Source organism: Amborella trichopoda, chromosome 7 (genome assembly GCF_054954075.1).
Source record: "Amborella trichopoda isolate Santa Cruz 75 chromosome 7, AtrichopodaSantaCruz75HAP2 v2.0, whole genome shotgun sequence".
NCBI classification, from domain to species: domain Eukaryota; kingdom Viridiplantae; phylum Streptophyta; class Magnoliopsida; order Amborellales; family Amborellaceae; genus Amborella; species Amborella trichopoda.
In genome coordinates this window covers 13930501-14042916 of record NC_142342.1, presented here as the reverse complement: position 1 = coordinate 14042916, position 112416 = coordinate 13930501, and the positions used below count along the sequence as shown (strand labels likewise).

Below are 112416 nucleotides of genomic sequence, written 5' to 3'. Positions count from 1 at the left end.
CTCGCTTGACATAAGGAACCCCATTTGGCAATGAAGCCCACTTGTAGTCGGATCCAGTCAACTCACCGGAATAGTTGACGGAATCCTCGTCGGAGAAGTGGGTTTCATAGGAAACTTTGCCAGAGTAGTTCTTGACTGAACCTTTAGAGTGGTTACCAGAAAAGAACCGATAGGTAATCTTGCCTAAATGATGGTTGCCGCGGGGCTTCCCCTGGTAAGGATCACCCATTCTTTGAAGCCCTGTCTTGACAGAAAGAGTGCCACTAGGTGATGAAGCCCATCTATTGTCAGAGATCATCAATTGGTTGGAATAATTGCCGGAGTTCTTCCTGGTTGAAGTGCGTTTCCCGCAAGCCAGGCAGCCTTGACAGCGAAGTTTCCTGAAAATGGAGACAAACAAGGATTTAGAATTCTTTGATTTTCGTTCTTTGAAAGGAGATAAAGAAGATAGTTGTTTTTGGGATTTCTGCTAGGTAGTCATGGTGCTCGCTGTCTCTTTTATTGTGAGAAAGATTCCAATGATAGTAGATTCCAAGCTCTGCCCTTCTTTTCTCTCTGCAATAGATGCCAAAGAGAGTAGACCGTCTTTCTCTCTCTCTCTCTCTCTTGATTCTAGGCTCTCTCTCCTTCTTGCAGTAGATGCCCAAGAGAATGCGTTTAGGGTTTCTTCTGTTAAGGAATGCGTTTGTGATTTTCCATCTTCATGGCATGTAGATTTATAGAGAATCCGTTTGAGGTTTTCTATCTTCAAGTATGAAGATGTATCTTCATGGTACTCTCTAATGGCTCTCTCGAGCAGCTAAATAATGGGCGCGGTTTATATAGAGCCTAGCTCTAAACAATAAAATTAGAGCCTACCTTCAAATAGTGTCGAGAAATACGGTTTCAATACTGAAAATCTTTGTTATAGACTTAGGATATATTTTCATCTTTATTTATAAAGTTTAAAGCTTAAAAAATAGTTTAGATCAACAAATTTATGAAAACTTGGAAATATTGAAAATTGACGGTCAAAAAATGTGTTACAAAATACGCTATTTTCAAAACTTGAAATCCATTTTTTCCTCATGTCCATGCATCTTGATGTCGAGATGATCAATTTAAGGATATTTGGGCATCGAAACAACCTCTTCTAGTAAATTTTTTGAAGTAGGATCTAATTTGATTGTTTAGAGCCTCGGCTCTATATAAACGTTTCCCCTAAATAATAGATACGAAAACTATCAATTAAGGGAAAACTATATTTCATAACATACAACTCACTGGTAAGATGAATAGAGAGATAAAGCGTCTAAAAAAGAGACATGTTTTATCGGTTTTTTGATGGGTCGAGCAATCGATTGGGGTAACATGGTCTTTTCATAATCAATGGAAAATTTCTTTCGACTTTATTTCACTGTAATTTGATTGATGGTTTTGCTTATTTATGTGAATTAATTGGTCATGTATGCTTTACTTTGAGATTTATTATGTAATTCAGATAATCAATTTGATGTATGGGTATTACTGTGAGATTCAGTGTTCCAATCATAGTTACTGTGGTGCTCGTGCTCCGGAATCTCGCTCCGAAGTTCCGGAGCCGGGATCTCGTCCGAAACCCATTCACAACTTTTTGGGATCTCGCTCCAATTTTTAGGATTCTAGATCCAATCTTTAGGAATTCACAACGGAGCTCGCTCCCATTCATAATGCAGCTCGCTTCATCTACTTCATGGATCTCGCTCTCATTCACAATGGAGCTCGCGCCTGATAATTCACGGATCTCGATCCCATTCTCAATGGAGTTCGCTCCCTCTACTTCATGGATCTCGCTCCAATTGTCTCACGAAACGTGTTCCATAACATTGTAGATGTAGTTCTCGAACAAATTAGATCCCTGCTCCCATAATTTTAAGATCGCGATCCCGATATTCTCTGAACTAGATCCTAACAAGGTTGTGACCCTGATCCTATAATCTATGGAGCTCACTCATGAGGAAAGTGGATCTCGGTCCCGAAAGTATAAGGTTCTCGATTTATGAAATCCGGGATTGCGACCCCTAGGAACTTGAACGTTAACTCCATGTTTATTTATTTATTCATTTAGTCGGTGCTTCATACTTGCAATAGGCATTTAATTGTTCCTATAGTAATTCCAAAACAACAAACGGCTTAATTTTGTATAGGGTGTGGTTTCTATAAGGTTACAACCTTAAACAATCCAATTAAGGTGCACCTCTAAATTTTATCATAATATGGAATTTTGGTGTAATTCTTTTTTTAAGATTATCTAAAATCTATTTTCATTTTCAATTATAAAATTTTAAACTCCAAAAAGGTTAAAATCAAGTATATCTATAAACCTATGAAAATCTTGAAATTGGACAGTCTAGATCATGTGTTGCAAGATGCAAAATTCTTCATACAATTGAGGATGTTACTAAATTCTTCAAATATTTTTCTAAAGATTAATAGTTCAGCAATAGACTTTTCTATCAAAACAATTTGTGGTACATATGTTAGTGCACCCACGAAAATTAGAGGTCTTCCTTGGAGATAGAAAGACGTAGATATAGAGAGTCAATAAGACAAAGCTAAGAAAGACTCAGATATAGAGAGTGAAAAAGACAAGACTTAGAAAGACTAATTTCCAGTTTGGATGTACCCAAAATTATAATATTATCATATTCCAAGAAAAAATGATTAAGATAGAAGGTAAGAACCATTTGGAACGATAACCTCATAAAGATTTCTAGTTCATTAAAAAAAGGGTGATGTTTGTATAAGGTGTCAACCTTATACTGTTGACGTAAGGTGTGCCTCAAAAGTATGGCCAAAATGTAGTTTCGGTGCCACAAAGCCTTGCAATAATATAAAAATCTAATTTTTCCATCAATTATGAAATTCAAAGTTCTAGGAATGGTGATGATCGAGAAAATTTATAAACACTTTAAAATCTTGAAAATGGACGGTCCAAATAATGTGTTAGAAGATGAACTATTTTTAGGAGTGCTCAATCTCTTCTTTTTTCATGTGTATGAATCTCGAGGTCGAGATGATCGATTTGAGCGATTTTTAGCATAGGAAGAACCTTCACTAGTGGGTTTTATAGGTGCACCTTACCTATACATTATAAGGTTTGAGAGAGAGAGAGAGAGAGAGAGAGAGAGAGAGAGAGAGAGAGAGAGAGAGAGAGAGAGCTGAAGTTCTGAAAAGATTTTAGAGAGGCAATATGAGACTAGATGTAAAAAATCAGAGGAGTTGCATAAATGATAACCACATGATGAGAGAGAGAGAGAGAGAGGGAGAGATCCAAATGGTGTGGGAGAGATCCAAATGGTGTTAGCTTGTTTAGCAATATGAGAACAAACGTAAAAATTGGAAGAGCAGCACAAATAGTAAGCAGAAATGATGATGAGAGAGATCCAAATGGTGTCAGATGTAAAAACATTCGGGTATGTCAAAAGTTTGAAAAGAAATTGAAGTTCGCATGGACTCACTCTTAAGAGAGAGAATGGGGGAGAGAGGCAGCAACTAGAGAGAGAGAGGCTTCCTATATTTGACTAGCAAATTTACGAAAACCAAGTGCCTACATGTAGACCATCTCAACCCCCAATTTACTGATTATCACACAATTTTGTAAAAGAACAGACCCAATCTTTTCACATGATTCCTCATTTATCCATTACAAGTCGTAAAAATACTGCACTCATAAATTTCTGTATAAATTGCTCCGAAAAATTCGTCAAAATCATAACAAAAATCGCCAAGAAAATTCCTTCAGAATTGTAGGAATGAACATGATTCCAACACTGATTGCACTTGTTGAGCGATTGAAAAGGGCACCTGAAAATGAAGCTTCATTGAAGTTTTGAGAATTTTCTGTTGATTTTAGAAGGGGTGCCTCATATTCTTGTTCCTCGTCAAGAGTTTGGGCCGTGGAACACCATCGGTATTGTCTTTATCAGAGTTTCTCTCTCTAAAACATATAGAATTTTGTTTTGGTGGGTTTTTCAGAAAACCAAATCTATGGACAGATAAGAGAGAGCAAGAGATTGAAGGGGATGTAGATAGAAAACCAGAGACAACGACAGAGAGTAGAGGAGGTTTAGAAAGGAAAACGTTTAGCACGTGAGAAAGTGGGCTACTATCCAGTTTAAAAAGTATGCACCTCCTCCATGCGAAAGCTTCTCTTTGTGGGTTAATCGGGTGATTACTTCCATCCCATTTTCTCGAGATGTGGATGTGGATCCTACAGTCATGAGGTGGGGTCTCATATACTTGGGTAGAAGAGGGTCTCATAGGATCATTGCTCATTAAAAATAGTTTGCCAAAAAAAAAAACAACAAACACAAAAGCACAAGCAACTCACTATCTCACTATGTCAACAAAATGAATTCGTATCAATCAATAGATCACCTCAACAAATATAATTTCCAAGGCATATATATATATATATATATATATATATATATATATATATATATATATATATATATATATATATATAGAGAGAGAGAGAGAGAGAGAGAGAGAGAGAGAGAGAGAGAGATTGATCCCAGTAATCAAGATTCAAACGAATTGAAATAAGGTAAAAAATCCAAACTAGTAAACATATGTGTATCCAAATGTCAAGTACAGAACTCATATATATATATATATATATATATATATATATATATATATATATATATATATATATATATATATATATATATATATATAAATGTTCAATCAAAATGTTTGGACTAAACATATATAAGAAAAAAAAAAGTTTGATATTAATCATCCAAATTAAACAGATATGTAAATAAAGTTCAATGAAAAATTTTTGGACCAATATAAAATGGTCCCCAAAATACGAAGTTCATGCTTGGCATGATAAGAAATTGTCAAATAACACCACATAGGGATTGAAAGGCCACCGCAAAAACCACCATGCACCAAAAGAAGGAACAAGAACTCCACACATGCATCACATTAGCGGCAGACAAGTGGGATTCTAGAAGAAGCAAGATGTGGGGTTTGGAAGCCCTCATAATTGTATCAAAGCGCTCTTCTTCCTAGAATCCCCAAGACCACTGAAATTCCAAGAGCGATCATCAATACATGTGGAATTCTATCCCACCCCTGGTGACCCCAAAGGGGCCAGCAGACGCCGGTCATACGAGAAAAGTAGACCTTTTACACCTTGCTCTAACCCTTTCCAAACTCCAGGTCTTGCGGTACACAATAATGGTCTTTCAACTCAAGGTACTCTTGGCACACAAGTATGGGAAGTCTCGCTCTCTCTCTCTCCCTGTACCAAAGAGGCGAAAGAAAATTTCATTGTCAAATTATCAACAAAAGTAACCAACTCTTACAACAATATTCCATATATATATATATATATATATATATATATATATATATATATATATATATATATATATATATATATATATATATATATATATATATATATATTAGCTAGTTTGCTGGAACAAAAAAGTAACTAAAATACCCCTAACAAGGTGTGAAATCGACTAGATTACCCCTGTGCCTTATCTCTCATACTTGCATGCAGCTTCTTACACCCATGTTCCCATACATGAAGCCCAATTTCTATGTATTGAAACTACATAATTTTGACTTTTGGACTCACGTAAACTTTTACACAATAAATTACTTGTCTCTACACCAAATTTCTTAAACCTCAACAAATCCCAAAATAACCAATTAATAAAGAGAAAATGACATACTCATCCCAGTGCTGAAAAATAAAATGATAATGACAAATAAATCTTCGTGACAAAATATGATTCTAAAAATAAAAATCTGATCCTGGTGATCAAAAAACTTGAAAATGACAAACTCACCCCTAGGCCAAAAACTCCTAGATCTGATTTGCATCATCCACTCAGGGTTGGAGAAGATTTGACTTCAACGGTAGTCGTAACGATGATACTCGAATAGGTCTTGCATGTTTTAGATCGAGGAGATATTCTGTCTTCTTAGTAGTTCTACTTCATAGGCATTATCATTTATCTTTTGATTTTATACGGGCTAATCTTCTTTGCTTTGAGTTTGCCATAGGTATTAACGGGAAATCAATATGGCCTAAGTTACATTGTAACAAGGTCTCCAACTTTGAAATACTATAGCTGTCAATGTCAATTCACGACATCTTGATACTTGGTATACCTTTCCACCAACTTCTTTCGAACCTTTTCATTTGAGTCCTTTATGTAGTCAGCCATGTTTCAAGCATCTATATCAACATGCTCATGCATAGGTAAAGATGCTACACCATGAAAATGTAAAGGCGATATGCCATAAACCACATTAAATGGAGCTTTCCTAGTTGACTGATTTAGAAAATTGTTGTATGCGAGCTCAGCCTTTGGTAACACTAACTCCCATACTTTCAAATTCTCTCAAGCCAAGCTTATTATCATATTACTAGCACTCTTAATAACTACCTATGCACTACTAAGTTGGCATTTAGTTCGCATTTTCTTCCACAAAGTTTTCAAAATGTGGATCAAGAACATAGTGTCGCATTTGGATATGATGGTCTTTGGAAGACCATACAAGCACAAAATTTCTTTGAAGAAGAGATTGGCTACCATAGTGGCATCAATGGTTCGCTTACACGGTACTAAGTGTGTCAGTTTTTAAAACCTATCCACCACCGCCATAATCAAATCATGGCCTCTTGATGTCCTTGGGAAACCCACTATGAAATCCAAGGATAAATCAACCTATGCCCTAGTTGGAACCGGCAATGGAGTACATAAACTAGTAATTTGTGAATGTCCCTTTGCCTCTTGGTATTTTATTCACCAGTCAACAAATCTATACATGTCGGCCAAAACTGCATCTCTTCCATTAAAGAAAAGGTCTTATCACTTCCAAATATTCTCTAAGACCACCAAAATGCAAATCAATAATAATATGTACCCTCAAAGAGGGATTAGGTACACATAAGTGGACAACATGGAACAAATAGCCGTCGGATAAAGCTAATTGGTGATAAGGTTTCCATTGCTTATTCGGCACCTCTACATTATGTCCTTGAAGTATGGTTATCTTGATAGGCTTCTCGCACGGCTGCTAGACCCACCACTTCAAATTCTAATGTCATGACCAAATGAACTCGCCGACTAAGAGCATCAACCGCTTTGATTTGCTCTCCCGATTGGTGCTTTATAATGACGGTGTACTCTTGCAAACAAGCCACCTACTTAGCATGTTTTGCGATCAACTTCTTTTCGCTAATAATATGCTTGAGTATATCATGGTCAGTGCAGAAAACAAATTTCCAGTGAATCAAATAATGTCTCAAGTGGTGAAGTGCTTAAATGGCAGTATAGAACTCAATGTCATAAGAGGAGAATATTGCTCCTTCGCATCATTGAGATTCTCACTGGAAAATACAATAAATCTCTTCTCTTGACTCTACACTGCTTTAATTCCCACATGAGACGCATCACATTTTACCTCGAATGACTTATTGAAGTTAGTTGAAGATTGTACTTTCATTTTAATCTTTTTCCCATGCATAATGGTTTCTATTGTGGTAAAGTAAGCCATTCAAATGGCACTTTATGGTATATTTTGCACCCCAACGACATCCATAATCTATTGCTGAATTGGAAGTGGAGAGGCGATGCAGTCTCCATGTCAGTCTTTTCTCTTTTCACATGTTATAGCAAAACCAAGGTTAGAGAATTTTTGAGAATTAAAATTTCGGATAATAAGAGAAGTTTATGAAGGAGATGCCTGGCATCAAATACCAATACGCATATGCATAAAACTTGAATTAGCAACACAAACTCCAAATAAATTAATGTCTTTGAAACCACACACATATGTTTTTCACTGATATTTCATGATCATTTTCATGTGCATGTGTTAAAATGCGTAGAGTACCAACGAGTCCCCTCACATGGTTTGTCAAGGTGTTCTCCTACTTGCTAAAGGGAGATAACATTAGAAAACGATACGCAAAAGAAGGGTTTCAAACACGGATATGTTGTTTGGTCGGCCCAACATTGTACTGAGCTTGACCCTCCTCTGTGGTGATCCGGATTTGCCAAATGTGATTATCTAGATTGACCAAATAGTCAGTCTATCTGAAAATAAAATGACAAAAATGATAATGACAAAAAAATAGCATAAATCATTCCAATTTACGTTGTGACTACCCTAGCTTACGCTAATCTATTTAATCTGACTTTCCCTTTGTCATGTTGGTGCTTCTAAATATCGATTTGTACATAGTGGTCGTCAGTAATGTTGATGTTTACTCTATTAAATATTGTTTGCTATAATAAGTGGTAAATATTGGCAATTAGGTTGTGCTGGTGAATAGGCAAGGAATGTGGAATTACTATGGGTTTTGAGCAAAATACTTTTTGTTTGTAATGCTTTTTGTGTTGTGGTACTCTCTATGTCCACAAGATTTATGATTGTCCAAAGTAGTTTGTGCATCATATGTTAGCAATCAATTTGCATTTAATAAAAAGGTATTTCATTGGTGTGCAACCAATCAGGACACCATCAAATTAAACTTTGACGATTGCCAGTTAGGAAATCCAGGACCATGTGGTATGGCTGGATTTTTAGAGACTGTTTTACTAATATCTTCTCCTCCTTCACTGGCTTTTTTTTTTTGGCAATTGTGACTTCATTTGGGCTGAGGCCAACTTTTTGCTCAAAGGTCTCTCTAGCATTTTTGGTAATATCCTCTCCTCCTTCACTGGCTTTTTTTTGGCACTTGTGGCTTCACTTGGGCTAAGGCCAACTCTTTGCTCAAAGTCTCTCTAGCTCTAACCCTAGCTGGGGGATGAACTTATTGTTGAAGGGGATAATGCGAATATTATTCTTTCGGCCGCAACAGAAATCGGTGTCCTTGGCTTCTTGCTCCCATTTTAGAGTTGTGTACGCGACTTCGAGTACGCCTCCATCATATTTGGCCAGAGGCTAATGATGATGTTCATGTTTTACCTCTTTGACTAATTTTGTTTTAACTTCTTTGACTTATTTTTAGTCTCACCTCCTCATTTTCATCTCTCTGTCCTCCTTACCTCACTCTTCTACCTGCTTCTTCCTTCATCTTCCTGAGACCAGCTACATAAACTTCTCCAGAAGCCAGTCAACTGACCCAGCAGTTTCTCTCTCGCTCTTGCAATCCCTGGTACATGCCCTTAAAGTGGCTCAATCTCTGATTCTTGATCACATTTTAGGTTTTCAGGTTCTCAGATTCTTATTCATGAAATTTTTTACCTTTTTTATTCTTATTCTGGTTTCTGGTCTTTTGTTCTGGTTAGAATGTGGCTACGGTCTCCTGCGTTTTAAATTTTTAGGGTTTTGGGTTTCTGAGTTGTGCTGGAGATTTTGTGGATTGTCTATAGAATAATCTAATTCCTGGTATTGAGATCTGATTTACTGCTGGAGCCTTCATGGATTATCCTAATTTGTGATTCGATCCTTCTTTTTTTTTTTTATTTTTCAATATTGTTTTTTTATTTTTTTTCCTTTGTTCTTCTGTGTATTGATTTGTTCTGTTTCATTGGGCTATTTGGTTTCTAGATTTTAGTAGTTTAAGGTGTCTCGTTATCTGTGGATTTCGTTTTTTCAAGCTTTTCATAAAGGGTGTGGTTTTTATAAGGGTGCAACCTTGAACAATCCAATTAAGGCGCACTTCCAAAATCTCTTATAACATGTAGGTTTGGTGTAAAACATTTTTAAGATTCTTAAAATTTATTATCATATCTAATTATAAAATTTTAAATTTCAAAAATGGTTGAAATCGAGTAGATCTATATACATATGAAAATCTTGAAAATTGATGGTTTAGATAATGTGTTGCAAGATGCACTATTTTTTAAACTCAAAATTTTTTATATTCACATATCATGATGTCGAGATAATCAATTAAAAGGTTTTTCAATTTTAAAACAAATTTTCCACTGGATTTTTTAGGTCTATCGTTATTTCTAGGCTGCAACCTCATATAAACTTTTTTTTTTCTTAAATGGTTTTCCTTAGATTTGAGCATTTGGGGTTTCCTCAATTGTGCATTTATCTTCATTTTTAGGGTTTATCAGGGGTCCTGCGAAGCACATTAGATTTTAGGGTTTCCTGATGGGACTTTGGGTTTGTGATATTAGGGCTTTGGAGTGATGCTGGCGATGTAGTGTGGAGAATGTTAGGGTTTCTCAACACCTCCCGTAACCAGCAACATTAAAATATGCCTGGGTCAAACCCTACCGGATGGTACTTTTCTTTTTTTTATAAAAACCAGAAATGGTATCAATCCTGTCAAGATTGAGACGTTAGTTTCTCATGCCCGTTTTTCTCAGTTTCTTTTGGGAATTAAATTTGCTGAAATTTTCTGAGATTAATCTTGAATTCTTTAATGGGTGTTCACCGCTAAATTTATCCAGTTTGAAAATTTATATTGAAGTGAAAAAAGCCTTATTGATTTCCTAGCCCCTCGGGAGCAACGTGTTCATATGCAACCGGGTGTAAAAACTAACATTAAAGAATGAAACCAGACAGTCAGGTAATTACGGTATTATCATATGAGAAGGTAATTACAGTTACGAGTCTGGTATATCAAATCATGAGTGTCCATCGTTACACGTGTGGCATCACCCTTGTCGCACGTGTTCCATTTGGACTCAACAATGTTAACTTTTTTTTATAGAAAAAATTACCTTAATGCCTTTAATTCTTAAAATCCCCCCACAATTTTTTCATATGATGTTTGTATTTTTTTTATATTTTTGCCCCTTTCTGGCCTCTAATTATAATTGAAAGTCCGAAGTTATATATGACCTTGGATTTTAAATTTATGTAGTCATAAATTTTTTTTTTTTTGTGTGCCTGCCCCTCTTTTTTTTTTTCCATATTTCCATAAGAACAAACATGAAGGTTCTGTCTTCATGAATTTTTATCAGCGTAAAATAGACAATATCTTTCCATTAAAATACTTTTTATTATAGGGAGTGGGTTTTCCATTCGTTCTCTCTCATATTCCTCAAAGTCTCTCTTGCTTTCTCTCACATTTCTCATGAGATATTTTTAGCAAGCTTGACTACGACTATGATTAAATATCAAAATTAGGTGAGTGTTTTTTAATTTATTTTTTGCAATCTTTACTTGTTTTAGTTCGGAAAATTACATTGCAATTTTCACAAATGGGATAAAGAATTATTATTCGTTGTTTTTATTTTGTTTTTTTTATACATATTGTTCTAAAAGCCTAAATACTATTGCGAAATCCTGGAGGCCTCTTTTATAGCATCCTAATATATATTAGGATAATAAGTAACTAGAGTAACTCTAGGTCTCTTTGATAGCATCAAACAAATACAATAAAATTAGGATAATAAGTAATTCAAAACTTTGAGCTGTATGTAGTGCATTTATTTAGAATTTTAGAAATTCAAAATTTGAAAATCCGGTTTGCCAAACATATTTGCATTTATTTTGATCTTTAAAAATTCAAATATTGACTTGTTTGCCAAACTTACCGTTGTAAGAAAACAAAAAAATTCACCATGTAAAAAAAATGGATTTTTCTTTTTGCTTAAATTAGTGGGGGAGAAAGCTCCTACCTAATTTTCATTAATAAAGATAAAAAAATACAACTCATAATTTTACGACCCTGTGGTTGCGCATCTGTACCAAATCATGAAGAAGAGGATGGGAGATAAAATCTGTGCCAAATCATGAAGAAGGGGAAGGGAGATAAAAGTCGGCCATCTAGTGTGCCAAACTGTAGATGAAGACATAGCAATGATTCGAAAGATTGTCTACCCAAGGAGCATTACATGGGCTTTAATTTGCATTGACAAGCAGGAGAGTCTTTTTCAATTTGCAATCGGAAGTAGTCGTGCTGAATGGCCAGATCAATTCCCTCTGAAATTCCAAATAATTATTGGATGCAATAAAGTTTGGGCTTTGAGTTTTCATATTCTAACATCTCTAGAGTTTTTATGCAAAAGCCCTTAAAAGGTTGGCTGCAGGTTGTCTACTACTGAAGTTGGGTTGCACCCTTCTCCACTTTCCAGTTTTTGGTGTGGCTCATTTCCACCGCCTGTAATAGAGCTAATCGCATTTCATTCTCGAAGGAGCCAGAGTTTCCCAGTAACCCGGTTCCCTTCATGTTTTTCCCCAAACCCACCTGTAATAGAGCTAGTCGTGTGTCATTCTCTCTTTAAATAGGAGAAGTGCTATGCTAGGAATCTTTTCTTTTTTAACAAATTCGTGTCCTTGCAATGAAATTCCAATCCGGTATGAATGGACGACGAAAAGGGGGAGAGGTCATGAATGGCGCTGGTGGCAATCTATTAATAATTTCTATTTTAGAGAGATTGTTATTAGGAAGATTAAACCCCTTCAATTGCTCAGCTCATGCTTTATCGGACCAGGGAAACAGAGAGCATACTTCCTTTGCCTCAGGACTCCTTTGGTGCCATTGCTCTCCTTCTGAAAGTGCTGAATGAATGTTTTGGTGTTTTTGAGAAACTATGGCAGAAATGATAACCACCTTTTCATAAGAAAGCCATCTCATTTCCCTAATAAAACAATTCAAAAGCTCTTGTTAACAAGCTTTCATCGTTGATTCAGCTGTAATTGTGCACAAAATGCATGCATAGCTTTCGTGGCTGAGCCCACTGTAATTGAACAAAAAGCGGAAAGGAAAAGCAAAAGAAGGCCTAATAAAAATCCTACATTGATGATTTAAGAGGTCAATTGTAAGAACTATAAGAAAAAGAGAGAGCAGAGGATGAAAAATAAGGAGTTAGAAATAGTGAAGGGGAAGCAAATGGGGATAGTCCACTTTGACAAAGGGGAAAGGGAAATTTCACACAACAAGGCCTAATAAAAAAAAAACTCACATTGATGATTTAATTAAAAGACCCTACATTGATGATTTAAGAGGTCAATGTAGGACCATTAAAACCACATTGATGATTTAAGAGGTCAATTGTAGGACCATAAGAAAACAGAGAAACTGCGGACGGAAAATAAGGCGAGAAATTGTGAAGGTGCAGCAAATGGAGATAGGTTTTTTTGCCAAGGTTAAGGAATTAATGGAAGGTTTCCCTAACATCATCAGTAGAACTAAGCAAGCGCTAAATACTACTAATAATATGGGGATTTTGAACGGTGAATGTTGTAGTATGCTTTTGCAATTGGACAGTCTTGTAGATCGAGAAGGTGATTTTGAGGCTCGTACGCTAATGTAACCTGATACGCTTCATAAGTTTAGGGCATAGAGTTAGAGCGTAACCTGATATTTTAGGGAATAAGAGTTATTAGAATATCATGTTTAGGAAATAGAGTTATATTAACCTGATATTTTAGGGGATAAGAGTAATTAGAATATCATATGTTTAGGGAATATAGTTATATTGTTCCGAAAAGTAAAATTGATATTTGTTCCAAAACTGAAGTTTGTTCAGGGCATAGAGTTAAATTTGTTCAAAAAGATAAATTGACATCCCTTCCAAAAGGGAAATTGATGATGAATTGTTTGACTCCGGCATGTATTCATGCAATTTTCTTTCATGTAATAGAACTTTACATGAATATTGTTGTAATAGAAAGTTACATCAATTTTGTACACCTCAATGATGGGTTATACCAAATCATTCGTATTGTTGTTGGCAATGATGTTGTTTTTCCACTATATTCTTGTCCTGTAAGTGCTTAGGTATTGATGTGGTTGGTAAAGTCGTTGCTAGATCGTATCGTGTTGTTTTTCTACTGTATCCTTGTCCGATGAGTGCTTAGTGTTATTGATTTAGATGAAGATGTTTAAAGATGAGAATTTTAAACTTTCCTATAAGCCCTCCGTTTGGATATGTGTTACATTATGAAATATAATAGTGACGAACAATTAAAAATATCATATCTCCTCCTATATCCAAACCAAAAATTCAAGATTGTATCCCAAAATATTAAAAAGTAAAATCATTTCTCATCCACCTCCCAATAAATAAAAGTCTCATTTTCTTTTGTTGTTTTGTTTTTCGTTTTTTCTCATCCACCTCCCAAAAAATAAAAGTCTCATTTTCTTTGGTTGTTATGTTCTTCGTTTTAGATTTGTAGCTGTCGATGTTTATGAAACCTTTATAGGATTGGAACTGCAACAAAATTTGATAAGAAATCATACACTATGCAAATTAACTATGCCATTTACTTGGACATATTTTTGAACGCACAATTAGCTTGTTTATACCAAAAGATACAATCAAATATTCCCAAGTTGATAGCCAACAAGGATTAGTTGAAAAAAGAAAGAAAGAAAGATTAATGTCACCTTGTCAGGGAATTTTTTTTTATTTTTTTCTTCTTTTTCACAATTTTCTTTTCTTTTGACAAAGATCACTTACAAATAGTCTTATTACAAATAACTAATAACTCTTGCTTGAAAGAAAATAAAACTAATAAATCCAAGATCTTAAAAACCTTGATGCCACTTAATCAATTTTCTTTAATCAAAAAAAATAACCACAAATTATTTTTTATGAAAATATATAGACTATATAATTAAATATCACAATAAACAAAAAAAGAGTGTCGAAGGTTACTTCAACTGGGCTTCTTACACCCTACACCGAGTCACCACTATCCGATAGTGCGGGATCATATTAACGTTCTACCTCAACCAGTAAAGCAAGTTTGGACAAGCCATACCAATGGAACTATAAACTCATTTGATCACAAACTCAAACCCTATGTAAATCCCCTTAACAACCTAGTTTGAGAGAGATAGATTCTCTTTTTTTGCTACATTCTAAAACCCTTAGCCATAAATCCATAGTTGAAAGATGGGGAAGAGAAGAACTCCATAGTCTAAACCCTTAGCCTTTTTTCACAATGTGAGAGAGAGATCCACGATGAGAGAGAGTTCTAGGGTTGGGCATGCCCTTTATGTCAACCTATATATATATATATATATATATATATATTACAGAGAGAAGAGAAATTTTGGTGTAGAGATTTTATGGGCCAAAGGTCCTCTATTTATAGTGCAAAAATAGGATTAGGGTTTTTCATGGCTTGCATCTTTTTGTGAGATTGAACATGAACCATTGATTTTAGGTGATTGTGGGGTGAGAGATTTGAAACCTCCATTTCATAGATGGGCCTTTAAAATTATCGAAGGTACTAGAACCCTTATCCCATATCCTAAATCATTTTCCCATCAATAGAAATTAAATAAAAATAATTTCAAATATAATATTATGCATTCCAAAAAAATGCACAAGTCTTCTCATGCTTTCCAAAAATCCATTAAAAATTTTCTCAAGCTAATACCTTTCCAAAACACATAACAACTTGCCATTCAAGCCAATATTGCTTATTACAAAAAATTAGAAAGATTCTAAATGGGTGGGGTGTGTCTCATAGACCCCACCATCTAGGCCAGGGTGGGCCCATGTGCATAATGGGCCCCTACGTAATTTTAAGTACTTTTAAAACTTAATAAATAATTCTAGAATTTATTTAAATATTTAAATCAATATCTTTGTTTTATAAATCCAAATTTGTTAACAAAAAATCCAGAGATCCATAAAAATTCAAATAATAATTCTAAAATAATATATACCTAAATTCATTAGATGGGACAATGATCCAATTGGTATAGGAATTAAATCAATAAACACTAGGGCACTCCACATTCAACCGTAGACTACAGACCACACTTACTTTATCAAACCAACCTAGTGTTTCCCATGACCTGGTCCATGCAGGGGCTCATTAGTGAGTCACCAAAGTCTGGCCGATGAACAAAAGGGTCGTAATCCCAGTTTGTGGATTTCAGGTTCTCCCTTAAAGACGTACAAAGGTTACATAGACTTGATGCGACCACAGCTTCTATAGCGCATATGGGGTATCTCTCGCACATGTATAAACTTCACACTGAAAAGTGGTTCACATTCTCGAAACGGCTATCATTATGCATGTCGTGTGATGGTACATGGATGAGGCTTTGGCCCCCGTCTCTGAAGGTCAACATCACATACAAGAGTCACACAGTTCCTCAGCTCACTCATCCCTGCATACTCCGACCTCATCAAGGGATGACCTATTAGAACCCTTACCAAATAGTTTTCTATGCCCAAGTAACATGAGTTTCTCCCAACCGACTGGCTTAGACCGTCAAGCTCAGTTTGGTATTAGCAAATGTTATTCGCTTATTATAGTTCACAAGGGACCACACTCCTATTGAGTTCATGTTCCACTATAGTATTTCATTTTACAAGCACTCATAAGGCCTTTAATGACCACACTCATCCAACATCTCTCAATTGACGTTTGAAAGCCTCACATTCTCTCTTCCTCATTTTCTCTCATCCCATCTCTTTCTCCCAATTACAATCTCTCAAGAATTTTTCACTTATTCTCTCTCAATACATTAATCATGGTTTCTGCATCAATTATTTCATTAAAAAAAAAAAGACTTCTAGAGGCAACGCCTTTTTCTCTTTACTGCTCGGATCTTATCCCGAAAGTGGTCGTAGTTCATCTCGCTTTGCGAATCATTGACCTATTGTCATAAAAAATCATCATGTACTCTCATCATACGGGATCACATCTTCATGGGCTCAAAAGAGTTCTTCAAACAAGTTTCTCTCTTATGTAGCAATATAACCAGTGCCACACATCCGGGTTCCATGGGGTGAACAACATTATAATTTGTTGTTTCAGCTAGCCTGTTAAACACTTGCAAGTGCTCCCACTAGAATATTTAGTTTTATACGCTTAGAGTTATTATGGAATCGTGGCCCCTTTTTGCATGTATATCATTGTCTGCCTCACAACGCACGGGTTGAAAGTCAAATCGATCAAAACATTTCTTAATCCATACGGCCTCCATAACCTCCAAACAGCACGCCATGTACTTTGCCTCTGTGGTAGACAATGCCACTATATTTTGTTTTTTCAATTTCTAGGAAACTTTTCCCCCTCCATCCATGAACACATATCTATATGTAGATTTCGTATCATCTGGATCTGTGAGATAGCTTGCATTTGTATATTTAAGTATCAAAAGTGTTTACGCTCTGAACTGCGTCGATCTCTAGGATGAGATTTGCTAAAATCTTAGCAAAAACTATGTTCTTTTTGAAAAAGTAGAGAGAGTGGGGTCGTTAGATTATGGGCTCAGAAAAATCCCAAATCTATACAGATCTAGTCTTTTTCTAAGATTACTGGCAGCACTAGCTCCAAATCCGTATTTTGACATAAAAAAAAAAAAAAATGCTTCTAAATATATTTAAATCTAATGATGAATTAATTTCTAGAAAAATAAAATAAAGTAGCGAGTTAAATGAAGAAACACAAATTAAATTAAGCAAAGAAAGATATACTTACCTCTAGAAACTCGAAACTCGGAGTTTTGGGCTTGGATCAAGCCACTCTTTCAATTTGCGTCCCCATCTCCTTTTTTGGGATGCATTTGCTTTTTGGAATTGGTAGATCTAAAGTTCTTTGACCTAGATCAAAGGTTCTTAAAGCATAAAGAAAAACTGTAAATTACGTAAGGCCTAACTTGGGTTTTCTTGGGATTGAAGGAGAATTTATTTAGTTTTCTAAGGGTTTTGGGATCTACAAAGGTTGACTATGAATTCTGGGATATTGGGATTGAAAGAGATTTTATTTAATTTTCTAAAGGTTTTGAGATCTCTAAAAGTTGAATATGAATTATGGGATTTTATGTGATTTTTGGGGATTTGTTTTAATTTTCTAGGAATTTTCTATGGGGTTTTCGTATTTTGGGGCTATTTTTCTAATTTCGGGATTTTCTAAAGGATTTTTTCCTCTTTTTTGATCTTCTCTTCTTCCCCTTTTGGGTTATGGATAGGGGGTATTTATAAGATTCAATTGATGACTTTTCTTGATTTTTTTGGATTTTTTTTCGAAATTTTGGGATTTATCTTTAAGTTTTAGCCTTATCTAATTAAAAAAAACATATTTACTACATCGTCAAACGCTTTTACTGCATCATCAGGCTGCCTCTGCATCATCAAGCAACGTATGGGTGTTCCATGCCGCATTAAAGCCCGACCCGTAGCCCGATACTTAGGTCTCACAGGGATTAAGTTGTCATTTATTATATCTTTTTATCCGTCGGTCTGATTCAGGGGATTCTTGGACCGTTGGAAAGATCTCTGGTTCTAATTCAAGCTGGAATAGGTTTTAGACAGTTTTGGAATAATTAAATTGGGTATAAGTTACTTATGGTCTATTAGGATTTTTGTGGTCCTTTGAGTTCAGAATCAAGCTATTTAGGAATTCCTTTAGCCAGAATTTCAAGGGGGTGTATGCAATTGCCCTTCTTTGGCATTCACTTGGGGCACCAAGTGAATGACAAAGAAGTACACACCTGAAGCATGGAGGGAAGGAAAATGTTTTTTTTCTGGGATCTTTTTTTTGAATGACCAATACCCTTTTGGGTAGGCAGTATGCCAATAGAATTGACACTGATATCTTTGAGTCAATGTAGTTGAAAGGTCTCCGATAGTCGAGATCTGAAGTAACGGTCAACAGGAACCGTGCTATCTTTAAGCCGGTGACACTCCTTATCGTAGTCACTCCAATGCTACCTAGAAAGCTGCCAATGCAGTCATCTTCGAACCGTGCATGTGAGAGAACTTAAGTGCGGTTGGGTGTAATAGTGATATTATTACAATAGGTTTAATCCCGGTTGACCATCGCGAAGTTTAAAGTAAAAGTTTAAACTTCGAAGAGAGACCTTTAACCATTAAACGAGTCCAACTAAAGACTATTGTGATTTTTTATTAAAAGACCTTTAAAGTTTAAAATTTAAATGAGTTTTGGTTAAACTAATTTAAACTCGTTAGTTGGACTAAAGTTTAAATTAGTTGCACTAAAGTTTGGATTAAAGTTGATTAAATGAGTTTAAATGAGTCCAACTAACTTTAAAGACTTTAGTTTGATTTTAAATTTAGTTTAAAGTCTTTAAGTTTAAATTGAGTTTAATTTAGTCAAACTCTTTAATTTTAAACTTAAAATATTTAACTTTAATGTCTTTAAACTAATTAATTAAAGAACTAAAATTAGTTTAAAGTCTCCATTAAAGTTAGTTAATAGTTTAATCCTTAATTAATCCGTTATTAAAGTTTAATTGAAGGCTTTAAAACTTTAAAATTAACTAAGTAATTAAACTTTAATCTTTAGTTTAAAAGACTTTAATTAATTTAGTTTTTCAAAGTTTAATTACTTTTAAAGTTTAATTACTTAGTTAAAGACTTTACTTAATTTAAGACTAAGTAGTATTAAAAGAATTTAAAGTCTTTATTAGTTAAAGTAATTTTTTAAGACTAAGTTGTTTTAAAAACTTTTAAAGTCTTTATTAGTTAAAGTAATTTTAAAGTAAACTAAAGTTTAACTTAAAAGTAAATTAAAGTTTAATAGTAAATTAAAATTACTTAATTAAAGTACTATTAAAGACTTTAAAAACTTAACTAATTACTTTTAAATTAAGACTAAGACTAATTAGTTTTTAAGACTTAGTTTCTAAAGTCTTTAAGAATTTACTAAACTTTAATTTAGGAAAAACTTAAATTACTAGGAAAGACTTAAAAGTACTTCATAGTTAATTAACCACTTAAAAAGTAATAAAAGACGTAGTTATTAGTCTAAAGTACTTAGTTTAGTTAATTACTAGTCTTAAACTAATTAGTCTTACTAACAATATTTTAAGTAACTTAGTTTAGTAAAGTTATTAGTCTAAAAGTAATTAACTACTTAGTTTTAAATTACTAATTAACTTAAAGTTTTAATTAAGTTTAAAGTTAACTAATTAATTTTAAATTAAGTTAGTTAATTAACTATTAAACTTTAAGACTATAAATTACTATTTAAGTCTAATTAGTCTTTAAATTACTATTTTAATAAAGTTAATTAACTTAGTTAACTACATCTAAAGTTAATTTAAAAGTAATTAGTTAACTTTAAAATTAATTAAAAATTTATTAACTAACTTAATTTAAAATTAATTAGTTAACTTTAAACTTAATTAAAACTTTAAGTTTTTAGTAATTTAAAGACTTTAAAGAATTTACTAATTTAAATTAGTTACTATTAATTTAATTAGTTAACTTTAAACTTAATTAAAACTTTAAGTTTTTAGTAATTTAAATACTTTAAAGAATTTAGTAATTTAAATTAGTTACTTTAAATGAGTTACCATTAAACTTTTAAATTACTTTAAGTAACTTAAAATCAACTAATGTAAGTCTTTAATTAAAAACTAAGTTATTAAATACTTAGTAGTTAATAAAAGACTTTTAAAGTAGTTTAAGTAAAGTAATTTAAGTAAAGAAAAAGTTTAGGAAAAATTATGTATATATCTATTATTACGACTCTGCTGAATAGTTCCGTTAATACCACCGTATCCGTTTTTTTCATGTTAAAATGAAAATTTTTTAAAAAAGATGACTTTACCCTTTTTTCGGCTGTTGAACAACCGAATTCAAAGTATTTTCGATTGTTCAACAACCGAAAACACACCAATTTCGGTTCTTCAAGAACAGAAAAATATGTTCTCTCTCTGGTGGCATATTTTTTGGTCTCTCTTGTGGACATATTTTCGCTAATTCTCTCAAGTCATAGTTATCTGATAAAATCAAAGGAACAACTAATTTGAGCCCCTTAATTTAGGAGAAATCTTACGGATAACCAGGACGTTAAAGAGGGAGAGAAAGAATACGCCACAAATTTTTTCCTAATCTTCTAATCTCATAATCTCTAAGATTTCTCCTAAATTTAGGGGTTCAAACTAGTTATTCCCCTTTGATTTTATCGGATAATGCCATGAGGGAGAGAAAACATTTTTTATTGAAGAACCAAAATTATAAATTTTAAAATTTTCGGTTATTTAAGAACTGAAATTGGTGCATATTTTCGGTTGTAAATACTTTGAATTCGGTTGTTCAACAACCAAAAAAGGGTAAAGTCATCCTTTTTTTTTAAATTTCCATTTTAACATGAAAAAAAGGGATACGGTGGTAATAACCAAAACTATTCGGTAGAGCTACAATAACGGAAACTATAACGGATATGTACGTAATTTCCTCAAAAGTTTATCTCGACATCAAGATGCAAGGAAATGAGCAAAAATAGATTTCAAATTTGGAAAATAGTGCATCTTGTAATGCATTCTTGGATCATCAATTTTCAAGATTTTCAAGTTTTCATAGATTTGTCGATCTACACTATTTTTAAAACTTTGACCTTTGTAAATAAAGATGACAATATATTGAAGGCTATCACAAAGATTTCTAGACATTTCTCGACACTATTTGAAAGTAGGCTCTAATTTGATTGTTTAGAGCCTAGGCTCTATACAAAGCGCACCCTTTAAGTAATAATATAGAAAAGTAAAATTTAATAGTAACTTTTAAAGTTTTAATAGTAACTTTTAAAGTTTTTAATAGTTTTAAGGACTTTAAAACTATTAAATTAGTTTAAAATTAAGTAATAATCTTTAAAACTAATTAACTTTTAAAGACTTGAAAGCTTTAATTACTTGGTTTTTAAACTAAGTAATAGTCTGTAATTAAAGTTAAAGTCTTTAAAGACTAAATTCGTTAATTTTAAACTAATTAAACTTTGAAGACTTTAATTACTTAGTTTAAAACAAATTAAAGTCTTTAAAAGTTAATCCCATATTTTAAATTAAATCAAATATTTAAAGTTTAACCACTAAAGTTAGTTTTAAAGACCATTAGTTAAACTTTAATCAAAGTCTCCATTAAAGTTAGTTAATTAAATTTAATTTGATTAACTAAACTAAAGGTTAATCTTTAGTTTGATCATTAGCTTTAAGTTTAAACTAAAGATTGTCCAACTTTAAGGTTGCAACCTTAAACAATCCAATTAAGGCGCACCTTAAAATATTATCATAATATGTAATTTTGTTGTAAAAAATTCTTAGTATTATCTTAAAAACTATTTTCATACCTAATTAGAAAATTTTAAATTCCAAAAATGATGAAAATCAAGTAGATCTATAAATATATGAAAATCTTGAAAATGGATGGTCTAGATAATGTATTGCAAGATACACTATTTTCGAGACTCAAAAACGTTTTTTTTCACATTCATAGATCTCGATGTCACGATGATTGATTAGAGAGCTTTTTCAACATTAAAACAACATTTCTGATATATTTTTGAGGTGCATATGTGATTCTACATTTTAAGGTTGCAACCTTATATAAACTTTTTAAACTTTAATCAAAGTCTCCATTAAAGTTAGTTAACTAAATTCAATTTGATTAACTAAACTAAAGGTTAATCTTTAGTTTGATCATTAGCTTTAAGTTTAAGCTAAAGATAGTCAAACTTTAAATCTTTAGTTTAGTTTGAACTATAAAGTCTTTTAAATTAGACTCATTAAAGTCTTTAATTTAAACTATCTTTAGTCCAACTCATTAAAGTTAACTTTAAATTAGTCAAACTCATTAAAGTCTTGTTGGATTTTAAGTTTTTTTAAACTTAAAAATCCATTAAACTAAACTCATTTAAAACTCTATCTTTAAATGAGTTTAAAGTCTTTAAGTTTAAGGACTTTCAACCAGTGGTTTAAAAAACGGATCGGTGGCCCAGATTAGGTACCCCAAAAACTCATCCGGATCGGTGAATTGGCGATCCCGATTGGGAATCAACCAAATCGGTTGGATTAAGATTTAAAAAAATCTAAAAAAATTATTAAAATTTATTATAAATGTTGTTTTTAGGAATCTAATAAGAAATCGAGATACTACATTATTAATTTTCATTTATTCATCAATATGTGAATATTGAGATGTTTTTCTCTGTACGAACTTATTTTGACTATTAAATTTACATCACACAAAAAAAAAATCATAGAATTATCATGGGTGCATTATATAATCATAGATGAACTAAAATAAATAATGGTCTTAATCGATAAAAAATGACCACCAAAATCTCGAATTGGGGGAGAATATTATATACTGAAATTGAACTTGTTGGTTTACATTTTATAATTATTTTATTATACAAATAATAACAAATCCAACCTCTTATTTTTTTACAATAAATATTTGTTGTATTACCTTTGATCTTTTTTTTTTTGACAAAAACCTTTTATTTCTTATGACAATAACTTTTTAGTTATTTTTTTTTACAAGAAATGCTTGTCATATTACTTTTTTTTTTTTTAACAAGAACCTTTTTTTTTTTTTTTTTACAAGGAATACTTGTTGTATAACCTTTTTTTTTTTTTACAAGGAATATTTGTTGTATAACCTTTTCTTTTTTTTTTACAAGAACCTTATATTTTTTACATTAAACTTTTATTTTTGACAAGAAAAAGAAATTTTGTTGTATTACCTTTTTGATTTTTTTTTTTACAAGAACTTTATATTTTTTTTTACAATAAGCTTTTATTTTTTGACAAGAAATTTCTTTTTTTTTGTATTACTTGTTTTTTTTTTTGACAAGGACCTTATATTTTTTTTTAACAAAAAAGATATTTCTTTTTAACAAAAAATATATATTTTTTATAACAAACTTTTATTTTTTTGTTAAAAAAAATTTATTTTGTAAAAAGAAAAAAATTAATTTGTTTGTGAATGAATGATGGCACCAGGGCAAGAATTAATCCCGCAACGTCAAGCGCACAAAGCAACACTCTAACCACCACATCAAATGTTAAGTTGTGATACAAAGAGGTCACTCAATAATTATATCTTATTTCTTTCTGAGCTATTACCTTGGCGCAATTGGCCCACATCTAATCCACAGAACAAATTTGGTAAGGATAAATAGTCTTCTGCTACCAAAGCTAGTCGCACGCGAAACGCACCGGGCGAGTCATGGCATTAACCGGCCGAGTCATGGCGTCATTCAGCGATTCACTGTACAGAATCGCCAGTTCTTCTCTAGAATCAGGCGATTCCTGGTTTTACAAAACAATCGACACGGGATGACCGAATTTCGGTTCAAAACGGCCGATTCCGTGCCAACTTGGTGATTTCAACTAAAGATTTAAAGAGTTTAAATTAGCTTGATCATTTCAAAAATCCAAATTAGTTTGATCAACGTTTAGTCTTTAGTTGGACTCATTTAAACTCTCTATGGATTAAAGCAATGGAAAAAATAAACCTATTGTGATTTTTGATTAAAGGTTAAAGGTTAATCTCTCTATGGTTAATTGCCGGGATTAACTTTTAATGAGCGATTAAGGTCTCTCTCAACAGCTTTAAAATTTTAAAGTGAAGTTTTGGTGAATCTTGAGAGAGAGTGAAGTAGTACACAAAACTTTGAAAGCACTGACATATTAAACACATTTTAAAGGAATCTCTCTTTCTCATCGTGGTTCTCGTCTGTTTTCTGCAACGGCTTTCAAAGTCTCTTCAATATGTCAGTAAATTAATAATGATTTTAAAGCCAATTACACTCCATTCGAAAGGGATCCAAAATCTCTCTCCTTGCAAAAGTTAATGTTGGTCCTTGAGTATTTAGGTGTTAATGATATTATATGGAGGGTTTATAGCTCTTTTAGCCCACAAATTTGAGAAGTCGATTAAATATCTCTTCGGGTTTCGTTTTTTAGTATTTTGATTGATGCGAAGTTGGTAATGGGTTTATATAGGTTTGATTGGATTTTGATCTGTTGTAGTTTTGCTTAGTATTAGTAAAGAAGAAAAACAAGGAAAGTTGCGATTCTGTGTACGGAAGGTTGTTCTCTTTTTATTTTGCATGTTGTGATTCAATAAAATTGAGTTGTTCAGATCATCGCCATAAATACCAGAGATTTCCTCTTCATTATTCAAAAAGCGGAATCAGATCTTCGGGAACTCTTGAAAATACCAGAGAACTATAAAGTTTTGTTCTTACAAAGTGGAGCAAGTAGCCAATTCTCTGCAATCCCATTGATTCTCTGCAAACCTAGCGATGATGTCGATTTTATAGTCAATGGTTGTTGGGGTGATAAGGCTTACAAGGAAGCTCAAAAGTATTGCAAAGCCAATTTGATCTGGTTCAGAAAATCTGAGAAGTACACAAAGGTCCCATCTTTTGATGAAATTGAACAAAACCCTTAAGCCAAATACCTCCATATTTGTGCTAATGAGACCATTCATGGGGTTGAGTACAAGAATTACCGAGAACCCAAAGGGAAGGATACTGTATTAGTTATTGATATGTCCTCAAAGTTTTGCTCAAAACCAGTCGACTTTTCAAATTTGGGGTCAATAAAAAAAAGACCAATGTGCTCTTTTACCGAAGAATAATATATATATATATATATATATATATATATATATATATATATATATATATATATATATATATATATATATATATATATATATATATATATATATATATATATATATATATATATATATATATGTTCTTCTTACCTCATAAGTGAGATAAAGAGACATTTTACTATAAGAAATTAAGTGAGATTGACCACCAAGAAAGTTGGTCCGAGAGTTAAGACAAGAGACAAGTGAACGCCGATGCGAAAAGTACCGCCAAGGCCAGGAGAGCCGCTTAGGGAAAAAAGCTAAGGCCACTGAATGTCCAGATTGTCATTATCCGCAACCTACGGATGGCAAATCTCATAAGAAATCTTACTAGTAAAACTGTACCTTCAACATAAAAAGCTGCACAGCTCCAAGGTGAAGAACTTGGTCTAATGAGCTTTCTCTGTAGGAGTTCTGCTATTTCGTTTTTACACATTTCTAATAAAACAGTATTCATTTGTATTGGCCTAGCTTTCGTAGGGATTTGACTTTCAGTGAAAGTTGGTTCATATGGCAAACTGATACTATGTTTTTTCCTATCCCAAAAAGCATTAGGATGTTCGCTACATATGTCTGCGAATACGACAAGAGGAGGTGTCGGTGGTATATGACAAAAGTGCTAGTGGACAAAACATGAGCATAGGAGGATGCTGTAAAAAGTAAAATAAAGGTAAAGTAAAAAGTAAAGTAAACTATTTCGGCTCTTTTGGCCTTATTACAATGAGTGTCCTTCTTTGGTGGTAGGACCCATATTATCTTTTCTTTTTGCAAGGTGATGATTATGGTCTCTGGCTAAACTCATCCGGATCGTCTTCTTCTGGATCTGTTTCATCTGGATCTGTTTCGTCTGGATCCTTTTGACTGAGCTGAAGATACCTATTGATGTGTAGTGGAGAGGACTGAACTGTTTCTTCGGAAGATGTAGGTTTTCTTCCTGCTTCAGCAAATATCTCTTTCATTTGTTTTTCAAGTTCGTCCTTGGAAGCATGAGGGTTGGTTTGAAGCATGTTCCTTAAATAAGTAGGAAAGTCAAATGAAGTGTTTGGAGTATTTGGGTCTTTCTGGTATATAGGTGATTCAGGAGGTATTCTCTTTGGGGTGGCTTTAGTGAGATCCATTTGGAAGATATCCCACCATTTGACAGAGATAGTCTTTCCCAAACGAGGGATATAAGTATAATCATTTGAAGTATTAGGGGAGATGGTATAATCCCATTTCATAATCCAAGGGATTTGGTATAGGGCCATGAAGTAAAGGTGAGTATCAACTGTATTATTGGTATTATTGTATTGTATAAATTGTTCCTGCAAATCCTTGAAGGCAGGAGGTAAAATCATAGCAGTTGATCCCCACACAAAAAACCAGTTTTGAAACCAGGTGGGGAATCTTTCGAAAATTGGTAGCCGGAACTGTAAATACCAGCTATGAGTATTGTTGGGGTTTTGGTAGTAGAAAAATTTATGCCAAGCTTCTATATACTCAGCGTATTTGAAATATTTGTAAGAAAAATCAGAATTTTGTATTTTCTTCCCATGTGCGGGATTAGAACCCCACTCAGTATAAGGAAGGAGCTTTTTTATTTGCACCTTTGAATAGGCTATGATTCTGGTGTTTTGTTGGAAATAATGGACAACAGAGATGGATCCTGTTTCCATTAGAATTGCTTCATAGTATTCTCTGGTCTTAACCCCGTTGATAGGATTAAGATGATTTAATAGATATAATGGTGCGAGCTTGCTTGGGTCCATGTGAACCTGCTGATGCTCTATGGAAATATCTTTTAGAAAGGCTCTTTCAATGTATTCAGATCTGGGAGTATTGGTTGGAAGAGTGGACTTGGATTGGGCAGGTGAAAAAGTAGGAGTTGAAGTACGAGCCTCTGGGTATGTGATTTGATGTACTGGTGATTGAGATGGTGAGCGAATATTCAGGGGTAAGGGTTCCCCTTCATATGGGACTAAAGAATTCATGGGTTGTTTTCCCCGGCGAGTATTGCTTCGGGAACCCATATTTAAGGATGAAAGATCCTTATCAGAGAGATTATCTTTGAATAATTGAAGTGCAAGTGAAAGTGGTGATTCGTCGTTGGCGTCAGTGTGGCCCCCCCTGCAAAAATTCTCGGGTTAGAAAATCGGGTAAAGAATCTTATGAGATTCTGAGACAGATGAAATAGAATTCAATGATTTGATAACAGATAACCCAATAGAAACCACTGGTCCCATAGAGACTAGTGAAATACCAACAGTACCAATTCCTTCAGTTAATTTAATAAATAAAATAGTGGTACAAAAATGGTTTGTCCAAGTCAAAATCATTGTTGCTAAAAATTATAGTTTTGAAACATCAGCTCTTATTGATTCAGGAGCTGATCTCAATTGTATAAACGAAGGACTTGTACCTTCCAAATATTTTGACAAAACTACTCAAATATTAAATACAGCAGATGGTAGTAGGTTATTTATTAAATATAAATTATCAAATGCCTCTGTATGTAATAATCACCAATGTATTGATACACCATTTATCATGGTTAAGGGATTAAGCCAATCAGTGATTCTAGGGGTTCCATTCCTAACATTGCTTTATCCTCTAACTATTGATGAAAAAGGAATTTCATCAACAATTCAAAATATTCCAATACAGTTCAATTTCATACATAAACCAAAACTAAAAGAATTAAATAATGTCAGAAGCCAATTACAAGGCAAAGAAAAATTTCTTTGCACTCTTAAACAAGAAATTAAATATAAAGTAATTGAAGAGCAATTACAAATGCCTTCAATCCAACAAAAGATTCAATCAATACAAAAGCAAATAGAAACCTCAATATGTAGCGAACATCCTAATGCTTTTTGGGATAGGAAAAAACATAGTATCAGTTTGCCATATGAACCAACTTTCACTGAAAGTCAAATCCCTACGAAAGCTAGGCCAATACAAATGAATACTGTTTTATTAGAAATGTGTAAAAACGAAATAGCAGAACTCCTACAGCGAAAGCTCATTAGACCAAGTTCTTCACCTTGGAGCTGTGCAGCTTTTTATGTTAACAAAAATGCTGAAAAAGAAAGAGGAGTTCCTAGATTGGTAATAAACTATAAACCATTAAATAAAGTATTACAATGGATTAGATATCCAATACCTAATAAAAAAGATTTATTAGACAGAGTTGCTCAGGCTTGCATATTTTTGATATGAAATCAGGTTACTGGCAAATCCAGATCCAGGAACAAGATAAATACAAAACTGCATTCAATGTTCCCTTTGGACAATACGAATGGAATGTAATGCCCTTTGGATTAAAAAATGCACCATCAGAATTTCAAAAAATAATGAATGATGTTTTCAACTCTTACTACCCTTTTATGATAGTTTATATTGATGATGTCTTAATATTCTCTGAATAAAACACATAAATACATTTATCCATGCTGTTAGCCAAGCAGGCTTAGTGGTTTCTGCCAAAAAGATTACACTTTTCAAAACCAATATCAGATTTCTAGGACATATGATACATCATGGCACCATTATTCCAATAGATAGATCTATAGCTTTTGCTGATAAATTTCCTGATAAGATTCTTGATAAAACAGAGTTACAAAGGTTTTTAGGATGCCTCAATTACGTAAGTGATTTCTATCCTAACCTTGCTTTGGATTCTAAACCATTATATGATAGACTCAAGAAGAATCCTCCTCCTTGGTCTGACATTCATACTCACGCAATAAAGGTAATAAAGAGTAAGGTAAAAACCCTTGAATGCCTTTCTCTTCCTCATCCCACTGCTTTCAAAATAATCGAATGTGATGCCTCCGATAAAGGACTTGGTGGTATACTCAAACAACAAGTAGATACCAAAGAACAATTAATACGATATACTTCAAAGGCTTGGAATTCTACCCAACCAAATTACTCAATGGTGAAAAAAGAGTTATTAGCCATTGTTCATTGTGTTACAAAATTCCAAAGTGATATTTTAAATCAACCTTTTCTTATACGCACAGACTGCAAAGCAGCCAAAGATATTCTGCAAAAAGATGTTAAAAATTTGATTTCTAAACAAATATTTGCTAGATGGCAGGCCATACTTTCTGCCTTTGATTTTTCCATTGAACATCTTCCCGGGTCTTCCAATTCTTTACCCGATTTTCTAACCCGAGAATTTTTGCAGGGGGGGCCACACTGACGCCACTTTTCGCCCGGAGATCTACAGCACTGTCTTTTGATTAGGTTTTATCTATTTTGATTGATTGCTTTTAGGTTTAAGTCTATGGAGATTCGACTATTGCGGATAACAGAGTTATAATAAATAAGTAAACAGCAAGCTGTTATATTGGATTAATGATTGTAAAATTCTGTAGTAATTTAAACAGAATAGTATGATTCCTATGAAAGGAATTATCGAGATGTCAATTAGAATCCACTGAGCATAACTAATATTACCTATTTTAATATTAAATAGAATTTTAAACTGCATGGAATTTTTCCAGGAAATCACACTAGCATCTTATTATCATTTACAGGGAAGATTACAAGGAAATATTACAGAGGAAATAAAAACAGGAAAGCAAGAAATAAAAACTAGAAATGCATAAACGAAAAAGGGAGCATAAGACTTACTGGGTACATATACAGTAACTGGAAAAGAGTTTCCAGTGGTGAGGACAGTAAGAAGGCAAATTATTGATATTGCAATCACACATTAAGAGTGAGGAGAGAGAGAACCTGGTCCAGCTATGAGGGCAATGATAGCTGTGAATGGGAACAGTTGCAGAGTTCGGGTGCAGGTGTAGATCAGAGGTGTACAGGTGCAGAGCAGAGGTGCAGAGGTTCAGGTGGCCTGAGGTTGTTGGTAGTTTGAGGTTACAGGTGGTCTGAGGTTACAGGAGGTCTGAGGTTACAGGAGGTCTGAGGTTAACGGAGGTCTGAGGTCGGTAGCAGAGTTTGGTTAAAACTTAGGGACTTCAGAGAGAGAGACCCAGCGGCAATCGGGTAAAGGTTGTGAGGTTGGTCAAGGCTTCAGGTAAGGTTGAAGGCTTCAGGTAAGATTGAGAGGCTTTAGGTAGGTTGAAGGCTTCGGGTAGCTTGAGAGGCTTCAGGTAGGTTGAAGGCTTCGGGTAGGTTGAGAGGCTTCGGGTAGGTTGAGAGGCTTCAGGTAGGTTGAAGGCTTCGGGTAGGTTGAGAGGCTTCAGGTAGGTTGAAGGCTTCGGGTAGGTTGAGAGGCTTCAGGTAGGTTGAAGGCTTCGGGTAGGTTGAAGGCTTAGGTTGAAGGAAAGGTTTGGCTCTGGAAGAGGAGAGGAGTGAGGCCCTGCCTTGAATGAAGGAGGTGCTTCCTTCTTATAGGAGTCGGAGGAGATTCCTTTGGCTTTACAGCTGGCCATTAGGTTAGAAGAGGACAACAAATGAGGTGGATAGCTTTGTCGGTGGAGGAAAGCAGCTGGCAAGAGGACAAATTAGGTAGATGCTCTTGTCGGCCATTGGTGATAAAGGAAGACAGCTGGCAACTGTTTTGTATAGGACAGAAAAGGAAAAGAGAGGTCATATGTGGACAGCATATGTGAACAAAGAGAAGGGAATCTTTTGGTGCATATGGACAAAGGAGAGGGGCCCAGATGTCTGCGAATACGACAAGAGGAGGTGTCGGTGGTTTATGACAAAAGTGCTAGTGGACAAAACATGAGTATAGGAGGATGCTGTAAAAAGTAAAATAAAGGTAAAGTAAAAAGTAAAGTAAACTATTTCGGCTCTTTTGGCCTTATTACAATGAGTGTCCTTCTTTGGTGGTAGGACCCATATTATCTTTTCTTTTTGCAAGGTGATGATTATGGTCTCTGGCTAAACTCATCCGGATCGTCTTCTTCTGGATCTGTTTCATCTGGATCTGTTTCGTCTGGATCCTTTTGACTGAGCTGAAGATACCTATTGATGTGTAGTGGAGAGGACTGAACTGTTTCTTCGGAAGATGTAGGTTTTCTTCCTGCTTCAGCAAATATCTCTTTCATTTGTTTTTCAAGTTCGTCCTTGGAAGCATGAGGGTTGGTTTGAAGCATGTTCCTTAAATAAGTAGGAAAGTCAAATGAAGTGTTTGGAGTATTTGGGTCTTTCTGGTATATAGGTGATTCAGGAGGTATTCTCTTTGGGGTGGCTTTAGTGAGATCCATTTGGAAGATATCCCACCATTTGACAGAGATAGTCTTTCCCAAACGAGGGATATAAGTATAATCATTTGAAGTATTAGGGGAGATGGTATAATCCCATTTCATAATCCAAGGGATTTGGTATAGGGCCATGAAGTAAAGGTGAGTATCAACTGTATTATTGGTATTATTGTATTGTATAAATTGTTCCTGCAAATCCTTGAAGGCAGGAGGTAAAATCATAGCAGTTGATCCCCACACAAAAAACCAGTTTTGAAACCAGGTGGGGAATCTTTCGAAAATTGGTAGCCGGAACTGTAAATACCAGCTATGAGTATTGTTGGGGTTTTGGTAGTAGAAAAATTTATGCCAAGCTTCTATATACTCAGCGTATTTGAAATATTTGTAAGAAAAATCAGAATTTTGTATTTTCTTCCCATGTGCGGGATTAGAACCCCACTCAGTATAAGGAAGGAGCTTTTTTATTTGCACCTTTGAATAGGCTATGATTCTGGTGTTTTGTTGGAAATAATGGACAACAGAGATGGATCCTGTTTCCATTAGAATTGCTTCATAGTATTCTCTGGTCTTAACCCCGTTGATAGGATTAAGATGATTTAATAGATATAATGGTGCGAGCTTGCTTGGGTCCATGTGAACCTGCTGATGCTCTATGGAAATATCTATTAGAAAGGCTCTTTCAATGTATTCAGATCTGGGAGTATTGGTTGGAAGAGTGGACTTGGATTGGGCAGGTGAAAAAGTAGGAGTTGAAGTACGAGCCTCTGGGTATGTGATTTGATGTACTGGTGATTGAGATGGTGAGCGAATATTCAGGGGTAAGGGTTCCCTTTCATATGGGACTAAAGAATTCATGGGTTGTTTTCCCCGGCGAGTATTGCTTCGGGAACCCATATTTAAGGATGAAAGATCCTTACAACAGGCAGTATCTTATTCTGGAAGATCTATAGTCAATTGGCAGATAGATGGTTTATCTGAACTCAAAATACTAGATGTCATGAGACATATGACCATGTATGCCTCTGCAAATAAAATGGCAGGCAACCATGATCAAGAAGTTGCCAAAGCAATAGTAAATGGATTCACAGGCTGGTTAAGAGGATGGTGGGATTTCTATGTAGATGATGACACCAAACAAAGGATTTTAAACAATACTAGACAATGGACTGGAAGAAATGAACAAAACCAAGAAGTTATATATACAGAAAGTGATGCTGTTAATACCTTGATATACACAATAACCTTACATTTTGTAGGCAGTACTTCATTACTTGCAGCAAGATCAGAAGACTTGCTATCTAATTTACGCTGTCCTACCCTTTCTCATTATAAATGGTATAAAGATGTATTCTTTTCAAGGCTTTTAATACGTGAAGATTGCCAGCTAGACCATTGGAAGGAAAAATTCATAGCTGGTCTTCCATATCTATTTGCAGAAAAAGTCAAAGAAAGACTTCGCAAAAAGCACAATGGAATAATAGTATATTCATCATATACACTCGGAGAACTCTCCGCAGAAATATGTGCAGAAGGCTTAGCCCTCTGTACTGATATGAAATTAAAAAGACAAATAGACAAACAAAAGCTCACCAAGAAAAAAGAACTTGGAGACTTTTGTGAGCAATTTGGATATTACTTAGATAGAAAAAATATGCCTGACTATGTCAAAAAGAAAAAGAAAAAATACAAAAAAGAAAAATATATTAAAGCCAAAAAGAAGAATAAGGATAAGGAATATTATAAAAAATCAAAAAAAAAATTACTCAAAAAATTTTCTCCCAATACAAAGAGAAAGAGCAAACTCCCAGTATGCTATAAGTGTGGTAAAATAGGACATTATAAACACCAATGTAAATTAAAAAAGAAAATAGACATACACTCTCTCTCTGAAGTCCCTAAGTTTTAACCAAACTCTGCTACCGACCTCAGACCTCCGTTAACCTCAGACCTCCTGTAACCTCAGACCTCCTGTAACCTCAGACCACCTGTAACCTCAAACTACCAACAACCTCAGGCCACCTGAACCTCTGCACCTCTGCTCTGCACCTGTACACCTCTGATCTACACCTGCACCCGAACTCTGCAACTGTTCCCATTCACAGCTATCATTGCCCTCATAGCTGGACCAGGTTCTCTCTCTCCTCACTCTTAATGTGTGATTGCAATATCAATAATTTGCCTTCTTACTGTCCTCACCACTGGAAACTCTTTTCCAGTTACATATACACTCGGAGAACTCTCCGCAGAAATATGTGCAGAAGGTTTAGCCCTCTGTACTGATATGAAATTAAAAAGACAAATAGACAAACAAAAGCTCACCAAGAAAAAAGAACTTGGAGACTTTTGTGCGCAATTTGGATATTACTTAGATAGAAAAAATATGCCTGACTATGTCAAAAAGAAAAAGAAAAAATACAAAAAAGAAAAATATATTAAAGCCAAAAAGAAGAATAAGGATAAGGAATATTATAAAAAATCAAAAAGAAAATTACTCAAAAAATTTTCTCCCAATACAAAGAGAAAGAGCAAACTCCCAGTATGCTATAAGTGTGGTAAAATAGGACATTATAAACACCAATGTAAATTAAAAAAGAAAATAGATTCATTAAATATAGATGATTCAATTAAAGCAAAATTAAAAAGTATAATATCATATGATTCTTCCTCCTCTACTTCTAGTGGTTCTTATACTGAAGAAATAGATAGTAATGATCTTGATTTTATAGGTTCAGAAAGTTCTTCTACTAATACTGAGACTACTACAGAATCATCAGAAGATTGTAGTTGTCCTTTACCCCAGCATAATGTTCACACACTCACACAGGAAGATAATTTTATACTAGACATTATAGATAAAATAACTGATCCTGAAGAAAAAAGAGCTATCATCACCCAATTTATCAATATTACCAAAAATAAATCAAAATCACCTATTATCAAAAATCCAGATGAATATAATTTCTCTGCTATTATCAAAAGAGTAAGTGATCAACATACTTCTCAAAAAGAACCTACAATCTCTGATCTCAAAAAAGAGATCAAAGAAATAAAATCAGAAATAGTACAATTGAAAGGAAGAATTCAAATATTAGAATTACAACAAATGTCTCAACAAGATTCTGAGACAGATGAAATAGAATTCAATGATTTGATAACAGATAACCCAAAAGAAACCACTGGTCCCATAGAGACTAGTGAAATACCAACAGTACCAATTCCTTCAGTTAATTTAATAAATAAAATAGTGGTACAAAAATGGTTTGTCCAAGTCAAAATCATTGTTGCTAAAAATTATAGTTTTGAAACATCAGCTCTTATTGATTCAGGAGCTGATCTCAATTGTATAAACGAAGGACTTGTACCTTCCAAATATTTTGACAAAACTACTCAAATATTAAATACAGCAGATGGTAGTAGGTTATTTATTAAATATAAATTATCAAATGCCTCTGTATGTAATAATCACCAATGTATTGATACACCATTTATCATGGTTAAGGGATTAAGCCAATCAGTAATTCTAGGGGTTCCATTCCTAACATTGCTTTATCCTCTAACTATTGATGAAAAAGGAATTTCATCAACAATTCAAAATATACTATTATTCCATTGTGTTTTTTGCGAAGTCTTTCTTTGACTTTTTCTGCAAATAGATATGGAAGACCAGCTATGAATTTTTCCTTCCAATGGTCTAGCTGGCAATCTTCACGTATTAAAAGCCTTGAAAAGAATACATCTTTATACCATTTATAATGAGAAAGGGTAGGACAGCGTAAATTAGATAGCAAGTCTTCTGATCTTGCTGCAAGTAATGAAGTACTGCCTACAAAATGTAAGGTTATTGTGTATATCAAGGTATTAACAGCATCACTTTCTGTATATATAACTTCTTGGTTTTGTTCATTTCTTCCAGTCCATTGTCTAGTATTGTTTAAAATCCTTTGTTTGGTGTCATCATCTACATAGAAATCCCACCATCCTCTTAACCAGCCTGTGAATCCATTTACTATTGCTTTGGCAACTTCTTGATCATGGTTGCCTGCCATTTTATTTGCAGAGGCATACATGGTCATATGTCTCATGACATCTAGTATTTTGAGTTCAGATAAACCATCTATCTGCCAATTGACTATAGATCTTCCAGAATAAGATACTGCCTGTTGTATTGAATCTTCTTCCATTTGAATGTCAACAGGAGTAGGTCTCTTATGATAGGGTAAGGCTGTTATGGGTTTCCAGTATTTCCCATAAGCTATTTTATTAATGGTATCCATTAGAGGTGTAGTATCCATAAAGGCTTTTTCTTGATTTTGGATTGTATCCTCTATTATAGGTTCTTCTTCGGTGAGCATCATAGTTTCATGCTCAGGTATGACAGCTTTACCTTTGTCAGATGACTCAGGTATCTGTGAAGTGATGGTAGATGGAGGAATATGGATTTGAGGTGAAGGTACTCCTTTCAGATCTAATTGGGATAGTTTGGAGATTAATTGATCCATAAGGGATTTATTATTTTCTCCAATGTGGAATTTATTCTTATTTAACTCAGGTGGTGGTTTAAATAATACTGATTTAGGAATGGGAGATATAGTAGATTTTTCCTTGGATACGATTCTTTCTATTCTTTCAGTTTGCTTTCCAAGGGATTGTAGATATAGGTTTGTGTAATTATTTTGTTCTACAATATGGGGTATGTACTCTTGTTTTTTATTGATTTCCTTAGGTATGGCTTTATATGGTGTAGCCACTATATCATAGAAGGAGGAAGAGTGTACAGGCTCATTTTTCTTTGGAATGCCTGTTTTGAGTATAATGCTTTTCTCCGGTGGATGAATACTAGCAGTTGTAGTACCATCAGTACTTATATATGTCTTTTCTTCTATGGTTTGGATTTGATTATTAAAAGAGGGAATAGTAATATTTTTTTCTAAACATAGGTCTTTTAGCCAATGAAAAAATCCTATATTTAATCTTTCTTTATGTAAGAATTTATTATATTTCTTATGTAGTAATTCCATTAATCTAGGTGGTTGAAATCTTTGTAAATACCATTCTCGAATATGTTTATTTTCTTCTGATAAATAATCTTTTTTAATAAAAGCTTTATTTATTTTTCTTTGTTTCCTTTCTAGCTTGGCGGCTAGATAGGCTGCTATATATTCTTCTGAATATTGAGTAGGATCATCTTCTTCAAGTTGTAATGTACAAACTTGAAAGTCATATAATTCTTCTATACTGGGTTCAGTATTAGAAGTTGTAGGATGAGATGATGTATATGTTGGGATTACAATATTATCTCTGGTTCTATGTGTTCCTTGAAATTGTATACCTGAATTAGATGAACTTATTTGATTATTGGATGAAGATGGATGACTATGACTAGGAGGAGGTGGTAATATAATAACATTTGGGTTATGAGAAATTGATTTTCTACTTGGTATATTTTGTTTATTATTTCTCTTCCTGTTTATATCAATATCATCTTGTGTTCGTGCATTTGTATTTTGGAATTGTATTTCTACATTTCCATCTGTATGTTCTATGATATGATTAGGAATAAACTGTTGAGGAATTTCTCGTGGCTGATTAGCATTTTGTAATGCCCATGATTGAGGTAGAATTATATCTGACCATTTTATAGTTTTTGGGACTATCATATTAGATTTTTCTATATTTGTTTGGAACAAAATTGTTTGATCTTTTTGATCAAGTTTCAAGGTATTGGGACTTAATGTATTCATAACTTTATAGTATATTCGATAGACTATGGCAAGATTTTGTGATCCATGGATCATATTAAAACCATGTGTTTTAAGATTTATTGTTAATATATCTAAGATATTGGGGTCTGTTAAAGAAACAGAAAAATTAGGAAAACAGTTAAAATATATTGGCCCGCTACAGAGGCTGGATTCTACCATGCCTAGTAGAGAGTCTGTGAAAATATTGTGTCTTGTATCTCTTAGGCATACAAGCACAGAAGTGTTCAACCCTGGTCGGGTCAAAGGTTTCACGGCTATTTGGATTAGACCAATGTGTAAATATTTGTAATTATGTTCTTTATGTTTTTCTATTACTTTTTTAGAGAGTAGGTGAAAGTCTTCTTGATTTTGTGTGACTGATAGACTTTCTTCTACAGTCTTGATGGCATAACCCATCTTAAGTTTGAATGATCCTTTGTTATAAACATCATGTATTGGTACCTTGGGAATATTCCAATTTTGTATATTCTTCTCAATATCATTTATGATTATCTGTTCTTTATTTTTGACTCTAAGTTTGGAAGATGAAGGTACAGTTTTACTAGTAAGATTTCTTATGAGATTTGCCATCCGTAGGTTGCGGATAATGACAATCTGGACATTCAGTGGCCTTAGCTTTTTTCCCTAAGCGGCTCTCCTGGCCTTGGCGGTACTTTTCGCATCGGCGTTCACTTGTCTCTTGTCTTAACTCTCGGACCAACTTTCTTGGTGGTCAATCTCACTTAATTTCTTATAGTAAAATGTCTCTTTATCTCACTTATGAGGTAAGAAGAACAGTTGTACAAATTCTACAGTTATAACTGTTTGCACAGTTCCACTGTGGAATAGTTCTTACTGTTTAATTTGTCAGACAGTGTATCACTGCATGGCTCTGATACCACTTTTCGCCCGGAGATCTACAGCACTGTCTTTTGATTAGGTTTTATCTATTTTGATTGATTGCTTTTAGGTTTAAGTCTATGGAGATTCGACTATTGCGGATAACAGAGTTATAATAAATAAGTAAACAGCAAGCTGTTATATTGGATTAATGATTGTAAAATTCTGTAGTAATTTAAACAGAATAGTATGATTCCTATGAAAGGAATTATCGAGATGTCAATTACAATCCACTGAGCATAACTAATATTACCTATTTTAATATTAAATAGAATTTTAAACTGCATGGAATTTTTCCAGGAAATCACACTAGCATCTTATTATCATTTACAGGGAAGATTACAAGGAAATATTACAGAGGAAATAAAAACAGGAAAGCAAGAAATAAAAACTAGAAATGCATAAACGAAAAAGGGAGCATAAGACTTACTGGGTACATATACAGTAACTGGAAAAGAGTTTCCAGTGGTGAGGACAGTAAGAAGGCAAATTATTGATATTGCAATCACACATTAAGAGTGAGGAGAGAGAGAACCTGGTCCAGCTATGAGGGCAATGATAGCTGTGAATGGGAACAGTTGCAGAGTTCGGGTGCAGGTGTAGATCAGAGGTGTACAGGTGCAGAGCAGAGGTGCAGAGGTTCAGGTGGCCTGAGGTTGTTGGTAGTTTGAGGTTACAGGTGGTCTGAGGTTACAGGAGGTCTGAGGTTACAGGAGGTCTGAGGTTAATGGAGGTCTGAGGTCGGTAGCAGAGTTTGGTTAAAACTTAGGGACTTCAGAGAGAGAGACCCAGCGGCTATCGGGTAAAGGTTGTGAGGTTGGTCAAGGCTTCAGGTAAGGTTGAAGGCTTCAGGTAAGATTGAGAGGCTTTAGGTAGGTTGAAGGCTTCGGGTAGGTTGAGAGGCTTCAGGTAGGTTGAAGGCTTCGGGTAGGTTGAGAGGCTTCGGGTAGGTTGAGAGGCTTCAGGTAGGTTGAAGGCTTCGGGTAGGTTGAGAGGCTTCAGGTAGGTTGAAGGCTTCGGGTAGGTTGAGAGGCTTCGGGTAGGTTGAGAGGCTTCAGGTAGGTTGAAGGCTTCGGGTAGGTTGAGAGGCTTCAGGTAGGTTGAAGGCTTCGGGTAGGTTGAAGGCTTAGGTTGAAGGAAAGGTTTGGCTCTGGAAGAGGAGAGGAGTGAGGCCCTGCCTTGAATGAAGGAGGTGCTTCCTTCTTATAGGAGTCGGAGGAGATTCCTTTGGCTTTACAGCTGGCCATTAGGTTAGAAGAGGACAACAAATGAGGTGGATAGGTTTGTCGGTGGAGGAAAGCAGCTGGCAAGAGGACAAATTAGGTAGATGCTCTTGTCGGCCATTGGTGATAAAGGAAGACAGCTGGCAACTGTTTTGTATAGGACAGAAAAGGAAAAGAGAGGTCATATGTGGACAGCATATGTGAACAAAGAGAAGGGAATCTTTTGGTGCATATGGACAAAGGAGAGGGGCCCAGATGTCTGCGAATACGACAAGAGGAGGTGTCGGTGGTATATGACAAAAGTGCTAGTGGACAAAACATGAGCATAGGAGGATGCTGTAAAAAGTAAAATAAAGGTAAAGTAAAAAGTAAAGTAAACTATTTCGGCTCTTTTGGCCTTATTACAATGAGTGTCCTTCTTTGGTGGTAGGACCCATATTATCTTTTCTTTTTGCAAGGTGATGATTATGGTCTCTGGCTAAACTCATCCGGATCGTCTTCTTCTGGATCTGTTTCATCTGGATCTGTTTCGTCTGGATCCTTTTGACTGAGCTGAAGATACCTATTGATGTGTAGTGGAGAGGACTGAACTGTTTCTTCGGAAGATGTAGGTTTTCTTCCTGCTTCAGCAAATATCTCTTTCATTTGTTTTTCATGTTCGTCCTTGGAAGCATGAGGGTTGGTTTGAAGCATGTTCCTTAAATAAGTAGGAAAGTCAAATGAAGTGTTTGGAGTATTTGGGTCTTTCTGGTATATAGGTGATTCAGGAGGTATTCTCTTTGGGGTGGCTTTAGTGAGATCCATTTGGAAGATATCCCACCATTTGACAGAGATAGTCTTTCCCAAACGAGGGATATAAGTATAATCATTTGAAGTATTAGGGGAGATGGTATAATCCCATTTCATAATCCAAGGGATTTGGTATAGGGCCATGAAGTAAAGGTGAGTATCAACTGTATTATTGGTATTATTGTATTGTATAAATTGTTCCTGCAAATCCTTGAAGGCAGGAGGTAAAATCATAGCAGTTGATCCCCACACAAAAAACCAGTTTTGAAACCAGGTGGGGAATCTTTCGAAAATTGGTAGCCGGAACTGTAAATACCAGCTATGAGTATTGTTGGGGTTTTGGTAGTAGAAAAATTTATGCCAAGCTTCTATATACTCAGCGTATTTGAAATATTTGTAAGAAAAATCAGAATTTTGTATTTTCTTCCCATGTGCGGGATTAGAACCCCACTCAGTATAAGGAAGGAGCGTTTTTATTTGCACCTTTGAATAGGCTATGATTCTGGTATTTTGTTGGAAATAATGGACAACAGAGATGGATCCTGTTTCCATTAGAATTGCTTCATAGTATTCTCTGGTCTTAACCCCGTTGATAGGATTAAGATGATTTAATAGATATAATGGTGCGAGCTTGCTTGGGTCCATGTGAACCTGCTGATGCTCTATGGAAATATCTATTAGAAAGGCTCTTTCAATGTATTCAGATCTGGGAGTATTGGTTGGAAGAGTGGACTTGGATTGGGCAGGTGAAAAAGTAGGAGTTGAAGTACGAGCCTCTGGGTATGTGATTTGATGTACTGGTGATTGAGATGGTGAGCGAATATTCAGGGGTAAGGGTTCCCCTTCATATGGGACTAAAGAATTCATGGGTTGTTTTCCCCGGCGAGTATTGCTTCGGGAACCCATATTTAAGGATGAAAGATCCTTATCAGAGATATTGGGGTCTGTTAAAGAAACAGAAAAATTAGAAAAACATAAAGAACATAATTACAAATATTTACACATTGGTCTAATCCAAATAGCCGTGAAACCTTTGACCCGACCAGGGTTGAACACTTCTGTGCTTGTATGCCTAAGAGATACAAGACACAATATTTTCACAGACTCTCTACTAGGCATGGTAGAATCCAGCCTCTGTAGCGGGCCAATATATTTTAACTGTTTTCCTAATTTTTCTGTTTCTTTAACAGACCCCAATATCTTAGATATATTAACAATAAATCTTAAAACACATGGTTTTAATATGATCCATGGATCACAAAATCTTGCCATAGTCTATCGAATATACTATAAAGTTATGAATACATTAAGTCCCAATACCTTGAAACTTGATCAAAAAGATCAAACAATTTTGTTCCAAACAAATATAGAAAAATCTAATATGATAGTCCCAAAAACTATAAAATGGTCAGATATAATTCTACCTCAATCATGGGCATTACAAAATGCTAATCAGCCACGAGAAATTCCTCAACAGTTTATTCCTAATCATATCATAGAACATACAGATGGAAATGTAGAAATACAATTCCAAAATACAAATGCACGAACACAAGATGATATTGATATAAACAGGAAGAGAAATAATAAACAAAATATACCAAGTAGAAAATCAATTTCTCATAACCCAAATGTTATTATATTACCACCTCCTCCTAGTCATAGTCATCCATCTTCATCCAATAATCAAATAAGTTCATCTAATTCAGGTATACAATTTCAAGGAACACATAGAACCAGAGATAATATTGTAATCCCAACATATACATCATCTCATCCTACAACTTCTAATACTGAACCCAGTATAGAAGAATTATATGACTTTCAAGTTTGTACATTACAACTTGAAGAAGATGATCCTACTCAATATTCAGAAGAATATATAGCAGCCTATCTAGCCGCCAAGCTAGAAAGGAAACAAAGAAAAATAAATAAAGCTTTTATTAAAAAAGATTATTTATCAGAAGAAAATAAACATATTCGAGAATGGTATTTACAAAGATTTCAACCACCTAGATTAATGGAATTACTACATAAGAAATATAATAAATTCTTACATAAAGAAAGATTAAATATAGGATTTTTTCATTGGCTAAAAGACCTATGTTTAGAAAAAAATATTACTATTCCCTCTTTTAATAATCAAATCCAAACCATAGAAGAAAAGACATATATAAGTACTGATGGTACTACAACTGCTAGTATTCATCCACCGGAGAAAAGCATTATACTCAAAACAGGCATTCCAAAGAAAAATGAGCCTGTACACTCTTCCTCCTTCTATGATATAGTGGCTACACCATATAAAGCCATACCTAAGGAAATCAATAAAAAACAAGAGTACATACCCCATATTGTAGAACAAAATAATTACACAAACCTATATCTACAATCCCTTGGAAAGCAAACTGAAAGAATAGAAAGAATCGTATCCAAGGAAAAATCTACTATATCTCCCATTCCTAAATCAGTATTATTTAAACCACCACCTGAGTTAAATAAGAATAAATTCCACATTGGAGAAAATAATAAATCCCTTATGGATCAATTAATCTCCAAACTATCCCAATTAGATCTGAAAGGAGTACCTTCACCTCAAATCCATATTCCTCCATCTACCATCACTTCACAGATACCTGAGTCATCTGACAAAGGTAAAGCTGTCATACCTGAGCATGAAACTATGATGCTCACCGAAGAAGAACCTATAATAGAGGATACAATCCAAAATCAAGAAAAAGCCTTTATGGATACTACACCTCTAATGGATACCATTAATAAAATAGCTTATGGGAAATACTGGAAACCCATAACAGCCTTACCCTATCATAAGAGACCTACTCCTGTTGACATTCAAATGGAAGAAGATTCAATACAACAGGCAGTATCTTATTCTGGAAGATCTATAGTCAATTGGCAGATAGATGGTTTATCTGAACTCAAAATACTAGATGTCATGAGACATATGACCATGTATGCCTCTGCAAATAAAATGGCAGGCAACCATGATCAAGAAGTTGCCAAAGCAATAGTAAATGGATTCACAGGCTGGTTAAGAGGATGGTGGGATTTCTATGTAGATGATGACACCAAACAAAGGATTTTAAACAATACTAGACAATGGACTGGAAGAAATGAACAAAACCAAGAAGTTATATATACAGAAAGTGATGCTGTTAATACCTTGATATACACAATAACCTTACATTTTGTAGGCAGTACTTCATTACTTGCAGCAAGATCAGAAGACTTGCTATCTAATTTACGCTGTCCTACCCTTTCTCATTATAAATGGTATAAAGATGTATTCTTTTCAAGGCTTTTAATACGTGAAGATTGCCAGCTAGACCATTGGAAGGAAAAATTCATAGCTGGTCTTCCATATCTATTTGCAGAAAAAGTCAAAGAAAGACTTCGCAAAAAACACAATGGAATAATAGTATATTCATCATATACACTCGGAGAACTCTCCGCAGAAATATGTGCAGAAGGCTTAGCCCTCTGTACTGATATGAAATTAAAAAGACAAATAGACAAACAAAAAAAAAGAACTTGGAGACTTTTGTGAGCAATTTGGATATTACTTAGATAGAAAAAATATGCCTGACTATGTCAAAAAGAAAAAGAAAAAATACAAAAAAGAAAAATATATTAAAGCCAAAAAGAAGAATAAGGATAAGGAATATTATAAAAAATCAAAAAGAAAATTACTCAAAAAATTTTCTCCCAATACAAAGAGAAAGAGCAAACTCCCAGTATGCTATAAGTGTGGTAAAATAGGACATTATAAACACCAATGTAAATTAAAAAAGAAAATAGATTCATTAAATATAGATGATTCAATTAAAGCAAAATTAAAAAGTATAATATCATATGATTCTTCCTCCTCTACTTCTAGTGGTTCTTATACTGAAGAAATAGATAGTAATGATCTTGATTTTATAGGTTCAGAAAGTTCTTCTACTAATACTGAGACTACTACAGAATCATCAGAAGATTGTAGTTGTCCTTTACCCCAGCATAATGTTCACACACTCACACAGGAAGATAATTTTATACTAGACATTATAGATAAAATAACTGATCCTGAAGAAAAAAGAGCTATCATCACCCAATTTATCAATATTACCAAAAATAAATCAAAATCACCTATTATCAAAAATCCAGATGAATATAATTTCTCTGCTATTATCAAAAGAGTAAGTGATCAACATACTTCTCAAAAAGAACCTACAATCTCTGATCTCAAAAAAGAGATCAAAGAAATAAAATCAGAAATAGTACAATTGAAAGGAAGAATTCAAATATTAGAATTACAACAAATGTCTCAACAAGATTCTGAGACAGATGAAATAGAATTCAATGATTTGATAACAGATAACCCAATAGAAACCACTGGTCCCATAGAGACTAGTGAAATACCAACAGTACCAATTCCTTCAGTTAATTTAATAAATAAAATAGTGGTACAAAAATGGTTTGTCCAAGTCAAAATCATTGTTGCTAAAAATTATAGTTTTGAAACATCAGCTCTTATTGATTCAGGAGCTGATCTCAATTGTATAAACGAAGGACTTGTACCTTCCAAATATTTTGACAAAACTACTCAAATATTAAATACAGCAGATGGTAGTAGGTTATTTATTAAATATAAATTATCAAATGCCTCTGTATGTAATAATCACCAATGTATTGATACACCATTTATCATGGTTAAGGGATTAAGCCAATCAGTAATTCTAGGGGTTCCATTCCTAACATTGCTTTATCCTCTAACTATTGATGAAAAAGGAATTTCATCAACAATTCAAAATATTCCAATACAGTTCAATTTCATACATAAACCAAAACTAAAAGAATTAAATAATGTCAAAAGCCAATTACAAGGCAAAGAAAAATTTCTTTGCACTCTTAAACAAGAAATTAAATATAAAGTAATTGAAGAGCAATTACAAATGCCTTCAATCCAACAAAAGATTCAATCAATACAAAAGCAAATAGAAACCTCAATATGTAGCGAACATCCTAATGCTTTTTGGGATAGGAAAAAACATAGTATCAGTTTGCCATATGAACCAACTTTCACTGAAAGTCAAATCCCTACGAAAGCTAGGCCAATACAAATGAATACTGTTTTATTAGAAATGTGTAAAAACGAAATAGCAGAACTCCTACAGCGAAAGCTCATTAGACCAAGTTCTTCACCTTGGAGCTGTGCAGCTTTTTATGTTAACAAAAATGCTGAAAAAGAAAGAGGAGTTCCTAGATTGGTAATAAACTATAAACCATTAAATAAAGTATTACAATGGATTAGATATCCAATACCTAATAAAAAAGATTTATTAGACAGAGTTGCTCAGGCTTGCATATTTTCAAAATTTGATATGAAATCAGGTTACTGGCAAATCCAGATCCAGGAACAAGATAAATACAAAACTGCATTCAATGTTCCCTTTGGACAATACGAATGGAATGTAATGCCCTTTGGATTAAAAAATGCACCATCAGAATTTCAAAAAATAATGAATGATGTTTTCAACTCTTACTACCCTTTTATGATAGTTTATATTGATGATGTCTTAATATTCTCTGAATCAATTGATCAACACATAAAACACATAAATACATTTATCCATGCTGTTAGCCAAGCAGGCTTAGTGGTTTCTGCCAAAAAGATTACACTTTTCAAAACCAATATCAGATTTCTAGGACATATGATACATCATGGCACCATTATTCCAATAGATAGATCTATAGCTTTTGCTGATAAATTTCCTGATAAGATTCTTGATAAAACAGAGTTACAAAGGTTTTTAGGATGCCTCAATTACGTAAGTGATTTCTATCCTAACCTTGCTTTGGATTCTAAACCATTATATGATAGACTCAAGAAGAATCCTCCTCCTTGGTCTGACATTCATACTCACGCAATAAAGGTAATAAAGAGTAAGGTAAAAACCCTTGAATGCCTTTCTCTTCCTCATCCCACTGCTTTCAAAATAATCGAATGTGATGCCTCCGATAAAGGACTTGGTGGTATACTCAAACAACAAGTAGATACCAAAGAACAATTAATACGATATACTTCAAACACTTGGAATTCTACTCAATCAAATTACTCAATGGTGAAAAAAGAGTTATTAGCCATTGTTCATTGTGTTACAAAATTCCAAAGTGATATTTTAAATCAACCTTTTCTTATACGCACAGACTGCAAAGCAGCCAAAGATATTCTGCAAAAAGATGTTAAAAATTTGATTTCTAAACAAATATTTGCTAGATGGCAGGCCATACTTTCTGCCTTTGATTTTTCCATTGAACATCTTCCCGGGTCTTCCAATTCTTTACCCGATTTTCTAACCCGAGAATTTTTGCAGGGGGGGCCACACTGACGCCAACGACGAATCACCACTTTCACTTGCACTTCAATTATTCAAAGATAATCAGAGATTATACCATCTCCCCTAATACTTCAAATGATTATACTTATATCCCTCGTTTGGGAAAGACTATCTCTGTCAAATGGTGGGATATCTTCCAAATGGATCTCACTAAAGCCACCCCAAAGAGAATACCTCCTGAATCACCTATATACCAGAAAGACCCAAATACTCCAAACACTTCATTTGACTTTCCTACTTATTCAAGGAACACATAGAACCAGAGATAATATTGTAATCCCAACATATACATCATCTCATCCTACAACTTCTAATACTGAACCCAGTATAGAAGAATTATATGACTTTCAAGTTTGTACATTACAACTTGAAGAAGATGATCCTACTCAATATTCAGAAGAATATATAGCAGCCTATCTAGCCGCCAAGCTAGAAAGGAAACAAAGAAAAATAAATAAAGCTTTTATTAAAAAAGATTATTTATCAGAAGAAAATAAACATATTCGAGAATGGTATTTACAAAGATTTCAACCACCTAGATTAATGGAATTACTACATAAGAAATATAATAAATTCTTACATAAAGAAAGATTAAATATAGGATTTTTTCATTGGCTAAAAGACCTATGTTTAGAAAAAAATATTACTATTCCCTCTTTTAATAATCAAATCCAAACCATAGAAGAAAAGACATATATAAGTACTGATGGTACTACAACTGCTAGTATTCATCCACCGGAGAAAAGCATTATACTCAAAACAGGCATTCCAAAGAAAAATGAGCCTGTACACTCTTCCTCCTTCTATGATATAGTGGCTACACCATATAAAGCCATACCTAAGGAAATCAATAAAAAACAAGAGTACATACCCCATATTGTAGAACAAAATAATTACACAAACCTATATCTACAATCCCTTGGAAAGCAAACTGAAAGAATAGAAAGAATCGTATCCAAGGAAAAATCTACTATATCTCCCATTCCTAAATCAGTATTATTTAAACCACCACCTGAGTTAAATAAGAATAAATTCCACATTGGAGAAAATAATAAATCCCTTATGGATCAATTAATCTCCAAACTATCCCAATTAGATCTGAAAGGAGTACCTTCACCTCAAATCCATATTCCTCCATCTACCATCACTTCACAGATACCTGAGTCATCTGACAAAGGTAAAGCTGTCATACCTGAGCATGAAACTATGATGCTCACCGAAGAAGAACCTATAATAGAGGATACAATCCAAAATCAAGAAAAAGCCTTTATGGATACTACACCTCTAATGGATACCATTAATAAAATAGCTTATGGGAAATACTGGAAACCCATAACAGCCTTACCCTATCATAAGAGACCTACTCCTGTTGACATTCAAATGGAAGAAGATTCAATACAACAGGCAGTATCTTATTCTGGAAGATCTATAGTCAATTGGCAGATAGATGGTTTATCTGAACTCAAAATACTAGATGTCATGAGACATATGACCATGTATGCCTCTGCAAATAAAATGGCAGGCAACCATGATCAAGAAGTTGCCAAAGCAATAGTAAATGGATTCACAGGCTGGTTAAGAGGATGGTGGGATTTCTATGTAGATGATGACACCAAACAAAGGATTTTAAACAATACTAGACAATGGACTGGAAGAAATGAACAAAACCAAGAAGTTATATATACAGAAAGTGATGCTGTTAATACCTTGATATACACAATAACCTTACATTTTGTAGGCAGTACTTCATTACTTGCAGCAAGATCAGAAGACTTGCTATCTAATTTACGCTGTCCTACCCTTTCTCATTATAAATGGTATAAAGATGTATTCTTTTCAAGGCTTTTAATACGTGAAGATTGCCAGCTAGACCATTGGAAGGAAAAATTCATAGCTGGTCTTCCATATCTATTTGCAGAAAAAGTCAAAGAAAGACTTCGCAAAAAACACAATGGAATAATAGTATATTCATCATATACACTCGGAGAACTCTCCGCAGAAATATGTGCAGAAGGCTTAGCCCTCTGTACTGATATGAAATTAAAAAGACAAATAGACAAACAAAAAAAAAGAACTTGGAGACTTTTGTGCGCAATTTGGATATTACTTAGATAGAAAAAATATGCCTGACTATGTCAAAAAGAAAAAGAAAAAATACAAAAAAGAAAAATATATTAAAGCCAAAAAGAAGAATAAGGATAAGGAATATTATAAAAAATCAAAAAGAAAATTACTCAAAAAATTTTCTCCCAATACAAAGAGAAAGAGCAAACTCCCAGTATGCTATAAGTGTGGTAAAATAGGACATTATAAACACCAATGTAAATTAAAAAAGAAAATAGATTCATTAAATATAGATGATTCAATTAAAGCAAAATTAAAAAGTATAATATCATATGATTCTTCCTCCTCTACTTCTAGTGGTTCTTATACTAAAGAAATAGATAGTAATGATCTTGATTTTATAGGTTCAGAAAGTTCTTCTACTAATACTGAGACTACTACAGAATCATCAGAAGATTGTAGTTGTCCTTTACCCCAGCATAATGTTCACACACTCACACAGGAAGATAATTTTATACTAGACATTATAGATAAAATAACTGATCCTGAAGAAAAAAGAGCTATCATCACCCAATTTATCAATATTACCAAAAATAAATCAAAATCACCTATTATCAAAAATCCAGATGAATATAATTTCTCTGCTATTATCAAAAGAGTAAGTGATCAACATACTTCTCAAAAAGAACCTACAATCTCTGATCTCAAAAAAGAGATCAAAGAAATAAAATCAGAAATAGTACAATTGAAAGGAAGAATTCAAATATTAGAATTACAACAAATGTCTCAACAAGATTCTGAGACAGATGAAATAGAATTCAATGATTTGATAACAGATAACCCAATAGAAACCACTGGTCCCATAGAGATTAGTGAAATACCAACAGTACCAATTCCTTCAGTTAATTTAATAAATAAAATAGTGGTACAAAAATGGTTTGTCCAAGTCAAAATCATTGTTGCTAAAAATTATAGTTTTGAAACATCAGCTCTTATTGATTCAGGAGCTGATCTCAATTGTATAAACGAAGGACTTGTACCTTCCAAATATTTTGACAAAACTACTCAAATATTAAATACAGCAGATGGTAGTAGGTTATTTATTAAATATAAATTATCAAATGCCTCTGTATGTAATAATCACCAATGTAGTGATACACCATTTATCATGGTTAAGGGATTAAGCCAATCAGTGATTCTAGGGGTTCCATTCCTAACATTGCTTTATCCTCTAACTATTGATGAAAAAGGAATTTCATCAACAATTCAAAATATTCCAATACAGTTCAATTTCATACATAAACCAAAACTAAAAGAATTAAATAATGTCAAAAGCCAATTACAAGGCAAAGAAAAATTTCTTTGCACTCTTAAACAAGAAATTAAATATAAAGTAATTGAAGAGCAATTACAAATGCCTTCAATCCAACAAAAGATTCAATCAATACAAAAGCAAATAGAAACCTCAATATGTAGCGAACATCCTAATGCTTTTTGGGATAGGAAAAAACATAGTATCAGTTTGCCATATGAACCAACTTTCACTGAAAGTCAAATCCCTACGAAAGCTAGGCCAATACAAATGAATACTGTTTTATTAGAAATGTGTAAAAACGAAATAGCAAAACTCCTACAGCGAAAGCTCATTAGACCAAGTTCTTCACCTTGGAGCTGTGCAGCTTTTTATGTTAACAAAAATGCTGAAAAAAGAAAGAGGAGTTCCTAGATTGGTAATAAACTATAAACCATTAAATAAAGTATTACAATGGATTAGATATCCAATACCTAATAAAAAAGATTTATTAGACAGAGTTGCTCAGGCTTGCATATTTTTGATATGAAATCAGGTTACTGGCAAATCCAGATCCAGGAACAAGATAAATACAAAACTGCATTCAATGTTCCCTTTGGACAATACGAATGGAATGTAATGCCCTTTGGATTAAAAAATGCACCATCAGAATTTCAAAAAATAATGAATGATGTTTTCAACTCTTACTACCCTTTTATGATAGTTTATATTGATGATGTCTTAATATTCTCTGAATCAATTGATCAACACATAAAACACATAAATACATTTATCCATGCTGTTAGCCAAGCAGGCTTAGTGGTTTCTGCCAAAAAGATTACACTTTTCAAAACCAATATCAGATTTCTAGGACATATGATACATCATGGCACCATTATTCCAATAGATAGATCTATAGCTTTTGCTGATAAATTTCCTGATAAGATTCTTGATAAAACAGAGTTACAAAGGTTTTTAGGATGCCTCAATTACGTAAGTGATTTCTATCCTAACCTTGCTTTGGATTCTAAACCATTATATGATAGACTCAAGAAGAATCCTCCTCCTTGGTCTGACATTCATACTCACGCAATAAAGGTAATAAAGAGTAAGGTAAAAACCCTTGAATGCCTTTCTCTTCCTCATCCCACTGCTTTCAAAATAATCGAATGTGATGCCTCCGATAAAGGACTTGGTGGTATACTCAAACAACAAGTAGATACCAAAGAACAATTAATACGATATACTTCAAACACTTGGAATTCTACCCAATCAAATTACTCAATGGTGAAAAAAGAGTTATTAGCCATTGTTCATTGTGTTACAAAATTCCAAAGTGATATTTTAAATCAACCTTTTCTTATACGCACAGACTGCAAAGCAGCCAAAGATATTCTGCAAAAAGATGTTAAAAATTTGATTTCTAAACAAATATTTGCTAGATGGCAGGCCATACTTTCTGCCTTTGATTTTTCCATTGAACATCTTCCCGGGTCTTCCAATTCTTTACCCGATTTTCTAACCCGAGAATTTTTGCAGGGGGGGCCACACTGACGCCAACGACGAATCACCACTTTCACTTGCACTTCAATTATTCAAAGATAATCTCTCTGATAAGGATCTTTCATCCTTAAATATGGGTTCCCGAAGCAATACTCGCCGGGGAAAACAACCCATGAATTCTTTAGTCCCATATGAAGGGGAACCCTTACCCCTGAATATTCGCTCACCATCTCAATCACCAGTACATCAAATCACATACCCAGAGGCTCGTACTTCAACTCCTACTTTTTCACCTGCCCAATCCAAGTCCACTCTTCCAACCAATACTCCCAGATCTGAATACATTGAAAGAGCCTTTCTAATCGATATTTCCATAGAGCATCAGCAGGTTCACATGGACCCAAGCAAGCTCGCACCATTATATCTATTAAATCATCTTAATCCTATCAACGGGGTTAAGACCAGAGAATACTATGAAGCAATTCTAATGGAAACAGGATCCATCTCTGTTGTCCATTATTTCCAACAAAACACCAGAATCATAGCCTATTCAAAGGTGCAAATAAAAAAGCTCCTTCCTTATACTGAGTGGGGTTCTAATCCCGCACATGGGAAGAAAATACAAAATTCTGATTTTTCTTACAAATATTTCAAATACGCTGAGTATATAGAAGCTTGGCATAAATTTTTCTACTACCAAAACCCCAACAATACTCATAGCTGGTATTTACAGTTCCGGCTACCAATTTTCGAAAGATTCCCCACCTGGTTTCAAAACTGGTTTTTTGTGTGGGGATCAACTGCTATGATTTTACCTCCTGCCTTCAAGGATTTGCAGGAACAATTTATACAATACAATAATACCAATAATACAGTTGATACTCACCTTTACTTCATGGCCCTATACCAAATCCCTTGGATTATGAAATGGGATTATACCATCTCCCCTAATACTTCAAATGATTATACTTATATCCCTCGTTTGGGAAAGACTATCTCTGTCAAATGGTGGGATATCTTCCAAATGGATCTCACTAAAGCCACCCCAAAGAGAATACCTCCTGAATCACCTATATACCAGAAAGACCCAAATACTCCAAACACTTCATTTGACTTTCCTACTTATTTAAGGAACATGCTTCAAACCAACCCTCATGCTTCCAAGGACGAATTGAAAAACAAATGAAAGAGATATTTGCTGAAGCAGGAAGAAAACCTACATCTTCCGAAGAAACAGTTCAGTCCTCTCCACTACACATCAATAGGTATCTTCAGCTCAGTCAAAAGGATCCAGACGAAACAGATCCAGATGAAACAGATCCAGAAGAAGACGATCCGGATGAGTTTAGCCAGAGACCATAATCATCACCTTGCAAAAAGAAAAGATAATATGGGTCCTACCACCAAAGAAGGACACTCATTGTAATAAGGCCAAAAGAGCCGAAATAGTTTACTTTACTTTTTACTTTACCTTTATTTTACTTTTTACAGCATCCTCCTATGCTCATGTTTTGTCCACTAGCACTTTTGTCATATACCACCGACACCTCCTCTTGTCGTATTCGCAGACATCTGGGCCCCTCTCCTTTGTCCATATGCACCAAAAGATTCCCTTCTCTTTGTTCACATATGCTGTCCACATATGACCTCTCTTTTCCTTTTCTGTCCTATACAAAACAGTTGCCAGCTGTCTTCCTTTATCACCAATGGCCGACAAGAGCATCTACCTAATTTGTCCTCTTGCCAGCTGCTTTCCTCCACCGACAAAGCTATCCACCTCATTTGTTGTCCTCTTCTAACCTAATGGCCAGCTGTAAAGCCAAAGGAATCTCCTCCGACTCCTATAAGAAGGAAGCACCTCCTTCATTCAAGGCAGGGCCTCACTCCTCTCCTCTTCCAGAGCCAAACCTTTCCTTCAACCTAAGCCTTCAACCTACCCGAAGCCTTCAACCTACCTGAAGCCTCTCAACCTACCCGAAGCCTTCAACCTACCTGAAGCCTCTCAACCTACCCGAAGCCTCTCAACCTACCCGAAGCCTTCAACCTACCTGAAGCCTCTCAACCTACCCGAAGCCTTCAACCTACCTAAAGCCTCTCAATCTTACCTGAAGCCTTCAACCTTACCTGAAGCCTTGACCAACCTCACAACCTTTACCCGATAGCCGCTGGGTCTCTCTCTCTGAAGTCGCTAAGTTTTAACCAAACTCTGCTACCGACCTCAGACCTCCGTTAACCTCAGACCTCCTGTAACCTCAGACCTCCTGTAACCTCAGACCACCTGTAACCTCAAACTACCAACAACCTCAGGCCACCTGAACCTCTGCACCTCTGCTCTGCACCTGTACACCTCTGATCTACACCTGCACCCGAACTCTGCAACTGTTCCCATTCACAGCTATCATTGCCCTCATAGCTGGACCAGGTTCTCTCTCTCCTCACTCTTAATGTGTGATTGCAATATCAATAATTTGCCTTCTTACTGTCCTCACCACTGGAAACTCTTTTCCAGTTACTGTATATGTACCCAGTAAGTCTTATGCTCCCTTTTTCGTTTATGCATTTCTAGTTTTTATTTCTTGCTTTCCTGTTTTTATTTCCTCTGTAATATTTCCTTGTAATCTTCCCTGTAAATGATAATAAGATGCTAGTGTGATTTCCTGGAAAAATTCCATGCAGTTTAAAATTCTATTTAATATTAAAATAGGTAATATTAGTTATGCTCAGTGGATTGTAATTGACATCTCGATAATTCCTTTCATAGGAATCATACTATTCTGTTTAAATTACTACAGAATTTTACAATCATTAATCCAATATAACAGCTTGCTGTTTACTTATTTATTATAACTCTGTTATCCGCAATAGTCGAATCTCCATAGACTTAAACCTAAAAGCAATCAATCAAAATAGATAAAACCTAATCAAAAGACAGTGCTGTAGATCTCCGGGCGAAAAGTGGTATATATATATATATATATATATATATATATATATATGTGAGAAATGATCCTATAGCATCCTCTCCAACCCACGTGTGTAGGACCTCAAAGGATTACCATTAAATTTGGCACAGATGTCTAAAAAAATCAAATCCAACTATCATGTGATAACTTTTTTAGGGATTTGTATCAAATTTAATGGTGATCCTTTGGGTCTTACACACATGGGTGGAAGAAGGTCCTATAGGATCATTACTATATATATATATTTTTTCACCCCTTTTGTTTTGGCAAAAGATCACTTATAAGTGGTCTTATTACAATAACAAATACTTCAAATCAGTGTTTAAAAAAACGTCGAGTCGAACCGGACTCGCCTGGTTCGACTCGGGAATCGCCATGGACGGATCGAATCGACGAAAAAAACGGGAATCATCCGGTTCTAGAAAGAACAGGACGATTCTGTACAGTGACTCGCCGAGTCACTGTACGGAATCGGCGAGTCCGTATAGTGAATCGGCGAGTCCCGTACGGATTTTTTATTTTTTTATTTTTTTTATTTTTATTTTTATTTTTATTTTTATTTTTTATTTTTTTGTAATCCATGATAGATTTTTTTGTAATACTTGATCGATTTTTTTGTAATCCATGATCGAATTTTTTGTTTTTTTTTTTTTTTGTAACCCATGATAGAATTTTTGTAATCCATGATCGAATTTTTTGTAATCCATGTTCGAAATGTTTGTTTTTTTTTCTTGTAATCCATGATCAAAGTTTTTTTTTTTTTTTGTAACCCATGATAGAATTTTTTGTAATCCATGATCGAATGTTTTGTAATACATGATCGAAATGTTTGTTTTTTTTTTGTAATCCATGATCGAAATGTTTGTTTTTTTTTTGTAATCCATGATCGAATTTCTTGTTTTTTGTTTTTTTTGTAACCCATGATAGAGTTTTTTGTAATCCATGATTGAATTTTTTATAATCCATGATCGAATTGTTTTTTTCTTTTCTTGTAATCCACGATTGAATTTTTTGTTTTTTTTTGTAATCCATGATCGAATTTTATGTAATCCATGATCGAATTTTTTGTAATCCATGATTGAATTTTTTGAAAATTTGTGATTTTTTTTTTTTAATTCATGATCGAATTTTTTTTTGTAATCCATGATAGAATTTTTTGAAAATTTGTGATTTTTTTTTTTAATCCATGATCGAATTTTTTGAAAATTTGTTTTTTTTTTTTTTAATCCATATTATTCAAAGAGAAATGAGAGAGATGATGATTCTGAGGCCATCCTATTCCAGCCATATTATTCACATATCGAGTCCCAACAGCAACAGTGTAGGGATAAGCACGACAGTGCAGGTGAGCATGAAGGATGGACAATCTTCGGGGATTTTAGATTGGGAACACAACAAAACACTAACACTCAAGGATTTGGGAATAGTCAGACGCCTGCTAATATCGATGATTCGTTTTTAGATCGAATCAATGAATTGTTAAACGAATTCAATCAATGGCACCAGCGTGACCAAGAAGAACAATAACGTCGTCTATCATTTTATTTTTAGATCATATGTTACTAATTTTATGCTTTATTGTAGTCCATGTATGTTGATATACTTATTCCATGATAATTCTATGTTTATCATTTTGTGTGATGTAAATTAATTGCTGAATGGCGGTTCATGTAGGGAAAGAACATATCAATATTCGCATATTCATTCAAAAACATGAAAATTCTTAATGGAGTACCCTCATTTCTTATTGAATTCTTAAAAAAAAATATTTATAATGAATTTTAATAATTTTTTCGGATTTTTTTAAGCTTTATTCTGACCGATTCACTCGATTCCCGATCCGGATCACCGATTCGCCGATCTGGATCGGTTTTTTGGAAGCCCTATCCGGATCACCGATTCGTTTTGTAAACCATTGCTTCAAATAAAATCAACAAAACAATAAAGCTAAGATCTTAAGACTTGATGCCATTTAAATAACTATTTCTTATGCTTGAGAATATAAAGATAAAATTGCAAGAAATAAATGTAGCGAGCGTCAGAGATTACCTCAACTAGTTTTATTATACCTCACACTTAATCACTGCCATCTGATGGTACGTGATCAGCGATCTAGCTTCAATATCAACTGGGAAAGCAATTTTTAGGTTAAACTATTCTATGGAACCTTTTAGAACTCTCAAGCTTTGAACTTAGGTCTTAACCCTCAATACCTAGTTTAGCATATCATCTACTACCCAACCCTTAGGTTTAATCAAGATGAGAGAGAGAGAATTAGGTGATGGCCTAGGGTTAGGGTGTGCCCCTCTAAAGATGGTCTAGGAGAGAGAGAGGTTTAGAGAGAGAGGGGGAGAGGAGGAGAGAGGTTTAGAGAGAGAAGGAGAGGAGAGAAAGTGGGGCGTACCCCTTAGAGAGGGAAGACAGGGAAGAGAGATGTCTAGATAATAGGGTTGGGGGGGTGGTACACCCCTATTTATAGTGAAAAATTGGGTTTAGGGTTTCTTAGGTGTTCTCATAGTTTTCCTCTTCTAGTGAGATTGAATGTGAACTGTTGATTAGGGTAACTTGTGGGGTGAGAGATCTGAGCCATCTATTCCATGGATGGGCCATCAGCATTATGAAATATGTATGAACACTTATCCCCCTTTTTTAAACTATTTTCCCATCAATAGAAATTATTTTAATCAAAAAATTGTGCATTCCATAAAATAGAACATGTCTATTCATACTTTCACGAAATCTTTCAAAATTATATCAACTCAATATTTAGTCAATATATACCAACCATAGTTAGCAAATCGGTGATTAATGGCCGATTGTTTCAAAAACGTTAAAAACGACATTTTTTTGAAAAGTTCGTAAAAAGAACACGTTGTTTTCATAATAACGTTAAAAACGTGTTTTTATGAAGAACGAATTTAACGGGACCACGAAAACGCATTTTTACTTGTATTTTTTTTAAAAAAAGAGAAACAATTTTTTTCCTGATATGTGTAATTTCTAAAAAAACATATTATTTCCACAAAAAAAATCCAAAAATGAAAATTTTTATCCCCAATGGATTTATGTATTGTTAGCACTTAGGGTTTAAGCCAAAATCGTGTTCTTCTTCTTCAAATCCGCACTTACAAATTGAAGGCATGATTTTTTTTTCTTTTTCTTTCTATCGTAAACTTGTCGATGCATATTTCAGTAGTTATTTTGCAAAGGAAATCTTGTTTGCTTGTGAATCATTGTGTAAAGGAAATTATTGTGTATAAAAAATCATATAGATGCAGAATAAAAAAAATCATATAGATGCAAAAACTAGATTTCTGTGATGAATAATCTATAAGACAGTTTAGAAACATATGGCTGCCTTTGTTTAGGCATGCCAATGGATACATAAATGCCATGTCAAAGGATCATGAGAGATTCTCCTGGAAAGCATATACATTAAACCTTTAATATTTATGGAATCCTTAAATGCATACAAAAACTTAAACGAAAAAAACCTTAAAATCAACAAACCTAAATGGATTTTTCTTCCAATCCAGACTTCAGAGTGATTTTAGGATCTTGCAAATTACAGAAAAACCCTATTGAACCACAATCTTCTTGCTTCTGCAAATTACAGAGAAAAACTCCATTGAACCACAATCTTTTTGCTCCTGCAAATTACAGAAAAAACCCCATTGAACCATAATATTCTTGCTCATGCAAAGCAATTTGTGTATCTCCCATTTCATTTTCTCTCTCTAACAGAGAAAATCCCCATTTCATTTTCTATTTCTAATAGAGAGAACTCCCATTTCATTTTATCTTTCTAACAGAGAAAACCCCCCATTTCATTTTCTCTATCTAACAGAGAAAACCCCCATTTTATTTTCTCTCTCTAACAAAGAACATCCCCATTTCATTTTCTTTATCTAATAGAGAAAACCACCATTTCATTCCTCTATGAATCTTACAGCGAAAACGCAAGTCTTCCCATTTCATTCCCCCATTTCATTATCTAGAAATGTAGGTCTTCCCAACTGTTCCATCCCCAAAGTGATGCGCTATAGATGCCCTTAAAGCATTGGAAGCCATGGCAGTTCCTCATAGCTCAACACAAACTTACAAAACAAATGAAGCAATGATACATTGTTTTTAACGAAAACATGTATATAAAGTACAAGCCCTTATCATTAACTATAGTTATAAAGTGACTAAACCATAGTTAAAGCATTTAATGATAAAAAAAATTGTCTTTTTTTTGGGTATGTTGATATTTGCTAAAGTATTTAATGAGAAAAATTATATGATGTATTTTTTTTATATGTATTTAAGTAGATTTGATATTTGTTGAAGTATTTAATGTGAAATTTTATATGGTGTACTTTTTTTTATATGTATTTAAATAGGTGTGATCTTTGTTAAATTATTTAATGTGAAAATATATATGGTGTATTTTTTAAAATAAAAACGATTTCTTATCGATTTTATGGTAAGCCGATTTATTGATAGTCCTCGACTTGCTAACTATGGTACTAAGTAGGTGTAATGTTTGTTAAAACATTTAATGAAGAAATTCATATGGTGTATTTATCATGAACTTATTATTTTATTTTTTATAAAGAGCATGAACCCCTAATGTGTGTATACTTATATTCTTCTTTTCTTTTTTTTTTATTAAGAAACAAGAAAGAAGATACCATCGTTAGGTCAAAAGATCCATTTTAGGATTATTGTGAAGAAAGAGGACATAAATTATATTGCAATTTTTGCGGTGAAGGATTTTTTGGAGGGATAATAAGATTCAAATATCACTTGTCAAGAGAATAAGAGATTGATATAAAAGCTTGTCCTCAAGTACCGGATGATGTACAAGCTATGGTTATTTTTGCGATACACAAGGTGTCTTCTAAGCCTCCAAAGAAGAATAACAAAATTACATCATATGTTCAAAATGTTGATCAATATTCAATAAACTTAGGTACCTCTACTGGCAGTTCCCGTTTGCAACAAAGTTCTTTAACGTCATTGTTGAATAAGAAAAGTAAAGATTTTATTGACAAAGAAGTTGTTCGTGCATTTATTATAAATAATATGGTATTTAATATTATCAATGCACAATCATTTGTCAATATGATAAATGCATGTATCAATTTTGATGTTGGTTACAGATTGTCAAGTTACTCATATGTTCGTACTAAACTGGTACAAGAACTTAAGACAGATGTGAATGCATATGTAGTTTCAATAAAAGAGTCATGGGTTCAATCAAGATGTAATTTGATGTCAGATCTCTGGTCAAATATGAAAATCGGTCACTCATCAATGTTGTTGCATCTTGTCCAAAGGGATAAGTTTTTATAAATACATTTGAGGTATCTGAGTATAGCATAACTGAATTATTTCTTGAAAAGATTATTGTTCAAGTCATTGAGGAGTTTAGACCACAAAATATCGTTCATCTTGTTACTGATAATGGATCAAATTATGTACTTGCTGGTGATCTAATAGAATCGAAATTCTCTCATATTCATAAAACACAGTGTGCTACCCACGGGTTGAATTTAATTCTAGAAGATAATGATAAAAATGTTATTTGGGTACAAAATGTCATTAAGGATGCTAAGTTAATAGTAATTTTTATGTATCGGCATACCATTGTTTTAGATTTAATGAGAAAACACACTAATGGAAGGAAATTGAAAAAGTATGGTAAAACTAGATTTGCCACTGACTTTTTGATGGTTCAATCCGTATCGTAAGTAGAAGAGGGTTTGATAGTGATGGTTGCATCTTTTGAGTGGAGAGCTATAACTTAAAGCAAGAGTAAAAATGGTATAAAAATGATAGAAATAATTCAAAGTTCCAAATTTTGGAATGATGCGACAAATGCAATCACTACATTAACGCCTCTTATCAAGGTGCTTCGTTTGGGTGATAGTGAGGGGTCAACCATGAGATATTTATATGAAGCAATGGAAATGACAAGGAAAGCACTAAAGAGAAATTGTAATGACAATGAATCTAGGTATCTTGAATTGGTGAAGATATTTGAAAAGAGGCGAAAGGGAAATATAATTTACCCCATTCATGCTGCTGCCGCATTTCTTAATCCAACTTTAACGTATGGTAGGTTTGTTAAACTTGATAATCCTGAAGTGAATGCTGGCTTTACTTTGATTTCAAATTCAATGATCCAGTCAGAACATAAAATTGTATTCTTTTCAGAGTTGTTAAAGTATCATGCGCGAGATTCAAATATATTTGATAGTGTTGCTTTAGGATTATTGTCAACAACACAACCTCGTAAGTATCTTATTGATTATTAGATTTTTGTATTTTTTTGTATTATTTATTTTTCAATATTTTAAGAAAATAAATTTTATCCTACGTTTAATTGTATCTTGTGGCTAAAAAATTTCTCTTTATGCAAGAGTTTGGTGGGAAGTATGTAGAGAAAACATTCCTTGGTTTGAATGGTTGCCATTCGGATTTTGAGCCATCCATGAAGCTCATCAGCGTGTGAAAGAAATTGGAGTGCTTTTGAGGCAACTCAGATAAAAAAAAAGAATAGATTGACACCAACTATGTTAACCGACTTGGTTTACATACGAGTGAACTCGAAAATGATGGTTGCATCGCATGAAAATGAAATTCTATATTGTAATGCAATTAATCTTGAATAACTTGGTTCATTGCTTGAAGAGGTTTGACGCCTCATCAGATGATGATGATGGATGACTACATGATTTGGGGATTGCACTTTCCGAAACTCCCAACTTTTTTTTTGACTCTACCATGCCTTATGCATAATTTCAAATATTTTTAATTAATTCTATATTTAATATTGGATGAGAGTCATGTGATATCTAAATTAATTGACTTAATTATATTAGTTTAGTAAAGGTTTTATGGATGGATTAGTTATTGATGGCATTGACATAATTTTTATTTTTTAGAATTTCCAATTTTATAACATTTTAACTTATCCGATTTTTTTACTCTATTTTTTGAGCCTAGTCCGATATATTGGCGATATCTTTCCAGGAAGTATTTTTGCTGATCCGTATTTTTAACCCAATCTTTTCATCCAAATTTTTAAAATAAAAATGATGTCCTTTCAATTTTATGGTAAGCCGATTTATTGATAGTTCTCGACTTGCTAACTAAGATACCAACCATATGGCCATATGCCATATCTTAGAAAATTAGAAAGAGAACAAAGGGTGGGGTGTGCCACCCAAGGAAGGCACTCATGGGCTCCACCTTCTTGAAATATGGTGGGCTCATGTGCACAATGGGCCCCATGAAAATTTTATATATTTAAAATTAATAAAATAATTTTTAAAATATTATTTGAATATTTAAACCATTATAAAATCAATATCTTTAATATTATAAACCCAAAAATTATAAATAAAATATCCAAAGGTTTTTAAAATTCTAAAATAATTTTCATCATAAAAAAAATACAATTAAATTAATTTGATGGGAAAATGATCCATATGGTTTAGGAATTGAATCAACAATTATGGGATACTCCACCTTGAACTATGGACTATATACCACACTTACTTTATCAGACCAACCCAGTGTTTCCCAAGACCCACAGGTCAAGCAAGGCCTCATTAACGGGTCACCAAAGTCTGGGCAATGAGCTAAGGGGTCGCAATCCCAATCTGTGGATTTCAAGTTTTCCCCTAGAGACAAGTCAAAGTCACTTAGACTTGATGCGACCACAACTCCTATGGTGCATAGGGGTATCTCTCGCATATGCATATGCTTCACCCTGAAAGTGGATTGATTTCCCGAAACGGTCTCTCAATATGCATGCTATGTGATGGTATATGGATGAGGATTTGGCCCCAGTCTCTATAGGCCACCATCACACACAAGGGTCACACAGTCCCTCGGCTCACTCATCCAAGCATACTCCGACTTTGTCAAGGGATGACCCATTAGAACTCTTATCAGTTATATTCTATGCTCAGGTAACATGGGTTTTTCGCAACCGACCGGCCTAGACCGTCAAGGACAGAATGGTATCTGCAAGCACTGTTTTTATAGTCTGGTCCACGAGTGACCACACTCCCACTGAGTACATATTCCACTATATTAAATGTTTTTATTACAATTACTCGTAAAGCCTTTCATGGCAACATAAACCCAACATCATTTATGCCGGGCTCAGAAGAATGTGGGTCCATCTGGTGTAACTATTGTTACCATAAGGAAGGATCTTCTTGGAAATGCATAGGAAATCACGCCTTATGCTTCATTACAAGATCCATGCTGATAACAAATCTCTCTATAACACTCCCCCATGTTATGCAATTTACATTTGGATTGGTTTTTGAAGATCTTGTTGCTCAAGATGATTTGGAGGCCATTGCGAAGAAGAATTTGGAGAAAGCTTCGATTCTCTACGATGCTATTGATGAAGAGTGGTGGATTTTACAAGTGCCCAGTCGAGAAATCAGTTCGCTCTCTTATGAATGTTCCCTTTACTCTGAAGACCTTCAAGTTAGAAGTAGGCTTTATTAAGCAGGCAGCTAGTCAGGGCATGGTTTTACTCAAGGGTGATCGATCGGTGGGTGGGGTTCGAGCCTAGATCTATAATGCGATGCCTTTGGCTGGGGTAGAGAAATTGGTTGCCTTTATGAAGGAATTCAAGGCAAAACATGCTTGATCTGATTATTTAAATTACATAGAGTCGGTCAGATTTAATTTTGTTTTTGTACTCTTCTCTTATTCGGATTGATTTTTTTAGAATTTTGATTGATGCGAAATTGGGAATGGGTTGTATAGGTCTTATTGGATTTTGATCTGTTATTTTGCTTAGTATTAGTAAAGAAGAAAAACAAGGAAAGTTGCGATTATGTGTACCGAGGACTGTTCACTTCTTATTTTGCATGTTGTGATTCAATAAAATTGAGTAGTTCAGATCATCACCATGAATACCTGGTTTTCGTCATAGTCATACATGTTTTCGACATATTATTTACGTCCTTATTATGGTTTTATCATGAGTTCAATTATTATTGAATAACACTCTTGGAATCTGTGGATAACTCTTATCCTTGAATTGAACTTCAATTTTCCATGTCTCCCTGCAATTTCCTATTTCACACTTCTCTAAGTTACATATATGTTTTAGCTTCTTGTTCTCATCCTACTCTGTCAACGGTGCTATATGTACAACTATAAAAAAAATGGTGCTACATATATAACCATCAAGAAAATAAAGACTGGGCAATTTACTGTAAGCAATGTTAACAAACAGGGACACTTGTTGAAACTCGATAGGGTTCCAAGCCCAGACAACCGCCCAGACAACCAAATCTGGCAGTGACTTGGCCGAGTCCCAAAAGAATAGAAATATTGGGACTGGCCTGGCCCGTTCCCTTGTGTTTGGTTCTGGGCTTGGTTGGAGCCTGCTTGCTGAGTCCAAGTAACTCAGGCAAGTCCGATTTGAACTCGTTGAGTTTTCCAACAGTGCTGCTAGATTTACAATTTTAAATTTTGATGAAATGGATGTTTTATATTTTTCATTTTCTTGAGCTACTGGATTGTTATTTGTTTTGGGTAAATCAATGGGGATTTTGGGCCCCTGCCCATGGTCATTGATGAGAAGAGAAAAAAATGCAATATAAAAGTTATGTTACAGCTCTCTTATAAGGACTTCTTGCAGCATCATAAAGAGATAAGAATAGGAAATCTGGGAGTGAGTCCTCCAAACAGTGGCTTCTGAGAGTGCTAGTACTCTCTTCGCCAAACAATACGAAGAAGCTATGTTCGATTCTTGATGAGCATGTAAAATCTCCCACTTTTTTCATGTTGAAGATAGCATCCGATGGTAATTAATGGTCAGAGTGTGTAGCCTCCATGGAGTTTAGGAATGGCCTCAAGTAGACTCCACCAAGACATGGGGAATCGCTTTCAATGAACAATGGGAAGCGCTGTCTCTTGAGTAGATCATTATGTTCTCTTTGATTTTTTCTTATTTCCTTCAAGTGATTCAATAAAATTGAGTAGTTCAGAGCACTCTCTGAGTGGATCATTATGTTCTCTTTGATTTTTTCTTATTTTCTTCTAGTGATCCAATAAAATTGAGTTTTTCAAAGCATTACCATGGTTTACTTATTTATCTATCATATTATTTATTTTCTTGGTATTGCAGTGTGGTGTATTTTTTAATTCCAATAAGTTGAATAGCTTTCCTGAGTTTGACTTGATTCCTGCAAATTGGGCTTGGGCTTTATTGGTTAGCTGTTTGGCCATTGCAGCACAACGTCCCAATATCAATTCTTACTGCTAAAACTACCCAAAAATGACTTTGAGTCTTACAATCTTACTATATATTATAAGGAGGGAAAAAAAACTGAAATTTGACCACAGTTGGGAACCCCATTTCCTTGAAATATGACTTGAATTCTAATATTTTTCTGATTACCCATTCGTTTCACCTAATTTTCCATGTTTTCCCTGCATTTACTGATGCCACTTCCCTCTAAGTCTCATAGAAGTCTCAACTTCTTTGCTCCCTTGCTCAACCATCATCAGGAATAACTCTGCATATGAGCATGCTCTTTTGAGCAACTCTTTATATTTCATAACTATAAAGAGATGAACTTTGCTGTAATTTGAACATGAAGTGGAACCTTTTATATTCTTTTTAGTTTTTATTTTTATTTTATTTTTATTATTTTTTCCCAGAGTTTCTATTCTAAGGGATATCCTTTTCGTTCAATTGTATGCAATGCACATGAACATGGACTGGATTATTTTGTTTCCAACATTTTCGATAGAGACCCCAAGTATACCATCTTACAATTTGGTTTCTTTTGAATGATATTCTGATCTGGGTTTTTTGCTTCGCCTAAACTGGATCTTACAATCGGAGACTAAAAAGCCTAAAAAATTAAGAAAAAAAAACAAAACGTCAATGCCTAAAAAACGAAAAAATATAAAATACATATTATATAGAAAAGTAAATGAATTCTTGCCTCTGCTAACAATTTGCAAAAAGCATCCTCTATTTAACTGGTTAGTATCTGATTCTTCATCATTTCTTTTTTTTTTATTGTCTTTTACATTTGATATTTGTGCGCCTACTTTTGATCTGAGCTGATCTACTGGAAAGCTATGGTTTGTTACTTATTCTCTCTGAATTATTTGGATCGGAGCCCTTTTAGTGGCAATCTAGGTTTTTGTTTTCTTTTGATTTTGAATTATAAGTTTTTTTTATTTTTGATCCATGATCTCTCGTATTAGTTATGGGATTGTCCATTTACTCTCTTTTGCGTAATTCTCCAAGCAATTTGCCAATTTTTCAGCTTTTAAAGAATATTATTCTTTTTCTGTTCTCGTTTGAGGTTCCATATTGGAATTTTCAGAATCTCTTGTCAACTATTCAAGTATTGGTAAATCAACAGATGTTGGAATCATCTTTCATCATTTTGCCTTTATCCAATTCTACAGTGTAAATGTATTACGATCAGAGCCTCTTTGACGCAGATACAGTGACACCATACAATCCATTGAAGCATTAGAACCCATTTCAACAGTTTATCGTATAAAATTTTCAGAATTTAAGCTTTTTTGTTTTGGCTACTTGTGAGGTTATATGTGCATTCTAGTTGGAGCTTCACTGATGAAAATCCATCTTTTCCATGGAAGTTATGGGAGTATCAAAGCATTTATTAGCAGATCTCCATATCAACATTTTTATAGTTCACATTGCTCCCGGAATTCACATATTCTCGATTTTACGTGTTTTACCACTATTTTGATTTGGGTTTGATGCTTCGAATATACAGTGGTCAAATTTGGCTCTTGATGAAAATATACAGTTGTCTCAAGATCTCAATATTAGAGAATATAATTGTCATCGACACCAGTGGTCGAATTTGCCTCTTTTTGCAATGCTTTTCTTCCCTTGGGTTTATGATGATATTTTAGGGTTGGTATTTTCGTATTGAACCATTGATATTTGTCTCGGCATGTTGTGAACAATTAGCGTTAGGCTTTGCTTTGTTCAGGACCCTGATTTGTGTTTTTCTTCTCTCTGAATTGATCTAATTTGCATAATTGGACTCAATTTGAAGTATTTTGAGCTTTTTTTTTAACATGTCATCAATGTATGTTTCTTATATTGTTCACAATTTATGGTTTTTATTTCATTCCTTGCAATTTGTGGAGGATGTTGCTTCAAGTGTCGATTTTCCAAATTGAGATTGCCTCATCATTGTTTCTGTTGGAGTGTAGTTCCTTTTTTCTTTTCTTTTTTTTGATATTTCAATTGTTTCAGATTTAGTAATTGTTAAATGCAATTGTATTATCACTAAATTATTATGTTTTAGAATCTCAAACTTTTTTACTGAACTCTCTGATGATTCTTTGAGAATAACGTGGAAACTCTTTATGTCAAACAATGTTGTTCACAGTCATTCAATTGGATATATTTACATTCACCGCTTTCTTGACGTTTCCTTTTTGCAGTACATCTTTTTTAATTCTCTTTCATGCAATTTCATTTCAGATCCATTATGAAATGATTTTCATTTTTTATGGTTACTCTTCTTTCAAAATTTGAATTTCTTTTTTTTTTTTTTCGAAATTATTATGGCCAGTTTCTTTGATCATGGTTGAAACCACTCATGAATCTCTATTTTGGTTGGTAGGAAATTAGTTTAGCTTGGTGAACGTCACAATCATTTTGAAAAGGCATTCACTTTATGTTCAAAGTTGCCCTTTCATCTTTGTTATCAGAGTGCGGGTTCCTCTATGTGGGTTGCAACCAACTCTGACAAAGACCTTAGGTCCAGTTTATCTGTTGTCTTTGTTATTGTTTCACTGGGTTGTAGCACTTATAAAGTAGCTTACCTTACCATTTAAAATGTATTTAACTTTTAGGATCACATTTTTTTTTTCAATCGAGGTAAAACTCTTTTTTTTTAATTTATTGTGATAAATCTCTTCTATTGATGATCTTAAAGTATAGCGCAAGAGTTGCAAATTTAACTCAAAATTTATAAATTATTGTGATCCATAGTGCACAGCTCTCATATCTATACATTATTTTGTGGCATTCGTATTTTGTCTTGATTTACTTTCACTTGTTGAATTCATCAAATTTCTTCACGAGAATATGATGGATTGAGGGTTTGTTGTAAGTTTCATAAAATTCTTCGTACCATTGCCTCATTACTGCTTTCCTAGGTAAAGGTTTGAACTTCACTTTGAAGGTTAAGGAACTGCAGAACTTAGAAAGTCAATTATTGGACTGTTAAAGCATTTTACTTGCTAAAGGCCGTCAATCTAATATACCTGAAAACATGAACCTATAAAATGCTAAAAAAAATACCTATTCCCTTATCTTTATTTCTTTCCTTTCTTATTTTTCTTGATAGTTATATCTAATCATGCTAGCCTTGGTTGATTAGGGTTGCAGTGCAAAACTTGGGTTATTTTTATCATTAAATAATTTTGTGTTCCCAACCCTGAACAATTGTGTGTTCCTATCCCTGAGCAACAAGAAGTACTTGTATTTGGTAATGAATTTGGTGATTTGACTCGATCCACTCAAAGCTGTGCTAAAATTACCAAAATACCCCTACTTTTTGGGGTTCAAACCCAAAAAAATTGGGGTAGTTTGGAAGTTTTTTGCACATATTTTTGAGGGAGGTATCTTAATGAAATTCAACATAAAAATAAACTCTGTATTGGTAAATGGGATGTTTTAAGTCCTAGATTTTGTAATAAAACTTGACCTCTTTGATGGTGCTTTTGATCTATTTTCGGTAATTGCTGCCAAACAAAATAATTCAGATTCCAATTTCCCAATACTAAATCCTATATGAATTACAAAAATTTTATGGAAATCAAAATAAAATTTCCTCTTTCTTCCATTTGGCTTCAAAAATTTAGGATGTACATTCTTATGATAACACTTCAATGACAAAGAAGCATAAGAAAAGAGCCTACAAAAACGTAAAAAGTATGACAAGTACCTTCCATATGGAAATACAAAAGAAACTGTGACTCACACAAATATGCAACCTAATTATGGCAATAACATGATCCTATAAAACAACAAATTTATTTATAACACAACAAGTTAACAACAAATTTATTTATGACAATCATAACCTTACAATAAAATGTAGCAGCATATCATCAATTCGTGGTACGGATTTATCCTTTCTCGAATGAATTCTTTGTGGAATTGCAAATAAGAAAATTACAAAAAAAAATGCAAGCAAAGACAACATACGTGAATTGGGATCTGCTGCAAAAGAATCAAAAGTGCAACAAGTTGTATTACAAATGTTGAAGTCGATCATGTGATCAAGCTTTCATTGATTGTTGAATTTATTAGCAGCAGGAATACAGGATATTAGTCCATGAACAACTGACACAGGTACATTCATTATATACATGGAGAAATATTCTCCATCTCTTACACACAAATGGGTCACCTTTGAACTTGAACTCATTTCTAATAGAGCCATACTTATCAAAAACTCATGTTTCACGGAGCCATGCTTCATTTTACAACACATTATATACAACAAACTGGTAGAGCTCATATTTCAAGTTTCAAAATTTCAACATTCAAAATGGCTACAAGCCAATTTATACATTCCTCCCTCTCCCGTAACATTCAAAATGGCTACAAGCCAATTTATACATTCCTCTCTTTGTCCCTTTGCATTTCCAAGTGCTGATTCGTATGTGATCTGAAGGTTCCAGTATGTATAGTGTACCAAAGGCCTTTGTTGCATGGGTTTTTGGGCATAAAATTGCTGTCTTGACAGTCCTGTTTTTCCTGAGAAAATTTCTCCAAGGAGATGCAACAACCATTTTCCTCATACATATCTCTTCTCGATTATCACCAGTAATCCCCACATGAGCATTCTCCGTCCTTAAAATGATGAAAATGCATTGGATCCCTAATCACTATACTCCGATTCTCAATCTTGGTCACAAATTTCGCAAATATATGGCAATCACCACATATCCTTAAGTTCTTCATAATCCTAACAGGCCTCCCCTTAGGAATGCTAATCAACCCAAATGCCATGGCCATCTTCTCACTGTGGTATCGAAGTGCCTCCTCCTTTTGTTCATCTTCGAGGTCATGTAACACAAAATTTGTATCAGGAACATATCCTATATCCTTAATTCTTCCCATCAACCTGTTGAGCTCTTTAACTATGGCCTCCATTCTGGGGTGCGAAGTATCTCCCAGAACAAAGACATGGATTTCTCTCTCTACATCAATCCAGCTACATCCTGGCTCCTTTCTCACTCCTCTCTCACTCATCTCTCTCCTCACTTCTACAACGTTGTCCCACCGAGAAGAAGTGGCATAAATGTTAGAGAGAAGTATGTAATTCCCTTCATGTTCTGGTTCAAGTTCGATTACACGCTTTGCAGCATGTATTGCTAATTCCACGTTTTGGTGGACTCTGCAAGCTCCAAGAAGAGTCCTCCAAATAACAGCATCTGGTTCACATTTCATCTCTCTAATGAAATTTGCAGCTTCTTCGAGACACCCTGCTCGCCCTAAGAGATCGACCATGCATCCATAATGCTCCTTACCTGGCTTGACCCCATAAATCTTTTCCATTGATTTGAAATAGTTCCATCCATCATTAACCAAACCAGCATGGCTACAAGCAAAAAGAACACCCACCATAGTTATATAATTTGGTTTGATCCCTGTTTCTTTCATTCTTTCAAAGAGGTTGAGGGCCCCTTTTCCATGGCCATTTTGAGCCATACCCAACAACATAGTACTCCATGAGATCACATCTCGCTCTACCATCTTATCGAAAGCCAAGCTCGCTTCCTCTAGACTTCCACACTTGGAGTACAAGTCCAAGAGTGCGTTATTTACTATCAAGTCCCTGCCAGTTTTGAAACTAAGGGCATGTACTTGTTGGCCTAGCTCTAGTGAAACCAAGCCTGTACAAGCTCTAAGGACACTGGTTAAGGTAGCTTCATTTGGGAAAAAGCCAGCCCGTTTCATTCTCGCGAAGAACTTAAATACCTTAACTACATCACCATTTTGGGCAATTGCCCCAATTATAGAGTTCCAAACAACTCGATCGCCAGTTTCCATTTCATTGAAAACACGAAGCCCACTTTCCAAATCTCCATTTTTTGCATACATATCGATCAAAGCACTTCTAACAAAGACATCAGATTCTAACCCACATTCTAAAATCAAAGCATGCACCTGTTCAAGTGTTCTAATCTTGCCACATGCTCTTAAAATAGCAGAAAAAGTGTACATATTGGGCATTATACCCTCTCTATGCATCAAAACCAGGAGTCCCAAAGCTTCCTCATTGGAACCTGTATTAGTGTATGCCGATATCATGGTGGTCCAAGAAACAACGTTTCTATGAAGCATTTTATCGAAAACTTTGCGGGCTTCCTTTGAAAGGCCAAATTTTGAATACATATTAAGAATGTTGTTGAGTAAGAATGTATTTGGGATGAAACCAGGAGATGAGATATGAGCATGTATGAGCTTACCTTCTTTGATTGCTTTGTGCCTGATGCAACAGTTGATTAGCTCTGAATATGAGATGGGGTCTCCGAAAACTCTATTTCTTTCTAAAATGGCCATGGTGGGTAGGGCTTTTTTCAAGTTTTTGAGGTTGCAGAAACTGTTAAATTCATTAACCAAGTTAGTAGAAGCTGGTTCGTGGTTTGAAAATGGCGAGGATTTGATAATTGTAGAGAAAAGGGGTGCGTTTTTTATGGCTCTCAGAAAAGGTATCATCATGAGACCGTTGGGATTTGAATTTGAAAAGTTGAAGAATTTCATTTAAAAATTTCGAGGAAAATTTGAAGCAGTTTAAAATGTTAATCCTATTAATTATCATCCCACAGTGTCAGCAGTTTACCTCTCTTCGTGAAAGCTCAGCTTTCCAAGGTGCCTCTCTCTCTGCAACCTCTCGCTCCCTTTCTTCGATGTAGCTTTGCATCTCTCTCTCCTTCATGATTCGATCCTGAATATCTGCATCTAGAACCTCCTTTAACTCCTTCACAAACTTATCCACCACCGCTTTGATCCTCAGAGACATTTTCAATAACAAAAACCCCAGAGTTCTTCACCAAATTGAAGGACTAAAAATCCCCTAATTGACTGTTTCTTTGATCTCCAGAGCCATTGTAAAGACGCAAACGCTAGACTTCTTGCTCCAAACACTTGATTTCTTCATGGGCGTTAAGGACTAAATGCCCATATCGACTGTTGATTCGTTGATTGGATCACCGAAAACATTTCAGAGGAAAAAAAAACACGATTTCTTACCAACACCAAGGACTAAAAATCTCTAACCTTCAGCAACACTATTAGAGTAAAAACCCTAGATTTCAAAAGTTCAAAGCATGAATATTTCAAATATCAAATAAAAGAGCTATAAACCCTCCATATCGTATCATTGGATCGATGCATAGCCAGAACCATTGGAGATTTGGGGTTTCAGAGGATGAGTTTCTGAATCTTTGGATGGCCACTATTTTGCCTCGAGCATCTTTCAAAATCGTTGGACGGCCACGATTTTTGCTTGAATTAGTTGCAGATTCACCCATGGACTTCAGGGTTCTCTGTAAGGCCTAGGCTCTGCCATTGAAAGAGAAGAAAATGGAGTTTAATTTGAGAATTTAGACATTTCGGGTGGTGTACGATTAACGAAAGCTTCCTCTCTTTTTTAGCAAATTTTTTCTTTTTTCTTTCCTAATCAGATATTGATACATCGATTGTTTACAGGAATACCCTTCAATATTGTAATTTTATTTTACATTTCAGTATGAGAAAGCATGTTCAGAATGAGAAAACAAGGGATTAGATTTTTTTTTCAAGCTTTGGCATAAAGAGATCATAGTTATATTCAACCATTAGTTAGAGTACAAACAGAGGTCATGTGAATGCATCAATTAAAGGGGTGAATCAGAAAATAACTTAGTAGCTAGGGTCGTTCTTTCTGAATTTTCTCTAAAATATGAGAAGTCATGAAAATTGAGTATAGTTTTGGCGAAATGCATTACATTTCCTACTGTTACCGCTTCAAATTTTCCTCGAAATTTTTAAATGAAATTCTTCAACTTTTTCAAATTCAAATCCCAACGGTTTCATGATGAGCCCTCTTTTGAGAGCCATAAAAAACACATCCATTTTCTGTACGATGATCAAATCCTCGCCATTTCCAAACCACGAACCAGCTTCTACTAACTTGGTTAATGAATTTAACCGTTTCTGCAACCTCTTGAAAAACGCCATACCCACCATGGCCATTTTAGAAAGAAATAGAGTTTTCAGAGACCCATCTTATATTCAACTGATGCATCAGACACCAAGCAATCAAAAAAGGTAAGCTCATATCTACTGGTTTCACCCCAAATACATTCTTAACATGTATTCAAAATTTGGCCTTTCAAAGGAAGCTCGCAAAGTTTTCGACAAAATGCTTCATAGAAACGTTGTTTCTTGGACCACCATGATATCGGCATACACTAATATAGGTTCCAATGAGGAAGCTTCGAGACTCTTGGTTTTGATGCATAGAGAGGGTATAATGCCCAATATGTGCATTTTTTCGACCATTTTAAGAACATATGGCAAGATTAGAACACTTGAACTGGTGCATGCTTTGATTTTATAGTGTGGTTTAGAATTGGATGTCTTGGGTAGAAGTGCTTTGATGGATATGTATGCAAAAAATGGAGATTTGGAGAGTGGGCTTAGTGTTTTCAATGAAATGGAAACTGGCGATCGAGTTGTTTGGAAATCTATAATTGGGGCAATTGCCCAAAATGGTGATGTAGTTGAGGCATTTAAGTTCTTCGAGAGAATGAAACGGGCTGGCTTTTTTCCAACGGAAGCTATCTTAACCAGTATCCTTAGAGCTTGTATAGGCTTGGTTTCGCTAGAGCTAGGCCGACAAGTACATGCCCATAGTTTTAAAACAGGCATGGACTTGATAGTAAATAACGCACTCTTGAACTTGTACTTGAAGTCTAGAGGAGGTGAGCTTGGCTTTCGATAAGATGGTAGAGCGAGATGTGATCTCATGGAGTACTATGGCGTTGGATATGGCTCAAAATGGCCATGGAAAAGAGGCTCTCAACCTCTTTGAAGAATGAAAGAAACAGGGATTAAACCAAATTATACAACTATGGTGGGTGTTCTTTTTGCTTGTAGCCATGCTGGTTTGGTTAATGATGGATGGAACTATTTCAAATCAATGGAAAAGATTTATGGGGTCAAGCCAGGTAAGGAGCATTATGGATGCATGGTCGTTCTCTTAGGGCGAGCAGAGTGTTACAGAGAGAAAGACATAAGGAAAAAAGGGCACATTAGAAAGAGGAATATTAGAGAGAGAAAGACGAGGAAAAAAGGGCACATTAGAAAGAGGAATATTAGAGAGAGAGAAAAAAAAGGAAAAAAGGGCACTTTAGAAAGAGAAATATTAAAGAAAGAAGGGCACAATGAGAGAGGCATATATGTTTGTTTCACGCATGGGTACTATATGTAATATATGTTTCACGTGCTGATGGGTTACTGGGCAAATCAATGGGTGTTCTAGTGATTTAGTTTCTCATTCACGGCCCAAAATTTTGGCAAGTTACCTTTTTAAGAAATAGCAAACGTTACACATTCTTAAATGTGGGACTAAACATTTAGAGAAAGAAAGGATACATTTAGAGAGAGAATGGCATGACTAGAGGAAAAAAAAAGTCAGATATAATGATAGAAGAGGCACGGTTAGAGAGAGAATTTAAGGGGAGAAAGGGAATGGCAAGAAAGAGAAGGGGCATAGCACTGCTAGAGATAGGTTTTAGAGAGAGAAAGACATAAGAAAAAAAGGGCACATTAGAAAAAAATATATATTAGAGAGGCAACTCTTAGAGAGGTGTTAGAGAGAGAGACAAAGAAGAAAGGGCACATTAGATAGAGAAATATTAAAGAGAGAACGGTTAGAGAGAGAAAAGACAAGGAAAAAATGGCACATTAGAAAGAAACATATTAAAGAAAGAATAAGCACAATGAGAGAGATATATGCACGTTCCATGTAAAGAGAAATATTAAAAAGAGAACTGTTAGAGAGAGAGAAAGACAAGGAAAAACAGGGCACATTAGAAAGAGGAATATTAACGAAAGAAAGCACAATGAGAGACATATATGTTGAGCGCATGAACGCGTGTTTTGGTGGTTTAGTTTCTCATTCCCTGCCCAAGCCATTGGCAAGTGGAATGTGATCGCCTTTTTAAGATATTGCAAACATGATACATTCTTAAATGTGGGACTAAACATTTAGAGAAAAAATGACACATTTAGAGAGAGTAAAAGAAAGTAGTTAGAGAGAGAATGGCATAACTAAAGGAAAAACGGAGTTAGATATAAAGATAGAAGAGGCATAGCTAGAGAGAGACTTTGGGGGAGAAAGGGAACCGCAAGAAAGAGAAAGGGGCATGGCACTGTTGGAAATGTGTGTTAGAGAGAGAGCGACATAAGAAAAAGGAAAAAGTATATAAGAAGACCATTTATCTCTGGTACAAAGTGGTCACAATTAAAATTGGCTATTGGGTGGTAGCATTTATTTCATTGATCAAGCTCAAAATTCAATAAAAAAGTTTTTCGATCTTTGTGACATACCCAGGCTATCAAATTTCACATAAGATGGCTGTAAGTAATTGTGAGTTCCTTTTATCAAAAGTAAATCGTCTCATTTTATACAATTAAAATTGGCTATTGGGTGGTAGCATTTATTTCATTGACCAAGCTCAAAATTCAATAAAAAAGTTTTTCGAACTTTGTGACATACCCAGGCTATCAAATTTCACATAAGATGGTTGTAAGTAATTGTGAGTTCCTTTTATCAAAAATAAATCATCTCATTTTATACAATATATATATATATATATATATATATATATATATATATATGTCTAAAAAAATTGATAAGGGTTTAAAATTCTATTAAATTATCTCATGTCCACTTCTCAGGATTGAGTTGAGTTAGCTCCATTACGAAAATTGGGAGTCATTTTTTAAGGGCATTGCCTTTCAATCTTAATTTGATCGCAAACTATACTTCTATTAATTTTGAAAATTTTTATTGAATCGAGTAACATACTCCAATCCTAATTTAGCATCATTTAGAGTTCGCAGTAGAATCATCATCATCATTGTCGTCGTCGTCAAAGCTTTTTTCAATTAATTGGAGTCGGCAATACGAATATTGGCCCACTGTTATGCTCTATTAAGGGTCATACCTTCAAAGAGGTCATAAGTCCCCATATTTTTTCTCACTGCTTTCAATTATATCCTCTTGGGCTGACCCTTTGTCCTTTTTGAGCATTCCACTTGAACTAACTCGCATATTCTAAAAGGTGGTGCATTGGGAATGCGCCACACATGGCCAACCCAACTAAGTCTACTCTCACTCATCTTATCGCAGTAGAATAATAATGTTATGATTATTGTAGAAGATGTTGACACTCAAATGGAGATGCTAAAAAAAAGATCAAACATGCCTATTTTTCTTCTCTTATATCTTGCGGTATTGTTATCCAAAATTATCCAATTTAAAGAGTAAATTTAGGTGTGCGTAAATTTTTGAGAAATTAAAGAGCAAATTTAGGTGTGCGTAATTTTTTGAGAAAAAAGAGATTTGAGAGAGAGTGACTAATGGAATATCATGCACAAATGGTGATGCTTTCAAAATTGCTACATATAAGGTAGTGAAACAAGAGATAATAAGTACAACCCATCTATAATTTTCACCTTCAATAAGTGCACACACTTTCATATTTATTAAACTTATATATTGTGTATTTTCTATCCACTAAATAGGAATGTGGATGTTTCTTCAATGTAGACTTTCCTTTACTGTCGACACCCATGTGAAATTACAATTTTTTTTTTTGGCAATAGGCACCCCAATTTGGAGAATGAATGACAATCACTCCCAGCTTGGATGTTAATTATTTTCATCCCCAATCCTTAGGGCCTGTTTGGGTACATAGATTGTAAAGTATGGAATCTTAATATATTGGTTTTTGCTAAATGCCGCCGTTTGGATTGCTTAATGACTAGGATACTTAAAATCAAAAAACTCAAAATCATACAAATAAGACCTACTTTTCTATGATTTCATTTCCATACCTAAACCTGTTTTTTGGCATTTGCAAAGCCTATGGATTTTACTCATTCACTCCCTCGACCTGAAACATGATGAGCATTTGGTAGGTATGAAAATTTTAGAGAGAGAAAGTACCTACATTTTTTAAGGAGGGAAACTATTTCAAAATTTTTAAAGAGATAAACTATCTCAAATTTTAACTTTTAAAGAGAGAAAGTATGTTAAAATTTTAGAGAGAAAGTATGTTATACTTTTAGAGAGAGAAAGTACTATATTTTTTAAGAGAGATGAAGTATCTCAAAATTTTAGAAAGAGAAAGTATCTCCAATTTTAACTTTTAGAGAGAAAGTATGCTAAAATTTTAGAGAGAGAAAGTTTCAAATTTTTTAGAGAGATGAACTATCTCAAAATTTTAGAGAGAGAAACTATTTTAAATTTTAATTTTTAGAGAGAGTATATTAAAATTTTAGAGAGAGACAATATGTTAAAATTTTAGAGAGAGAAAGTACAATTTTTTTTTAGAGAGATAAACTATCTCAAAATTTTAGAGAGAGAAACTATCTCAAATTTTAAGTTGTAGAGAGAAACTATCATATTTTAGAGAGAAAAAGTGCATGTAAATTTTTAGAGAGATAAACTATTTCAAACTTTTAGAGAGATAAACAATCTCATAGTTTATTTTTAGAGAGAGAAATTATATCAAATCTTAAGTTTTAGAGATAGAAAGTATTCTTAAAATTGTAGAGAGAGAAAATATTCTTAAACTTTTATAGAAAAATTATTATAAATTCTAAAAAGAGAAACTATCTTGATTTGGAGAGAGAAACTATATTGAATTTCGAGTTTTAGAGTGAAACTATCTTGATTTGGAATTTTAGAGAGAGAAAATCTATTAAAATTTTAAAGCTCAAATTATATCAACTTTTAGAGAGAGAAACTACCTAAAACATTTTAGAGATAGAAACTATCTCAACATTTTTAGAGAGAGAAACTATCACAAAATTTATGTTTTATAGAGAGAAAGTATTTTAAAATTTTGGAGAGATAAACTATATCAAATTTTAGATAGAGAAAGTACATGAAATTTTTAGAGAGCGAAACTATCTAAAGAATTTTTAGAGAGAAAGTATCTCAAAATTTAAGTTTTTAAGAGAGAAAGTATCTCAAATTTTACACTATATCAAATTTTAAAGAGAAACTATTTCAAAAGTTTAGAGAGAAAAACTATCTCAAACTTGAAGTTTTAGAGAGAGAAAGCATCTTAAAATTTAAGGGAGCAACTATATCAAATTTTAGAGAGAGAGTACATAAAAAATTTTAGATAAAGAAACTACCGCAAAATTTTTAGAGAGAATTTATCTCAAATTTTAGCTTTTAGAAAGAGAAAGTATATTGAAATTTGAGAGAATATCTATATCATATTTTAGAGAGTGAAACTACTTAAACATGTTTAGAAAGAGAAACCATCTCAAAATTATTGAAGAGGGGAACTATTTCATGTTTAAAGTTTCGGAGAGAGCGTATCCTAAAATTTTAGAAGGGAAAATATCTCTTTATCCCCTATTTTAACTTCATATCTCATGGGACCCAAGAATTGAAAATATTACTTGTAAGCAAAATGATTCCATCTTTTGTATCTTACAACCCCCTGGACCCCTTTGATTATAAATTTTTGACCCAAATAAACACTAAATTGATTCATAATATAATTAGGCTTCATACAAAATAGACAGCTTACTAGCATGGAGGGCTCTTACAAATTTTAGTAAGTAAAGCACCCTATGAGTGGGGCGTGCCACCTAGGGTGGCCCTTCATGGGCCCCACCCAATCTTCCATATGTTTTTAAATGGGCCCCCATATCTTACGAACGGTCACAGATATTTTAAAAAATATTTATTTTTTATTTTTCGAATTTTAAAATTGAAGTTATTTCGTTTAGATTATTTAAAACATTAAAAATTGATTGTCTCTTATTTTATAAATCAAAATAATGAAAATTAAATATCAAGAGAATAAAAAAATTTAAATAATCATTTTAAAAATCATATAACATAAATTTAATTAAAACTAATTAATTTTGATGATTGAGCCAACAGTTCTCATGACCTACAGTTCACTATAAGAGTTCATAATTGGGCCACTAAAGTCAATCAATGGGCTAGGGGACGTAATCTCAGCCCATGAATTTTAGGTTCTGCCCTAGAGACAAATCTATGGTCCTCCAGACCATGATGTAACCACAGCTCCATGGTGCATAGGAATAATCTCTCACACATGTACACACTTCACCCTCAATGGTGGATTGCTATTTCGATACGGCTATCTATGTACATGCCGTATAATGATACTATGATGAAGTTTTAGCGATGTCTGTAAAGGCCAACCATCATGCACAAAGGCCACACAGTCCCTCAGCTCACTCATCCGGGCAAACACCAACCTCATCGAGGGCCGACCCACTGAACTCTCCTTAGTTTTAACTCTATGCTCAAGTATATTGGGTTTTCCAACTCGACTAGCCTAGCACGTTGAGTCTAATCCGAGTTTTGGCAAATAATATTTTCCTATTATGGTTCACAAGATGACCACATTCCTACTAAGTTTATGTTTCGCTATATAAAATGCTTATACAAGCTCTCATAAGGCCTTTACTGGCCACATAAATCCAACAACCAAACTGGAAAAAGTTATAAACTCCAATTTAGTAATACTAATAAAATCTCTACATAATATATTTGTAAGATTTAATCATATTTACGAGGTCCTACTCTAATTTTATCTAATAATGGTCATCACTTTTATGTCATGTTTGTAGATGATTATACTAATTTTTCTTGAATTCGTCATTTGAAAATCTGAATTTTTCTTTGCATTTATGAAATTTCATTGTATAGTTGAAAGGAGATTTAAAAAAAGGATTTGTAGTTTTAGTGTGATGGAGGTGGTGACTTTTCTACGAATGAATTCATTACTCATCTTAGTGATAACAAAATTGTGTAACAAATATCATATCCATGAACCCCTGAACAAAATAGAATAGCTGAAAAGAAACATAGAAATATTGTAGAATTGAGTTATATAATGACGTTTCATGTAGGAATTTCTAAACGGTTTTAGATTGAAGGTTTCCATACTACAACCTTAGTAAAAAACTAGGATTTTTTAATTTTGTTTTTATTAAACCGTCATTTCTCATTCGATCTTAGGCAATGGGACCGAACAAGCTCCACATACCCCCACATAACACAACACATTATGGAAATGGTTGTCGTGAGGGAATGCTCTATCCATGAGAATTCTTCTGAGCAATTGTCCTGATTCAGTAGAAACTTGAATTGAAATTAAAAACTATTTGCCAAAATCCTTTGAAAGTTTTGGTTTTAGCCAAAGCTAAATCCAGACCAACAATATAAAACTCGTCGAGGTAACTCGGCCTCGCCCTATAGTCGCATAGAGTTTTGGCCAAGTTAATTGTACACCACTTGTTTTAGTTTAATTATATTAAAACCTCCAACTTACATTAGATATATAAAAATTCCTTTTATGGTTGTTACTTTCATGTAAAGTCGAGCGTGTTAGGGTCCAATCCCGTTGTTTGCTTTTTGTACTTTTAAAACGTCGGCCTTTTTGGAGTTTAAAATAAATTAGCCTCCACAAGAGTAGATCGCACAACCTCTTGTTAAGAGATCAATTTATAATAGAAAGAATAACAAACATGCCAATATGCAACTCTAGGATTTAATGTGGCATTTTATTATATATAACATAATTTTATCTTTATTTTATTTTATTTTTTTTAAAAAAGAGCTTGATTCGGTCAGTTACTTGGACTTGCATAGGTAAATCACCTCTGTCAGGGCCCTAATATCTTGGTCGGTTTGAACTATGATCCAAACATTGGACCCTAAATTTCATACCTTTCTCTATAGAAAAGTTGCATGTCAAGCCATGTCTACAACTTACAGTAATGAAAATAGTTTGAGTAACCATGATGGGAATCCATTTATGCCCCGATTTCCCAATAAGAAAAGCATAAATCTTGCTACCTTGTACTTGCAATAACAGGCATCCCAAACGCGTTGACATCTGGTGCGTGTGGACCACGCCTTCAAACGTTTAGACCTTCCATGACCACCATAAATTCCCATCCAGCCTATAAAAAAAGGAAAAAGAAAGAAAAGAAAAAAGATTGATGTCATTAGATTTGAGATTTTTCTCTACTATTGGGAGGACTTTTTTCATGGGATCAAGACCATTGTATTCTTGATTTAATTCCCTATCACCTTTAAAAAAATGCAATATTATATTGATCACTGTGAAAAGAGCGGTTGAACCTACAAATCCAGATTTTGTCTGACAAGCAATTTTAGGTGAGATTCTTATGGCTAACAAGTTTAGGTGAAAATCTCATACTAAATCATTGTTTTAAATTTTGATTCGGATCATCGATTTGGATGGACATCGGTCAGGATCGAATTGGTTCCTTGATGGTATGGGTCTTCGCCCGGTATTTCCTTAAAACCTTACTTTTATGTGTGTGTGTGTATATATATATATTTTAAAGTAATCAAATATTTTGTTAAGTACCCTCTACTCCCATGCCATAAACCCCAATTTTGATTTTAATTTGATAATATATATTTTTTATTTTTTTTGGATCATCGATTTGGACCAATTCAGATCTGATCTAGCGACCTAATACAAATTTATGAGTGAATTATCCGCCCCACCTTTTTGAGTTTTGAAACATTGTCTATACCATTTTAGATACAAAGGTTTTGATTATTACTGATGTTTGCATTCTAGGCAAGAAAGAGGATGATTCAGTAATTCACCTCCTTGTAATTGGCCCCTTTCAGTAATTTCATCTCCTAGGCAAAATCCCAAGGAGGAGTTCTTTATATTTTATGTCGAAGATTTTGGGGTAAGTTTCAATAGGAAGTAAAGGCCAAAGACGAAAAAAAAGTAGCATTAGTTTGGGACATGACAAACATGGGTGGTAATTTTGGGGTTGAAAAAGTATGTAAGGTCTAAGATAAGCCGTACCTAAAAGAAATGTTGTTCCAAGGTCTAAAAAACCTACAATTGATCATCTCGACTTAGAGATGCATGAATAAGAAACAATGATTTAAGCTTCTAAAATAAGTACATCTTTTTACCTACTATCTAGACCATCCATTTTCAAAATTTCCAAGTGTTTACGGATCTGCTTGTTCTGCATCATTTTTAGATATTGAAATTTCATAAGTTGGTTTGAATAGATCTTTAGGTCATCATAAGGGTTTTTTTTGTATAATTAAAGGATAAGTCAATAGGAATTTGGGCCCCTACCCTTTAGTGATAATAGAGTTAGAGAATTCATCATAAAGCTCGTTGGTACTACTGCCAAGGCCTCAACCCATTCTCAAGTCATCAAAAGGGTTTTTAGAATCAAAACTGCATCTTTTAACAATACTTATAGGTGCACCTTACTTTAATTGTTTAATGGTGCAATTTGCATACGGAGGCATCCGTAGGTGTACAAGTAAGGTGCACCTTCAAATTTTATCATGGTATATAATTTTGATGTAAAATGTTCTTAGAATTATCTCAAAATTTATTTTTATATCTAATTATAAAATTTTAAATTTTAAAAATGGTTAAAATCAAGTAGATCTATAAACATAAAATCTTGAAAATGAACGGTGTAGATAATATGTTGTAAAATGCACTATTTCTGAGACTTAAAATCTTTGTATTTTTCATAGTCGTACATCTTGAGTCGAGATGATCAATAAAAGGGTTTTTCAACATTACAACTACATTTTCCGATGGATTTTTGAGGTGCATCTGTAGTTCTACATTGTAAAGTTGCATCCTTATATAAACTTTTTCCTTATATAAAACACACCCTTTGGGGAAACCAAAAAGAATGGTAGAATTTTTAGAGTTCACGTAAATGTTGGTTGCAAAATTTCTCAATCCCAAAACCTATATTAGATAGTCTTTGGGTTTTCTCTAGAAATTGCTCTAGAACATGAATGAATCAATGAGAAAAACACTGGAGAGATGACAAATCGGTGCATCCAAACGGTACCCAGTTATATTTATAATGATAGTGTTGAACAACTAACGAAGTAATAATACAGAACATAGTATATTTAGATGAGTGACGACTAACGAAGCAATAATACAGAACATATTATATTTAGATGAGTGGCATGTTTGCTAAATAACTAATTGTCATTCAAACTGTCATCTTATCACCCAAAATAATGACAATATACTAAATTTTAGGTGATTTGATGTTTTTAATATCTTACCACATCTAGACATCATTTTTAAGGGTTTAATGCAGTATGATATTAGAACCACATTTAGATTTCAATTTTTGAAGGTTTAAAGTGGTCATAATATGAAAAAAATAAAATTTAATATGCGATCGAATGTTTAAATCATCAGACTGTGGACAACTTTGGAAAAACAGTAAAAAAACTAGGGGACAAGGACCTCAGTATAAATACCACATGCTTTTGGACCATCACATAATAACGGTAAAATAAAGTGGTTCCCATATAACTTTCCCAATTTTTTTAATAAAAAAATGCTTAAAATGTTAGTAGCAATCCCCATTGGCCCTCAACTTGGGTTGTTGGGCAAAGGGGCCCACAGGCAAAATTATTTATTATCTCTTTTTCTAAGCCAATACAAAATGCTCTAAATCCGCGTTTCATAGTATTGAGGAGGGGGTTGAACAGAAGCTGTGTCATCTTGAAAACGAAAGGGTAAGTTTCCGATGTGAAGTGATCATCTTCTTCTTTATCCATCCTGTAAAATGTTAGAATTGAAAGCCATGCATCGAGAGGGCGTGAGTCAGCTGCTGCTCCACGGCGGGAACACTAATCTTCTTCTGCCATTCCACTATCTACAAATGCCAAGGAAAAGTCAAGCTAATAAATAAAGGGAAAATTTTATATAGAGCCTAGGCTCTAAACAATCAAATTAGAGCCTACCGCAAAACTTTCATTAGAAGACGTTGTTTTGATGCCCAAATATCATCAAATTGACCATCTCGACATCAAGATGAATGGACATAAGAAAAAAATGGATTTCAAGTTTTAAAAATAGTGCATCTTATAGCATATTTTTAGACTGTCAATTTCAAGATTTTCAAGTTTTCATAGATCTGCTCGACATATACTATTTTTGAAGCTTTAAATTTTATAAATAAAGATGAAAATATAATTTAAGCGTATCACAAAACTTTCTAATGTTGAAATTACATTTTTCCACACTATTTGAAAGTAGGCTCTAATTTGATTGTTTAGAGCCTCGGCTCTATACAAACCGCACCCCAAAAATAAAAGCTCACATCAATGGAGAGAGAGAGAGTATTTAGGGGTGGCAAAGCGCGGGGTAGCCCTGCAAGGCCCATAAAATGTTTCTCAAAGGTGGGTCTGAGCTAGGCCCAAGATAAGGACATCCCAGTTCGACCGGGCCAACCCTTACGTTCTTCGTATTTTTTAAGTTATTATTTATTTTTCTATTTGGCCTAGGACTGGGCCCGCGCCACTTTCACCCTATTAAGGCTGGGTTGGACCCGGGCCAATGCTACAGGGATTAAAGCAGGGCTAGGGCCAGGGCAGCCAGTTGGCTGCACTCTAATAGTACTTAGTATTGGTTTAGAGAGATTACTTGAAGGGTAAATGTAATGAGGGTGCGTTCCGGGGATGGTGTGGCAAAATTGGAAGACAGTAGATAGAAGCACGAGAGGGATTCCAAAGTTTCCCAGGTTGCCGCCAGAACCCCTTCACTCTTCTCGCAAATCATCGTTACATAAAACCCATTCTCATCAACCTGAAACACATCCATCTTCACCACATAACAACAATATCAACGCCTGTCCTTACATCTAAATAACATGAAACAGTAACTTTTATTTCATCCTTCTATAACAAAACGATGTAAAATTTTAATTATTTATTAAAACACACCCAAAATATCAACTATTTTAGCTCATGATCATGTTTCTTTCGTCGAATTTTAAAAATTAAATGAAAATACATAAGTGAGATTTTTAGTAGTTCATCTCTGGAATGATTTTGATGAATTTTCATTATAACCAACAAATCAATACACACACCTGAAGTATCTTTCTGCAAAGGGATTGAGCTTTGGGATGGTGTTTAATGGTGTAGGAGGACGATGTATTCTTATTGTAAGATGCTTGTCCTCCACCTTCTCTTTGCATGGTCGATTCAAGAATAGCGATTTCTTTTCTGAGTTCTCTTGCTTCTCTTTGCAATTTCTCGACATAAATCACAGCATCACCCACTATGGATGCCTTATCCATCTACACATCATACCCATATTAAAAGCCGGATTGAGTGTGTGTGTGCGCGGGGGCAAGTGCGTGAGTGCTCGACAGAGATACGATGGTTGTAGAGCTACATAATATGGATTTCATGTATACCATGTGCGTGTGAATGCAACCCTCGAGTTCGACATTTGAACAACCTTTTCTCTTAAAATCTAAATGTCACCTAAAATTCCCCTTGCCTCTTTTTTTAATGATACACGGATTATAATCATAACTAGAAAAGTACAATTTCTGACACTTATATCAATGCCATTTAATTATGACACCTAACAATGCCCTTGAAATGCAGAAAAAGAGAGAGTTGTACTTGTGGCTTACCTTAGTAATGTTGGGAACTAGAGTCCTCAAGGCATAGAGCCTCTCATTAAGCGTTCCCCTCCTCCTCCTCTCTGAGCTAAGAGTCTTAGAACGGTCACAAGAGCTAATGAGGGCAGAGGATTCTACCGTCCCCCTTTCTTCTTCGAAAAGGAAAGAAGGGGGGTTCATCTCTCCTCCCTTAAAGCTGCTGCTACTACCATAGTCCAAATCAAACAAGGCACCAAAAGAAGGTGCTGAGAACATTTCTATCGAAAAAGTCTGGCAAGCAAAGGACTCTCCGTTGTCTTCAGTAAGGAGGGGGTTTAGTACGTTCTCAAAGCTCTCCATTGTTGTTCCACCATAGCCCTCCATCCGTCTCAAGTTTTCTCTCTCTTTCTCATTCTAATTCATGGCTTTATATACCTCCATTGTATCATTAGAGACAGGGCAAACTTATTTTGTATGTCTTCATGTAACTTAATGTAACCCTTTTTAGTAAATATATTGTTGTCGCATTGCCCTGACACCCTCTAGGATCGGACGGTGCAGATGTCCTGAAAAGGTGCTAGGGGGGAAATCTCAACCGTGAGTTGAACACGAGCTAGTGTGAAGGGAATCAACGTGTGGTTTATATGACGTTTGTGAAACCTCCCACCGGTTCCCAACCATGGAGACGTATGATGTAACATCTCAGGCATCTTCATTGTTTTTATTTATAATAATTTATATTAAGGTGTGGTTTTTATAAGGTTGCAACCTTAAACAATCCAGGTGCACCTCTAAATTTTATCATAACATGTGATTTTGGTGTAAAAATTATTGAGGATTATTTCAAATCTATTTTCATATCTAATTGTAAAATTTTAAATTTAAAAAATCATTAAAATCACGTAGATCTATAAACATATGAAAATCTTAAAAATGGACAGTCTAGATAATGTATAGCAAGATGCACTATTTTTAAGACTCAATATTTTTTTTTTCATATTCATGCATCTTGCTGTCAAGATGATTAATTAGAGGGTTTGTCAACAATAAAACAACCTTTCTGATAGATTTTTGAGGTGCATCTTTAATTCTATATTTTATGGTTGCAACCTTATATAAATTTTTTTCTTTATATTATCACTTCTAAGCATAAAAAAATGAACAGTTTTTTGTTACAATAGAAATTATACATGGTATACCATTTATCTTTACAAAGAGATTACAATTATTTCTAGACATTAGATGTGAAATTGGAGGCTTGGATAAGTAACAAAGTTTGAAGTTTTGCTTTTTTCAACTTTTAAGTTTAGTTAGTAACGCATTTACAACTACACGATATAAGATTCGACAAAGAAGAATAATTGTGACCTCCTCAAACTAAAAATAAAGGGAAAATTATGTAAATATCTATTTTAGTTTCTGTTATTATCAAAATACCGAATACTTTATGTTATTACTAATACGTTCATCTTTTGGACTTCATAACAATTTTTTTAAAAAAAGATGCAACTACCTATTTTCGGTTTATCAAAAACCGAAATCAAGTCAATTTCGGTTTTTGAAGAATAGAAAATCTAGTCAATTTTTGTTTTTGAAGAACCAAAACATTTAAAAATTTTGGTTTTTTAAGAACCCAATTTTTTTTCTCTCTTGTGGGTCCTTCGCATATTCTCTCTACCTCTCTCTCTACGTTACACAGGTAAAAATGATTTTTTTTTTAAAACTCTATCTCTCTCTTTTTTTAGGTAAGTTTCACCTAGCGTATTGAGAAAGAAATTTGAATATTCCCATGTGGAAGAGCTTGAATTGACAAGAGATCTCTTCTTGAAGGTAGGGCATCTTGGGCCGAGTCATCAGCTTTCCATTCTCCTATGATGTAGAGGGTCAAACTAGTTGTTCCTTTTGATTTTATTAGATAACTATGACTTCATAACTATGACTTCCGAGAGGTAGAGAGAAAATGCGCCACAAGAAAGAGAAAATGCCACAAGAGAGAAAATACGCCTCAAGCGAGGTAGTGAGAAAACGGGTAGAGAGAAAATACGTCACAAGATTTCTCCTAATCTCATAATCAGATTTCTCCTAAATTTAGGGGCTCAAACTAGTTGTTCCCCTTGATTTTATCCAATAACCATGATTTCAGATTTCTCCTAAATTTAGGGGCTCAAACTAGTTGTTCCCTTTTGATTTTATTGGATAATTATGACTTCAAAGAGAATACGCCACAAGAGAGAAAAAACATGTTTCGATTCTAGAAGAATCCAAAATTTAAAAATTTCAGTTCTTGAAAATTTTAAATTTTTGGTTTTTCAAAAACCGAAATTGGTGTGATTTCAGTTTTTGAAAAACGGAAAATAGGTAGATTTGTTTTTTTTTATAAAAATTGTTATGAAGTCTTTTTCATGACCATCAGTTTTGGTGATATACGTCTTGTGTGAACATTAAACAAAAAAAAGTTTGGTAATATATGCTTCAAACTAGCAACTAACCTAAAAGAAATTTCAAGTCACCCTGTATGTGCCTGAGGAGAAAAAGAAAAAAGAAGGAAAATTTACGTGAAGACTAGAAATTTTTACCGCAATTACATTCTCGTCCATAGTTTTCTGGGGAGATCTTTCTCTCATCTTTTTTTTTTAGTTATAGCTAGGGTCTGATATTAGAAACATCGATGGTTTTTTATTTTTTATGTTTCTAAGGCAATTCAATGCTAAGAATATTGGACTGACCCATTTCTGGAGTAGTATTATATTGAAACATTATTGGAAATATCGGGTTGAAATTGTTAACAAGAAAGGTAAATTACGGTGGTCTAATATCTCTAACATTGGACCTACCCAACTATCAAATTATGTTCTAAGTGGTTTGCTGGACCACAAAAAAAAAAGAACTCTTAATTTTCCAAAATGTCTAGTCTTCCTAAGCTCTTAGACTTTACGAATTTTTTGCCAAATTTTATAGGTTTTTGTGGAAACTAGGGTCTTTGTGTTCTATCGAAGTACCTAGGTTTGACATTTTTTACCGTCTCCTTGATCCCATGAGCACTCTCTTAGTTTCCAAATTGGTCAGTCTACCTAAGCTCTTAGAATTTACGAAATTCTGCCAAATTTTAAAGGTTTTTGTGATAAACTAGGTTCTTTATAGTCTGGTAGAATACCTTGGATATAAAGAGCTTGAATATCTTTATGTGTGTTGTTCGTTAGGTCTGTCCAATATAAGAGATACCAGATCATTCTATTTTTCCTTTTTTTTAATAAAATTTTGATCCGATGTCTCCAACATTAGACCATGATCTTTAGAAAAAGTATGAGGTATTGGACGGTCGGAAAAAAAAAAACTGTTGGCAAAACCAGAATAAAAAAGAAGGGATGAGAGAGAAGGACCTTCGCTGAAATGTCAAAAAATATAGACAATATTTTCCAATCTCTACGTAAATTTCCAAAAATTTTTTTGCAAGAATGAACAAAACACTATCCAATTGGATGAAATCTAAGCATTGAGAAACTCAAAATTTAATTTATTTTTCAAAATAACCATTTGGTGATTTAAGATCCAAAAAATCCTCTCAAAGAACTTTTTCTCCGGACAGATTAAGTATACAGCACGCACCAATGGGAGCATTTATATGCGCATGTTTTTCAAATAGTCTGAGTGTATTGTGCTGGATTGTAAACAAAAGATCATTTACTTTGATATGCATATGCACTTATAACTATCTGATTTGAAATTTATAGCTTGATATCATAAAGTTCAAAAAAATTTCTTTTAAAGTTTAAGCATGATCAATAGAGTAAATGCGGCCACCTAATTCTACATTCAATGGTCAAGAGAAATTGTGACCATTTTATACCATAAGTAAATGGTCTCCTTCTATACTTCTCCAATAACCCGAAGCAAACTGTGGCTTTGTAGAGTCATTCCGGGGTCAGTTTTTCGTTCACCAAAGTAAAATGTCTCCCTCCCTTTCTTGATAAAATGGCTCCATTTAATTTATTTTCTATTAAATTTCCCCTCTCAAATCTTAAATGCAGTTGCCATTTTAGGAATCGGATTTGATTTGATTTATTCCCTCTTAATGTTTGGCTTAGGCCTCAGAGCAAGTGGGTACGGCATAAATAGTAATGAATCATTTCTGTTGAGCCCAAGTGATCCTGACCGTCCCTTCAACCCCAATAATTGACCTCTAAGCTCTACCCATATGAACACATTTGGGTGCTCAAAACTCTCCCTGATTCCCCTAATATTTATTTTGATATGATAAAAACACTGGGTGATATTGTCAAAAACATAAAAAACAATACTAGGTGATGATATATGCAAGTATAGTAGATCAAAATACTTGGTTGGCCTTACTTTATTCTCCCAATATTATTTTCATATAATAATGGTACCAGCCATGATGTACTTGTAAATATGGTGGATAAGAAGTAAGCACCTAGATAAAGGAAAACGGTTTTATAGGGCTGCAGCCCTATCAAAACAAGTAAAGCTTCTCACCTCATAACTCATCGAAAATTGCAATTCAAGTATTATAGAACATTTACATTAATCATCATGGCTTGACCATTGGGGTTGTGAAAAAAAAAAAAAGATTTCAAGCTCTAAAATAGTGTATATTGTAACAAATTATCTAGATCGTTCATTTTTCCCTAAAAATAAGTAGTCATAGATCCGTGAGATGTGTACCATGTTTTGAGTTTTGAATTTCATTGTCAAGGTTGAAAATTGTTTTTAGAGCCATCATGAAGATTTATGTTGCCGAAAGTGCTTTTCGGACGAGGATTTGAAATGAAGCATTTATTTATTTTAAGCCTAAGTCTTATAAAAACCTCATCCATCATATAAATGCACTTTACATATTTAATATAAAGGGGCACGTTGCAAGAGAGACATCAACACGGGCAATCCATGGCTTGCACGTGGAGGAAAGCAACATGACTAGGGAGGGCACAAGTAATCAAGACATTCGTAAAGGAGACAACCTTAAAAATAGGGTACGTTTTTATTAAAATTAAAAAAATGAGGTTAGTATTTTTTTTTTTTTTGACAAATAAAAAAATGAGGTTAGTCTTAATTATTTAGTGCCTGAAATGATATTTGACTTTTGGCATTGCATTGGCTTTTTAATGGAATATGTGTGATGCATTCCATGACTTAAAATGCTCACCGGCTGACGCTTGTGACAGGGGACTGCAACAGTGTGGGGCGCTACATGCATCTCATGTTTGGTTAATGAATTGGTGGATAATGCGTTTAGCTTTCTTTGGGATGCATCTTATTGGAACTGATACATATTTAATCAAATTCTATTCATAAATGGGAATAGGGTGGGGCCATTGGGTGTCAGGGGCAAGATGCCTCAACATAAGGTTCTACTTTATATTCCCACTATTAGCATATCAAAATAAGTTATTTATAAATAAATGGATGAGGTTTAAGCTGCTCTCCTTCTACTATAGAAGTAATGTGCGCCACTAAAAAAAAATTATTTGGAGATGTAGGTTTAGTATTGGAAATTTTATGATGGTTTGAAAATCTATTTCTATTCTTAGTTTGAAATTTAAAACTTAAAAAATGATTCAAATTGAGCATATCCATAAAAAATTGAAAATCTTGAAAATAAACGGTCTAGCTAAATTGTTAAGAGATATATTATTTTTAGGACTTCAAATTCCTTTTTCTTTTTTTCATATCCACATATCTCAAAATGAAGATGATCAATTAGAGGGTTCTCCAATGTCAAAACACTCTTTTCTAGAGTATTTTTGAGGTGCACATTACTTCAATAGCATACGGTCACAATCTTATGTAAACGTTTCCTAATTAAATACATATGACAATGCAATTTGTGAGTAAAAACTTGAGATAGTATATGTAATAATCTTAAAATTTCAAAAAAAAAAAAAAAAAAAAGAAAAGAAAAGAAAAGAAACTTTTAATAAGTGATGATCCATATGAGCATGATGATCCTCAGGGACCATCACTACTTTCAAAAACTTTTACCCTAAGCTTTTGCTGCCTTGCCACGTCCTTTAGTGGACGTCGTTTTTAGGTGTTAAAAGTGGTTAATTACACGACACCTCCTACACATGATGGAGGTGTTTTAAAGAAATTAATTAGGACGAAAGGTAAGACGTCGCCTAACAACTCCTTTCTCGCTCTCCCTCTTACAAACACAGTGAGCTCCTCCTTCTAGCCGAATTTTTATCGGAAGCTCATTCTTAAATATTTTAGGTAAGTGACTTCATTATCTTGAAAAATAATCCAATCTTTTTAAAAATAAAATGAAATAATTACTTCTGCTTATTACCATGAATTTGATAAATTTTATGCGCAAGCGACCTCATTATTTTGAAGTTTTAGTAAAAATGGTGACATTTTATCTATTGTAAAATATTTTAAATGCTGTAAATTCTTAGAAATAAATTTATTTATTTTTCTTGTCCATTGTTAGAAAATTTTAGATAATGTAAAATTTTCAAAAATAAATGTGATATTTCTGCTTTTAGTAAAATTGTGAGATTTCTTTCTACTGTTATTTAATATTTAGACATTGTAAATTTCATGTGCAAATGACTGCCTTATTATTTGAAAACTAATATTTTTGCATTTAATTATAGCATTGTTTGTGAAATGTTCATTTGCTAATTGACATCTCATAAATTGTGATAATTCTGTATTCGTGAATTTCTATAAGAGTTTTTCTATCCATATTAGATTGGAAATTATGTTAGAATGTCTTTACGAACTGCTACCTTTCTTCATTCGAGCCAAAAATATTTAACTGGTTATTTTTGCAATGTTATTGAAAGTGACTGTTATTAATGGTTTCAGTGAAATTCATATTAATAATTTCTGTGATATGTTGAGTACATGATATTGCTGCTTTCGAATATTTAAATAGATTTAGAAATACTTTAAGTATGCAAGTGGACTCATCCGGTTTGCCGGTGAGGTATAAGTGGACCTATTCGATATACCGGTAAATTCTCAGGAATATCAGTATGGTAAATTCTTGGGGCGTAACATTTATGGTATTAGAGCAATAGGTTTAAGATTCTTACGAAATTTAAAAAGAATGTACTTAAAATCACATTTATTATGTGTAACGACTGGGACGAAGTCAAGATCCAGAATAGCTGAGCTAATATGGAAGGAATTCACAAAGCCTTGGAAAATATGGTTGCTCTAATGCAACAACAGATGGAAAACAACAATTCACCCAGACAGTCAGTTACAGGAAATGGTGGGAGTAATATCGAACAATTTAAGAAATTGAACCCACCTTCTTTTAAGGGTGTTGTAAACCCACTGGAAGCCGAGGGATGTATTATGTAATTGGAGAAAATATTCGAGGTAATGGAATGTCCTGATGATAGGAAGGTGGCCTTGGCAATTTTTATTTTAGAAGGTGAAGCACAACATTGGTGGCGAATGGCAAAAGAAGTATTGATCAAAGAAAATAAACCCTTGACTTGGAAAGTATTTCTAGAGGCATTTAATGAAAAGTATTTTCCAGATTTTATTCGAGACAAAAAAAAATGGAATTTCTAGAATTAATCCAATTGAAACCGGACAGTAGCACAGTACGAGGCCAAGTTTGCTGAATTGGTCAGGTTTGCACCACATATGATTAACAATGAGGCAAGAAAGGTGAAAGAATTTGAAAGGGGTCTCAGACCAGCTATTAGAAGCAGAATATCAGTATTAAAATTGAAAACTTATGCTGAAATAGTGGATCGAGCCCAAATTGTCGAAAAAGATTTCGAAAATTACCAAAAGATGAAAAATCAAAAAAGTCAGTTTAGACCCACACCATCTAATCGACAACAGTTTGAAAGAGCAAACAAGAAGCTAAGGCCCTTGCCACTTCAAAGCCCAATAGAACTATGTAAAAAATGTGGGAAAAACCATGGATCGAGCCCTTGTTATTGGAATATCAGAGCCTGTTTTAAATATGAAAAATTGGGGCACCAGATTAGAGAATGTCCTAGCTTACAGATGCAACAACTTCCATAGCAAGGAGAGATAACTCAAAAGGCTCAGATGAAGGGAAGAGTATTTGCGATCACTCAGCAAGACGCTCAAGCCTCGAAATTAGTGATTCAAGGTACTCTTATTATCCAAAAAGTAGCTCATGTTTTGATTGATCTTGGATCTACTCATATATTTGTGTCATCACACTTTGCATGCCACTTAAAGGTAGAACCAGAACAGTTAGAATACATTCTAGAGGTAGCCACACCGATGGAAAATTTAAGTGACACCAATATAGTGTACAAATCTTGTATAATAAAGATAGAAGAAAAGGAACTGTTGGTTGATTTAATACTCCTAGAAAATTCAAGACTTTGATATAATCTTAGGCATGGTTTGGCTTTCTGCATAGCATGCAAGTATTGATTGTTTCAAGAAAATGGTTACCTTTAGTATTCCGGATCAACCAGTATTTTACTTCAATGGTATCAAAGAAGACTCCCCATCATATTTAATCTCTCGTATTCGAGTTAATCTCCTCTTTCGAAAAGAGTGTCAAGGCTTTCTTGACTATATCAAAGAAGATAGGAAGGAAGAGATAAATTTGGATACCACTCCGGTTATCCGAGAATTTCTCGACGTTTTCCCTGAAGAATTGCTAGGATTACCGCCTGACTGGGAAATTGAATTCTCTATTGAATTATTGCCAGGGGTAACCCTAATTTCTAAGGCACCTTACAGAATGGCACGTGCAGAACTTAAGGAACTTAAACAGCAATTTGAAGAATTATTAGATAAAGGTTTTATCAGGCCCAGTGTGTCACCTTGGGGTGCTCCGGTATTGTTTGTTAAAAAGAAAGATGGGACCATGAGATTGTGTATCGATTATAGACAGTTGAACCAAGTGACAGTGAAAAATAAGTATCCATTACCTAGAATTGATGATTTATTTGATCAATTACAAGGATCACAAAGTGTTTTAAAAAATTGATCTTAGATCTGGATACCATCAGCTTTAGTTTAAAAGTGCAGATGTTCCCAAGACAGCTTTCAGAACAAGGTATGGCCATTATGAATTTTTAGTCATGCCTTTTGGATTAACCAATGCACTGACTGCATTTATGGATTTGATGAATCGGGTCTTTAAGCCCTTTTTGGATAAATTTATTGTGGTATTCATCGATGATATTTTAATTTATTCCATAAATCAGAAGGAATATGAGCAGCATGTAAGAATAGTATTGCAAATATTAAGAGAAAAGAAATTGTATGTCAAACTTAGTAAATGTGAATTTTGGCTTGAACAAGTGATATTTTTAGGACATGTCATATCAAAGGAAGGTCTATTAGTTGATCCTTCAAAGGTTAAAGCCGTTGTTAATTGGAAACAACGAAGTAATGTGATTGAAGTTCAAAGTTTTTTGGGATTGGCAGGATATTGCAGAAAATTTGTAGAAGGATTTTCTCGAATCGCAACCCCATTAACTCGATTGTCACAAAAAAATGTCAAATTTGAGTGGACAAGTGAATGTGAGGAGAGTTTTCAAGAACTAAAAGTTCGATTAATTTCGGCACCTATTTTAACAATTCCTGAGGAGAGTGGGGGATTTGTGATTTACAGTGATGCTTCACATAAAGGCTTGGGCTGTGTATTAATGCAATATGGGAAAGTGGTAGCATATGCATCCATACAGTTGAAAGAATATGAGAAAAAAATATCCAATTCATGACTTGGAGCTGGCTGCAATAGTATTCGCTTTAAAAATGTGGAGGCATTATCTATATGGTGAGCAATTCGAAATATACACGGATCATAAGAGCTTGAAATACCTCTTCTCTCAGAAGGATTTAAATATGCGGCAGATAAGATGGATGGATTTCTTAAAAGATTATGATTGTACAATCCATTATCATTCAGGAAAAGCTAACGTTGTGACCGATGCTCTAAGTAGAAAATCTACGAGAGTCTTAGCTCATCTAATGATCCACGAAATGAGATTGTTAGAAGAAATAGTGGATTGGCATCCGGCTCCGTCCATTAATGATGTGGTAAGTATGATTGCCAACATTAAGGCAGAATCCCAATTAATCCAACAGATTCGATCGACACAAAAGAAAGACGCTCAACTTATAACAATTATGGAAGAGGTGAAGCTGGCAAAGAGAGAAGCATTCTCTATATGTAGTGAGGAGTTGCTAAGATTCAAAGGTCGAGTTTGTGCCCGAATGATGAGAGTATGAAGAAAGCTATCTTGGAAGAAGCACATCACTCTCGTTATACGATACATCCCAGAAGTATTAAAATGTATCAGGACCTGAAGAAAACCTTTTGGTGGAATAATATGAAAAAAGAGGTAACACTATTTGTGTCTAAGTGCCTAACATACCAGCAAGTAAAAGCTGAGCATCAAAGGCCCGTTGGGTTGTTGCAGCCTTTACCCGTGCCAGAGTGGAAGTGGGAGCACATCTCTATGGATTTTATCTTTGGCTTGCTTAGAACAAATTCAGGACATGATAGCATTTGGGTCATTATGGACCGGTTGACCAAAGCTGCCCACTTTCTGCCTATTCGCACGACGTACACTTTGGATCGACTGACCCAGTTATACATTAAGGAAATAGTGCGGTTGCATGGAGTTCCGATCAGTATTGTATCGGACAGGGATACTCGGTTTCCTTCTAAATTTTGGGCTAGGCTACAGTCAGCCATGGGGACGAGACTCACCTTTAGCACTGCCTTTCATCCCCAAACTAATGGACAATCGGAGAGGACCATCCAAATCTTGTAAGATATGCTGAGGGCCTATGTCATTGACTTTACAGGAACCTGGGATGACCATTTACCCCTGATTGAGTTTGCTTATAATAATAGCTTCCAAGCTAGTATTCAGATGGCACCATATGAAGCCCTATATGGAAGGAAATGCAGGTCACCCATCTGTTGGGACGAGGTTGGTGAAAGAAAGTTTTTGGGGCCATAAATTGTCCAGATAACCATAGATAAGATAACATTAATTCGAGAAAGGCTCAGGACAGCTCAGAGTCAGCAAAAGAATTATGTCGATAACCGACGGAGAGATCTTGAATTTGAGGAAGGTGATCGAGTTTTCCTAAAGATCTCACCAATAAAAAGCATTATGAGATTCGACAAGAAGGAAAACTAAGCCCACGTTACATCAGACCATTTGAAATCCTGAAAAGAATTGGAGGTATCGCTTATAGACTTGCCTTACCATCTGAATTGGCAAATGTCCACAATGTCTTCTATGTATCATCACTACAAAAAGATCATCCCAACCCATCCCATATCTTGAAATATGAACCTTTATCGATCAGGAAGGACCAATCCTTCATTGAGTAGCCAATTTTGATACTGGATAGAAGGGTACAAGTGTTGCGCAACAAAGAGATTCCTTTGGTCCGTATATTATGGCAGTACCATTCAAGAGAGCAGTCGACTTGAGAACGAGAAGACGATATTAGAGAAAAATATCCCCATCTTTTTCAGTAATCAGGTGCACAAATTCAGAGGACTAAATTTCTTTAAGGGGGGAAGAATGTAATAATCCTAAAATTTCAAAAACAAAAACAAAAGAAAAAGAAAAGAAAAGAAACTTTTAATAAGTGATGGTCCATTAGAGCATGATGGTCCTTAAGGACCATCACTACTTTCAAAAGATTTTACCTTAAGCTTTTGCTGCCTTGCCACGTCCTTTAGTGGACGTGGTTTTCAGGTGTTAAAAGTGGTCAATTGCATGACACCTCATACACATGATGGAGGTGTTTTAAAGAAATTAATTAGGACGAAAGGTAAGACGTCGCCTAACAACTCCTTTCTCACTCTCCCTCTTACAAACACAGTGAGCTCCTCCCTCTAGCCGAATTTTTATCGGAAGCTCTTTCTCAAATATTTTAGGTAAGTGACTTCATTATCTCGAAAAATAATCCAATCTTTTTAAAAATAAAATGAAATAATTACTTCTGCTTATTACCATGAATTTTAGGCATGATAAATTTTATGCGCAAGCGACCTCATTATTTTGAAGAATAATATTTTTAGTAAAAATGGTGACATTTTATCTATTGTAAAATATTTTAAATGCTGTAAATTCTTAGAAATAAATTTATTTATTTTTCTTGTCCATTGTTAGAAAATTTTAGATACTGCAAAATTTTCAAAAATAAATGTGATATTTCTGCTTTTAGTAAAATTGTGAGATTTCTTTCTACTGTTATTTAATATTTAGACATTGTAAATTTCATGTGCAAATGACTGCCTTATTATTTGAAAACTAATATTTTTGCATTTGATTATAGCATTGTCTGTGAAATGTTCATTTGCTAATTGACATCTCATAAATTGTGATAATTCTGTATTCGTGAATTTCTATAAGAGTTTTTCTATCCATATTAGATTGGAAATTATGTTAGAATGTCTTTACGAACTGCTACCTTTCTTCATTCGAGCCAAAAATATTTAACTGGTTATTTTTGCAATGTTATTGAAAGTGACTGTTATTAATGGTTTCAGTGAAATTCATATTAATAATTTCTGTGATATGTTGAGTTTATGATATTTCTGCTTTCGAATATTTAAATAGATTTAGAAATACTTTAAGTATGCAAGTGGACTCATCCGGTTCGTCGGTGAGGTATAAGTGGACCTATCAGGTACACCGGTAGGGATTAAGTTGACTCATCCTGTATGCCGGTGAGGTATAAGTGGACTGCAGGGATTAAGTGTATCTATCTGGGACGCCGATAGGGATTAAGTGGACCCATCAGGACGCTGATGGGGTATATAGGTGACCTACTTGGGATGCCAGTAGGGTATTTTGTGAAATCTTTTGAATTACGCACTGACGTTAAAGTGTTATACGCATTTCAATTATTCGAATTATACTTAATTATGCATTCTTGAAAGTGAAACTGTTGATGCATTTCTATTAATAGATCTCCTTTTTGAAAATATTGATATCTTTCAACCATGATTATTTTTAGGATTATGATGATCACTTACTAATTAGCCAAACTCATCAAATTATGGTAAACATATTTTCAGGATAACTGCGGTTTCATTTTGAGTGCTCGTCAGGATCAACTTTGGAAGATATTATAATTGTGCTTAAACTTTCTTTTGTTACTTTGTAAGAATTCGCCATTGTAAATTTGTCCTAAAAAGAGATGTATATATGTTTTGACTGTCACATCTTAGGAATATCAGTATTGTAAATTATTGGGGCGTGACAGTATACTATATAGAGTCATTTCTTAAATTAGTTACATAGAAAAGAATGAACATTTGGTTTATTTTACTGGCAGAGTAATGAACGAACATCTAATTTAATTTTCTATGTTTTTATCATTGATAATTAAAAGTTCCATTTCCATAAGTCAAATTTCAAATTTATTGTAGCACTAGTACATTATTTGTTAACAAGAAGTGCTATGTGAAACTGACTTTAATTGTTAAATCATACTTTCATCTTTATTTATAAAATTTAAAGCTTAAAAAATAGTGTAAATCGAGCAGATCTATAAAAGATTAAAAATCTTGAAAATTGATGGTCCAAAAATGCATTAGAAGATGCACTATTTTCAAAGCTTAATCTATTTTTTTCTCATGTCCATGCATCTTGATGTTGAAATGATCAATTGGATGATATTTGGGCATCAATATAACCTCTTCTAGTGAAAGTTTTGACGTAGGCTCTAATTTGATTATTTAGAGCCTAGGCTCTATATAAACTTTTCCCTAATATTAAACACAAGAACTACATTGATAAATAATCATAAATTAAAATCAAGGTATAGGATTATTGTTCAAAAGAGCAAAAAACAAAAAAGATATTGAAAGTATATAGCTTTCATCCCCCATGGAAGTTCATTTATCTTCTTTATTAGGAAGTTTGCTTCTCACCTTTTCTTTCTATATCATTTCTCTCTCTATCTCTCTGTCTCTAACTCATCTCTTATCCTACCCTTGCCCATTATTTCTCTGACCATGCCTTTGCTATTGTGAGAAAATTTCTCTATATCCGTATTGAATCTATGGGAGAAATCCTATATATGTATACAGAGGTGGTTACATTGTACAACCTGTGTGATATACAAAAAGGGAAAGAATATACTGCATGATCATGGAAAGATCATCCTATCTAGTAAAATAAAGAAAGTAAATATATTCCCAATTTCACAGTCTCCCTAAACTCGTGATGGTCGAAAGTGAACCATTGAGAGTTTGGAAGCAAGGTTTGAGAAATTTGGAGTATTAGTGCGGAAGATGAGATATATAAAAGGAAGATTGTCTCAGTTGAATATTCCTGTCGAACAAAATAACAATCTACTTCAATATGCTTGATGAGCTCATAGAACTCCGGGTTCTTTGCAATATAAATCACATGTTTTTTATCACAATATAAGGCAGTGGGTTTAGAAAATTATACACCCAGGTCAGCTAATAACCAATGAAGCCAAACAATCTCAGCCATTGCTCGATTCTCAGCTTCTGCTATTGACTTGGTAATACGTTTATGCTTTTTGCTCTTCCAAGAGAGAAGGGAGTCACCAAGAAAAATATAGAAACATGTAGTAGACTTCTGATCAGTAGTATCTCCTGCAAAATCAGCGTCCGTATAGGCACGAAGCTCAAGAGTAGAAGATGAAGAAAACAAAAGAGCATGATCAAGAGTGTTTCAGATATAACGAATGATACATAAATCAATTGCCAAGTGAACATAACGAGGGACACTGAAGAATTGACTGACAAGATGAATAGCGTAAGCAATGTCTGATCGAGAGATAGTCAAATAAATCAAACTTCCTGCAAACTACTTATAAAATGTAGGATCAGAAAGAGGTTCACCATTTGTAGAGCCAAGTTTGACATTAAGATCAGTAGGTGTGGTAACGTGCTTTACATCACCCGCTAGACGAGCTTGAGAAATAATATATGTGGCATACTTGAGTTATGAGAACAAATATCCATGAGGAGAATAAGCAACTTCTAGGCCCAAAAAATATTTTAAGAATCCCAAATCTTTCATCTCGAAAGGATGATTAAGGTTCTACTTGATTAGTTTTGTAGTAGCCTCATCATCACCAGAAATGATCATATCATCAACATATAGGAAGAGAATTGCATGACCTCTGGGTGTGACTGAAGCAAACATGGTTGGGTATTGATGGCTCTGTCGAAAACCCTCGGCAACAACAGCAGGACTAAAATTTTCAAACCAAGCACGAGGAGCTTGTTTAAGCCCATAGAGTGCGGGTCGCAGTCGCCAGACTCTATTGGCAGGATAAAAAACGCCCGAAGGCAGCTTCATAAATACTTCTTCTGTAAGATCGACATTAAGAAACGCATTTTTTACATCAAGCTGATATAGAGACTATTGGCAAAGCGAAGGTACATAAATCAAGGTTCGAACTATAGTCATGTGGGCAACATGAGCAAAAGTTTCAGCAAAATCAATCCCAAATTGTTGATTATAACATTTAGCCACAAGTTATACCTTATATCACTCGATACTGCCATAAGCTTTAGTCTTGATTTTGTACACCCATCGGTAGCCAACGGATTTTTTATCTTTGGGAAAAGGAAAAAGATATCAAGCATGCATTTTGTCAAGGGCAGTCAATTCTTCTACCATTGCCATTCAGGCTATTTGACAACTTCCTCGTAAATCTGCGGCTCAAAGTAAGAATTAACAAAGGCAATAAGTGCTCAATGCTTAGGTAAAAATGTTTCATAATCAACAAAACATGCAGGTAAAATAAGGACACGAGCACTACGACGGACAACAGGTGTCTGTACAGGAGTAGCAAGTGCAGGTTCCTAAAGTGGTTCATCAGCAGCATGTGCAACCAAAAACATGAAGAATTGAATAGTCTGGGGGATGAGTGAACAATCGTTCAAAATGAGAACATCCAAACAAGACAGCAGAAAGCATAACATTAATCAAATAAATGGATGTGTGAACAACTTCTGCCCAAAAAGCTTTTGAAACCGAGGTTGACAAGAGAAGGGCTCGTGCAGTTTCTTAGATGTGGCGATTTTTGCGTTCAACAATACCATTTTGTTTAGGAGTATACAGACAAGATTTTTGGTGTTAAATATTTTTGTCGGAAAGAAATTTTAGAGGCACCAATAATATATTCCCCATCAGAATAATATCGCAAGGCTTTGCTTTTGGTAGAAAACTGAGTTTCAATGTATGAATAAAACCGAACAAAGATGTGGTATAGTTCACTACGGTTATTCATTAAGAAAACCCAAGTATATATGGTGTGATCATCAATAAAAATACCATGACCCCCTGTTTGATCCCAGAGGAGTTGGTCACCAAACATCAGTATGCACTAGATCAAACATAGAAGCAAAAATTAAATTGCTACAGTTGAATGATAAGTCATGTATTTTTGAAAGTTTGCACGACTCACAATCTGTAACAGTGGTCGGGCCTGGATTTACCTCTCTCAGGCTCCCTTGGGGACCCGAGCTCGATGAACTCCCTCTCGGACAACCACTTGACTCGTGTGAGTGTGTGCGCCTCGCATGCCACTTGCGGATACGTATTCCAACGGTGAGAGGATTTTAAAGCAATGAAGAGGTGGACTCGAGCACTTACCTCACCATGGTTGAGTTCGCGGGATACGCTTGGACTGCTACCCTCTTAGATCAATAATAAAATACCTCTAGCTGTTTAGCAGTGCGGTTTGAATTTGGGCTCCTTTGAAATCAACACCTCACCTTAACTCTCACTAAAAGACTACTAATGAAAGGTTCACTGATAATAAACTCCTCTTTGATGCACTTACAGGTTAATGGTTCTAGTTTTGGAGGTAGAGTGGTAGGAAAAATAGGTAGGAAATAGAAGAAATAAAAGAATAAAGTAGGTTGATGAGAGCTTGGTTTAGATATAAGAAGAGGAGGGAGAAGGTGAATGAAAAGAAGTGAAGGGATGACCCAAAAATTGTGCAAAGATAAGGGAAAGCACCAGGCTTAAGCCTTGGTACCTTGAGGATTTGCAAAGTGGAGTTACAAGGCTGAGCCTGTAATTACGTTACCAACCCAAAGAGCCCCCTAAAAGTGATCTAGGGAGAGAAGAAAATGGAGATGGCAAAAGAGATGAAAATCTCTCACAACTCGAACACTGTATGACCCGATGGTTAGAGTAGTGTAAGACTTAGAACTCTAAAAAACGCTAGCTCAAGATGACCCCAACCAGAGTGATCGAGTACAAGAGAATCAATGTCTCTTATGATTCAACAACATTGTACGAGCTGATAGTTAGCATAGTAGTACAAGAGTTAGAACCTTAGGGCACTATCTAAGGAAGAACCCGGATCGAGTGCTCAAGGGGTGAAAGAAGCAATGAGTAGAGAGAGAAAGAAAAGAAATGCTGACATAAAAATAAAATAAAATGAGCATATGAATTAGAGCGAGAAAGAGGACAATTAAGAGGGATGAAAGAAGATGGACCCGCCTATGGTGCGAGTCCGCGTGTCTTAGGGGGTAGGTTGGGGTGAGAGAGTGTAAAGGGAAAGAGTTTGACCCGCATAAGGTGAGGGGTCTGGGCTTCGACGGAGATGAGGGAGTGAGAGGAGATGAGGTAGTAAAAGGGGATGGATGGAGCCACCTTAGGTGGAGGTCCATCAATTGACGGGAGAGAGAGATAAAGAGTAAGGGAGAGAAATAGAGAAGAGGAGCGGACCTGCCTAGGGTGCGAGTCCGTGACCTGAACAGGGAAACAAGTCCGTGGCCTGAACAGGGAAAAGAGAGAGAGATACGCTGAGGCTGCCCTAGGTGCAGGTCTGTGCACTCTGGACATGAGAAGGAGAGAGAGAGAGAAAGAGAGAGAGGGTGAGGCTCGAACCTGCCTTGGGTCCGAGAAGAGAGGGAGAGAGAGAGGGTGAGGCTCGGACTTGCCTTGGGTCTGAGCAGAGTTCGAGCAGAGAGGGAGAGAGAGAGGGTGAGGCTCGAACCTACCTTGGGTCTGAGAAGAGTCCGAGCAAAGAGGGAGAGACAGAGGGTGAGGCTCGGACCTGCCTTGGGTCTGAGCAGAGAGAGAGAGAGAGGTAAGAGGGAAGAGAGAGAAAGAAAAGAGAAAGAAGAGAAAAAAGAGAGAAAAAGAAAGAAAAGAGAGAATGAAGAGAGAGAAGAGAGAGGAGAGGGAGAAGAGAGAAGAGAGATAGTGGACCAAGAATGGGCTTGAGCCTAGGTGCACCTTCATTGGTCCCTTAGCATGCTTTTGAGAGAAAGGCCTTGGTCTTTGTGGGTCAAGGTTAGGGTCTAAGGCTTAGGAGGGTTGGATTGAAGTAAGGTGCATGGGAATTATGGTGTATGGATTAGGGTAAGGTATAAGAAAGCTAAGGTGTAGGAGGTGCTATGGTGTACAGGGTAAGGTAAGGAGTAGGAAAACTAAGGTGTATAGGATACTATGGTGTATAGAGTAGGGTATGGTGTAGGAAAGCTAAGGTAGGGTGTAGGTGTTTGAAGACATTTTCCAGCACCATGGGTCCTCGATGTGGAATAAGAAAGAAGCCGATTTATAAAGCCTTACAAACAGTGGAAATGTCGACAGTCGCATAATGGCCCCGGAACAGGTCAAGATCTTCATAAGGACTCTTAAAAGCCTTCTGCCAAGTTTTGTTGCATTATGACATGTCTAAGGCAGCACAGACGAAGAAACAGTTTCTGTAGAATCAGCCTCTAGCACCCTGAAACGGACCCCTATAACTAAAGCCCTACTTTCAAAACATCAAATTTCCATAAGACCATTGCCATTGGATTTGGCACAGTTGAAACCCAGGGGTCAAATTTCAGCTCAAACGGACACTTTAAGTGTAAGTTATGCGCAAAAGATTGAAACATGGGGAGCCGCACACTATTCTCGTGTGGCCACCCTGCAACTAAACTCTATTAAAGCACAGTCATAAACGATGAACTTGCGACATCCATATCTCCCTCATCCAATATCGGATCATACTCAAACTTGTTGGAGCATGTTAGTCTCATCGAAACGAACATTTTGATATGTGGTACCTCTCGTGAGGAAGTCTAACCCGGGAGAAAAGCTAAAGAGAATTTCCTGATCCGAAGCCCGACGTTGCAAATTTTTAGTTGTACGTCCACTCACAAGAGCTGCCAAACCACAGTGCCCACAAGCCTGATCGACGTGAGACCAGTTGCATTGTGCGCGTAAAATTTGTGGTTATCATCGGTCCAAACCCCACACGTGATGAGCTGTCGGATTTCGCACAAGATCAAGTCGAAATCACTGCAAATTCTGGCAGCCGAAATCCCAAATTTCGGCCCGCGTCCTGTTTGTTGCAACACTATCGTGGTGACATGCTCAGTGCAATTCAGCGAAGAAATCACAGAAAACATCAAGATAAAGACACACTATCAATCAAAAGTTTTCAAGATCTATTCAAATTTCAAGTTATGTGATCATGTCATTAAAATCTAATTAATGACTCAAAATTATTATCAAAATGATCGTAGCATCGAGCCCTACACAATGGCAATCATATTTTGTTCATTCGGATGCCGGATCATCAATGGATCGTCCGAGAAGAATCAAGAACGTCCCAAGTTCTCAGTAGGGACTGTTTTGGAATTTTCCCAATTGTCAGGCAGGGGCAAATCAATCATTTTGCACCTTATTTTCTTATTTTCTTTATGTCACATAAATTGTAATTATCCCCAATTAGGTTTAGTTTTTGGGTAATGCACCCACGTTTTAGCCATAGTATATAAATAGACGTTACCCCTCATTAAGAAGAGGTTTTGGGTTTTGAACTCACCAAATCATTGTACAAGGATTCAATTCGTGACCAATAAAAACTAAGGCTTTCCCATGAGCATGTATTGGAGAGGGAAAGAGTTTAGAGTGGTACCCCTCCTATCTTCAAGGTGTTTTCTTTCTCTTCCCTTTCTGCTCTTTTTTCGATTTTTTTCTATCTTCTTCTCTTTCTTCTTCTCTCTCTTCTTCTCTTTCTTCTTCTTCGTCTGTCTTCTTCTTCTCTGCTGAGTCTTTCTTCTTCGTCTGTCTTCTTCTTCTCTGCTGAGTCTTTCTCAAAGTCCATGCATGGCAATGACAGTGTCGTGCATGCCTCTTTCTCTCTTCCCCCTCCTGTGGTTTCGCAGGTCATGCATGGTGATGGCAGCGCCATGCGCGACCTTCTTTCTCCCTCTCTTCTTTCTTCTCTTTCCCTCAATGGTTCACGCAAGGCATTAGATGTTGTTATGCGTAGCGCCGTCTGAAGGAGCACATGGTGAGTCAAGCTACGCTTAAGCAGCGGGTCGGGCTCCTGTTTCGGTTCCAGAATTGGTGTCAACGTGGCAATGCATTGCTAACCGTAGACTATTTCTCTTTATTATCATGGGTCACAGACAACGCTACTCATCGCCGTCCGCAGGCGTGTCTTCGGCATCCTGTGCAAGCGCAGATGATGATGCCTATCGTCGCCCTCGGGGGTCTCACTCGTGCTTCGTGTCTATTACAGACGGCGATGCCTATCGCTGCCTGTGGGGGTCTCACCCATGATTCACACCTATAGCAGACGGTGGTGCCTGTCGCTGCCCCTGGGGGTATCACCCATGCTTCACACCTATTGCAGACGGCGATGCCTATCGCTGCCCATGAAGGGTCGTGGTGATGCTTACCACCGTTTTTGAGCCTCTCATTTGCGCTCTCTCCTATCGCTGCCCGTGATGAATTTTGCTGCCTTCCTGTGTCACCGACGGCGATGGCCAATGCTGTCTGCAATTCACTGCCCACCCTTCCGCCTCGAGCAGTAGTGTCCAGCACCATCCAGGGCCCATGACACTGTTACTCCTTGGCCGTGGGCAGTGATGCCTAATGCCGTCTGGGACCTTCTCTCTTCGTTGTATCGCGTCTTCTCTTATCTTTTCTTCCATTCTTGCTTGATTAAAGGATAAACTCAGTCTAGCACTGTCATAGCGGTCTGGCTGTCAAGCAGTATTGTCGTCGTGCTGGTCAAGAGTACCATGCCCGTCTTGCTACCACACCAGATTAAGGCAGTTGCATCGGACTTGATTTCGAGTAGTATTGCCATCGCGTTGGTTTGAGTTACCGTTCCCATCTTGCTATCACTCCAAGTCGGTCACTGTGCTAGTCCTGCTATCATGCTAGTCTCGTCCCCTTGTCAAGTCATCTTGTCTTCTCTTCTCCTTATTTAAATCCTCTTTTTCATCACCCTAACTTCTCATCTACTCTACCCTCTGGATGTGTACATCTGTGCATGTTCACCCCAAGAAAAGGGTGGGTCCCTCGGCCCACTTGTCTTGCAAATTAACCATGCTACTACTTTGTAGAAAACAAGAAGATTGTAGGTCAAGGGAGGCGATTCCGAACTAGCTGAAATAGTTGCGGGGCTTTCCGTTGCGATCTCAGAGGGCGTCCACACGAGTCAGCCCGAATAAGTCACGGACCCAATGAGGTCGGTCCCCACCTCACATTTGAAATTCCTCTCTCACTAGTTGGGCACCTGCCCTTATTCTGCGAACAAGGTTCCTGAGATAGCAATCTCAGGTCTCGAGTCTTTCGAACCTGAGACACCTGTCACTCGTTCACCTTGATCAGGGGAGGCGAGATCGAGGCATCCGACCAGTTTGGCGACTTCACTGAGGACTTACTACCCCTTTGTCGGTTCACTCTTGCTTGATCGGCATCACCTTTTATTTTCTGCACTGCATTCCATGGCATCCAGGTTATTCAACCCGTTCATCCGAGTTGGGGATTTCCTCATCTCCACACTCGTGACCGTCCCAGGGAAGCGAGCTTCTCAAGCCTCGTTCCCTACACTCCTCTTGAGTCAAGACTCGCAGTTCGGCTCTCAGGTTTTTTCCTAGATTCGTGCAAGAGGGGACTTGAAGGTCCTTGACTCCCCACTTTCTAATCCTGGTGGATCTTCCACCAAAGGCCCTTCTCATTGGTAGCACATTTGCTACCACCCACAACATGGACCATGTTACTCGCAAGTCCCTTACAGTCACATTGCTAAGGTACGTCGAAAGGTTGCCTTGTCCGCTTTGGCGAAAGGCAAGCAGGTTGCCATTGCTCCTGAGGGTTGCCGCAAAGCCACCCCCCATACTCCTTCACCACCCCGAATCTCTATGCCTAAAGGCTCGACACACTAAGGTGGAGATCCTGAGGCCTTCACCTCTCACACGCACTCAAGCCACACCTCAGGGTAACTTTCATGCTGCCTTGAGCTCACGTCTAAGGCTAGGCCTTCTCAGGCCGAACCTTGCACACATCATGCATCTGCATCCCACAGCTCGGGGCAGCTCTAGTTCTACGCTAGCTCGAGCACACGGGGATCGACGACTTTGTCCTCTCTCTTAGCACCCATGGCTTCACCTTGTGAGAGAAAAGCTCCCTTCCAGTCCCTCACAGACATGAGCTCAGAGGTCTTGGCCTCCTAAGGTCGAACCAGCTGACCAAGCCCGGGTTGACCCCCAAGTCACCCGAAGGGATGCCTCCAAAGGTGCACACACACCCAGCTTGATAGGTTCTCCCCCCAATCCCGACTCAAGCGGAGTCTTGAGCTAGTTCCTTCTTCTGTCACCCTTCCTTTGCCAGGAAAACACCTCGATACTTGGTACTCAAAGGTTTTCCCTAAGAGTACCATCTTCAGTTAGCCACCTCAGGTCAGCCATGCACTCAGACCTCACAAGGGAATTCGGGGCAAAGGCCTGATGGCATATAGAATCCTATAGCCTCCAAGGTAGTAGCCCAGATTGCCCTCTATCCTTGGACCTCATTATCTACTTCAGCTGATGGACACAGCCCTCGCATGCTCAAGAAAGACAGGGCAGTCCAGATCCCAGGCTCAATTCTAGAGTGAAGTCTATTGGAGCCTCAAGGTAAAGCAGAAGAGAGGCCTGCATCTCCTAACTAGAGAAGCCCCTAGGGCAGTTGAGGTTACCACTCTCGATGACCTCGTATGCCACAATCCCTTCTTCCCTCTTCGGATTCCCGATCCTATGTAAGAAGTTCAAGAATATTGCTCAGTGCTTACCATCACTAGAAAAGACCAAGCTGCTAAGAAGTCACGGTCCCAAGACGTTCAAGAACCGGTCCTCACACGGTCGGCGTACAAGACTTGAGTCCAGTCGAGGCATGTTGAGCCCCTACAAACCGACTTGCCGATTACGACTCTCCAACGCTGGCAGTCCACTACTTCACCTGGTTCTGACCCTCAAGAAGAAACGATTAGTATCATGGTGATCAATGAGCTAAGTGACGCCCAAGAACAGTGGATGAACAGGTTCAAGGTGATGATGTAATCCATTCTCGCAAAGATGGATAGCTTGGAAGCCTCCAAGCCCCCTTCTTCTCACCATGTGGCCAACTCCCCACCTGGTGAGGACACAACTTTCAGGCAAACTCTCTCGTCGGCCTCCCAAGACAGCTCTGCTCCTCACATGGTTTTGCAAGCCGATATAGATGCCATGGTGACCCACAGTATCAAGAGTATGATCTTGGGCATGCAAGGGGCACCGCTTTACCAAAAGTCGTACCCCTTGTATGTCGACCAGGTGTCATTTCCCCCAAACTCTCAAAAAGGGAAGCTCCCCCTGTTCAATGGTACCACATCCCTGCACTAGCATATCGCTCACTTCCAAGTGGCATGTCAAGAGACGACAGCTGATGGGCGACTCCTCCTCCATTAGTTCGCCGAGACTCTCAAAGGGCCAGCCTTCTAATGGTATGCTCGGCTACCTCCAAGCTCAGTACACACATGGCAGGAAATAGAGCAATTGTTTTACCGGCGTTTCTATGAAGTGCAGAGAAACATGGAAACCATCGAGATCCTCACTCTAACTCAAGAGCCTGGTGAACCAATGGATAAGTTCATTACCCAATGGAGTGAGTTGGCAACCTATCATGGCACTCCCATGACTGAAAGAGAAGCAGTTTAGACATGCATACAAAATATGCTGCCCGAGATCGCCCTGCATGTTGAGGCTTCCAATCCACCCTCCACGTCAGAGCTCATCTCTAAAGCGGTTCGTATAGAAGGTCTATCCAAGAACCATGGCAGACTCATCAACAGCCCCCTAGCTCGGGAAACAGCCGAGGCAATGGCAATTCTCTCTCCAACAATCGAGGCAACCAGCAAAAAGGGGTGATTAGTTCACCATGACTGACACTAAGAATTCAACCCCTCAAACCTTGGACCTCTCTAAAGGGGTAGTCACAACCAAGGCACAGACAACACCTCATGCTGGAGGCAAGCAGCAGCAGTCCTATAACAAGGTCTCGCCCCCCTAAAAATATAAATCGAAGTGACTATTGGATTCAGCACCAGAACAAGGTGTACCCCTTCGAGAAGGAGTGGGTTCCTGCGATGCTTCGGCTACTACTAGAGCAAAACATGACCCAGCTTCCAGAGGTCAAACCCCCAGAGTAGGCTGGACAGGAGACACACGAGAGATATTGTGCCTATCATAAGAGAGTAGGCCACTCCACTCAAGAATGTTATACGCTTAAAGACATTATCGAAGCCCTTATTAATAAGGGCCAGATAAAACTCGAAGAGCTAAAGAAAGCGTTCGGGGCAACTGAGGCTTCCCACGTAGTGACAATCCAAAAGGATGACGAGGCACTTACTGTCCTCCATGTAGTATTCTCCATAATGCTCGAAGAGGGTCTCATCATGCTGAAGCCGACAAGGCAGCCCAAGTTCCTGCCTCCAGGAACTGAGAACCTCGGGTGTCCGTATCATCTGATACTAGTCCATGACCTGAGCGAATGCACTGGCTTCCACAAGCTCTTGGCAAAGAAGATGCAGCACCACCAAGAAGTTCATAGTAACCCAGAAGGACACCTTCAAGTCCCTGCTCCACCAGTGCAAGAAGATATCTGGACACAAGCCCAAGGAAGTGCTGAGTTGGGCCCTCTTCGAGGCGATGCCCAACAGGGTCTCGTCACTCCCATGCACGCCGGGCTCAGAGAATGGAAAATCTCTGGTGCCCATATCACCAGGTATGGGGCCATGAGTTGGGGGAATGCTCTGAGTTCGAAGCTATAGTTGCGGATAAGGTATAGAAAGGCCACATTGTTTGCATCATTCTCCCGGAATGCTTCTGAGCCATCACTGCCATCCAAGATGAAATCCCATTACAAGTCCCTTATGAGGATACCCTAAAACCTTTGGAGGCCTCGACTTCTCGGCCTTGGGAAGTTTACCATGGATGAAGTAGGCTCAAGTCCCTAAAGCGTGAGGCAGTCCGCGAAGTTAGGGCCACTCATTAGCCTGATGGGATGCACCAAACACCTCCTCAGAGATCCAAAAAGAGACGAGCACCCAGGTCAGCTCGTCGAAAGAACTATAATCCTCAACTACCAGACGAGGAAGAATTTCTCAAGCCTCTTCCTCCACTACCGACCTTATAGGACTTCTTCCTAGGCACAACTCGTCCTATCCCTCCATCCAATCAGGTAGATGTCCTTGAGTCATCAACTACTCGGGGCTTGTTCAATATGGGTGATGACATTAAAAGCATCCCCCAACGGTCAGAGCCGGGGAAAGACCAAAAATACCCCTTGCACATGTCCAATTCTGGTGATGAGGTAAAAAGCTGCCTAAAACACTCTAATTCTGCTTCTTCTTCTTCTCCTCCCTCTTCTTCTATCTCTCTGACAAGTATAGTTCGGTAGTGCCCGGACTTCGATGCTTTAAACATAGAGCTCGAAGGCACCAACATCAGCAGGTCGCTCCGGAAGCGCCTAAGAAAGATGTTGGCCCAAGCGGCTGGATTCTTGACAGTCGCTCACACCCTGGCTGCCCAAGCCAAGCCCGAGCCATCTTCGAGCTCCAATTCCCACGAGGCCTGTCATATGGTTCAAGTTCATGAAGCGCCACCTAGATCGAGGCAAGTACCAAGTGACCCTAGTCACGATGCCATGGACTCCACGTTCGAATTTGACCCTTCCATTGCCTGGTTCGGCTAGGGATTAGAAATCGTCTCCCACACTGGGACCCTCTTAGAAGCTAAAATGTCAAGATCATGGGCCTTTGAACTCGAGGTTAATGACAAGCCCCATGAATCCCTTGACGAAGAGTTGCAAGAAGCACCGGAAGAGTGGTAAGAACGTGGTCAGGCCAGCTGACGAGCTTGAAGAGATAAACTTAGGGGATGAGGTCGACTTAAGGCCAACTTTCATCTTGGCAAAAATGTCCCCAGAGGAGAAAGAAATTTATATTTCCCTCCTCCGAGTCAACCGGGACATCTTCGCTTGGCATTATCATGAGATGCCTGGTCTAGACCCTCAAATCGTTGTCCATCGTCTTGGTATAGACCCGTCCATCAAACCCATAAACCAGAAATCAAGAAGGTTAGACCCGTCCTCGAGATGTAGATTGATGATGAGGTGAACAAGCTCAAGCAAGTTGGATTCATATGTGAAGTCAAATACCCAAGATGGTTAGCAAATGTTGTCCCAGTCAAGTAGAAAAATGGCCACATTAGGGTCTGTGTTGACTTTCGCGACTTGAACACCGCCTGCCCCAAGGACGACTTCCCCCTGCCGTTCACCAAGATGCTTGTTGATTTCACGACTCGTTGCCAGATTTTCTCCTTCATGGATGGGTATTCTGGTTATAATTAGATCAAGATGGCATCAGAGGATGAAGAGGCCACTGCATTCTTGACCCCAAAAGGTGTCTTTTGCTACACTGTGATGCCTTTCAGGTTAAAGAATGTCGGTGCCATGTACCAGCGAGCCATGACGACATTCTTCAAGGACATGATGCACAAAGAGGTCAATTGCTATGTGGATGACTTGGTGGTGAAGTCTGAAACAAAGGACACTCACATGAAGGACCTTAAAAAGGTATTTGAGCCGCTGCGGCGTCTCCAACTCAAGATGAACCCCTTGAAATGCGCCTTTGGCATACGCTCAAGAAAGTTCTTACGGTTCATTGTGAAGTATCGTGGGCTGGAGATTAAGACAGTCAAAGTCAAGGCAATCCAAGACATGCCTCCGTCTACAGCCCTGCATGAGCTTCGGTCTCTCCAAGGGCAGTTGGCCTACATTCGAAGGTTCATCTCGAATCTCTCAGGACAATGCAATCCCTTGTCACACCTACTAAAGAAAGACACTCCCTTCATATGGGATGAGGCGTGCCAAGCTGCAGTTGATGATATCAAGCAGTACTTGTTGAATCATCTGGTACTCTCCATGCCAGTGTTAGGAAGGCCTCTCATCCTATACGTGACCACTCGTGATGAGTCACTTGGGGCATTCCTAGCACGGAACAATCATGTGGGGAAAGAAAC

The 112416-nt window shown here is 35.6% G+C and overlaps 2 protein-coding genes, 1 long non-coding RNA gene and 2 pseudogenes across 5 annotated transcripts; 3 read left to right on the top strand and 2 right to left on the bottom strand.

The window, feature by feature from the left end:
- Positions 1-9039: 9039 nt before the first annotated feature.
- LOC148781272 (uncharacterized) lies at positions 9040-11945 on the top strand. The gene is made up of 2 exons (XR_016059381.1): positions 9040-9160; positions 10137-11945. It is a non-coding gene; the product is annotated as an uncharacterized LOC148781272 (long non-coding RNA).
- An 11937-nt stretch (positions 11946-23882) lies between these two features.
- On the top strand, positions 23883-63168 carry LOC18428561 (phosphoserine aminotransferase 1, chloroplastic-like; annotated as a pseudogene).
- A 5464-nt stretch (positions 63169-68632) lies between these two features.
- LOC105420231 (pentatricopeptide repeat-containing protein At2g03880, mitochondrial-like) lies at positions 68633-71874 on the bottom strand. Of its 3 annotated transcripts, XM_088872168.1 has the most exons (3): positions 71233-71874; positions 70859-70992; positions 68633-70675 (listed from the first exon to the last, which is right to left on the bottom strand). In XM_088872168.1, exons 2-3 carry the CDS (start codon positions 70950-70952, stop codon positions 69204-69206), a joined length of 1566 nt encoding a protein of 521 aa, XP_088728294.1. In that variant the 5' UTR covers positions 70953-70992; positions 71233-71874; the 3' UTR covers positions 68633-69203. The 3 variants fall into 3 exon arrangements, with proteins under 3 accessions (XP_088728294.1, XP_011621300.1, XP_020519511.1); XM_011622998.3 differs by having other exon boundaries at positions 68633-70992; XM_020663852.2 differs by lacking the exon at positions 70859-70992.
- An 870-nt stretch (positions 71875-72744) lies between these two features.
- Positions 72745-73474, top strand: LOC148781271 (pentatricopeptide repeat-containing protein At2g03880, mitochondrial pseudogene; annotated as a pseudogene).
- A 9431-nt stretch (positions 73475-82905) lies between these two features.
- On the bottom strand, positions 82906-85507 carry LOC18428565 (transcription factor FER-LIKE IRON DEFICIENCY-INDUCED TRANSCRIPTION FACTOR). Its single transcript, XM_011623002.2, has 4 exons — positions 85155-85507; positions 84600-84809; positions 84152-84328; positions 82906-83381 (listed from the first exon to the last, which is right to left on the bottom strand). Exons 1-4 carry the CDS (start codon positions 85503-85505, stop codon positions 83295-83297), a joined length of 825 nt encoding a protein of 274 aa, XP_011621304.1. The 5' UTR covers positions 85506-85507; the 3' UTR covers positions 82906-83294.
- Between the last annotated feature and the right edge of the window lie 26909 nt (positions 85508-112416).

Bases quoted from the DNA above. Each gene is read 5' to 3' on its own strand.
- LOC105420231 (XM_011622998.3), bottom strand. From the start codon at position 70,952: ATGGCCATTTTAGAAAGAAATAGAGTTTTCGGAGACCCCATCTCATAT.
- LOC18428565 (XM_011623002.2), bottom strand. From the start codon at position 85,505: ATGGAGGGCTATGGTGGAACAACAATGGAGAGCTTTGAGAACGTACTA. The intron at 84,810-85,154 runs GTAAGCCACAAG...TATGATGTGTAG, and splicing joins TAGTTCCCAACATTACTAAG to ATGGATAAGGCATCCATAGT. The intron at 83,382-84,151 runs GTAATCTCTCTA...TGGCATTTGTAG, and splicing joins TCATTACATTTACCCTTCAA to ATAGTGGAATGGCAGAAGAA.